Raw genomic sequence first — 123,956 nt, 5'->3', positions numbered from 1 at the left:
ATTTTATCCATTTGGTATTAATAGTCGTTTCAATTATATCACGTTTCCATCTAGGTTAGTACAAATCAAAGTGGATGAGGTGAAAGAGAAAGATCATATGGATGTGAAGATATGTTCCCCATATATTACAAGAGGGAGGTTTGTGCTAAAAGATCCTCGAGTTGTAGAATAGAATATGAAAGATGTAATTTTTAAAGAAGATGATAAGGGTTTACGAGGAGTGGACTTTGTTGGACCTGATGAAAGTTTTACGCCACTTACAAGTTACGTGAAGAAACCAGCTCCTCCATATATTCTTGAATTTGATCTTGATGAGAATTTCGCTCTTAAGGGTACACCAAACGTTGTGAAGGAATTAACATTGCATCTTAATTTGTGGTGTGCACCCAAATTGGTGTGTAAACCAGTACCAACTCATTTGAGCTATCATATACCATTTTCTAATCGGGTTGGTGATTTTTTGAAAAGTTACACAAGATCATCTGAAATTTATATCAACTTTGTGGATGATTTTCAAGCTATGAAATTTTCATGATACGTTTCATATGTTGAAGATGGAATTGATATCGTGGATGTACCCGACTTGAAATTGTGAGGTGTATTGTCTAATTAAAGACAATAAAGAAAAGCACTCCTTGGGAGGTAATCCAAGTTTGTTGTAAGTATATCATATTGTTGTTGTTGTTGTTGTTGTTTTTATTGTTGTTGTTATTAAGAGTATATAATTTTTCTATCATTTTTTTTACTCTCACGAGGTGCCTTGATGATTTTGTGTGAGGTGTTTCATGGTCGAAGTGATTTTTTGGAATTTTTGGAGGAAAATGAAATTGAGTTAAAAAGAAAATTGAAAGAAGTGTACATAAATTTTGGGACGGGTTTGCGGGTGTTGTGTTGCCCGTGTGTGATTTCCTGTTAAGCGGAAGAGGAAAAAAATTGTGTTGCCCGTGTGCGATTTCTACACCTTGTATTGTATTCTAATCTTCTCATGTACTTTATCACTTTTGCTATGATTATGGTGGGCTGGGTTATTATTTTTGGATGGCTATTTTGAAGGCTTAAAATTTATAACAATTATAAAGTTTTGATTTTCTGAGATGTGTTCTTGATTGTGCCTATATATACGTCAATGTTTATAGCATGAATTAGCTATGGTATGTGGTCATCCAAATATGTTTTGTGATTACTATCTCTGTAAAATCAATTAATCTTTCTATGTAGTCATGAGATTAATTGTACAAGTGTGTAATTCGTTTTAATCTTTCTATGTGGTCATAGGGTTATATGAATACGAGAACTTGTTTCTATGTGGTCATGAAAGGTTTTCTGTAAGTATCTTTCAGAACATATCAGACGAATTTCAGAATTGTGTCATGGGTTTAGGGTGGATCTACATGCTTTCCAACATGATTCTCTTATTGTTTACAAACACACTTTTCAGTAATTATTAGTTAATTAGTTGTTAGTTAAAATCACAAACAAATTCATCTTTAATATTATTAGCGAAATAGAAGTGAAGTGATCCCTTAATCTTCGGCGTAGGACGATACCCAATTTACTCTAAATTACAAATGACACAAAAGGGGTTTAAGTTGAGTCGCATCAAAATTCGACTCCATGTCATTCCCCATATTCTAATAATTTATTAGGGACATGAATGCAATTTATGACCCAATGATGAGTGCATGTAATCCACTTTTCAACCCAAACACGGGCTTTATACCTCAAAGATGGGCGTGAGTGATCCACTCTTCGACCCATAAATGGGCTCTTGAGAGAGAGAAGATCCTCTAACATCTTGAGATTTTATATGGACTGACTATTTGTTTTCAGGCGCCCGTGTTTCACTTTTCGTCCCATAAATGTTCTTTATGTCCCAAAGATGGGCGGTCGTGATCTACTGTTCGATCCATAAATATGTTTTATGCCCCAAAAATGGGCGGCCGTGATCCACTCTGCGACCCATGAATGACTTTTTGGTGATTAAAAATCTTCTAATACCTTGAGATTTTAGATGGACTGGTTCCCAACAATTTTCAAGTGTCTGTGATCAACTTTTTGACCCATAAACATGTTTTATGTCCCAAAGATGTGCGGTCGTGATATGTTTTTCGACCCATAAATAATTCTCAAGTGAGGAAAAATACTCTAACACTTTGAAATTTTAGATGAATTTTTTCTCAACAAATCTTTAAAAGTCACAATAATCAAGGATGTCATTTTAAGGTTTGCTCTCAACTACCCAAGTTGAGAAGGACTTAGTCGAAATCAATCTACAGGGCCCAAACATACCTATAATCCCTAATTTTATGAATTTTTACGGAAGGAATTGAAAATTTTGGAAAATTTGAAAATCGAGAACCTATGGGAAAGTATTGTTTGCAAGACCGCCCTTGCCCATTGGTTGTGTCATTTGTCGACAAATTTCTCCCTCAAATCTAGCCTGAAAACAGTGCAACAGATCCCAACGAGTGCACTATGCTTTAGTAAGTAGGTTGTATAGATCAAACTGTTAAATAACTTTTGCTTAGCTAAGCATAGGTTGTCTAGATCAAACTGTTAAATTGGGGTTGGTACCAAACAAGATCACAGCCTTAATTTCAGTCAACTGATTTTGCCAAGGGATTGAATTCAAATGTAATCGATTGACATGACCAGCATAAAATCTACCGCAATAAAACGTAAATGAAAGCCACTATAGAACCGTAACATGCAGTGTCAATGGCAATCAAAGAAAAAAATTAGATTACAAACACCGAGTTCATCTATATCAAAGAAATTGTATCACACATGCTCATTTTATTAATAAAAAAAATATGTCTGAATATCTATATAAAAAAAGTTAGTCAGGGGATATCTATAACATTATAAGTCCTGGCATAAAGAGTAAAAACACGTAATCTGAAAAGGAAAATAGCAATAAATTATAATTATTATACGATACTCCCTCCGTCCCAATTTATCTATCATGTTTGACTTTTTATGGTCAAATTGACTCAATTTTGACCGTAAATTAAATATCAATCTTTCATTATTTTGAAAAACCGAAAAATACGTATTAAAGTAGATTACGTGTCCTTTCTAATAATATAATTTTTATAATTATTTCGATTATATACTATAAGAAATTTTCAGTCAAAATTTGGTCAATTTGACCGCAAAAAGTCAAACAGGACAGATAAATTGGGACGGGGGGAGTATATATTAAAAATGTATTTGTTATTATTGTTGTAGACACTAAGATAGTTTTCTGCTAAAAAATATTAGGTAAAATTCAAAAACTGTTTTTATAAAAAGTGTTTTAAATCAAGAAAAAATAAGTTCTTCGGGTACTTTTGAAAAATGCTACTCTTCAGCTTTTTGCGGGAAATCTTTTGAGAAAAAGTGTTGTGTTTACTATCAAACCTCACAATAAAATATTATAATTTTTAATTTTGTAAATAAAATATATAAATAAAATATTATCAAACAGTTAACAAATTCTAATAATAATAATTTTTTTCACCTATACTTCTTTTAACAGTACAATAATTTTTAACTGCAACATCGTACACCTAAATAACATAAGTCATGTGCCTTTATATATGATTTGAATGTAATAAAAGAGAGAACATGGGCTTGCTTGCGGAGACTGACACAAAGAGGCCCACAAAGTAGGGATGGTAAACAAGAACATCTTTGTGAACCCATCAGAGTTCTAACCCCATTTTGGGGACAAGATTGACTGCCGGCACGGCATCCTGCTGTAACTTCTGCCGGACGTTAATTCCGGTTCTCATATCTATCTCCTACCTTTATTTTTTTTTTTTAAATGTATTAATTTTGATGTTTCACAAAATTTTAGGAGTTTTTAATCATTAATTAAAATCACCTCTTTTTATGAAAAATTTATTAATTTATTATTTTCACCGAAAATAATGATTCTAATTATATGTTCATAAATTCTAAAAAAATATTAAAATACGTAATTAACATAATTTAAATTTTTCTTGCCATTCTTCTGTTTTGTATATTGCCTATATTTCTTAAATATATACTTTCTCTCTCTCTCTTTATGTCATGGATATACCTAAAATATAATAACCGGAATAAGTTATAATTTGGTACTATTTTTTTGGTTTGGTTTAGTTATTTTAATCAGATCTTTTTAATCAAACAATAAAGACCGTTAGATCTAAATAATAAAATAATATACCATCCAAATTCATGGGTTCGAATCACATCATTAACAAATATTTATATTATTAAGTATAAGGATACAAATAATTTGTGAAGCACCCACAATTATATTATTATTTATAAACATACTAAGGTTTAAATCACAACAATCATGTATTATTTTATGCTATTTGTAACATCCCGCACTTCCGGAATATTAATTCTAAATCAAAACTGAAATCAAATACAATTTCCTGATAAAAAAAGTCTATTACAGAGGTGATTATTACAAACGCGCAGCTAAAAGCGGAACTCCAAAACTCAATATACTCCAGTTCTAAGTTTTCGAACTCCACTGCTATCCAACTTGAATCTTAGATGAAACCTCAAATTGTAAGAATGAGCTATACAGTCCAGCAAGAAAACAATCGATCCAACTAGCAAGTCAAGTAACATTGACAAATATAACAAAATACGATAATATATACGACATCCGAAACAAATACTTTCGATACATGTTCTTATTCTTATTCGATACACATAATACACATACCATATAAACAACAATAATTTAAAACCCATAATTCATGCCAAGACCACTATAACCCGGTGATAGCGAACCTAAATTTTCAAAAAAAATTGTCACTACAATCCGGTGACTGCGGTCTTTAGTTCTTATTCGATATTTTCACAAAACATGTCACAAATCAGATATCTCAAATTATCGTTAAGACAACACACATATATATCGATACATATTTTATAACACATAATACTTTCAAATACATCATCACTTAGCCTGAATTTTGATAATCAAATATAGACACATAACTTACAATTTCAAAAACACTAAAAATATCGATCTGAATATAGTCTTTTTGACCCTCTAAACGATGTTTTCTTGGAAAACACAAAATACGATAGTTGTAGAGAACGAAAAAACCTTTCCGAAAAGTTTAGGATCACTGAATTCCAACTTACGATGAATTTTCTACAAATTTTAAAAGACTGCTGATTTATGCCGAGAAGAGTCCTACAAATTTTTATATTAAAAACGAGGAAGACGAATACAATGTATTTATAACAATACAAAATCTTATATCCTAATCTACAAGTTATCCATATTAGAATTGGATCCAAATTTTAGGCTCATTAGTTTAATTAAATTTTAAATCCTAATTCTTATCCAATTTTAATCCTTTTTATTCTATTATTCAATTATTAATCTAATTCTAAAAATTACGGGATATTACACTATTTAATTTTAATTAAATTGTACATATTCAAATTAAAATTCTCATTATAAGGTTATAATTTTATATTAATTAATTTAATATTGTGTTAGCTATAATAATTTTTTTATTAATATTATAAATAATATAAAACATAAAATATTAGAGTAGCACGGGTTGCAAAGCTAGTGACTAATAATGATTAATGAGTAATGAGAAATTGACACTAAGTTATTAGTTTATAAGCTTATGAGTAGAAGTACATAATTAGGAGCTCACTATATATAGTTAATGTGGCGGAAAAAACAGATTTTGTCCCATCTATATATGTAGCAGCTGATTTGGAAATTGAGAATCGCTTCAACTGAGTGATTAGTTTTGCAAGTTGAGAGTATTAAGATGCAGTGTTGATAATTTTGCCGACAAATTGTAGAAGCACGCGGGAAGATCTATTTGTTATTAGTAATAAAATATGAGATACGGTGTTTATCATCAACCCTACTTGTCCTAAATATATAAGACCAGAGAATTGCAAGTACCATGTAACATTTCTCTCTGTAAAGAAAAAATAGTTTATTATGAAAGATTTTATTTTGGGCCCTCAACGCAAAGCAACCATTTTGATTGGTAAACACATGATATAAGGATGTCCATATGTTAATTTTAAAATATGGATCCCATTATCCAATTAATTTTGTTGCCGACTTTTGATGTAAATGATTTTGAGATTCTACCGTTTGTGCACTCCACTTGTAATTGAGAGGGAGAGTATAATATCTCAGATCACCCAACTTGAAACTGTATAAAAGAAGAGGAACTCACTGCTTTTTCTCCCATGCACTTTCTTCTTCAATTCATTTCAAACACTTGACGCTTTCCATGCATTTTCTCTCGCTCATCTAACCCCTTTTTATTCTCTTGCAATATCTCATTATCAGCAGCTTCATATAAACCTCCCTCTCTCTCTCTCTCTCTCAAATCAATTACCTAGTAATTAATTTTAGAAAAGAGAAATGTCTAGCAGAAGGTCTCGTTCAGGACAATCATCATCAGGAGCTGCTAGGATAAGTGATGCTCAGATTGCTGACCTTATTTCCAAATTGCAGCAACTTATTCCTGAGATTTCCAATCATCGTACTGCCTCTGCCCAGGTACATCTTACCTGTTCTGGTAACAATTAGCTAGTAGTAATTATATTCGACTCCTATAACCGTCAATTCTCTAGTCCCTTTTGTGTGGCTTTCGTTCATTTGGCTACGCCCGCGGTATCAGTATACATGTAGCTACAAACATCCATGCTCCCCACAAGCTTTTATGCATTTAATTCAATTTTAGTGGCGTATTGTATAAATGCATATCCTATGTACGAGACCTTGGGCAAGCTTTCATCCGTGCTCCCCACAAGCTTTCATGCATTTAATTCAATTTAATTCATAAATGCATATCCAATGTACAAGACTTTGGGTAAACTTTCATCCGTGCTCCCCACAAGCTTTCATGCAATTAATTCAATTTAATTCATAAATGTATATCCAATGTACGAGACCTTGGACAAGCAATGTGCAAGCTCGTGAGCTACTTTATTACATCTACGACTAACAAAACTAATCGAAATTAACTCAGAACCAACCAACAAAAGGTGAAAAATATCTATACTTAATGAATAATGTGTTTTAAGTGTGGTGTATGCAGGTTTCAGCTTCAAAAGTGCTGCAGGAGACATGTAACCATATAAGAAACTTACATAAAGAAGTGAACGACTTGAGCGACAGATTATCACAACTTTTGGACTCCACAGACAGCAACAGTCCTCAAGCAGCTGTTATTAGGAGCTTGCTTATGTAATAATCACCATTATTTGAAAAAGTATTTAATTTTAAGTTCATGTACGTGGCTTCTTTCATTCTACAGCTATCTAAGGTTTTCATCTGGTCATCACTCATCAGTCGCTATTGATAACATCTATCTCTAAGCATATTTACAGTGATGATTTATTATTACTTTTGATTACCATTTGATCAAATTGTTAGTATGAGAACTGTATTACGAGATTACGGACCTCGAGTTGCCAATATACAATGGTTTATCAAAATCATTCACGTTTCATAGTTTAATTCTTCAGAAATATTTTTTTTTTAATAAAAAAATGGAAAGAAATGAATAAAGAGCAATTTTGGACTTGCACATTTTGGTTTGGACCCCCTAAATATGCGATGACAAAGTTCGGATGCACTAAACTTCGAATGAAATAGTGATTTAAGATGGTCTGCATCCATTTCTATGTATTGGGCCTCATCCATCATTCTTTTTTCTAAGTCCAAGTTTACATCTTAATGCGACCCAATAACCTTGCTCCTGAGTCTTCTTAAAATTGGCAGGGGTAAGGCCTCTTAAATTGAAATTTGAGTATGGTACGATTTTCCCAGAGATTCTTAGTGGCTCTTAAATTCATTAAAAAAATCCCCCTCTCTTATCATTTTTATGAGCTTCTTTATCACTCTTAAACAATATTATTTTATATATTCATGAAAATAATTTCTTTCTCTCTCCACTATTTTTTGTCTCATGTGTATTCAACTTTCTTTTAATTATAAAAAATTAATTAAAAAGTCATATAAAAGTATTGTTAATAAATAACACACATTACTCATTATAAGTCAATATTATATCATATTTAGAGTAGAGAAGAGGAGTGTTTTGGACATGCCAGGCCTATGTTTAACTTGAAGGAGATAGTTTTCTATATCATTTTCTCTAGGGTCCTCCAAAATTTATATCCTCGATATATTCGGATTAACTTATATTGTTAAAATAAGTTAACATGATCACCTGTCGTATCTAGAATTTAAAATCTGTGAATAACCTATATTTGCTTTGAACTTATTATAATTTATAAAACTTTTATAAAATTAGAATTGACATATTAGGAAAAAATCAAAAAAATTATATATAAAAAAATATTCATACAAATAATCTATAAAATTGCACCGAAACAAATCTAGTACCACTACTTATGTGACATTTAGTATGGTGTTTGCAGGAAGCATATAGATTATTTTATGGATTTTGGTCCCTGATAAGCACCTTTAAGGGGGAGGGATTATCTAAGACGTTGTTTCGCAATCTTGTCTTAAAATTTTAGAACGATCGGTTTGACACAATATCATAACTCAGTCCGACAAGAAACTCATGTTCAACTTTCTATAAAATTCGATATTCTCACTAATATTTACACAATTTATCGTGGCACGAAAAGTAAATTAATATTTTAAAGATGAGCATATATAATCTATTATTCGACCTATAAATGAGCTTTTCAGAAAAAAAAAGTGTTAATTAAAATATTCATGTAAGATCTCTGAAAGGCTCCCATTATTACTTCACTCCGAGAATCCGTACTTTTATAGAAAATGAAACAAAAAAGAGACAAAAACAGGGAGGACAAACTTGGAAGTAGAGGAGAGAAGAGGAACGGATTGACGTCAAGCTCATACAACGTCTTTCAAATTTATATTCTTTATCTAATACCAAGACCTCTGTTCATTGTTTTTGTAATTATGACTTGGAAGCAATTGTAAGAAGCTTTGTTCTTAAGAAATTATGTAAGCTAATGTTACAATTATATTTATGCATAAATGTGTTAGTTTTATGCAATCTTGATTCAACTTGTTTTAAGTACATGTTTGATGGTGATGAGCTGGTCTAAGAATTTCTTGCTGTGGGAAGTGATGTACAATTTGTCCAGAAACAAAATAATATGTGTATGTGTGTGAATAAAATGAACAAATAAAGTAACAGAAAAAGAGGAGAGAATGATATAATCCGAGTTCAGTGCAGAACTGTCACTTTAAAGCTTATTAGCCCTCACTGTCGTGTGCGAGCGAAAAGCCTCCCATGATAAAACGGATTGCAGTGATGTAGAACAACACTCTCAGCGAGCTTGAAACAGAGCAAGAAATTATCACCGGAGGAGAGAGAGGTAGGGTTTTGTGTTTAGAGGCGAATGTGTTTTTGGTGTATCTAACCCTAACACCCTAAAGGTGTTTATATAGGTGTAGATAGACTTGTGCGTTACTCTTTTCCATAATTTGATATCATTAATTATGAAATCGGTGTAATACTTGCAAGATACTCTATTGCATAAATAATCTGTAACAGAATCAGATTAAATATATCAAGACATACACCATATCAATTAATCTGAAACAAAATCAAATTAATTTATGTCATAATATTTGAACCAAATTCTAGTGGAAAATAATAATTTCCATTATTAAGAGAATATCATCATATCTTACACAGCTTTTAGTCATAATGCTCAAAATATGACTTACCAATATGAGACTTATACCCATATTTCCCAACAATCCCCCCATGGGTGAGATTGGTGATATTAGTAGCACACACCAGACAGACAGACAGACACAAGGTTTGACTTGGTGATAATTTCTTCGATCAGATATGGCATACAATAGGTAGAGAATGCTCCTTCAACCTTCGCTCGAGTAAGCATACCGACTTTACTGGTAGACAGTAGACGTGCTTATCCTTGAACTGTTCGACCGTTTGTGTAAACGATGATATACTTATCATTATATCTTTTCTGACTCGTTCAGCTCTCATGGGTATGTCCATTTTGGCCATGGAACATCGTCCTGGTTCTGCAGGAGTTACTAAAGAATTGTGTCTTGCAATTCTCCTTTGAAACGGTCTCACTTCTCTCCCACATAGATGATCTTTGTCTTATAGAGTAACTCGCGTTTACTCAACTGAATTCCATGCATTCAACATTTTGAACTTCATGTATTCACCGAAAAGATCATTAAAAGCTCAGAAGCTTAACCCCGTACCTTACGGGTCCCACTGTTTCTCATCATAGGAACAAGCCAGAGGTTACCCCCAAAGTGATTTGGTCATCATGATTTAGTTTTTCCATTGAACCAAGTTTTTGGGATCTCCAGTCAGCAATGGTTGGGTGTCCACCATGATGCCGTTAAGCAATAGGCTTAAGGCCCATCTTTCTCGATGATTTCTCAACCACTTCTCTTGATAACCCTTTGGTTAGCAGATCCGCGATATTATCCTTTGACGATATATAGTCAATGGTAATAATTCTGGTTGAGATTAATTCTAATGGAACTATGTCGTCGTATATGACGGGACTTTCCATTATACATCGTGCTATGTGCTCTGCCAATAGCGGATTGACTATCACAGTGAATCCCTATTGCAGTCACAGGCTTTGGCCATCTTGGAATATCCTCCAGAAACTGGCGTAGATATTCAGCCTCTTCAGCGCATTTATCTAGTTCCACGAACTCAGCTTCCATCGTGGAATGAGTTATCACCGTTTTCTTAGAGTAGTTCCATGATACTGCCACTCCGGCTAGTGTAAATATGTAGCCACTCGTAAACTTTAGTGCCTTCTTGCTGGATATCCAGTTTGCGTCAGTATATCCCTCTAATACTGCTGGATATCTTTCATAGTGCAGTTCAAAGTCTTGAGTTCCTCTCAAGTACCTCAGTACCCTTATGATCGTTTTCCAGTGATCAGTTCCCGGATTACTCGTAAACCTACTCAACTTGTTGATTGAGTACGCAATGCCTGGTCTTGTACAACTCATTAGGTGCATCATACTTCCAATTATCCTCGAGTATTACAACTAGGAAACCGCTACACCTTTGTTCTTCGATAGATGTAAAGTCATATCCACGGGTGTCCTAGCTTTCTCAAGGTTATCCTTAAGAAACTTCTCAAGGATCTTGTCAACATAATGAGGTTGACTCAATGCGAGTCCTTCTGATGTTCTAGAAATTTGGATTCCTAGAATCACATTTCCAGTCCCATGTCTTTCATGTCAAATCTTGCCTTTAGCATGTCCTTTGTAAATTTGATCACTTTATCATTGCTTCCGACAATAAGTAGATCGTCTACATACAATGTCATCATGAATATCCATTGTCATTGTCCTTGACATAACTGCTTTCATTATCTTTGTTATAGGCACAACTATCACATTTATTGATCTTGAAACCATTGGCCAACACGACCTCATCAAATTTCTCATGCCATTTCATAGGCGCTTGTTTCAAGCCATACAATGACTTCACTAATCTACAGACTTTCCTCTCTTGACCAGGGATAACGAATCCTTCAGGTTGTTCCATATATATTTCCTCATTTATTTCTCCATTTAGGAAAGCTGTTTTTACATCCATTTGATGTACTAATAAATTTCGCATTGCAGCGATAACAAACATCATCCTTATAGACGTTATTCTCGTTACTGGAGAATATGTGTTAAAGTAGTCAAGACCTTTTTGTTGGTTGTATCCTTTAATTACAAGTCTTGCCTTGTACTTGTCGATAGTACCATCAATTTTCAACTTATTCTTGAAAACCCACTTGCTGCCTAACGGTTTACAACCGTTTGGCAAATCAACTAATTACCAAGTATGATTCTGCAGAATTGAATCAACTTCATTTTTAATGGCCTCTTTCCACATGGGGCCATCGCGTGAGGTAACCGCTTCCTTATAGGTTTTCGGGTCACCTTTCTCGAGCAAATATGTCATAAAAGTCAGACCCATAGGATTTCTCCGTACGTTGTCTTTTGCTTCTTCTCACTACCCCCACATTTTCGTCCTCACTTTCTTCACTCTCATTATTGTCATCTATAGACTCATGAACTCGTTTAGACGTTGTAGGAGGTTCATTTCCTGGATTGCAAGGAAACGTCATCTCAAAAAATGAGGTATTCCTAGATTCCATAATCGTATTATTCTGAATGTCAGGAATCTTGGAATCATATACGAGAAACCGATATGCAGTGCTATGTGGCGGATATCCGATAAAGATACAATCCACAGTCTTTGGATCAATCTTCACCTTTTTAGGTGTAGGGATCGGTACCTTTTCCAGGCACCCCACACTTTCAGGTGTTGGTAACTTGGTTTCTTTTTCATGCACATTTCATAAGGACTTACATCCTTATTTTTGCGCATAGTAATATTTAAAATATTATTCGCGCTTAAGATGGATTCCCCCCCACATCGACTGCGGAAGTCCAGAGCTTAGCAACATCGCATTCATCATTTATTTGAGAGTGCGATTCCTCCTCTCAGCCACTCCATTTGACTGAGGGGAGTATGGAGCATTGATCTCATGGATTATACCATGTTGTGAATAGAATTCCCCAAAGGGTTCAACATATTCACCTCCACGATCACTTCGTATCATTTTGATTTTCTCAGTTTGTTGTGTCTCAACTTCTTCTTTATAGATTTTAAATTTATTTATAGCTTCGTCTTTGCTTTTCAGCAAATATACATAGCAGCATTTTGTACAGTCATCTATGAATGTAATAAAATACTTGTTTCCTCATCTAGTTGGAGCGAATTTTAAATCACATATATCGCTATGTATTAAGTCTAACACTTTGGTGTTTCTTTCCACACGTTTAAATGATGATCTCGTTAATTTTGCCTCAACACAAATCTCACACTTATGTTTTGTATCAATTGTTAATTTTGGTATGTATTCTTTTACACTTAACCTTCGTAAAGTGTCATAATTAACATGTCATAATCTAGCATGCCATAAATTAGGAGACTCAAGCAAATAAGCAGAAGAATTCTTCATTTCATTATCGTCCTTAATGGACATAACATTGAGCTTAAATAGTAAATCGGTTACATAGTCCTTACCTACAAACATACCACTTTTAGATACAACAACTTTATCTGACTTAATTACAATACGGAAGCCATGCTTATTTAACAAAGAATCAGACACAAGGTTTTTGCGAATATCAGGCACATACTGTACATTCTTCAAAGTCAGATTCTTCCCAGAGGTCATCTTCAGAATCACCGTGCCTTCACCTTCAATGGTAGAAGTCGCTGAATTTCTCATGTAAAGCTTCTCACCAGCATCGAAAGTCTTAAGGTTAGAGAAAATCGCCTTGTATGAGCAAACATGCCTAGTAGCACCAGTATCAATCCACCACTCACACGGACTGGAGCCGACCAGGTTCACTTCAGAGACCGTAGCACAGAGGTCTATGCCACCCATCTCTTTGGACATCTGATCAACCATGTTTGCTTCTTTCTTCTTGTTGGCATATTTGGGCTTCTTGCAATCAGAAGATCTACGACCCACTTTATCACAGTTGTAGCACTTCCCTTGGAATTTCAATTTCGAAATCCCTCCCTTGGGTGCCAGTTTTTCCCCTTTACCAGAAATGGTCTTCTTTGGCTTGGAGTTTCCAACATGCTCCACCATGTTTGCCTTCTCAGTAGCAACATTCGTCTTTTTCTCAGATTCTCTGTTGTCTTCTTCAACACGAAGTTTGAGGATCAGATCCTCCATGGTCATCTCCTTTCATTTGTGCTTAAGGTAGTTTTTGAACATTTTGCATGCAGGTGGCAGTTTTTCAATCACAGCAGCAACTTGAAAAGATTCACTAATGATCATTCCTTCAGCATGAATTTCATGAATGATCACCTGCAGTTCTTGCATCTGACTGACCACAGTCTTAGAATCCGTCATCTTATAGTCAAGAAAACGGTCAACAATCCACTTCTTTGCCTCAGCATCCTCGGTTTTATACTTATGGTCAAGTGACTCCCATAAGGCCTTATTTGTTGGCTTCGAGCTATACACGTTATACAACGAGTCAGCCAAACAATTCAGCACATAATTACGACATATGTAGTCAGAGTGCTTCCAAGTATCCACAGCATACAAAGTCTGTGTGTTGCTCTCACCAGTTAATAATGGTACCTCTTCCTTCAGAAAGCGATCCAAATGCAACGTGGTCAGATATAAGTGCATCTTTTGCTGCCAACATTTGAAGTTCGTTCCGTTAAATTTCTCAGGTTTCTCAGCGTGTGCAGCAGACACGGTTGGCATAACAGGTGCAGTCGGCACCACATGCGTGACAAATGGTACGTGCGTCTATACTACAGGTGTATGCACACCAGTAGGCACCGTATGTATAATCGGAGGAGTGAATCCTGCCGATATCTGTCCAAGAGGCACACTAAACTGTCCAATGACAGTGTGTCCCACATGCACATATCCCGAAGGCAAATGTCCAACAGGTGTCTGACCCCCATCAGATCCAGCAATCTGTGCGTTGGGATCAGTCGTCATGTTCATCGTATTGTTCACAGTGTTATCGTCCATAGATCTGTTACTCAACAAAACAAATAGAGACAGATCACTGATATGAAATATGAATAAGCTTTAAGATTGATGTACAATTTGTGCAGAAACAAAATAATATGTGTATTTGTGTGAATAAAATGAACAAATAGAGTAACAGAAAAAGAGGAGAGAATGATATAATCCGAGTTCAGTGCAGAACTGTCTCTTTAAAGCTTATTAGCCCTCACTGTCGTGTGCGAGCGAAAAGCCTCCCAGGATAAAACGGATTGCAGTGATGTAGAACAACACTCTCAGCGAGCTTGAAACAGAGCAAGAAATTATCACCGGAGGAGAGAGAGGTAGGGTTTTGTGTTTAGAGGCGAATGTGTTTTTGGTGTATCTAACCCTAACACCCTAAACGTGTTTATATAGGTGTAGATAGACTTGTGCGTTACTTTTTTCCATAATTTGATATCATTAATTATGGAATCGGTGTAATACTTGCAAGATACTCTATTCCATAAATAATCTGTAACAGAATCAGATTAAATATATCAAGACATACACCATATCAATTAATCTGAAACAAAATCAAATTAATTTATGCCATAATATTTGAACCAAATTCTAGTGGAAAATAATAATTTCCATTATTAAGAGAATATCATCATATCTTACACAGCTTTTAGTCATAATGCTCAAAATATGACTTACCAATATGGGACTTATACCCATATTTCCCAACAATCCCCCCATGGGTGAGATTGGTGATATTAGTAGCACACACCAGACAGACAGACAGACACAAGGTTTGACTTGGTGATAATTTCTTCGATCAGATATGGCATACAATAGGTAGAGAATGCTCCTTCAACCTTCGCTCGAGTAAGCATACCGACTTTACTGGTAGACAGTAGACGTGCTTATCCTTGAACTGTTCGACCGTTTGTGTAAACGATGATATACTTATCACTATATCTTTTCTGACTCGTTCAGCTCTCATGGGTATGTCCATTTTGGCCATGGAACATCGTCCTGGTTCTGCAGGAGTTACTAAAGAATTGTGTCTTGCAATTCTTCTTTGAAACGGTCTCACTTCTCTCCCACATAGATGATCTTTGTCTTATAGAGTAACTCGCGTTTACTCAACTGAATTCCATGCATTCAACATTTTGAACTTCATGTATTCACCGAAAGATCATTAAAAGCTCAGAAGCTTAACCCCGTACCTTACGGGTCCCACTGTTTCTCATCATAGGAACAAGCCAGGGGTTACCCCCAAAGAGATTTGGTCATCATGATTTAGTTTTTCCATTGAACCAAGTTTTTGGGATCTCCAGTCAGCAATGGTTGGGTGTCCACCATGATGCCGTTAAGCAATAGGCTTAAGGCCCATCTTTCTCGATGATTTCTCAACCACTTCTCTTGATAACCCTTTGGTTAGCAGATCCGCGATATTATCCTTTGACGATATATAGTCAATGGTAATAATTCCGGTTGAGATTAATTCTAATGGAACTATGTCGTCGTATATGACGGGACTTTCCATTATACATCGTGCTATGTGCTCTGCCAATAGCGGATTGACTATCACAGTGAATCCCTATTACAGTCACAGGCTTTGGCCATCTTGGAATATCCTCCAGAAACTGGCGTAGATATTCAGCCTCTTCAGCGCATTTATCTAGTTCCACGAACTCAGCTTCCATCGTGGAATGAGTTATCACCGTTTTCTTAGAGTAGTTCCATGATACTGCCACTCCGGCTAGTGTAAATATGTAGCCACTCGTAAACTTTAGTGCCTTCTTGCTGGATATCCAGTTTGCGTCAGTATATCCCTCTAATACTGCTGGATATCTGCCATAGTGCAGTTCATAGTCTTGAGTTCCTCTCAAGTACCTCAGTACCCTTATGATCGTTTTCCAGTGATCAGTTCCCGGATTACTCGTAAACCTACTCAACTTGTTGATTGAGTACGCAATGCCTGGTCTTGTACAACTCATTAGGTGCATCATACTTCCAATTATCCTCGAGTATTCCAACTAGGAAACCGCTACACCTTTGTTCTTCGATAGATGTAAAGTCATATCCACGGGTGTCCTAGCTTTCTCAAGGTTATCCTTAGAAACTTCTCAAGGATCTTGTCAACATAATGAGGTTGACTCAATGCGAGTCCTTCTGATGTTCTAGAAATTTGGATTCCTAGAATCACATTTTCCAGTCCCATGTCTTTCATGTCAAATCTTGCCTTTAGCATGTCCTTTGTAGATTTGATCACTTTATCATTGCTTCCGACAATAAGTAGATCGTCTACATACAATGTCATCATGAATATCCATTGTCATTGTCCTTGACATAACTGCTTTCATTATCTTTGTTATAGGCACAACTATCACATTTATTGATCTTGAAACCATTGGCCAACACGACCTCATCAAATTTCTCATGTCATTTCATAGGCGCTTGTTTCAAGCCATACAATGACTTCACTAATCTACAGACTTTCCTCTCTTGACCAGGGATAACGAATCCTTCAGGTTGTTCCATATATATTTCCTCATTTATTTCTCCATTTAGGAAAGCTGTTTTTACATCCATTTGATGTACTAATAAATTTCGCATTGCAGTGATAACAAACATCATCCTTATAGACGTTATTCTCGTTACTGGAGAATATGTGTCAAAGTAGTCAAGACCTTTTTGTTGGTTGTATCCTTTAATTACAAGTCTTGCCTTGTACTTGTCGATAGTACCATCAATTTTCAACTTATTCTTGAAAACCCACTTGCTGCCTAACGGTTTACAACCGTTTGGCAAATCAACTAATTACCAAGTATGATATCGCAGAATTGAATCAACTTCATTTTTAATGGCCTCTTTCCACATGGGGCCATCGCGTGAGGTAACCGCTTCCTTATAGGTTTTCGGGTCACCTTTCTCGAGCAAATATGTCATAAAAGTCAGACCCATAGGATTTCTCCGTACGTTGTCTTTTGCTTCTTCTCACTACCCTCACATTTTCGTTCTCACTTTCTTCACTCTCATTATTGTCATCTATAGACTCATGAACTCGTTTAGACGTTGTAGGAGGTTCGTTTCCTGGATTGCAAGGAAACGTCATCTCAAAAAATGAGGTATTCCTAGATTCCATAATCGTATTATTCTGAATGTCAGAAATCTTGGAATCATATACGAGAAACCGATATGCAGTGCTATGTGGCGGATATCCGATAAAGATACAATCCACAGTCTTTGGATCAATCTTCACCTTCTTAGGTGTAGGGATCAGTACCTTTGCCAGGCACCCCACACTTTCAGGTGTTGGTAACTTGGTTTCTTTTTCTTGCACATTTCATAAGGACTTACATCCTTATTTTTGCGCATAGTAATATTTAAAATATTATTCGCGCTTAAGATGGATTCCCCCCACATCGACTGCGGAAGTCCAGAGCTTAGCAACATCGCATTCATCATTTATTTGAGAGTGCGATTCCTCCTCTCAGCCACTCCATTTGACTGAGGGGAGTATGGAGCAGTGATCTCATGGATTATACCATGTTGTGAATAGAATTCCCCAAAGGGTTCAACATATTCACCTCCACGATCACTTCATATCATTTTGATTTTCTTAGTTTGTTGTGTCTCAACTTCTTCTTTATAGATTTTAAATTTATTTATAGCTTCGTCTTTGCTTTTCAGCAAATATACATAGCAACATTTTGTACAGTCATCTATGAATGTAATAAAATACTTGTTTTCTCCTCTAGTTGGAGCGAATTTTAAATCACATATATCGCTATGTATTAGGTCTAACACTTTGGTGTTTCTTTCCACACGTTTAAATGATGATCTCGTTAATTTTGCCTCAACACAAATCTGACACTTATGTTTTGTATCAATTGTTAATTTTGATATGTATTCTTTTACACTTAATCTTCGTAAAGTGTCATAATTAACATGTCATAATCTAGCATGCCATAAATTAGGAGACTCAAGCAAATAAGCAAAAGAATTCTTCATTTCATTATCGTCCTTAATGGACATAACATTGAGCTTAAATAGTCCATCGGTTACATAGTCCTTACCTACAAACATACCACTTTTAGATACAACAACTTTATCTGACTTAATTACAATACGGAAGCCATGCTTATTTAACAAAGAATCAGACACAAGGTTTTTGCGAATATCAGGCACATACAGTACATTCTTCAAAGTCAGATTCTTCCCAGAGGTCATCTTCAGAATCAACGTGCCTTCACCTTCAATGGTAGAAGTCGCTGAATTTCCCATGTAAAGCTTCTCACCAGCATCGGAAGTCTTAAGGTTAGAGAAAATCGCCTTGTATGAGCAAACATGCCTAGTAGCACCAGTATCAATCCACCACTCACACGGACTGGAGCCGACCAGGTTCACTTCAGAGACCGTAGCACAGAGGTCTATGTCACCCATCTCTTTGGACATGTGATCAACCATGTTTGCTTCTTTCTTCTTGTTGGCATATTTGGGCTTCTTGCAATCAGAAGATCTACGACCCACTTTATCACAGTTGTAGCACTTCCCTTGGAATTTCAATTTCGAAATCCCTCCCTTGGGTGCCAGTTTTTCCCCTTTACCAGAAATGGCCTTCTTTGGCTTGGAGTTTCCAACATGCTCCACCATGTTTGCCTTCTCAGTAGCAACATTCGTCTTTTTCTCAGATTCTCTGTTGTCTTCTTCAACATGAAGTTTGAGGATCAGATCCTTCATGGTCATCTCCTTTCGTTTGTGCTTAAGGTAGTTTTTGAACATTTTGCATGCAGGTGGCAGTTTTTCAATCACAGCAGCAACTTGAAAAGATTCACTAATGATCATTCCTTCAGCATGAATTTCATGAATGATCACCTGCAGTTCTTGCATCTGACTGACCACAGTCTTAGAATCCGTCATCTTATAGTCAAGAAAACGGTCAACAATCCACTTCTTTGCCTCAGCATCCTCGGTTTTATACTTATGGTCAAGTGACTCCCATAAGGCCTTATTTGTTGGCTTCGAGCTATAAACGTTATACAACGAGTCAGCCAAACAATTCAGCACATAATTACGACATATGTAGTCGGAGTGCTTCCAAGTATCCACAGCATACAAAGTCTGTGTGTTGCTCTCACCAGTTAACAATGGTACCTCTTCCTTCAGAAAGCGATCCAAATGCAACGTGGTCAGATAGAAGTGCATCTTTTGCTGCCAACATTTGAAGTTCGTTCCGTTAAATTTCTCAGGTTTCTCAGCGTGTGCAGCAGGCACGGTTGGCATAACAGGTGCAGTCGGCACCACATGCGTGACAAATGGTACGTGCGTCTGTACTACAGGTGTATGCACACCAGTAGGCACCGTATGTATAATCGGAGGAGTGAATCCTGCCGATATCTGTCCAAGAGGCACACTAAACTGTCCAATGACAGTGTGTCCCACATGCACATGTCCCGAAGGCAAATGTCCAATAGGTGTCTGACCCCCATCAGATCCAGCGATCTGTGCGTTGGGATCAGTCGTCATGTTCATCGTATTGTTCACAGTGTTATCGTCCATAGATCTGTTACTCAACAAAACAAACAGAGACAGATCACTGATATGAAATATGAATAAGCTTTAAGATTGATGTACAATCTGTGCAGAATTAAACTAATATGTGTATGTGTGTGAACAAAATGAACAAATAGAGTAACAGAAAAAGAGGAGAGAAGGATATAATCCGAGTCCAGTGCAGAACTGTCTCCTTAAAGCTTATTAGCTCTCACCGTCGTGTGCAAGCAAAAAGCCTTCCAGGATAAAACGGATTGCAGTGATGTAGAACAACACTCTCAGCGAGCTTGAAACAGAGTAATAAATTATCACCGAAGGAGAGAGAGGTAGGGTTTTGTGTTTAGAGACGAATGTGTTTTTGGTGTATAACCCTAACACCCTAGATGTGTTTATATAGGTGTAGATAGACTTGTGCGCTACTCTTTTCCATAATTAAATATCATTAATTATGGAATCTGTGTAATACTTGCAAGATACTCTATTTCATAAATAATCTGAAACAAAATCAGATTAAATATATCAAGACATACACCATATCAATTAATCTGAAACAAAATCAAATTAATTTATGCCATAATATTTGAGCCAAATTCTAGTGGAAAATAATAATTTTCATTATTAAGAGAATATCATTATATCTCACACATCTTTTAGTCATAATGCTCAAAATATGAATTACCAATATGGAACTTATACCCATATTTTCCTGTTCCATATTTTCCAACACGAAGTTCGAACTTTCTAAGGAAATGGTAGGAGACTCGGTTCAAAGTTGTTAGTGAAAGTATTGTCTTCCATATTTTCTAACACATACAACTATAAATTACCAAAAATTATATTAGAAGACGATATAATATACATATTCCCTAAAACATACATAAAACTTTCTTCAAATTCCAAAGTAAGATCATGAAATTGAGATGCTATATATACAGACAAACAAATTTTATTTTTTCTTTATATTTATCATGTATGGGATTAGAGATCTTCATGAAATTGATTCAGTGATAAGGTTTTTTTTATGATAATACATTTATGATCGATCGCTGAAAACAACAATGGGAGAAACATATACATATCCCTTCAAAATCGCACTTCTTTCTTTCTTCTTTGTATATCTTGATTAAGTTTTCATTTTTATTTAAAAAAATTCCTAATTTATTTGGGTTTGTCTAGTTTAATGTTAATTGTGAGAGTTTTGTTTCTATTTTGATTTTTCTTGATGTTCACTATTTCTGGGATTACAGATCTGCATGATTTTTATGATATTGATTCATTGATAATGATTTTTATGTTGATGTATCTATGATCTATTGTTCAAAACAACAATTGAATGATTACAACATGTGTATATCCTTTTAAAAAATCCTTGATTATCTATCTAAGAAGAAAAGATTCAACAGCGAAATAATATGATTATATCGTTTGTTCCATTTCAATTATATGTGGAGATGATGTATGACTTTTTATTACTAAATTATTTTCCTTTTAAAAAAGACGAAGACAATTTTACATCTAATTGAAAAATGATTAAAAATATGATAATTACTGACATTATTTACTGTAAAATTAACACTTTAAATGTTTATGAAAAAATATTATTCCAATGTTTATGTGCTATTTAGTTGATTATTATTCCGTCCCTTCACAATAGTTTTTCTTTTTTATTTGTTCTCATTCAAATTGTCCAATTTTCACTAAAATTTAAATTTATTCTAACTTGAAAAAAGATAACATATTTATAATTTGAAATTAGATAATCTTCATTTAAATATAATTTTAAATTTCTTAAAAGTGTTAAAGAAATAATTCTGAGTCAAAATTCAATTAAAAAATAAAAATTTGTAACAATTTTGAATTAAATGAGTAAACAATAATAATCTAAAATTTATAAGCACCGTATTTGAAACAACGATTTTTCTAATATATACATGTGCATATGCTTAAAGTTAGTGTTTGATTGCCAAAAAAAAAAGTTAGTGTTTGATGAGGTGTATAATAATAAATATGCACATATCTAATAATAAAATTTTTACAATTCATCAATCACATTTTTTTTAAAACGTGCTCGCATGCACACGGGACAACCCTTGCCAGATTTATGAAATAAGTAAACTTTTCTTTTAACATAAATCACCATCTATCTACATGTAAGACTCACACATGGTGACATGGATGAAGAGCGCGTGTTAAGACCTCTCAAAAAAAGAGAAAAAAGTGTTCGTGTAAAATCATGAGAGTGCGTGTTGTGCCATGTGTGCGAGTGTAATGATAATTACAGCCCCAACACAAGTCCAAAAATAAACTTGGACTTGTTTAGTAAAATATACCTCTCGAAACTTCGCTATTTGCATTCATCACTCTCCTTTTAATATACTCCTCTCTCTCTCTCTCTCTCTCTCTCGCTTCTTGTTGTCATGTCTACTGAAGGTACTGTACCTATTTATTAATTCTTTTATTGATTGACTGTTAGTTTTGTATTTTTTGATCTGGGTTTTTAATTTTGAAGCTTGCTTTTTTATGATTGTTATTCTTGTTTACAAATGGGTGATTTTTGTTAAGTTCTGCATATTAGTTTTCTTGATTGTTGTGTAATTCAAGTCAAGATTTTGATTGTTTTATTCATTTAATTTGTTGCTTAGAACCCTAGATCACTTTACTGTTAAAAATAGAGTTTTTTATGCTTATACTGTTTGTTTCTTGAAATTATGATCTTCTTTTGTAATTGATGTTGGATGTTTGGTGTTTGAGATTTTGAATGGATTTAGGTTTGTTTGTTTTCTCTGAAAAAGCCGCGAAAATTGAGAACATGTCTGTGTTGTTTGTTTTTATGAGTTTCTCTGAAGAATTCTCGGATATTAGACCGCAGTTTGTGATCTTTAATGCTTTATTGATTGATATGTTTTTGTTGGTTTGAACTTGGAAGCAGGAGTTTTGTATGCCATCCAAGCATGAAATTTGATTATTGTATTGTTTGCAATTTTCACGCTTTTTTATTGTTGTATTGTTCGTTGCTTGTTTTAAATGAGAAATGGCCAAAATTGTAAGATTTTCTTGTAAGTAATTTTATTTGCAAAGATTGTTAGTTGAAAACGGTAATTTGTTTGTTTTGGGAATATTTTTGTTTGGCTTCTACTCGTGGAACTGCATTATTCCCAATTTGTAATCCTTAATGGATTGCCTAGCTTGCCAAAGACAAATTGGAATATGAGCACTAGACTAATCCCTGCTTCTGAAGTTTATTAATTATAATTTACATATTGCCTAGAATCCTAGTTGAAATTATAATTGATATTTGTTTCCATACTGTTTTCTTGTTGACAATATGATCTTCTGACATAATTGTGTGGAAAATTTACTGTTCGTTGATTTAAATGGATGTATTCGTATTTATCATCCACGAATTACGAAGCAGCAACATCCTGTGTACTACAACTCTTTCTAATCTTTGACGTTTTTTTTATTTGCTGTGTTGATCTTGGAAGCAGGGAAATCTGATTATTGTTATGTTTTTTATTTGGCGGTTTTCGTAGGAAGTTCTTCCGCCTGTTCTAAATGAGAAATGACCTAAAGATTTGACTTTATTAAATGTGATTTCAAATGCGAAGAATATTTAAAGTTAATATAGTAAATAAGGTAACTTTTTTTCTTTACCAAAACATGTCTGTATGGCTAGCACGTGCCACTGCATGTATGTGCCGAATCTTTGAATTCCCAATTTATGAGTTTTCTTGAATTCCCTAACCTCCATACAATGAACCGAATTCGTGAACATGAATCCGGGCTTTTCAGGTTTTTTCTCGTCTTTCCTTAGTAACTCTAAATGGTATATATAAGTTTCGTAATGTTATATCTCTAGAAAAGTATGCATTATTTGTAACCAAGTCTGATCCAGTAATCAAGTTAGTGTTATGTTTATTGAGTGTCCTACATAAGCACATAAAATAGGCTATGTAACTGAGTTAGTTTGTCTCTGTGACTGGATTGTTGCGGTTCTCCGAGAAAGGAGGATTTGTAATCAGTGCAATTTAAGCTAAGAGCAACTCTTACTGTAAAGATGCAACATATTTGCGGTATCAATGAGTTGTTGCAAATTCTTTATGTGATAAATATTATAAAACCTAGATATTAGAATGCAGTAACAGCAAAGGTTCTGGATCTAGCACACTTCATACTTTTTTTCCATTGGAAAGATTTGATCTTTACTGTACCTTTTCATCAATATATTAGTTCAAGTGTGTGATTCTTTCACGTGTAGGTTCCAAAGACATGGATTCACGTTCGTATACTGTTGAAGTAACAAGCCTGTCTCCTGTGGCTACAGAGAAGGATGTTCATGATTTTTTTGCTTTCTGCGGGAAGATTGAACATGTCGAGATTATCAGGTTGTCAAATATTCTTCCCAAATTATTATTTTGTAATAATGACTATCTGTGATTTAACTAATATCCTTACTCAAATTGACGATATTTACTTTTACATTCCTCTGATTATTGCTATTAATGGAAATTTAGCAACAAATATTTTAAAAAAACGATCTTTTACTTTTTCACTTTTTAAGTTTATCTTGTTATGGACGTAAAAAGAAAAGGAAAAGACCAAAAAAATAGTAACATCACTATGGACTTCAATAAATAAAAGGTTATCTCTGCTAATTGGGCTGTCTATCATAAATGCAACTTCATTTTTAGTAGTCTCTTTGCATGATGTTAGAGTATTAAAACCACATGTTTCTTATTTGCAGTAGTTTTTAGTAAGGGCTCCTTTGATATATGTGATGTTGCTCATCAGTGTGTAATATTCAATCACGACCTAGGATAAAGATAGCTGGACTTTTTTGGATGCTATAGTTTTTGCAGCCTAAGTTACCCGGACTGGGGTATGAGTGTCGGACACGGGTGCAGATTCAAGTGTCCGACTCTTAGTTTTTAAAAAATTAGGATTCGTGGATGTAGATCCAAAATTGGACATGGATACGGGGATTCGGCATATAACCTTGATATAAGTGAAATTATACCTACTTTTTATTTTACACATTGTAAATTATTGTCTTTTACCAAATAAATAAAACACATACACAATTGTTTATGTCATTTTTATAGCATAAATCATAAGAATAACATGAAAATAGTAATTTATTGACATTTCTATCCATAATTAAGTTGTTTTGAGGCCTTGTGAATTATTTTGAACAAGACTTTTTGAAGTCAAAGTGTCCGGTTTTCATATGAAGAATCCGACTCAGATCCCATACCCACACCCATGTCACGTCCGATGGACACTGGTATGAGGGCAAAATTGAAGAGTCCAGGTAACTTAGTTTGCAGCTATGTAGTTCACATACTTATATACTTTACTACAAAGAGGACAGTTGATGTAAGAAATTTTGAGTTGCTCTTTGCTTTAAAAAGCTTGATGTCTTGTGTGTTCGAAAAAACTTTTGTCCTTTGTTATTGCTTTTCTATCCGGTTTGCTGATTTAGATTGATGGTTGTGCTTGGGGGAACAGAGCTGGTGAATATGCTAGTACAGCTTATGTGTCATTCAGATATGCTCATGCGCTGGAAACAGCAGTGTTGCTCAGTGTAAGTTTTTCTGTGATAAACATCTATATGATTACAGTTTGTGATAAATACCATACAAACTATCATTATTTTGCGTGTTTTGGTAGCATTAGCACTTCAAATTTATATGCTTCATTGTTGTTTCATTTACATTTTTTTCTGTAAAGTTTTTAGAACTTGCAGTTAACAGTTGCTGTTATATACTTTTGCTGTGATTGTTTTGATAACAGTCAATATTACAATCATAGTAGCTCTGTATTTTAACTAACCTTCATCAAAACCATCTCATATTATGACTTCTCAGCTTGATATTTATCACTCATGACGTCTTTGCCGTGTATTCAAACAAATATCTGTTTTCCCCCCTCCAGATTACATTAATAGCTTATTGTTAACATGTTTTGATTTGTCTCAGGGAGCTAGTATTTTGGATCAACCTGTTTGCATAACCAACTGGGGACAGTCTGAAGATGAATTTAATATCTGGAATCGGTCTTCATGGAAGCTAGAAGATGAAAGCAGTGAAACTGTATGTGCACTTACTTTTGATATCGTTATAGTCTTATAGACGGGCAATGCTGTGCTGTCTCTGTAATCTCAAGGTTAATTTTTAATTTTTTCACTAATCTATACAACCATCTGAGCAGCATGTTCCGGAAGGTAATCGTTCTGTTCCTTCCGCTGGAGAAGCAGTGTCGTTGGCTCAAGATGTAGTGAAATCCATGGTATCCAAAGGATATGTACTCGGAGTAGGAGCACTGAGCAAAGCAAAATCTTTTGATGAATCTCATCAAGTTTCAGCAACTGCAACAGCAAAGGTTGCTGAGCTGAGCGAGAGGATAGGCCTCACTGATAAGATTTATGCAGGGGTTGGAGCAGTCAAATCTGTAGATGAGCGATATCACATTTATGATACCACCAAATCAGCTGTGGCAGCAACAGGTAGAACTGCTGCAGCAGCTACCAACACTGTGGTGAACAGCAGTTACTTCTCTAAGGGAGCTCTTTGGATGTCAGATGCTCTAAGCCGAGCAGCCAAAGCTGCTGCTGATCTAGGTAATCGTGATGGTAGCAAATAACTGCATGTGGTGACTTAAAAATTCAGGCTCTTAAGTTTTTTAGTGAATCACATTATAAATAGTTAAATATATGGGGGTACATTCATAGATATCTCTGTTACAGTAAACTTGGTCCATCTTTTTCATGTTTTTTGAAGTACAGTGTACTGTGTACAGATGTTTCTCATGAAGGTGTTGCGCACAATGTTTGCGCTTTTGGATTATACTCTTATGCAATAGTGTTTAAATGTAGTCATAAACTTTGTAAATAGAGGTGTCAAAATACAAAAGAATTATACAATAAACGACTTAAGACTCCCCAGGAGTGGGTTGATGGTGAGTGTATCTATTATTATGTTCACCTCGCTTTCTCACATGTTGAATGTGGTGAAGGTAAAGTGGATAAAATACTGCATCATATGTTAAAGTTTACCGTGCTGACTAGAAATAATAAGGCATTAATTGGAGGTTTATAAGATAACCTTTGGCACCTCTTTTACAAAAAGATAGCTTTGTTGTTTGTATTGTACATGCTTGGTTAGCTGTTGTGTTGGTCATCTTGTTGGAGAAGATAAGTGTGGCTTATTCCGGGCTGTTTTTTTTTTAAAAAAATGAAGATATTGAGCTTTAGAGGTTACTCGCAGACTTTTGTTTTCCTTAAAGCAACATTGCTTCTAGTAATTACACACACACGTCGTATATGTATATCAGTATATGTTGTTGATAATGGGACCGTCTCAAGTAATTTGAGAGTCGAGACTACGAGAAGTCGAGAACTTGTTTCCCTTGGAGTTGAAATTCTCTGCCTGCACTTTTGCCCGCTTCCTTATTTGGCCTTGCTGCTGGCGTTAATGCAATTATGCAACACTTAAACCACCAAAACCCTTTGAAGAAGTAATTTTAGAGTCTACCAGGTTTTCATTTTGGTTAAGCTGATTCCCCAAGTAAAAATAAAAAACAATATGTACCCACAACCAGGAAAGGACTGGGAGACCAGCCCTCAGGAGCAATAACTCCTATGCTCTGCCTATAGTTACATTTCTATCTGAGAGGTACACACTAAATTCCCAGTCTGTTTATTCTCCCTCCCCCCTTCTCCCTGTGATATGGTACTGTAAATATTAAGTAGTTTTCCTGGAATTTTAATTATCGAGAAAGTTGATAAAATTGTTTGGCTGACATGTAAGGTAAATTTTTAGAAGGTCAGCCACTTCTTATTTTACTCTGGTTATTGAAATTCTAGGGGTAATAGTGAAATGATATTTTAGAGGCTTCCGTCTAAGTCTCAAATATACTGATAACGGGCTCAATTTTGTTGAATTTTCTGCAATTTCGAATTCATTTAGGATGTTTTCGGAGAAGCAAGAGTACCCCTTCTGTAACGGTCCACATTGACTGTTCTCGAATGACCTGAGTAATTTTATAAACTACTAATACGAGATAATAGATCTCATGAATACTTTGGTGTGACCCTGTAGAATTGATAAATTTGGATATTTAGGAAAAAATAAAAATATGATGGATGCGTGGCTGTGGGTATAAGAGGGAACAGTATAGGGAAGACCCACATGAGGTCTTAACAGTAATCGTCGGGCCTCCTGTCAAACTGACAATGCTGGAGAATGGGCCACTAAGATTAGAAAATTATGTCATGTTGCATGTACGTGGGAGCAGCTGAAATATTTTGAAAACTAGCAAAATTAGAACAAATCAAGTGGTTGATGAATCACTATCAATAAAGGATAGCGATACTTCTTTTCAATTTTTTTGAAAGAAAGGGAGGATAGGAAGTGAGTGACTTGAACCAAAATAGGCACATGGGATTCAGATGGAGAGGGTGCCGGAAAGCGAGGCCCATATGGTGGACTGGAGATGCTTTACTTGTTTCAGCTTAACCACATGGATGTTTGATCGTGTATAGGCCGGGGTGGCAATTTCGGGTCACTTTCGGGTGGATCAAATCATTTTTCGGTTAACATTCAGGTTTCGTTTAGGGTCGGTGTCGGATCGGGTTTCGGGTCGTATTAGGTATTGACACCCATATCTATATCTGTTTGTGTGCATAGTACTAATGTGTATGTTTAGCAGGAATATGTGTTGGACAGTGTACAGTTTGTTAATGTACCTCTACATGCATAATGCATTCAGTTAGGCTGCATATGTCAATATCAACCTTCTCCCCTGCACACAAGCAACAAAAACTAGAGACCCCATTTATGTATATTTATTTTCATGTATAGTTCTTCTCGCTATTAATCAGTCTATACCTTCTTCAATAGTTCCTATTAAAACATATAGAAAGTAGTTTGCTGTTTTCTCATTCCAGTTTACACCATTTTAGAGACTGAGGCTCACGTTATAAGAGCATCTTCAAGAAGAGTTTTTGTCAACCCAATAGGTAGACAACCAAGATTATCTTACCACGCCAATTTTGACAATCTTTTGGAGATGCTCTGATATGCATAACCGTGTATTTGATTTAAAATATTTTAGTTGGAGTGAAATAGACTCGATACCTAATTAATAAGATCTAAAAAATATTAAGGGCACCTCCAGGCTGGTTTACTTGCAATTCAAATAGGGTCTGTCAACCAAATATCAAAACAAAGTGAGTTGTAAATAACATTAAGCATAAACCTAATGAAGCAATAAGAATATATCAGAACAAACACCAGAATACTGTACTTGTATGAAATACTGTGTGTTCTAATCCCAGTACACACATGGACCAGACAGCATTGAGCATACTATATAAATCATCAAAATTCATTTTCACTACATATTAAAAGTAATTCAATTCTGTTAATAATGTTTAGTTCAAATTTGAAATGGAAACTGATCCAAAAAACAGTTCAATATATTTCAATTTTGAATAATTCGAAGCTTGTATTTTAAAATCGGGCTCACCGTATTTTGGTTCTTCTGCTCAACTTTCCGAATGGGAGAATATTTGTAGGCTGTACAAGAGGCTTAGTTGATGTCCTTATGTCAATGGGTCCTGAGTAAAACTGTTGATATCAGCTGAATACTTGATAGCAGCCAGCTAAATTAGAATATACAAAGACCCACATGTCCTAAAACACCTACAATTCGATCAGGGTGTTGCTCATGTGTTCATGTCGTGAATCTTACTTTAGCCTAGCCTATTCTTCATTTCCTTCTTCCTCGACACCGGTCTCTGACAACGGTTTGCCAGGTAGATGAAACAATGAATGGCTATAATTTAAAAAAAGGTGTGGTAGTAGAAACTCTCACACTTTTTTAAATCATGACCATCCATTCTTTCCTCTAACGATACATAAATTGTTTATTATGTAAGAGCTTTCTGGCAAACCATTGTCAGGACCGGCTCCCTTCTTTCATATCTTATTCATGCACCATCAAATTTCAAAATCTAGTTGTACCAAAATTTCGCGGTGCTTTAGGTAAGGAGCTGAATGGAGGGAGGCGAACCTAGGCTAAACCCCGGCTGACCCGAAAATTTTAGTTTTTTTATGAAACCTTAATTTTTAGTTTAACTAGCAATATCAAGCATCAAAATATCGCCGAGATATCAATTTAGTCTCAGTTGTTTTGAAATCCCGGTTCCGTTACCGACTTTAAACATATATATCTTAAAAATAATTTTGTAATTTGTTATTACTGAATTTACACTAACAATACAGTCGCTACATATTGTAGAAGACAATGTGAGCTGGCTGTATAGAAACCGAATTCAGTGTAGATGGAGAGATCTACTGTATCTGGGACAATGATAGACAGAAACAAGTAGCAAAGTTATGTTAAACACAACTGTGTTAGTACGTTAAAGATTGCTTTTTGTACTATTATTAGCACTAATTGATTTTAAATATCTACTGTATCATAGTATTCATGTTGATTTTACCGTGATTAATTGAAGTTAATGAAAATGAAGAAGGTAGAGGCTAGGTAGAAATGGAGAATGCATGGGAAAGGAGATAGGCGTGGTGCACGATAGGTGTTGGGAGATAGAGTGACAATTCCTAATACATAGGTCCCAATTCATTTCTGTATTTTCTTCTTCAATCCGAATAACCTGAATGCTTATCAACTCCTTTACTTCCCTCTCCTAAATTTTGATAGTTTGAAATGGCTTTAATATCTTTATGATCGTTTGATTCGGCTTATTCTGATATCAGTTATAATTTTTATTCATTCCAAACTCAGTTTCGTTTAGTGTTTCTAGTTTGGTTTATTGTTTCTGAAATCTAATACTCATTTATTATACCCATTTGAAATCAGATTTCATACCTCAGTGAGAATGCGGGTTTGAGAGAGTTGGGATTAAGTATCAAATTAAATTTTATTATTTTATTTTTATATATAAAGTTAAATACAATCTTAAAACATATATTTTAAATATCATATGTTTAATCTTAAATAAGTTGTACTTATTTTTATTTAATATCAATTAGTAATATTTTATTTTATTTGTTTTAAAGTTATAAATTAACATTGAAATTTTTAATTTTTAATTTTTAATCACTTATATTTAATTTTTCTTGTTTATAAGTTGTATAACTAACTTAAATTCGACATATGCAATATATAAAAGTTTGATTCAATCACTGAATCAAAAATATTTAAATCAAACAAATTTCATTCCGGCACATAAACAAACACATTATATCAAGAATGATTCATCAACCTCATATCAGCCTAACCTGATTTCTTATTCCAAACACATACCATTTTCTGAACCAAATGACATCTACACACATTCTCACTTAAGTAGCTTATAATAAAGACATTTTTGATATAATTTCAAGAAATTTTTATAATTACATAATTTGATTAATTTTATTTTTTTGACAAATATGACTTATAATCTTACAAATGTGTATTTGTTCTCATAAATTCTCGGAGTGAGCGATGATCGAACCCAGTACCTGGGACGAAAGAGAATAAACTCTTAACCAATTTAAATTAAAATTTTATTATTAAGAATACACTGAATATTCGTATAACTTCCCCAGTCGGGACATTTTTTTCTTGAAAATATTCAAAATATTGCTCAATTAATACAGAAAAATTTGACAAAGTTGATTATCATTTCTTGCAGAAACAAGGTTTGAGATCCGAGTCCTCCCACTCTTTTTGTTTAATTTAAATTTAGGTATGTTGTTGGGTTAATCTATACAAGACTAACTTATTGTAAAGTTGATCAGCAGTGTTGGATAGCTTAAGAGCAGAACCTTACCCTTACCCTGTCTAATACTCCCTCCGTCCCTTTCAATAGTTTATATTTTTCAGAGAGTGTCCGACACGCATTTTAAGGTGCATATAAAGTATAGTTATGTAATTTTTTTTTACAATTTTGTTTTTCTGAATAAAAATTAAAACATTCAACTTTTATTCAAAAAAAGAAAATTGTAAAAATAAGTTACATAACTATATTTTTTATACACCTCAAAATGCGTGCTGAATACTTTCTCAGAAATGTAAACAATTGGAAGGGATGAGGGAGTATCAAAGAAAGAAAATTATAAAAAATTAAATTCAATTTTTTAAGGGCGTAAGCTTGGTCTTTTTTTTTTTTATCATAAATAACCTGCAGCCGCTAGTAAATCCTACGGGCTCATGCAATAGGCTGCAAATCACGTGAACAAAGATAAATCGCATTTAAGCGACGAATTCTGACTCAGCAGACATAATTATAAATTCTTATTTGTGAAAATTAAGTACAGAAGTACTTTGATTTTAATATTTTAAGACGTTCATTTGTTGTTAATTAATTAATTCAAAATTAACTATTTCCTATCGTTTTCTTATCTACATGCTGATATATTTATATTCTTTGGTGTACAGCTAGTTGCAAAATCTTGTAGGTTAATATAAAAAATTTAAACGATGCACTTGCATGTATAGCTAGTTGCCCTTCAAATCTTGCAGGACAATACATAAATTGTAACTTGCAAGTATATTATGTACATGTAGTAGAGAATATTATACAGCAGGAGCCAGTTTAGTTATGGCTTCTGTCGTGATGTTTTTAAGAATATATAAAATATTAACATAGTTGTCCCAGCAATTATTTTAAGTAAATTGTGAATTTATTTTATAAATATATTGTCAGCGCTATTAGCTAGCTAGATTCTTCTGATAATCTGATCCTCTCATTCTCATGCAATTCAGCTTCACCACAAATAATTTTATCGCACAAAAAATACGACTTTATAAATACAGTATTTTTTTTTGATAAATACGTATCTGGACGCACACCTCAACTAAGATTGGAGAGGATTAGCTCAACATATCACGACTATTATCCCTATTTAAATCGGTGCATTTAGTGGAATCCAGTAATAACTAATAAGGTGTATAAAGAGGAAATGGATAATTTTGAAGTGATATAAAAAATTTCTATCGATCTCATTGTTGTAACATTGCATAAACTCATAAGTCTCCCCACTCTCTCTCTCTCCCCCCCTCTCTCTCTCTCACTGTCTATGAACATGAAAGTCAGAACACCACTCAACATCTAAAGCTGCTGCAGCTGGCAAATATCTATGCCTATACCCTCTCTTTCCAAAATCAATCTATTTCTTCTCTTTTCTATAACATTTTACATATTTCTTTTATATATACTAGAGCTCTAGTAAAGTTACTGATGAGTACTTGCACCCGGGAGATGGATTTCTTCCCGGCCAATTTCATGCTACAAAATCATCATCCTCATCATCAAGAACACGAGGATCATCATCGTTCTCATATCCCCAACACGACTTCTCAGTTCATCAATTCTTCTCCAAACATGTTACCTTCTCAAGATTTCCATGGTACGTGTTGGATAATATTTGTTGCAGCACCTTAAGGTTTTAGAGCGACTGATTACTCGGAACATTTACTTAAAAGGACAGATGTTTTTTTATTTACTAAATTATATATTTGTTGAAATAATGATGCAGGTAATATAGGCTCGTTTCTCGGGAAAAGATCGGTGTCATTTTCGGGACTTGATCATCAGCAGCAGCAGCTGCATGAAGAAAGCAACATGAATGGAGATCATGTGGATGATATGTCTGATGATGATGATGGATCAGGAACCGTAGGATCGGGAGGTTCGAAAAAGAGAAGGCTAAACATGGAGCAGGTGAGGACTCTTGAGAAGAGCTTTGAGATGGGTAACAAGCTTGAGCCAGATAGAAAATTGGAGCTGGCCAGGGCTCTAGGACTTCAGCCTAGACAAATAGCTATCTGGTTTCAGAACAGGAGGGCCAGATGGAAGACCAAGCAATTAGAAAAAGATTATGATTTACTCAAGTCTCAGTATGATGCTGTCAAAGCTGAAAATGATTCCCTCCAGTCTCACAATCAGAAACTACATGCCCAGGTATACACATACATGATCAATTGATCATACTCTTCAGTGTTTGCAGTAGTTTCTTCTTCCCTTTATTACCGATAATTGCAAGACTTCAAGGTATTGCTTCATATAATCATATGTTTATCATAATTCATGCTTATGTGCTTTAAACAACTTTCAAAAGTCTTCAAGAATTTTCTCAAAATTTGGAAGTCATCACAAAAAAAGTCTGTAGTACTGCACACCTAACCCTCCAACACACTACTTCTTCTCTACTCCTGATCTAAGGGGGGTCATTTCTGCGTAAATCTCACCATCCATTAGGCTCTACTTCCGAGTTGGACATACTGAATATTTGGCACATCATTTGAACTTGAGATTGTCCTGTCATACCAACAAGGGTTGGTGCAGTGGTTGAGGTCTTGAATTCTCTAAGAGAGGTCAAGAGTTCAACTCCTGGCATGTGTCTTGTTTTGTCATATAAGAACACGTATATAATACTAAGTAATCAAACTCTCTTACAAACTTTGGATGTCCAAGAATGAAATTGTTTTCGATAACACTTGAGAAAATTACTAAAATAGGCAAAAACAAATATAAGAGAACCATGGGGAAGAATGACACAGTCTCTTGGTGCATGGTAATTTTCTTTTTGTTTTAAATTGGACAATCTTAATGCATGTTATTTTCTAAATCATTGTTTAATTGTTTGACTGATGATAGCCTTGTCAAGGTATCTGAAGGAGGAGTCAATCATTACATCTGCCTCATCATTAGTTAATTATATATGCAATCCATAATTCTGGGTAAATCTTGTTTCAGTAAATTAATCACTTAATGATTTGACTGCAGATACTGGCATTAAAAAATGGGGAGCCAACAGAGTCAATAAACCTGAACAAAGAAACAGAAGGATCTTCCAGCAATAGGAGCACTGAAAACAGTTCTGAAATTAAACCTGATTTCTCCAGAAGAACACCACCAGCAATCGACAGCCATCCTCATAAGCTTACGAGCATACCGCTCTTCCCTCCTCCTAATAATAATAACAAGTCCAGTTTTATTAGGCTGCAGCAACCTGCATTTCAAATGTCAAGACCATCTGATCATCCTCATCAACAATCAGTTAAGGAAGAACATTTCTGCAACATGTTCAACGGCGTGGACGATCAAACTGTGTTCTGGCCTTGGCTCGAACAACAGCCATTCAATTAGTTCCTCGATCACAAAAATGTCATGGCTGTGACTTGCATTTTCCAGCATTCTCTTGAATTTAAATTCTTGTTTTGGCACTTAATTAGCTTGCGAATGGTGTATAAAACTAGTGAGTAATCAAAATATCATCAAGTTATTGAATGAAGTTGATTTGTTTTATTGGAGTACTATTTTCTGCCTTTGACAATGATTAATCAGCTTTAGCATTCTATACACAGTACACATATAAATGAATAGTTTTCATTTTTCAGAAATTGGTTGCCACGGAAATTTAAATACTCACACACGACTATCAATAGTAGAATGGTCTGTATCGATGTTTACTTTTAACAAGAGTATCCATTGAAAAAGATTAAAATAAATTCAAATCCTCGAGTCAGGGTGATACCGGTATACCAAGAGTTTATATGTCCAATATATACTCACTATGCTCCGAGTAAGAAATTCTTTTTTGATTAAAATAGAAATAGTGTGCTATAGCTAATGTTACTGCTCCCTCCGTCCCACCGGATTGTTTACGTTATTTTTCGGCACATTTTTCAATGCTCGTTTAAAGTATAGTTTCATAATATTTTTTTTAAAAAAAAAATCTGAAAAAAAGTTTCATGTTTAAATTTTTATCAAAAAATAAATAAAAAAAAACATTATGAAACTATACTTTATTGAAGCCTCGAAATACATGCAAACAGTTTACTTAAACTATCCAGCAGACAGAAGGAGTACTATTCGTGGATGGGAAATGCTTGTCATTGTATTTGTACTGGTAAACGGAATCAAAAATGAAAAGCTACAAAATCCATACTAATCATTGGTTTCTGATTTGATGAATCAAATAGGGCAATAGTCAAGAATGGTGTACAAGCTATAGAGTAAAAAAGTTAAAGACGGTACAATAAAATTGTGAAACAAAAATTCCGACAACTTTGGTACTGCTAGCTTTCATGGACTGTGATGCATCGCAATGCGTACGTGAATTAGGTAATATGGAATGGCATCTTTTTCCTGATTTTAAGAAGATGAAAGTGAGAGGAGGGAATCAAGCACACAGTTCGAGAGAAAGAGACGACAAATAGATGGGAAAGTATGGGGGGGGGGTAAAAGTGTATGTGGAAGGAAATAAAAGGAAAAAGAGAGAGTTGGGAAGAAATCAGGAGAAAATGAGAAAGTTGAGGGTGGAAAGTGACAAACATATTCAGAAATCCCAAATGGTGGGCATGGCTTTCTAAACACAATTCCCCCACCATTTTTTGTTTCTGGCACTTGCTTCAATTCACTGCCCACTTATCGCATCTTTTTTTTTTCTTTTCCCATGTAAATTCTTATTTAGAGGAATGCTGGATTCTCTAAAACGTTTTCTTTTCAAATGTCAATTTATAAGTTACTTATGTGATAATTTTGTTGATAATGAGATTAAACCTTTCATTCATATAAATGTATTCACAAATTAAAACGTGATCAGTGTCACACTACATCATTTGTGAATGATTTTGAGAATGAATTTGGGGAATCTAACATTATTATATTTTTATTCCACTACGTATTACTTACAAAATATTGTTAAGCCAACAAACAAGATTTATAATAATCTAATGAAGATCGCCCGGCATTGATAATAAAGGTCGAGATTCCCTAACTTTGTACTAAAATGTTAACGATACGTATTTTCGGTCTCGATTTACTAAAATTCTTAATTACAGCACTGAAATACTATTTATATTCATTCCGAATTTCTTTAAATCACAACTTTATCAGTACACTTTACAGAGTTTTTTAAATACACTAAATTTGTTCTAGATGAAATCAACAAACATTTAACGTATTTGTGCATATACACATATCAGACGATTCCTTGACATATGAGGTATTAGGTTACTTTTTTAGGTCATATACACTAAAATCGTTTTAGATGAACTCAACGAACATTTAATATATTTATGCATACACACATATCAGACGACGTCATTTTGCTGCGGGATAGAACAAATTAATCTTTTTTTATATAATTAAAAGTCCGAATAAGTACTTATACATACATACATATTGGACGATATCATTTTGCTACAGGATAAAATAAACTATCATTTCTTTTTATATAATTAGATGTACAAATCAACTTACGCATCCTATCTTAAATGACATTATACTATTTATGTACATTCACCTATAATCGAATCTAAAAGCTTGAGGCATTAAATCTAACCAGTTATTTAAGGTGAACAATTGTATAGCAACTCTCTCTAATCATAATTAACTTGATACTGTATTAACTATCAAGCATTGATCAATATCCACGGCCTAGGGGAAAGCTTTGGATGCCAAATCAAATAGTCTTCTTATACAGTTGTTTGAGACTACACTAGTTGACAAATTAACAATTGTTGATACTCTAAGATAATAAGGCTGGCCACGTGCTTTGCTGATGGCTTATGGCGGCCTGGCATACAGATACAATTTGGATTATGATAATAATAATGCGAATTTCTATGGAACATATTTGCATGTTCCTCAATATCCCCCACTTGTTTAGGACATGCCACTGCATGTATTTAATTCTGTCTTTGTTTTTTTATTTTTTATTTTTTTTCTCAAAGTATTAACCCAGAAAGTTCCGTTTTACGTGAATTTTTAATAATGATTATTAAAATTATTTTTTTTAAATAATGAATTTGTATATTTATCAATGTTGATTTTTTTTATAAATAAATGATAATTGATCAAAAATATTCTAAAAAGTAAACTAAAAACAAAATATAATTTTATTATCAGATGTCATACTTGTTTAAAATACATTATAATCTTCCTCATGTGTACATTCAACCAATACAACTAATAAATAGGTAATCCTAACCTTATCTTAAATTTGCTTGAGCAGTGATGTACTTTCCATCACCTCCACCATTGTTGCACAACACTTCTCTCCACAATTTCTTTTGGAGCTCTTCTCTTCTCCACAGTTTCATTTGCAAGCCCCTCCCTCCATATTTCTTTATGGTGCACATAATCACCAATAACTCAAAAAAATATGTATTTTTTAATCCCTGAGACATATTTTTCATGAATCTCTAGCAGTACTACATCTATTTTTGTAACACCTTGAGACACATTCTTCTTAACAATACCATCCCTGCCTTCCATTTCTTCATTTATATGCGGCAAATTTTTGACGCCCAGTTACTCAATCGAACATAACTCGGATACTATGTTAGATTATTATAAATGAATGATAATTTGATAGATAGTAAATTAAAAAGTAAACTAAATGTTGAGTAACCGGCCCCAATAGCATCATATATTTATGACTCCCCCTCACTTGAAAGTCGAAAAGTGGAACATCGACACTCATTTTTGGGGTATTAATTGCCTTTAGTGTCCATAATAAATTGCGAGAATATTGGGGGTGGCTGGGAATCGAACCTTAGTTATCCCGTCAGCCTAAACTCTGATACCATGTTGAGTATCCAGCTCATCTAAAACCTTAAGGTATTAGAGAAATGCCCCAATAGGATCACATATTTATAACTAAAACAAAACTATTTTATTAACTGAAGCCATACTACAAAATACTTGATATAAACCTTTTTATATACACCTGTTATAAATAGGTAACCCTAACCTTATCTAAAATTCAAAAACTATGTTATCTAATAAATATTTAAACTCTATTTTAACAACTTAATCAAAATCAATCCAAAAAAACAATTCAAATAATTTTGAATTATTATTTCTAACAATCAAAATATTGTACAACATATGCAAAAACGTTTAGATTGTATTGAGGTTCATGAATGAAATGAAATTTGAAGAAGCGGTTCACATTTCATATACCAAAATTATTAATTTAAACACTAACCTAACAGATTAAAGATCCGATTTCTGTTAACGGAACCATGAACCTGAGATCATTTATACATAGCACACAATTGTTTGAGGGATCAACTTTTGTGATACTGATCACATTTGAAAGATTTAACAACTATAATTTATTAGGAAGTAGAAGAGATGATCATGACTATACATGTGAACAACATGATTAATTATTGGAGTACAAGATTTGTGTGTAACTTAGTTCGAGGTTGCTTCTGTTGAGTAGTTAGGGAGCAGAGAGGTTTTATGTTAATGTAGAGTAATTATTTTGTGTTCAAGTAAAAAACTAAACAATGGCAGCCAACTAAACATGGCTTGTTGCCTGCTGGTGACTTGGTGTTGTCATTTCATTTTATTATTATTATTATTATTGAATGAATCCAGGTAGTTTGGATTTTTAAAACTAACCTCCATTAATCATTGATGCATGCGACCCCCTTAAATCTAATTCTCCACATACAAAAATGATCCTCTTAACACTCTATACATGTAGGAAATGAGGTTATCATGCTTGTTCCAAAACTCGTCAGTTGAATTTTGTTTTGATAAATTTAGATGAAATAATCATAAAACTTACCAATAAAGCACTCAAAATCATATTTTTAAGAGAAACTATCAAAAAAACGTCTTTTTGAAAATATTTGTAATAATTCGTTTTGTAATAAAAACAATTAGATACACAGCTTTTCTTAAATTTCTGCAAAATGATCTAATTTTTTTTTGGTTACATTCAAGTTTGCATGAGATTGCATGTGAGATTACATGTGATTAAATCGAGTTGCAAAATTGTGTTTTACAAAAAAATAAAGATATTTCTGCAAAATTAACTTTAAAAATCGTATTTTTCGATTTCTTCTTAGGAGAACCATGAATGCTCATATCAAATTTTAAAATAGTAAATTAAAATTGACTCCTTGTATCTTTCTTATACAAATATTATTTCCGAAAAGCTTCATGATCTTTAAATTTACGAAACACAAAAGAGGTGTGCAGGACTTGGATCTCTACACTGGACTAATAAGCTATTTGGGCTTTGTTTTGCGGTAAGCAATAGACTGTCCAAAAATATATTTTTGTTTGCTGTGCTTCATTTTTGTTGGGCTCGTTTGGTTTGTCCTCAACATGGAAATGTGGAAGTGATAAAGGGATAAATATGCTCTTTGATCGAAGCGGTTTATCTTGGTTCAAGTTATTGCGTGAGCCCATGGAGTTTACTCAGTACGTATCCGAAGGTAGCGGACTGCAAGTTCCTTATAATAAAAAAAAATTATTGATCATCAATTTTTATTAAATATAAAAATACAAAATAAATTGAAGAATATTTATGTATATAAAATAATTTTGAAAATAAAAAACTAGTGAAGCAAAAAGAATTATTGAAGATTTTAAATTAAATAATTTAAAAATGAGGAGGTGTGAAAATTATACGAGGTTATGTACGAAAGCGCGGGTATAAGAGATATTGAAATTGAAAATAAAATAAATGAGTAATAAATTTTAATCAAAAATAAAATTATCCAATAAAAAGGAGGTTGACACGTCAAATTTAATGATATCATTTGAACTACAGTTTGACATATCAGATATGACTAGTACTCTCTCGGTCCCTCCCAATTATTATCGTTTATCGAGAGTCTTCGATATGTATTTTAAGATGAATAGAAAGTATGTTTTATAACTTTTTTTTTTAAAAAATCTTTTTCTGAATAAAAGTTTAAGCATTCTATTTTTATTCACAAAAAGAAAATTTTAAAAAAATAAATATATAATTATACTTTATATTTATCTTAAAATGCGTGCCGAACACTTTCTCAGAAATGATAATAATTGGTCGGGATTGAGGGAGTATAAAAATAGCCCGTGAGGCCCGGACCATTCTCTACTAATCATCAAAATTTATGTCGACTGTCATTTTGTATGTGAGATGTTGGATAAAAAAAATCGTTTTGTAATAAAATTTCTATGTTCTTGATCATACAAGCTGAACGTGGAAAAAGTAGGATGAAACCGGAAACTTAAATTTGCAATTATACATGACATATATTTACATTTATATATCTTTTACGAAAAGAAAAACAAATTGTAAAATGGAAAGTTCTAAAGTATGGATGTAGAATACATAAAAAAAATTATGTAAAAACAAAAAAACATCTTTGTGGGCGATTCAGGATACTTCGATTTTTTTTTAAAATTCGCATCAGAATTATTATTGTCGTCAACTTTTGTAAGTGGTAAGAACTACAATACACACTATATTTCTTAAAGTGTTGGATAACGAAATATATTAATATTTTTAACTTGGAATGCACAGAGTTTCAAAATGATATATTCTTGATATAACATCACGTATTTTTATGATATTTTCAGTGTGTAAAATATTAAACTGGTCTTTGGAATGGAGCCTGTATATCATTTTGTTCACCGATCTCAACAAATTATCATTTGCAGTCACTTGGTCTAATTATAAGTTTTTTCAGCTTTTAATTTTAAAAATATGTGTAAATATATTTAAAAATTAAAAAATAGCCCGTAAGGGTTGACTCAGTTGGTTAAAGAGGGGATAACTATCCTCTTGGTCACAGGTTTGAATCCCACGAGAGAATTTATGATTATGCCTCCTGAGTCGGAGCATGTCGCTTAAATACGGTTTAACTTGGTTCACGTGGTTTGCAGGCTATTGCGTGAGCCCGTAGGGTTTACCCAATGCACACCCGAAGGGTAGCGGCTGCAGGTTACCTACGATAAAAAAAATTAAAAAAAATAAAAAAATATGGCCATTAAAATTATATACATAGGTATGTTCTTATATTTTATCATGAAAAAGGACAAAAAAGTTAAAAACTTTAGTACGGATTTTGTTAGAAAATAAAATATATAGTACTTAATAATTAATTTGAAGTGTAGTAAAAATATCACTCGAAACGGGTTATACACAATGATTATTTAGACTTTTAGTGATGAAATATTTTTTAGTGTTACAGTTTAATTTCTTTTCCGTCTTTGATGATTCTGGTTATAATAGATATTTAGGGTATATGTTATCTTTGAGTGAAAGATTTGACGATACTAATTGTAGTTTGTGTAGGTCCAATATTTATGGGTGCACGGTAATTGAAACTTGTTGTATTTGAAATCGACAATGTCTCCTTCCAACTTCAATGATATCGTATTAAAGTGTTCGTACAAGATTGTTATATTCAAGGTGACGACATGAAGTTAACAATATATGTATGTCGCATGAGATATGTATTTGAGAATATGTTATAATGATGACCGTATTGATATAGGCCAAACATTGATTGTTTTCTAGTAAAAGGATTACTATAGCGTTATTATAATCATTGACGGCTTTTATTCGTGAATGATTTCAACATTTCTCCATATACTAATTCTATAATATTATTAATTTATTTTTTAAAATTATTTTTATAAATTTAACTTAATTATAATAACTATTTGTTTAAATTTTTAAATCCTTTTAGAATTTTATGAAGTAATTCTATGACATTTGTCGTGATTAATATGATTATATATCTATAAATATTATAGAACGGATCCAATCAAATAATATAATTTAGTGTATTTATATATATTACTTAATTTAATTTAAATGTATGTTGTTAGTAATAAATTAAGATAAAATATATTTATTGAACTGTTGTATATATTTCATCGTAAATGTATAATACTTGATTTCAATTTGATTAACCATGTTTCATATCGTGTGTATTTAACAAAATAATACATATATGTTAATTAAAAAAATATTATATAAAAATATGATATAAAATAACAATTTTGAAAGAAAAAATGATTATAAGTTATTATTAAGTATCAATAACTAAAATATCAAATATTTAATTGTTTTAAAGAATTAACAAACATACCTAATATGTGTATAATTAACACACACATATAATTTAAGTAGGACAGTGGTTAGAGCTCTTACAAAACAATTGCTCTTGGAAAACAATTGTAAGTAGGTCAGTTAACGGATTAGATCGGTTTAAATTCATATTCATATCCATTTATTTTGCCGGATTCAGATTTGGATTGGATCGTGGCCGGATTTTTTACAGGCCGATCCATATCTAGATCTGTTCTCATCACGAATTGCGGATCGAATATCCGGATCCATTTAACCTTTTCTATTTTTATTTAAATTAAAAATCTTCTTAATATTAAACAATTATATGATATCTTGAAATTAAAAGCGAATAACTAAATTGTAATATTTAAAGTTTAGAATACAAAACTCTAACATAATATTAAAAGTTTAAAAACAAATACAAACTAAACGTTTTTCAAAAAAAAAAAAGATGTTGGTGATTTTTCGAGATCGGGTAGGACAAGATGAAACGAGACACCATGATGCAAGTAGCTTGATAGTACATCTTTATTCCGGAAATGGGTATAAAGACTAAAGAGTGCAGGAAACTATTTGATAGGGATAAATAAGTCATGATTACGTAGTTAATGTTGCATTAATTACATATGAATTGAGCTGCAAGGCATAATAAGAAGATGTATGATATTCAGACCAAAAAGGTTAACACGTTGATCAGGCCTGATGGACCAGATCAGGCCCGATGGAACAAAGAAGGCCCAAAACCCTGATTATTAATTAATTTCATAATTAATTAATTAGGGAGAAAAACAGCTATTAAGATAAGTCCTAGTAGGGATATAAATCTTTGTAGATTGGCCTCCAAGGAACCTCATAGGATAAGGAATCAGCTTCCTACTTCTTAGGACTCCCAAGTCCATTCTAACTCAGAGACTTGACCACCAAGTCTCCTATACCAAGTCCAATTCAAGGACTTCCAACATCTATATAAGGGGCCTCACCCCACAGATCAGAACTACGTTTTTTGACTTGATCATTGGCAATCAGCAAGGTACGTAGGCATCTTGTTAAGGCAGATTGAGTCATGAAACACAAGAGCAGTCAAATCGAGTCTCGAAACTCACGTTCCTTAGTAATAAATACAACAATTATACATCTTAGTTTTTGATCCATAACATTTGGCGCCGTCTGTGGGAAAGCACAACTACAACCATGACGAGAACACGGAGAACAATTAGAGCTCTGGAGGAAGAAAAACCATCGGGGATAACCCAGGTGATTTCGTCAACCGTGAAGATACCTCATCACTCAACTTATGCACCTACCCAAGGGGAAGCCCAGATATATGGGCAACTCAACCTCAGCCACAAGGGACGATTCCCCCAGCTATTCAAGGTATGAATCCCCAAGTTCAACAACTACATGCACCTGTGAACTCTCGACCCATTGGGTACGAGTATTCCACTGTTGTGACCACTAACCCCCCTTATGGGATGCCCCTTAACCCTGAGGTGGGAGGAAGTGGACATGGTGGACGGAGTGAAGCACGAGGGCGATCGCCCCCTACATACGAGGTTTGACTCCTATCCCTGAGGATCAAGAGTTTTCTGGTCCTTACACTGAAAGAGACTCCGAGTCTTCGGATGATGAAGTAGCCCCAAGAAGGAGACGTGCTGGCAAAGAACTGATGGCTGATGGAAGCCAACGTCCTCAAAGCACCTAAGGGACGAACCCCCAAGAAGTGCAGGAAAGGATCAGGGTTCATGAGGATGAGATTCAAAGGCTGAGGTGCGACTTGGAGGCGCACCAGACCACCAGACCCCCAGTACCTCCCAGGGGGAGAAATCCTCCTCCTGTCATAGACCTGGATGGTCTAGTACGGAGAAGGACTGTTGTCCCAAGGGCTGATCCAAGCAATCTTCTTCCCCTTGGAGATCCTGATGATCCTACTCCGCCCTTCACTGAAGAAATAATGAATGCCCATATCTCAAGGAAGTTCAAGATGCCAACTATCAAAGCTTATGATGGCACGGGAGATCCCGCTAATCATGTTAGGACATTCTCTAATGCACTGCTGCTGCTGCTGCCCGTGAATGACGCTATTAAATGTCGGGCCTTCCCTCAAACCCTGTCGGGTATGGCTCAAAGGTGGTATAGTCGCTTGCCCCCAAACTCTATTGGGTCATTCAGAGAATTAAGTCAGGCTTTTATTAAGCAATTCATCAGCGGGAGAGTTCATGAGAAAAGTTCAGCATCTCTTATGAGCATTGTGCAGGGAACAAAGGAATCCTTGAGAGACTACCTGAATCGTTTCACAAAGGAGGCTCTAAAAGTCCCAGACCTTGATGATAAGGTAGCCATGATAGCACTGCAACAAGGAACTAGGAATGAGTTTTTTAAGATGTCCTTGGCCAAACGTCCCCCTGAAAGCATGTTGCAGCTCCAGGATAGGGCAGTGAAGTATATCAAGGTCGAAGAAAGCATGAGGAAGACCGTAGTGAGTAACCACTGGAGGCAAGAAGCGGAAAACTGATCTGGAGTATATCGCTAAGGAAAAGTATCCTAGAACCGAGCAAAACCCTGATTCAAACCCCAGGAAGGGAGGACCTGGACAAAAGTTCACTGAATACAATAAGCTGAATGCTCCTAGAAGCCAGATCCTGATGAAAATCGAAAAAGATCGAGATATTCGTTGGCCTAAGCCCTTGAAGGCTGATCCTGCCAAGCTAGATAAGAGCAAGTATTGCAGATTTCACAAAGATGTTGGTCATGACACCGATGAGTGTAGACAGCTGAAAGATGAAATAGAGTTCTTCATTCGAAAAGGAAGATTGAACAAATACACTGGAGAAGGAGGGGATAGGAAGAACAATGGTAAGAAGAACTTTGAAGATCGTAGGAGGGACCAAGACGATCAGGGGCGGAATCCCCAGCCTAGAGGACCGGTTATAAACACAATTTATGGAGGGCCGCGACCTCGAGGGCCTGTGATAAACACAATCTTTGGAGGACCAACTGCTGCTGGATTATCCAGAAACTCCAGAAAAGCATATACTAGAGAGGTTATGCATATTGTTGGAGAAGCCCCAAAGAGGGCCAGGACAGAAGTAACATTGGGTTTTGATGATTCTGACCTAGAGGGTGTGAAATTTCCTCATGACGACCCGCTGGTCATAACACCGATAATAGGAAATAGCCCGGTCAAGTGGGTCCTTGTGGATAATGGTGCTTTAGTGGATATCTTACTCCATGACGCCTTTCTAAGAATGGGATATAACGACTCCCAATTGACCCCAACCGACATGCCAATATATGGATTTGCAGGAGTAGAATGTCCCGTGGAAGGAATAATCAAGTTGCCAACCACCATAGGTCAGGAACCAAGGCAAACAACACATATGTTGGACTTTGTGGTGATAAAAGCCAGTTCAACTTATAATGCTATCATGGGGAGAACAAGAATACATGCCTTTAAGGCAGTCCCTTCTTCCTACCATTCAGTTATGAAGTTTCCCACCTGGAAAGGGATTGGAGAAGAGAGAGGAGATCAAAAAATGGCTAGAAGCTGTTATGTAGCCTCCTTAAGGGCAGATGGAGTTGGGGGGCAGGTTCTTCCTATTGAAGATATGGATATCCGAGAGAATGATGAGAAAAGAGGAAAGTCAGCAGAAGACTTGGTTTCGATTTCTTTAGCCCCCGATAATCCTGAGAGGATGACTTTCATTGGAGCCACACTTGAGGAGCCCCTTAGAGGGAAGATGGTGAGATTTTTGCAAGAAAATAGTGATATATTTGCATGGTCAGCAGCTGATATGCCAGGCATAGACCCGGAGCTGATTACTCACAAGTTAAACGTGGACCCAAATCGGAAGACAGTGAAACAAAAGAAAAGAAACTTTGCCCCAGAAAGACAAGAGGCTATAAAACAGGAAATAGAGAAGCTCTTAGAGGCTGGTTTCATTGAGGAGATTCAATTTCCGGAACGGTTAGCAAACCCTTGCAATGGTGAAGAAAGCCAATGGAAAGTGGATGATGTGTATAGACTTCACTGATCTGAATGATGCATGCCCTAAAGACTGTTTTCCGTTGCCAAAAATTGATACTTTGATTGATGCCACTGCTGGGAATGAGATGTTGAGCTTCATGGATGGATTTAGCGGATACAATCAGATTAAGATGCACAAGGATTACATTCCAAAGGTATCATTCATCACTGACTTTGGTGTTTATTGTTATCTTGTTATGGCATTTGGTCTTAAGAATGCAGGAGCCACCTATCAAAGGTTGGTAAATAAAATTTTAAAAAATCTTATCGGTAAGACTATGGAAGTCTATGTTGATGACATGTTAGTCAAGAGTCTAGTAAAGACTGATCATATAACCCATTTGAGGGAAGCTTTTGAGGTCCTGAGGTACCACAAGATGATGTTAAATCCTACAAAATGTGCTTTTGGAGTAGGATCTGGAAATTTTTTGGGATTGATGGTCTCCAAGAGAGGGATCGAGGCTAACCCCGATAAAATAAAGGCAATCCTGGACATGGAACCACCAAAAACTGTCAAGGATGTTCATAAGCTCACAGGAAGGGTTGCTGCGCTGGGACGATTCATCTCCAAGTCAGGAGACAAGTGCTTGTCATTCTTCAAGTCACTAAAGAACATTAAGGACTTTGTATGGAATGAGGAAAACCAGAAGGCATTCGAAGAATTAAAGAAGTATATGGCCCAGGCCCCATTGTTGGCCAAGCCAGCTTTGAATGAAGTTTTATTCTTATACTTAGCCATTTCAGAAAGTGCCTTGAGCGCTGTATTGGTTAAGGAGGAACTGGAATTCCAGAAACCCGTATACTATGTCAGCAAAATTCTGCATGGTGCTGAGTTGAATTATTCAACTATTGAGAAATTTGCTCTATCTTGGTGATGGCTTCAAGAAAGTTACGTCCCAACTTTCAGGCTCATCAAATTGAGGTGCTAACAAATCAGCCCATGAGAAACATCATTCATAGTCCCAAGGCTAATAGGAGGTTGATCAAGTGGGCAATAGAGCTGGGAGAGTTCGACATTAAGTACAAGCCACGAACGGAAATAAAAGCCCAGGCATTAGCTGACTTCGTGGTGGAATGTACCATAGCCAACCAAGAAGTCGAGGGGCAGGAAGATATCATACCTCAAGACAAGGAAGTTGATAATGGGAACAAAGAGAAGGATGATAAGGAGAAAGAATATTGGGTTCTCTATTTTGATGGAGCATCAAAAACAAACTCAAGTGGAGCAGGATTGGTTTTACAAAGCCCTGATGGGTTCTTAATTGAGTATGCCATGAAATTAGACTTCCCAACCATAAACAATGAGGCAGAATATGAAGCCCCGATAGCTGGCCTCGGCCTAGCAGGGACACTTAGAGTAAAAAACTTAAAAGTTCGTGGAGACTCGAAGCTGGTCATATCCCAGGTAAAGGGAGAATTTGAGGCAAGGGATGATACGATGGCTAAGTATGTCCGCCTTGTAAGGGCTGTGATGACCCAATTCAATGAATGCCATGTTGAGCACATTCCAAGGGAGGAAAATGCTAAGGCAGATGTATTATCAAAGTTTGCTTCATCCGAGATAGAAGAAAGTTCAGGAAGTGTGTACTTCCGCATTTTGAAGACACGGAGCATAAATGTTAAGCTTGTAGCTCATGTAGGCCTGGGGACGTCATGGATAGATCCCATTAAGGCCCACATTCAAACCGGTTGGTTGCCAAATGATACTATTGAAGCATGAAAGTTAGTTGTTCGGTCACTAAGGTACTCTTTGATAGATGGGATTCTGTACAAAAGATTTTTCGTGGTTCCTTACTTAAGGTATCTCAGGCCCGATGAGGCACACTTGGCTCTCGAAGAAGTACATGAAGGTATTTGTGGGTAACACTTTGGGGGCAGGGCCTTGGCTCATAAGATAACTCGTTTAGGCTTCTATTGGCTGGAAATGATGGTTGATGCCAAAGAATATGTGAAGAAGTGTGATCGCTATCAGAAGCATGCACCTATTTTTAGATAACCCCCCGAGATGCTGACCTCTATCAACTCGCCCATTCCCTTTGCTATGTGGGGAATGGATATTCTGGGGCCTTTTCCCGTGGCCACGACACAAAGGAAGTTCCTAATTGTAGCCATTGATTATTTTACTAAGTGGATTGAAGCCAAACCCTTGGCCAAAATCACAACTAAGCAGGTTGCACAATTCTTGTGGGAAAATATTATGTGCCGGTATGGAGTTCCCCGTATCCTAGTCACCGACAACGAAACACAATTCAACAACGAGGAATTCAAGAAGTACTGTGAGGAAAATGAAATTGAGTTACGATTCACCTATGTGGCTCACCCGCAAGCCAATGGGCAAGCGGAGGTAGCAAATTGAATAATCCTGGATGGACTAAAGAAGAGGATCGAGAAATCGAGAAATAATTGGGTGGATGAGATACTCGCAATACTATGGGCCTATAGGACTACCTGTAGAGTCACGACTGGAGCAACTCCCTTCATGTTAGCATATGGGGCAGAAACAGTTGTTACCGTGGAGATATCACATTCCTCTCCCAGGATTCAAGCTTTCAATGCTGAGGAGAATGAGGAAGGACAAAGGTTAGCCCTGGACTTAATTGATGAAGTGCGACATGAGGCACATGCGAAGATAGTGGAATATCAGAAAAAGGTTTCATTCTACTACAACCTAAGGGTTAAAGAAAGATTCTTCAAACAAGGTGACCTAGTCTTGAGGAAGATAGAAGCTTCTGGTGTAGGACAGAAAGGGAAGCTGCCCCGAATTGGGAAGGGCCATACAAAGTCAAGAGTGTTCAAGGTAGAGGAACCTACAAGCTAGAGACTATGGATGGTTTTGAAGTCCCGAGAACTTGGCATGCACAAAACCTGAAGGTTTACTATGTGTAGGGCAACTGAATACGATTCTCACTTGTCAAGATGACAAGTACTTTGCTTGCTTAGGATTTATATGTTCTAGTTTTATTTTGAGGTTTATTAAAATTCGTGTAAGGGATTAATCCCAAACAATTTATGAAAATTCATAAAGTTTTCGAAATATGTTTGAATCTCTATAGCAAGGCAAGTAAAACCAAATGCACGAAATGCAAGCATAAAATCCGATAAATAAAATAGATCAAATAAATATTACAAGAGTTTGATAAATAAAGTCTCGAAAGTAAGACGAAGTGAACAAGCCACGCAGGGATGGAAAAGCTGTGGCGCCCTCCAAACCCGGGTCAGAAGTTTGGGGTCCACACACACACCTTAATTATAACCTGCTTATAACAATAATAACGATACTAATAATATATGCAATAACCCTACTTACCAACCACCACGGACCGCAACAGGTTAAAGTATGCACACAAGCCAAACACACTAATATATTACAAACCGTTCAAATCCCAACTATTTCAAATTCAAACTGAGTAATAAACATTATTACAAACTTTTACAAACTTAAATTATTCCAAAAGAAGCCTACTAGCTCAGCTTTCTCAACCTGAACCCCTATCTCTCGCACTGGATTGGGGATCCTCTTTACCAACTGGTTCCTTTTTAACTGGAAAGAATATAAACAACATCGCATAAATGAGCTAACTAGCTCAGCAAGTCACAATGACAAAACTGAGAATAATGATCATCAGGTGAATATGGTTATGATATCAAGTGAACAATGGATTATGATTTAGAATTGGATATTATACTTTTAATTTTAAACCAAGGTTAGGCTGCTGATCAGTCACGCACTAACCCCGAGCAAGGCACACAACATTGCTCTAACTACTGGATCCAAGGCACACATTGGCCTAACTTGACCATTATATGGTCTGACCACGAATCTGGTCCACAATTTTATAAAAACAATCCAATTCTAGCATAATAACAGAATATGCAAATATAAACAATAACCGAAATCATTAACAACAATAAATATTTAACAATGAAAGGGTTTCAATCCTTGTAAGGATCAACAAGGTACTTTCAAAGCTTGAATGCTGGGTAATAAAAGAATTGGATAACAAAGGAAACAACGTTTCAGGGTTTCAAGGATTTGGTCTTTCAAAGCATAAGATATCATGGATTGAGTATATAATAATTCAGTTCAGTGTCTGGTATTTAGTTTGTATGTATTTGTGGAGTAGTATCGTATATTGTGGTTCGTGTTTGGGTATACAATAATCAATGGCTTAGAAAGAATATGGTTCATAGCTCAAGAACAATAACTGAAATCAGGATTTAGGTTTCCGTACTTCAAAGCACTTGCAATGTCAACAAGATTATCAAGAATTACAATATCTCGAGAAAGTTCAGAACACGTGCCTGATATTAGCTTACTATCCTGCACTTGCTTTCAATTACAATCGTCTTACTCCTCTACTACCTATTTCCCTTTCCTACGCCTTGCCTCTTCTGCTCACATATCATAAGCATCTATCAATCATCAACTCACAGGATTCTATTCAACACATACTTCTATCTACCCTTCGTTTTACCCAAATCCGATTAACGGATTGAAATCTATGCAATAACCAAGTAAACACCGAATATATAGACCGATAGTTAAACAACATGTCACGTATAACACATAATACATCACATAATCAATGACATATCATCTATAAAGAAGTCTCGGGGCATAAATATGCTTTCGGGTATTTAAAATGATTTTTAAAACATTTTTCGGAATTAAAACGGGTCGTTAGATCAATTTCGGGTTAATAAACAGGGTTCAGTTGGCCCATTCTGGCTCCGAAATAATTTTAGAATAATTATCGAGCCTTGGAAATAATTTAGAATAATATTTTAAAGCTCGAAACTATTTTTCAGAATTTTTAAATCATTTTTAAATAATTAAATCTAATTAAATAACTAATTAAAATCAATTAATAATTAATTAAATCAATTAATCAATTAATTTTTGAATTAATTGACCAATTAATCAATTATAAATTAACTGAAATTAATTAACTAATTAATTCAGATTTATTTGTGAATTAAAAATAATTTTCGGAATTAAAATAATAATTTTCAGAATTTTCAGAAATTAAAAATGAATTTTTATAATAAAAATAAATAGGAAATATGATTTTTAAACATTTTATAAACAGGAATCCTATTTTTGAAAACTTTGCAAACTACAGGGACTAAACTTCACCATGTTCGAAAATACAGGGACTAAACTGCAATTTTGCAGTTTCAGTCGCCGGAAAATCGGGGGTGGCCGGAGAAGACGATCCCGGCGTCCTCACCCCACCAACACCTCCAGATCAACACTACACAACACCAGGAACTTGTTCATGCATTCAAAACATTCTAATCATCCCTGTTCTGGCCGGAAATTGGCCAAGAACATCGCCGGTTTCCGGCGAACATCGCAAATCTTTAAAACACAACTCCCTTCGATTCAAGCATCCTCTGTTAACGAGCTATATATTAATCGATTGCAAATTTTATAAGGAACACAACCCACTATAAATCAACAGCTAATAACCCTTGAATCAAAAACCCCCAAATTTCAATTGAAAACATTCATACGGGTTATAAACCCTAATTTTGAAATTCAAAAATTAAACCCACTTTTGAGCATGTTATTGAACTCCAAATCAGACGTATGACATATGAAAATCATCAGGAAAACAAGCTCTACAACATGCAATCATCAAATCATACAAACAATCATCCGAACAAAAATTCATATTTTTAATAAAATAAATTCGAAAATAAATAAATTTTTAGAAAAATACCCTTGATTTCTGCAGTGAAATAAAGCTCAGAATCTGATAGAACACCTCAAATCCTTCGTTTTGGTTACTCAAGCTTTAAAAACAGAGATCGGTAACACCTTCGTTTTGCTGTTTGATTCTTAGAACAGTTTATGTAATTAGGGTTTTTCTCTGCAAATTATATAATTAACTATCTGTAAATGATTTTGATACGAAATAAAATACGGTAAAAGGCTATTTATAATTACGGAAAATTTGTATCCCGTTGGATCATTCCGGATATAAAACAGTACGTTTATCTGTAAAAACTGATCCAAACGGTATCGGTTTTCGGGATAATTATCCAAATTCGTACAATTTGTACTGCGGTCTTGGTCTCAGCGCCTAATTACACGTATTACGAAGTGATAATTGGGATAGTTTAATAAAAAACTCCCGTTTATCGAAAATACGGGTTTTATTGATTTACCGAAACGAATATTGTATCGAAAATATTGCGCCGGGACCCGCGCAGGATAAACCGTAAGCCGGATCGAAAAAGTCGAAATATGAAAAATGCTCAGAATATTACAATTAGGTTAGGAAGGAGTTCTCGGAAGAATTTCGGGTTCCAAAAACGTAACAACGGTTGACGTCGGTTGGTTCCCGTTTTTATAAAATAGATTTTAATTAGCCGGAAAAAGATTTTAGAAATTTCATATGATTCTTATAAATCTATAAATCAACATAAAAATAATTAGAAAGATATGACAGTTATCTATATTTTATTTTGGACATATAAAAATTAAAATACTCAATTAATATTATTTTCGAATATTCAAGTACATATAACACTTAACAATTAGCTCACAGAATAGATACTGAACACACATAATAATAATAGCAAAAATAATTACACGATATATCCCGGATATTACAAAAGCTCTAAGGAGTTGAGGTGCCTTCGACATCCATATCGACATCCCCTCCGCTCTCGCTAGATGTCTCTGTCATCTCGGAGGAGGAAGAAGAGCTGTCATCCTCAGCAGGTCTGGAGGAAGACTCGGGAGGAGGAAGAAGCGGGTCCTGAGGGACGTGATCCGAGACAACTACTCGAGTATGAAACCTCTGTAGCAAAGCCTCGTCATCAGGGCAGACATAGTCCGTCGGGTTAATATCAGGACAAGCCTCGTTCACGGTCCCAAGGGCCGTGTCCCAACCAGTCCTAAAAAACTCGGGGAAGACTGAGTCATCCCTAATCCTCAGGGACTGGGCAAACTCCTCCGAGTCCAGGTAGTTATCTATAGCTTTATCCTTCTCTGCCCAAAGTACCACCAGCTCGGCGTTAGATTCTCCGAGTTCCTCCTCCTTGCGCTTGAACTTCTTCTCTAGAGCAGCATACTTCTTCTGCTGCCTCCTGAGGGCATTGTCGGCCTTGTCAGAAGCCCGCTTCCATGACTCGGCTTGCCTCACAGCGCCTTGAAAATAGGCGTTAGACTGAAATAAAACAATTAACAAAATATAAGGCAAGAAAATGCTACAAGTAAGAAAGATAAGTTCAAAAAAAGAAGGAAGGGGGGCATACCGAAGCCAGAGACTGAGCTCCCATGAGGCACATGCGAAGATAGTGGAATATCAGAAAAAGGCTTCATTCTACTACAACCTAAGGGTTAAAGAAAGATTCTTCAAACAAGGTGACCTAGTCTTGAGGAAGATAGAAGCTTCTGGTGTAGGATAGAAAGGGAAGCTTGCCCCGAATTGGGAAGGGCCATACAAAGTCAAGAGTGTTCAAGGTAGAGGAACCTACAAGCTGGAGACTATGGATGGTTTTGAAGTCCCGAGAACTTGGCATGCACAAAACTTGAAGGTTTACTATGTGTAGGGCAACTGAATACGATTCTCACTTGTCAAGATGACAAGTACTTTGCTTGCTTAGGATTTATATGTTCTAGTTTTATTTTGAGGTTTATTAAGATTCGTGTAAGGGATTAATCCCAAACAATTTATGAAAATTCATAAAGTTTTCGAAATATGTTTGAATCTCTATAGCAAGGCAAGTAAAACCAAATGCACGAAATGCAAGCATAAAATCCGATAAATAAAATAGATCAAATAAATATTACAAGAGTTTGATAAATAAAGTCTCGAAAGTAAGATGAAGTGAACAAGCCACGCAGGGCTGGAAAAGCTCTAAGGAGCTGAGGTGCCTTCGGCATCCATATCGACATCCCCTCCGCTCTCGCTAGATGTCTCTGTCATCTCGGAGGAGGAGGAAGAGCTGTCATCCTCAGCAGGTTTGGAGGAAGACTCGGGAGGAGGAAGAAGCGGGTCCTGAGGGACGTGATCCGAGACAACTACTCGAGTATGAAACCTCTGTAGCAAAGCCTCGTCATCAGGGCAGACATAGTCCGTCGGGTTAATATCAGGACAAGCCTCGTTCACGGTCCCAAGGGCCGTGTCCCAACCAGTCCTAAAAAACTCGGGGAAGACTGAGTCATCCCTAATCCTCAGGGACTGGGCAAACTCCTCCGAGTCCAGGTAGTTATCTATAGCTTTATCCTTCTCTGCCCGAAGTACCACCAGCTCGGCGTTAGATTCTCCGAGTTCCTCCTCCTTGCGCTTGAACTTCTTCTCTAGAGCAGCATACTTCTTCTGCTGCCTCCTGAGGGCATTGTCGGCCTTGTCAGAAGCCCGCTTCCATGACTCGGCTTGCCTCACAGCACCTTGAAAATAGGCGTTAGACTGAAATAAAACAATTAACAAAATGTAAGGCAAGAAAATGCTACAAGTAAGAAAGATAAGTTCAAAAAAAGAAGGAAGGGGGGCATACCGAAGCCAGAGACTGAGCTCCCATGAGCTTTATCCTCTCAAGATCAAGGGTGGCAACCACATCAGTAAAATCCTTGGGAGTCACGCCGTGATAGGACCAATCCCAGGCATGCTTGGTGGATCCCACCACGGTATCTCCTCGGCGGAATCCCCAGAGAGGCTGGAAGGCGCCTGTAGCAGCAGCAGCAGGAGAAGCAGCAGTAATAGGAGCACTGTGGCCCTCAGCTCCCTTAGCTGAAGCCTCCCCCATGGGCTCCTTGTGTTTCCTCAAGAAGATAGGCTCCATGGCCTTCCCTCGAGTGTCCAGGCCTGCAAGGCGAGCTTTTTTCATTCTAGCAGTTTCCTCAACAAGGGGCACGTTCTCCTCGTTGATCTCCTTGGCAGCTGCAAAATAAGATAAAAAACAAAATAAGTGGTGTCAATAATGCATGAAATAAAATAAAATTGAGAAGGGAAGAAAAATACCCTGTTGAGAAACAGAGGATAGTCCCACATGGATGAGGGAGAATTCCTCTAAGAGAGTCCAACTGGTAGTAGTGACGTCATCCCGAGTTAGCTCATTATAAATATTAGTTTCCTCGGGAGTTAAGTGAATGGATTTGAGGCTACCATCACTAACCTTCCCGAAGGAAGATCTGAATAGTGTGCCCCAGTCGCCATTCACCCAACGTAACCCGACGAAACTATTCGTCCAGTTTTGGTTATTATCAGGAATGGAGGTGCCGTTAAATATATGCTTACATTTGGGTCTTTGTTTGACATAGACCCAACCACAATTACCAGAAGTGCTATTGTAACATTGAAAAACCTTCCTAAAAACAGCTACAGAAAAGGGAAAACCTTCCCTAAGGCAGCAAACCATAAAACATAAAATGTTCCTCCAAGCGTTTGGAGGAAGCTGACATGGGTTGATTTATAAATCGGCTAAAAGATGAGGAATGAAGGGATGAAAAGGGAACCTAAGCCCAGCATCAAGGGCATCTGTATAAATAAAGAGAGTGTTGGGTTTCCAGTGGCAAGTACAGTCACCACCAGAAACTGGAACTAATCTAAGAGGAGGAAAAACGTTATAACGTGTATTTAATTTATCGAAATCAATGCTGTGCCAAGTGTTACAATGATTAAAAGAATCGAGATGTGCAGTAGAGGGATATTCATCCCCCCTAGTGTTAATCATATCGATTAAAGACATGTATGAAGAACGGATCTCGATATACTTACCTCGTTTTGAAGTCGAGGCTATCTTGGCCGCTCTCTCGGAATTCTTATCAATCATTGATGGAGGTTGAAGGAACCTTGAAATCTTGGAAGGAAGGAAAGGCCGGAAAAGGCTAGGGACTTGGCCAGAAAAACTCGAGAGGAGAGTATTTGGGAAGAGGAATGAGAGGTGAAATGAGAGGTGTGAGGATTCCACTCTCCCATCCCACTCTTATATAGGCACAAAGAAGGCTAGTTGGGCCTAGAAAAGCCCATTTGGGCCCAAGAAAAGAATGTTCTGGAAGGATCCAGAAATGAAATTTAAATTAAATAGATATTTCTGGAAATTTCTGGAAGAATCCAGAGAGAGCCATAGAAGTTCTAGAACATTAGAAATTTGAGCCAAAACCCAGCTAAAAACAATGGGCCTGAGTTTGAACCCAAAATGTTAGCCCAAATTAAATTGAAAGCCCAGAACTAGGGGCCCAATTAAAAGGCCTGTAGAAAATAGGCCCAATAAGAAACAAGCCCAGAAAAGGGCCCAGATAATTGAAGTTGAAGGCCCAGGGATAAGGCCCACTATATTTAAATAGGGTTAAATCAGGCCCATGAGCCAAAGCCCAGATGAAAAAATAGGCCCAAAGATCAGCCCAACAAATTCAGCCCAGGTTTAAGGGCCCAAATCCAAGTATATGCAAAAAGGGAAAATAATAATAAATATATTCCTGACCCAGTTCGATCAGGACTTGCATTATATTCCTGGTCGAATGGCCTGAGGTCGAAACCCTGTCGATCAGGGGTAAAAAACGGCCTTAATTCGACCAGAATCAAGACCAATTCGACCAGAAAATATGAAGAATTCCTGGTCGAAATCCTTGAGCTCGAATTCTCGTCGACCTGGGCAACCAAAAGGAGGTTAATTCGGTCAAAAATAGGGCTCCTGACCGAAAATCTTGACCGAAATTGAAATTTCTTACTCGAAAATTTTCTGCTCGAAAAAAAAAAATATATATATATATAGGAGAAAATTCTGGCCGAAATTCGACCAGGATTCCTGATCGAAAGTGCCCACCTCGAAATGCCTTCGACCAGGGCTGAAGGAAGGATAATTCGACCAGGATCCTGGTCGAATAGGATTCCTGGTCGAAATATGTAAAAAAAAAGAGGAAAAAGGGGGAAGAAAAAGAAGAAAAATTCCTGAAAAATTACAGAAAATTAAGGAAAATCCTTAAAATATTTTCTGAAAAATGTTAATATTTTCAGAAATAATGAATAAATCCAGAAAATTAAGGATAAATCCCAAAAATTAATGGAAAAATCCAGAAAATTAAGGATAAATACCAGAATTAAGGGAAAAATCCAGAAAATTAAGGGAAAAATCCAAAAAATTAAGGATAAATCCCAGAATTAAGGGAAAAATCCAGAAAATTAAAGAATAAATCCAGAAAATTAAGGATAAATCCCAAAAATTAAGGGAAAAATCCATAAAATTAAAGAAAAATCCCAGAATTAAGGAAAAAATCCAGAAAATTAAGGAAAATCCCAGAATTAAGGGAAAAATTCCTGGAAATTAAGGAAAAATCCCAAAATTAAGGGAAAAATTCCTGGAAATTAAGGAAAAATCCCAGAATTTAGGGAAAAATTCCTGAATAAAATGAATAAAAGAAAATCATTGTAAATGTGTAGGTCGCTCCACACTTTACGCAAAAACGACACCCTGGAAGGGAACGAAAGAACTGAACTTCTGCGAAACCTAGTCACTGTTTCCCAAAAGTTAGGGGGCAAATGATAGAGATAAATAAATCATGATTACATAGTTAATGTTGCATTAATTACATATGAATTGGGCTGCAAGGCCCAATAAGAAGATGTATGATATTCAGACCAAAAAGGTTAACACGTTGATCAGACCTGATGGACCAGATCAGGCCTGATGGAACAAAGAAGGCCCAAAACCCTGATTATTAATTAATTTCATAATTAATTAATAAGGGAGAAAAACAGCTATTAAGATAAGTCCTAGTGGGGATATAAATCCTTGTAGATTGGCCTTCAAGGAACCTCATAGGATAAGTAATCAGCTTCCCACTTCCTAGGACTCCCAAGTCCATTCTAACTCAGAGACTTGACCACCAAGTCTCCTATACCAAGTCCAATTCAAGGACTTTCAACATCTATATAAGGGGCCTCACCCCACAGATCAGAACTACGTTTTTTGACTTGATCCTTGGCAATCAGCAAGGTACGTAGGCATCTTGTTAAGGCAGATTGAGTCACGAAACACAAGAGCAGTCAAATCGAGTCTCGAAGCTCACGTTCCTTAGTAATAAATACAACAACTATACATCTTAGTTTTTGATCCATAACACTATTCTAATGAAAATATTTTTATTATATATGTATATATAGAACTTTACTATATATATATATTCAACTGGATCGGATCATTAATGGATCAGATATTTTAGGCCAATCCATATCCGCTAAGAAGGTCTCGGATTGGACCTGATTGAGCCGGAGCTGCGGTCCATTGACAGGCCTGGTTGTAAGACCTATGTTAGATTGCTTATAAAAACAATTTTAACATTTCAATGAAAATAAAAAATCTCATAAATTTTATCATCATATTCTCCTATCTATTATATATCTAATAGCGGAACAGGGGGTCTCCTGAGACAATTTAATCCGTGTATAATTACATTTTTGCCCCCTTGGCCAACTACAATTTTAGGCCCATTTGCTCAGACGCTAACATACCGCCTAGCTTCTGCTGTAACCACCGTGACCGTTCATTTCCGGTGGAGATCAAATGAATGCCACATACAGGAGGGTCATTCCTTTTCGTCTCTGATTCCCCTCATCGGCTCTCTTCCTCTGCTATTGCGATTATTTTTCCTAGCCCAGGTTAACCGCCCTCCATGGAAGGCCCCTCGCAGAAAAGAGGCAGGCTGAGGCTTCCTATAACTGATGAATTGATTGAGGCTCGCCAGTTATATAAGCAACGGTGCAACCGCCTCCAGCGGGGTAGAGGTTGTTTTCTTTAGCCCTTTATGTGTTTTATTACTGTTGTATTCTCTCGCAACTGTACTTGGTGAATGAGTTCTGGTTGATTTTGAGTACGGAAGTAGTGATGAATACGTTGTAAAGTTTAAACTTTACACAAATTGGCCTGTCCATAATTTTTTGTTTTTAGTTTTAATTGTTATGGTCCAGACTATAGTGCTACAATTCGGATAATATATTAATCTAGTATACTGAATTATTTATATGCCCGTTGATTTTGGTTATGGATTGGGAAGACATGTGGGAACTCTCACCACTTTCTGATACCAGTGTCTCGGGATAGTGGGTACCTTGCTTTTTGTCTGAAAGTTACTTAAATTGAGGTTATGCTTTAGTTTATGAGCAGAGCCAGACGCCAACCTTGGGTAATCACATAAAAAAAGTAACGAGGAAATTATGGAGTTTCAGGAAGATACCTGATAAGTGGCAATTTATACCACTTAGAATGTCTTAAAATAGCTTAAATTGGTGTCTTGAAATCAAGTATTTTGTGTATTTGATGCGTTTTTCTAGTGTTTGTGCATTTCAGGGTAATAGTTACATTTCGGAGGAGTAATCATCAAGAATAAGCCTTGGCATGTATTCAGCATTGCGAGAAGAAAGAAAGGGGCAGATTACAGCGAAAAAACGGAGCAAACTCAGGAATTTTCCAGTAGGGTCCTGAGCGCCCGCTCAGCCTCAGCTATGCTGAGCGGCCGCGCAGGGTCGGGAAAAAAGATAATTTGTTTTAGACTTCTACTTCTGTTTGGCTTCCAACTTCTATGTAATCTAAGTTTTATGGGACTATTATATAAGTAGATTTGGAGACGTTTTTATAAGATTGGATCGCGGTATTAAGCAAGGAGCGAAGGAGATAAGGAAGAAGACCGTTTTAGCACACCGCAATGAAGAGGAAGCATATTTTCTTGTGATTCTTTATTTCGTTGTAACGTTGGATGCTAGTTTTCTTGCTTTTGAACCTGTTTACTCTTGTGACGTACTCTGGTTTAATATAATTAGTTTATTTATTATTTTCTTGTGTTTGTTTATCATGTTTTCATATGAACCCATGATGACGATAAGTGCTATCATGGGCTAATCGTGATCATGGGGTCGTAACGGATTTACTATGGAATTCTGTAGTTAATTGTTTAATACCTTACTGTGTGATGATTATATGATATCTAGTATTGGTTGTGCGTATTCGTCTTATGTGCGTCGCGAACATATAAGATAGGGTGTTAATCTCTTGTGAAGCGACGGTGGATCTCGAGATTTAGAACTTGCCATGCTAGCATAGGTTCATGTATAATGCGCATGATTTGTGGGTAACTCTAACCGTTTTATTCACCCTGTGTAATCAAAAGGAATAACTTGTGCTTAAATCATTATATTATCAATTTCTGTAGACATATAGGGACTCAACATAATTGATGCCTATTCAACTTCTATCTTAATTGTGGATGCTTGGTAGAATGGTATTAGTACAATGAAAGTTGGCTTTTATCAGTTTCGTGTTATTCGATTAATATCATCATTGTTGCATGCTAAGGATAAGAACAATAGCTATTGAAGGAAGTAGTAATGAAGTTGTGATCTCATGAGTGCTTTAATATTGTTAATTCAAGTGTTAATTAAGTGTTTAATTCTCATAGTTAATTATAGTTAATAATTAGTTAATCAAATCTAAGTGTTATTGTCTTAATATTGAGAAGTAGTCATACATTGGTGAGTGAGTTTAATTGAACATAATTAGTTCGAGTCTCTGTGGGAACGAACTAGAAAGTATTCTATATTACTTGCGAACGCGTATACTTGCGTGTATTATTAGCGCGTGTTTCCGCCCTAAAAAGTTTTTGGCGCCGCTGCCAGGGACTCGGCGTATTTGTTTAGTTTATGTACTTACCATCATTGGTCGTTAGGACTCAGTGATTAAGAAGTTTTTGTTACTTATTATTTCTGGTTGTGTTTCAGGTACTTTAGCAAGCGTTTATGCAAACTCGTTCTCGTACTCGCAAGAGGACTTTAGATACAGCTGAGGAGACAGACGAAGTTCTTGATATTCTGGAGAAGATAGAGTTTGAAGATTCAGATTCAGGAAGTGAGCAGAAAGAACCAGTAATCATGGGTGATCGTATTGTTCAGGCCGATCCAGCTCTTATGGACTTTTCTCGGCCTAAAATTGATGACATTCAGTCAAGCATTCTTCATCCGGCTATTCAAGCTAACACCTTTGAAATCAAGCCGGGCACTATTCAGATGGTGCATAATTCTGTTTCTTTTGGAGGAGCTGCGACTGAAGACCCCAACATGCACATAAGGAATTTTGTCGAGATCTGCAGTACTTTCAAGTATAATGGCGTGACTGATGAGGCTATCAAGCTGAGGCTTTTCCCATTCTCAGTGAGGGATAAAGCTAAGGACTGGTTACATTCTGAACCAGCTGGGTCCATCACTACTTGGAAAGATCTTGCGCAAAAGTTTCTGGTGAAGTTTTATCCAATGGCAAAGACTGCTGCTATGCGGAGTGCTCTTACTCAGTTTGCGCAGCAATCTACAGAATCTATGTGCGAAGCTTGGGAACGCTACAAGGAAATGTTGAGAAAGTGTCCACATCATGGAATGCCCGATTGGATGGTGATCACTGGTTTCTATAATGGTTTGGGGGCCCAATCTCGGCCCATGCTCGATCCAGCAGCTGGAGGCGCCTTGTGGGCCAAAAATTATACTGAGGCTTATAATCTTATAGAGACTATGGCTGCAAATGAGCATTAAAACCCAACTCAGAGGATGATGCCTGGGAAGGTAGCAGGTATTCTGGAAGTCGATGCAGCCACCGCTATTGCAGCGCAGCTCCAAGCGCTGTCTATGAAGGTCGATTCTCTAGCTACATATGGAGTTAATCAAATAGCTATGGTCTGTGAGCTTTGTGCAAGTTCTCATGCTACAGATCAGTGTTCTCTCATCAACGAATCTGTTCAGTATGTGAATAATTATCAGCGACAACAGCAGCCTGTGCTAGCTACTTATCATTCTAACAACAGAAATCATCCAAATTTCAGCTGGGGTAATAATCAGAATGCTATTCAGCCACCATATCAGCAAGGTGTGAGTAAACAGTTCAATCCACCTGGATTCCAGCAACCACAACAGTATGCTCAAAGGCAATCACATCCTCAACAGGGAAGTGCAGCTGCACCTACTAGTGCTGATTTTGAGGAACTTAAGCTGTTATGCAAGAGTCAGGCGGTTTCTATCAAGACCTTGGAAAATCAAATCGGTCAAATAGCCAATGCAGTGCTCAATCCTCAACCTGGAACACTTCCCAGTGACACGGAAGTGCCAGGCAGGAAGGAAGCTAAAGAGCAAGTCAAGGCTATTACCTTAAGGTCTGGGAAAGTTGCTGATGCTGAAAAGGCAAAAGAAGGAGAAGCTGAAGTTAGAGATGAAGAAGCTAAGCAAAAGGAGAAAGTGGCGGAACCAAGGAAGACTACTGTTGAACACACTCTACCTGAGGGTAATACAGGGGAGAAACAACTCTATCCACCACCACCTTTCCCTAAGAGATTGCAGCAACAAAAGCTGGATAAGCAGTTCGGTAAGTTTCTGGAGGTGTTCAAGAAACTTCACATCAATATACCTTTCTCTGAGGCTCTGGAGCAAATGCCTAGTTATGCGAAGTTTATGAAGAGTATTCTTTCAAGGAAGGTGAAACTGGATGACCTTGAGACCGTTGCTTAAACGGAAGAATGCAGCGCTATTCTGCAGCAAAAGTTACCTCCAAAGCTTAAAGATCCAGGTAGCTTCACCATTCCTTGCACCATTGGCAAGTTGTCGTTTGACAAGTGCCTTTGTGATTTGGGAGCAAGCATCAATCTGATGCCGTTGTCGATCTTTAAAAAGTTGGATTTGCCTGATCCAAAACCCACCTACATGTCTCTACAATTGGCTGATCGTTCTATTACTTACCCAAGGGGCATAGTGGAGGATGTGCTAGTCAAGGTGGATAAGCTCTTCTTTCCTGCAGACTTTGTTATTCTGGATTTCGAGGAAGATAAGAAGATTCCCATAATCTTGGGAAGACCTTTCTTGGCTACTGGCCGTACCTTGATAGATGTGCGGAAAGGTGAACTTACTATGCAGGTGCAGGATCAGGATGTGACCTTCAATGTATTCAAAGCAATGAAATTCCCTACAGAAGATGAGGAGTGCTTAAAAGTGGATGTGATTGATTCTGCGGTTACTTCAGAACTCGATCATATGCTAATGTCTGATGAATTAGAAAAGGCCTTAGTGGGGGATTTTGATAGTGATGAAGAAGATGGCAATGAGCAATTACAATATTTGAATGCTTCTCCCTGGAGGCGAAAGCTGGACATGCCGTTTGAATCTCTTGGTACTTCTGACCTCAAGAATGCTGAAGGAAAGCTCAAACCATCAATTGAGGAAGCACCTACCTTGGAGCTCAAGCCATTACCTGAACACTTGAGGTATGTTTTTTTAGGTGATGCATCTACTTTACCTGTTATTATTGCATCTGACCTTTCAGGTAGTGAGGAAGACAAGCTCTTAAGGATTTTGAGAGAATTCAAATCGGCTATTGGATGGACCATAGCAGACATCAAAGGGATCAGCCCTTCATATTGTATGCATAAAATTATGCTAGAGGAGGGTAGTAAGCCAACTGTTGAGCAGCAGCGCAGACTTAATCCTATCATGAAGGAGGCGGTGAAGCAAGAAATTCTGAAATGGCTGGATTCAGGCATCATTTATCCTATTTCTGACAGTTCTTGGGTGAGCCCCGTACAATGTGTGCCTAAGAAGGGATGTATCACTGTGGTAGCAAATGAGAAGAATGAGCTCATCCCCACTCGAACAGTTACAGGATGGAGAGTATGCATGGATTACCGAAAGTTGAACAAAGCCAAAAGGAAGGATCACTTCCCTCTTCCATTTATTGATCAGATGCTTGACAGGTTGGCTGGTCATGAGTATTATTGTCTTCTGGATGGCTACTCAGGGTATAATCAGATTTGTATTGCACCAGAGGATCAAGAAAAGACTACCTTCACTTGTCCATTTGGCACGTTTGCTTTTCGCAGAGTTTCGTTTGGGTTATATGGCGCACCGGCCACTTTTCAGAGATGTATGATGGCTATATTCTCTGACATGATTGGGAATAATGTTGAGGTATTCATGAATGACTTCTCCGTCTTTGGACATTTGTATGATGAATGTTTGAATAATCTTCGTGTCGTGCTCATAAGGTGTGTGGAAACTAATTTGGTGCTCAATTGGGAGAAATGTCATTTTATGGTGCGTGAAGGCATTATTCTTGGGCATAAGGTCTCTAGCAAGGGTCTTGAGGTGGATAAAGCCAATGTGAGAGTCATTGAAAATCTTCCACCACCTATTTCTGTGAAAGGAATCCGTAATTTTCTTGGTCATGCGGGTTTTTATCGGCGGTTCATCAAGGACTTTTCAAAGATATCTAAGCCGTTGTGCAACTTTCTTGAGAAAAATGTGCCTTTCAAATTTGATGATGAATGTTTGACGGCATTCGAGACTCTCAAGAAGAGTTTAATCACTGCACCAGTTATTACAGCACCGGATTGGACAGAGCCTTTTGAGATGATGTGTGATGAAAGTGATTATGCGGTAGGTGCAGTTCTTGGGCAGCGCAAGAATAATCTCTTTCATGTGGTCTACTATGCTAGTAAGACCTTAAATGGGGCCCAAATGAACTACACCACTACTGAGAAGGAGCTCTTGGCTATAGTATTTGGTTTCGAGAAATTTCGATCCTATCTGCTGGGGACAAAAGTGACAGTATTCACTGATCATGCGGCCATTCGCTATTTGGTTTCCAAGAAGGATTCGAAGCCGAGACTCATTCGTTGGGTGCTCTTACTTCAGGAATTTGAGTTAGAGATCAAGGATCGAAAAGGTACTGAGAATCAAGTAGCTGACCATCTCTCTAGATTGGAGAATCCCGAGTCTACTTCACAGGATAAGACATTGATCAACGAATCTTTTTCGGATGAGCAGTTGTTCGCTGTTCAGGAGGAAGAGCCATGGTTTGCAGATATTGTAAACTATCTTGTCAGCAATATAATGCCTCCTAATTTGACCTTAGCTCAAAAGAAGAAGTTTCTGTATGAGGTGAAGTGGTATATGTGGGATGAACCATATTTGTTTAGACAGGGAGCTGACCAGATCATCAGGAGATGTATCCCGTTCTGTGAGACGGAGGGGATATTACGAGACTGCCACTCCACAGTTTATGGTGGACACTATGGTGGTGAGAAGACGGTAGCTCGTATTCTGCAAGCAGGTTTTTTCTGGCCTACTTTGTTTAAGGATGCTCATCAGTTTGTTTTAAGGTGTGATCGTTGCCAAAGAGTGGGAAATTTGATGAGAAAGGATGAAATGCCGTTAAATGTGATGCTTGAAGTCGAGGTCTTTGATGTTTGGGGAATCGATTTCATGGGGCCTTTTGTCTCGTCCTGCAATAATCAGTACATCTTGCTGGCAGTCGATTATGTCTCAAAATGGGTAGAAGTCAAAGCTCTACCGACAAATGATGCAAAGGCAGTGTTGAATTTTCTTCATAAGCAGATTTTCACAAGGTTTGGAACGCCTCGGGTAATCATAAGTGATGAAGGGTCGCATTTCTGCGACCGTAAGTTCACTTCTATGATGCAGCGTTATAATGTGAATCATCGAGTTGCTACTGCCTATCATACGCAAACAAATGGTCAAGCGGAAGTGTCTAACAGAGAGATCAAGCGCATTCTAGAGAAGGTTGTTTGTCCGTCAAGGAAGAATTGGTCTTTAAAGCTCGATGAAGCTGTTTGGGCTTACAGAACAGCATACAAAACTCCACTTGGTATGTCCCCGTTTCAACTGGTGTATGGTAAGGGATGTCATTTACCTGCGGAGCTTGAGCATAAGGCCTATTGGGCGTTGAAAAAGTTGAACCTGGATTTAGATGCAGCTGGTAAGAAGAGAATGCTTCAGCTTAATAAACTTGATAAATTTCGACTTCAAGCGTACGAGAATAACAAAATGTACAAGGAAAAGGTGAAGAGGTGGCACGATAGGAAGCTACATCCTAAGTTATTCGTGCCGGGGCAACAAGTTCTCTTATTCAACTCTCGTCTCTGACTTTTTCCTGAGAAGTTGAAATCAAGGTGGTCTGGACCTTTTATTGTCAAAACTGTGTTTCCACATGGAGCGGTGGAGATTTTTGAGAATGATCCGGACCAGGCATTCAAGGTTAATGGTCAGCGTTTGAAGCACTACTATGGGGACACGGAAAACTGAGAAGTGGTTAGTGCCATTTTATTGTCAACTTGAGGAAGGTACGCAAAGTCAAGCTAATGACGAAAAAGAAGCGCTGCGTGGGAGGCAACCCATGAATTGTTGTTACAGGAACCCTTAGAAGTTAATAACCTATCCAAAACCACAAAAAAATTAGAAAAATCGGGCTCGAATTTTTTTTTTCCAGAGACCCCCTGAGCGCTCGCTCAACTCTGCTGAGCGCCCGCTCAGCTTTGCTGAGCGACCGCTCAGGGGTCGACTGTGAGAATTTTTTTAAGTTGATAAAAAATCCAAAAAAATCAGAAAATCAAAAAAATAAATTACAGCCCCATTACCCACGATTTCTTTTCCCATTACCCCATGATTTTATCCCTCAAACCCACTCCTAATCTAATTTTAACCTAATCCATACCCTATATATACATACACCTATCCCATACATCTCCCACACACATTCTACACTCAAACTCTCTCCAAACACAAAAACACTATTCTCAAGCACTTTTATTCAGATTCAATGGCACCCAAGAGAGCAAGGACTATTGACAGCAGCAGCACAGTCCCTACTACTGATTCATCGAGCGGTACTGCTGTGAGGGCTCGGTTGAAAGACAGAGCTGCGGAGGAGGAGTACATTAGGCTTTTGGGAAAGCCGATTATGAAGGAGAGGGGGTTTTTACCATCGGGGAGGGATGGTGAGTTGCTACCTATGATTGCAGAGAAGGGGTGGATAGCTTTCTGTGAGTCGCCTGAAGCAGTACCGATGAGCGTGGTTCGCGAGTTCTATGCGAACGCGAAGGCCGAGAAGAATGGGTTTTCTGTGGTCCGAGGGCTGACGGTTGATTATCACCCAGCGGCGATTCGCCGTGTGATTGGGTAGCGAGAGAGGAAGCCCGAGGAGGAGAACTGGAATGAGAAGACTGCTGAGGATTTCGACTTGGATTTGATTTGTGCTACTCTCTGTAGGCCGGGCACAGTTTGGACCTTCAAGACAGGAACTAATGAGTATCGTCACTTTCCGGCGGTCGCTATGAACAGGTATGCCCGTGCATGGAATACGTTTATTTGTGCTAATATTCTGCCTTCTTCGCATGCACATGAGGTCACAGTTAAGAGAGCACAGTTGTTGTGGGGAATTCTGAATGAGGAGTACTATATGGACCTTGGTAAGTTCATCTACCAAGGGATTCTGAAGTTTTTGAGGGGAGCTAAGCACATGAACATCCTTTATGCATCCACGGTCATGAAGCTTTGCCGAGCAGTGGGAGTGAACTGGCCGTCTCATGAGCAGTTGCAGTTGCGGCCGCTTCGATTGATTCTGGGACTCTGAATGGGATGCAGGAGTGGACCGGTGGTGAGCCCGAGGAGCATGGGCTGGGTTATCGTCTTCCAGGAGGGCGTCCAGCACGAGGTGCTACTATGGCTAGGCCTAGGCGTGATGAGGCTGGTTCTTCGAGAGCTCAGGAGGGTGCTGGGATGGCTGATGCCCAGTATAGGAGGCTGTCACGGCGGATGGATGCCATGTACGAGACGCAGAGCAGGTTTGCTCAGGAGCTCACCCTTGCGTTAGGGACTGCTTTTCGGGGCCTTGGAGCTGACATCCAATGGCCAATTTTTGGTGAGGACTCTGCATACCCGCCGCCTGATACTCCACCCACTGAGGGTGATGATGATGATGACTCCAAGTAGGTATACCATGTGTTTCTTTCTACTACCTTCACCGGGGACAGTGAAGATTTTAAGTTTGGGGGTGGTAGTTAAGGAATATTTTGTGTGTGTGTCATATAGCTGCATATTCATGATAGTTTAGTTCATATAGTTGCATAATTTTTGCCATATAGTTTTTTTTATATATAACTTTATTTGTTATCATATCATATAGTTCATGCATATGCCATGATCCCTTTTGCAATGATTTATCGACTAATTTGTGATGTTGATACGAGTGTAGTGATGGCATTAAAGTGATGATTGAGTCATGTAGGTTGATATGCATGCTAGAAGCACTTGTATTTTCAATAAGTCTTAGAGAATGCTTAAGGACTAGATTGTTGTTATGATCTGATTGTTTTCGAGGTAAATCTATTTATTATGCTTAGAATTTGATAATAGGTTCTTAGTGATAAAGGCATGAAAAAGAAAAAATGGAGTAAAAAATGGAATTTGTTGCTAGTTGTGGCTAGGCGTCAATTGGCTAGTAGCCGGCTCGTAGGTTTCTGCGAGTAGTCTAGGGTTGAGCAAGATGGAGCGAAACGCACTTGCTCAGAAATTTTGAAAAAAAAAGAAAAAAAATAGAAAAAGAGAAAAAAGGAAAAAAAAAGTATGTGTTTATGCATAATTGATCGCGAGTGGGCTCTTTGGTATTCGAGTTATTAAGTTCTTAGGGGACTTTGTGCCTAGTGACCTAAGGCTTTTAGAGTCTGGGATCTGCTAACCTAACGCTCGCTACATGGATACCATTGTATAGGTCTTTTGTGGACCTCACTCATTGCACGGTCAAATAAGCATTATTTGTGTGAATAAAAAACATGATTCCGTAATAAGCTCCATGATTCTCGTAGTGTTATAAGTCACTTTGTGCCTAGAATTTTTATTCTTTGTATAATCATGTGATTGCCTTGATGATAGTTGAGTCATAATAATTGGTCTAGTTCCGAAGCATATCTGTTAAGCATCTGCACACACCATGTTTCTGGCTGTATGTTCGTTTGCATGATTTGATTGATCTTTAGTCGCCTAATTGCATTTGTTGAGATGTTGTAAGTTGGTTGGATTGGTCTTAGTAAGGGGGATCGCTGCATTTCATATAGATTGCATTCATGCATATTTTTATTTATTTTTGAGTCTGTGACACTTGAGGACAAGCATCGATTTAAGTTTGGGGGTGTGATAAGTGGCATTTTATACCACTTAGAACGTCTTAAAATAGCTTAAATTGGTGTCTTGAAATCAAGTATTTTGTGTATTTGATGCGTTTTTCTAGTGTTTGTGTATTTCAGGGTAATAGTTGCATTTCGGAGGAGTAATCATCAAGAATAAGCCTAGGCATGTGTTCAGCATTGTGAGAGGAAAGAAAGGGGCAGATTACAGCGAAGAAACGGAGCAAACTCAGGAATTTTCCAGTAGGGTCTTGAGCGCCCGCTCAGCTATGCTGAGCGTAGCTGGCCGCGCAGAAAGCTGAGCGCCCGCTCAGCCTCAGGTATACTGAGCGGCCGCGCAGGGTCGGGAAAAAAGATAATTTGTTTTAGACTTCTACTTCTGTTTGGCTTCCAACTTCTATGTAATCTGAGTTTTATGGGACTATTATATAAGTAGATTTGGAGACGTTTTCACAAGGTTGGATCGCGGTATTAAACCGAAGGAGATAAGGAAGAAGACCGTTTTAGCACACCACAACGAAGAGGAAGCATATTTTCTTGTGATTTTTTATTTCGTTGTAACGTTGGATGCTAGTTTTCTTGCTTTTGAACCTATTTACTCTTGTGACGTACTCTGGTTTAATATAATTAGTTTAGTTATTATTCTCTTGTGTTTGTTTATAATGTTTTCATATGAACCCATGATGACGATAAGTGCTATCATGGGCTAATCGTGATCATGGGGTCGTAACGGATTTACTATGGAATTCTGTAGTTAATTGTTTAATACCTTAGTGTGTGATGATTGTATGATATCTAGTATTGGTTGTGCGTATTCTTCTTATGTGCGTTGCGAACATATAAGATAGGGTGTTAATCTCTTGTGAAGCGACGGTGGATCTCGAGATTTAGAACTTGTCATGCTAGCATAGGTTCATGTATGATGTGCATGATTAGTGGATAACTCTAACCGTTTTATTCGCCCTGTGTAATCAAAAGGAATAACTTGTGTTTAAATCATTATGTTGTCAATTTCTGTAGACATATAGGGACTCAACATAATTGATGTCTATTCAACTTCTATCTTAATTGTGGATGCTTGGTAGAATGGTATTAGTACAATGAAAGTTGGCTTTTATCAGTTTCGTGTTATTCGATTAATATCATCACCGTTGCATGCTAAGGGTAATAACAATAACTATTGAAGGAAGTAGTAATGAAGTTGTGATCTCATGAGTGTTTTAATATTGTTAATTCGAAGTGTTAATTAAGTGGTTAATTAAGTAGTTAATTGTAGTTAATATTTAGTCAACAATTCTAAGTGTTAGTGTCTTAACATTGAGAAGTAATCATACATTGGTGAGTGAGTTTAATTGAACAATAATTAGTCTGAGTCTCTGTGGGAACGAACTAGAAAGTATTCTATATTACTTGCGAACGCGTATACTTGCGTGTATTATTAGCGCGGGTTTCCGCCCTAACAATACCAAATATTGATGCCCATAGTTGAGAATATACTTTAGTTTGGGGATCACTATAGTTGCTCCACTGATCATATGAACTTCGGCTGGTCTTACAATTTTACTATCCAATAAGACTTGGCTATATAGACATTCACCAATTATAGGCATTAATATCGTATTTTGTATTGAAGTTTTAAATAGGACCAAACTAAATGTAGGTTAGGAGAAGGCAATTTTTTCGTGATTCAGGTAGTATAATGGACAATAAGGCTTAAATTTTTAGGGCTTTATTAAAAAGACGCCCATGCCAAGGCTCGGCTAAAGGCCTTCTTCGAAGGGGAGTGTTTATTTATGTTTATTATTTATATCCTTGTGTTATTGGACACACTTCAATTTTAGTGCTTGGCTTCAAATTATGAAGTGCATTCAAATTATTACTTTAGCAGAGGTGTTGACATTCCGATATCAAAGCCCTGAAATTCCAAATACAGAAAAAGGTGTTGGCATTCTGATATTACATTTAGCAGAGGAGGTGTGAAAGCCTGAGCCAGAGAAAGAACATTACATAATTACTATTGAATTCTTGAGATAGGTTAATTATGTTCCCCATTCTTAACATTCCAAGGCAGAAAGAAACCATTTGGATTCAAAGAATAGATAATTAGTATTTTAATATATATATATATATATATATATAATTATTAAGGACTCTCACACAATTTTGTTATGGAAGATGAAGGAGTATCTAATACTCGTATAAATTCTTATTTACGACCAGACCTTTGAAAATTTCTTCAGGGAGATTAGTAGGGTGAATTTTTTGTCTATTTTCACCTGTATACACATTATGAACAGTTAATATTTTCAATTTACTTTTTATTCTAGAGACCCGCAAAGTGCCATACTAACAAGATGTTACCAGTCTGCGGGTGCAGGATACTGTATTAACATGATTTTACTAGCAAGGTCGTGCCTTGCACGGGATATGAAGCCAACTTAGGATACATTAACCTTGAATAAAAGCAAACTAGACGACTTTGTAGCTATTCTGACCGTTTTTTACTATGTTGGCACTGACTTAGAAATATTTTTAACAAATTTAGCTTAAATCTTGTGCGATGGACAGGTTCCTTTAATATTTATATTTTTTATTTATATTATTTTATTTTAATATTTTTTGCATAATTAAATAAATATTAAATAGTAAATATATGATTTTTAATTTAATTTGAATGCGTATAATTTTGAGATTTTATCAAATATATATGTATATATATATTTCTCACATAGACACATTTTTAGCATAATTAGCTTAAATCATGTGCGATGCACAGGTTCCTTTAATATATATATATATATATTTTTTTATTTATACTATTTAATTTTTATTAAAATTTTGTATAAATAATTAGATATTAAATTTTGTGTTGGGACTTTTTATGTGTCGTAAGTCAGAGTTGAATAGCATGATTTGACTTCTTAATCTCCCGTTTAATTTTGTTAGGTAATTGAGGCACTGAAAGTATATATTTGCTAAAAAATTTGGGAAAAACAAGTTGCCAGTTTGTTTTTATGTTGTGTATACAATTATTTCCCTATCTATTTATTTACTATTATAGGGACCCACAATGGTAAACCACTCAAATGGACCAATTGATTGTTTTAGTATGGAAGTAGTGATAAATAGGTTGTAAAGTTAAAACTTTGCACATACTGAGGTGTATATAAATTTGTGTATTCTGTTTTAATCATTATGTCCCATACTACAGTACTATAATACAATTCGAAGAGTATATTAATATGGTATGCTGAATTGTTTATATGCCAGTTGACTTGTGTTTTGATTTAGAAATACATGTGGGAACTCTCACTCCTTTGTGAAACCAATGTCTCGGATAGTTGCTACTTTGCATTTTATCTGAGAGTTACTTTCAAGTAAGGTTTATCGCTTTAATTTAATTATTAAATGTCCATGTTGCTTAATGCATTTGCAGGAAATATTGTGGCAGGGCCTCCTACTCCACCTGCGGCATGCCCACCCGCATTACTTATAAATAGGCCATGCGAGGGTAGGCTCTTCCCGCTTGTCCTTTGTTGTCGCTTTCCTTGCCATATTTGTACAGCCAATGCATGGTTAATGCGCCTTCATGCCCCATTGTCCAGTTATTCACCATTTCAAATTGTACTCTTGCTTGCAGGCTCGGCAGCTGAGACCCCGCGTCAACGTGGCCATATTGACAAGAAGAAAAGAGAATTTGGCAGGTATCCAACCTAAACGTATCAAATTCTGATTAGCTTATCTGTGATGCTAAGATGTCTTTGTAAAATGGCTGCTGCAAATGCCAAGTTGGATATTGGCGACCATGATCAGGTATGTGCGTACTGCGGAGCACTTGTTTGGGAGGAGGAATTTACAGGAAGACATGTAGGTCCAGGGCCGAGGGCCTACTCCATCTGTTGTTCCAAGGGAAAGGTTCTGCTTCCCCTGCTTCGGCCAACTCCTCCAGAGTTAGCCCAACTATTCACTGGCACTAGGAGGAGGGAGGTAAAATTTCATAGTAATTCTCGGATGTACAATAACATATTTGCCCTTTCCTCTTTTGGCGGCAATATTGACGAGAGTATAAACAATGGTTCTGGCCCATATGTGTTCCGTCTCAACGACCATGTATATCATAGCATAGGCTATTTGCTCCCACCGGATGGCCGAACTCCTAAATATGCTCAGTTTTACATGTATGACGGACAGGAGGCAGTTGAGCACCGTTTACAGTTCCCTCATACCGGAAACACATTAGATCCCGATATTGTTGATTTGCTTTTACAAATGTTGAACCGGGACAATGTCCTTATAGGGATCTTCAAACAGGTACGGGAGCGCTATCATATATCCGAGCAAATACTTGTAAGGCTGAGGCTACTTGAAAGGAGGACAAGCGATGGTCATTTTGTAAACCTTCCTAGTGGAAATGATTACGAGTTTGCGGGCCTCGCAGTAGTTCAAAATTTGACCAACCCTAGGGATATCCTTGTTGAGTACAAGACTACAGGTTTGGAGAGGATTACTGAAATCCACCCATATTTTATGTCACTTCAGTACCCTCTTTTATTCCCCCATGGCGAAGATGGTTACAGGCTAGGCATTAAACATCGTCAGGTTCCTAGCTCAGACCAAGATAATCAAAAAACAGTTAGCATGAGAGAGTTCCAGGCATTCAGGTTACAGTTTCGTATTGGAAAGGGGCATACTTTGTTGCTAGATGGAAGACTTTTACTTCAGTATATTGTGGCCGCCTGGTGCTGCATTGAGCACAGTAGGCTTAAATGGGTGGAAATGCATCAATCAATAATTTGCTTTGACCTATATAAAAATATTGTAGATAGTGTCAGTCATGGAGATACATTAGCAGCTGAGGTAGGGAAGCGTGTAGTGCTGCCTTCGAGCTTCACTGGTGGATTCAGATATATGCAGCAAAACTTCTAGGACTCACTGGCTTTGTGCAAGGAATACGGGCACCCAGATTTGTTTGTGACATTTACCTGCAGTCCAAAATGGGTAGAAATACAACGCTCAATTTCACCTGCAGGCTGCGGAGATGCTTCTGTACATCCCGACCTTGTAGCGCGTGTCTTCAAGATAACACTAGATGCCATGATGTCTGATTTTATGAAGAAAAATGTTGTGGGCCGTGTAGTTGCAGGTAATGATCTGAAACCAAAAATGCATTTGCATGCTAAAATAGTACGTGTCCATTGGGTTTTATTATATATCTATATGCTTATATTAATATATGGTGTTGGCATGGATATGGGATTGCATGTGTTTTAGGGTCATTTGGTAAGGGAATATGGTTGCTTTCAGGGAGTTAGTGCTTGTTTAATTTCTGGAGAAATAAAAATGTATGCAAGGGGGTGGATAGGGTATCGCCTTTGAATTTAAAAATATCCTTCTCATGTGATTGTTATTGCACATAAAAAAATAGTAGGCAACCATGGGGCACCAGCAATTGAGGAAATAGGTATGTTTGCACATGGATTGAATAAAAAGCAGCTAATTAGTTAAAAATACTTCTTACTAACATATTTGATGCTGAAAATATAGGAGGCTTGTACAATTTTGAAACCAAGAATATTTAAAACACAATTTCCTTCTACATTTTAATTAACGGTATTCAACCAAAAATATGATATAATTAACTACACATCTATACAAATAATTAAATTATTGTAGTCATCCCATATCACTAACACAAGAGTCTCAGCAAAAATCAATTAAATGTACCTTAAAAAAATATCATGCAGGAAAACTTAGATCAGAGATGTTTTATTATTATAAATAGAAAATAAAGCAGTCAATAGCTGATATTATTTCTTCCTCTCCCCATAATTCAAGATTTTCACAACCTCAGAAATATGATGGCTTCACAAATTGTAAAGAATATTTATTTTAATATCAGCTAAATTATATGTTAGTGTATATCTAGATTTTTGTCACACAAATTATTAATCAAACATATCTAGATTTTTGTCAAACAAATTATTAATCAAACATAACTTGAGTATAAGACCCTTTTAAAGTTTAATAGTGTTTCAAAATATAAAAAAATAAATTGAGACAAACCGTTGGCCCGTGGTTCCTCGAGTGCCGGCCGCAGAGTGAAATGCCATCAACTAGGGCACTAATCGAGTATAAATAGTCTTAATCTGTTGTAAATTATCTCCTGTAAATCTAGGCTGATTAACGTGAGGGAAAGAAAAAGTTTAAGAAAGTTGTGTTGCAACAACATGCAGTGGTACTTTTGGATCAGTTGTGAAAAATTACAACGTTGACAAACCTTTAATTAAACTTTCATTAGGCATCTCTATGTCAGGTGTAAATCACATTACACCTTCTGGTAATATCCAGGTAAATCTAATATTATTCAATCTTTTTATTGTAAACTTTTCATATGTGTTTAGTTAGTTTTTTCCTTTCCCATCCCTTGGGAAACATTCATTGCCATGGATTAGTAGTAATAAAACTTTACCTGATAGATTACTTTATTCAGAAATAGCTTAACTATTATTCCTCATACTTTTGATATATTTGTAATTTGATGGAAATTTTGGGTTCTCCCTTACTGGGTACCCTACTAGATTACTTTATTCAGAAATAGCTGCAGTGTTATTCCTCATGCTTTTGATATATTTGTCATTTGATGGAAATTTTGATTTCTTCCGTTCTGGGTAATGCCCTGCCATGATCTAATTTTGATTTGCTTGCTTTGTGTGGTTAGGGTAATTATCCTTTTACACAAGAATGCATCATTCTATTGCTGGTTACTTGTGTCGGGGTAAGAGAAGATTTGGGTCCATTTTCTTGCAATTGTGGTTGTGATTTTTTCACATATTAACTTTTTATGTCCAAATTCATTTTGCATGAAATCTCAGTTTATAACCTATGGTGGCAGGTGTGTGCACAATTGAATTTCAAAAACGGGGCCTACCTCATGCTCATATTGTCCTTTGGCTGTGTGACGGTGATAAATTAATGTGCTCAGAAGAAATTGACAGCATTATTAGTGCAAAAATACCTGATAAAGATAGTGACCCAATTGGTTATGAAGTCGTGGGTCAATTCATGATGCACGGTCCATGTGGGGAGGCAAATCCTCGGTGCCCGTGTATGGTTCATGGAAAATGCACAAAATACTATCCCAAACCTTACACCAATAACACTACAATGGATTCAGATGGCTATGCTTCATATCGAAGAAGAGATGTAGGAAGGACAGTAGAATGCAACAAGATCCTCCTCGACAACAGGTCTTTTCCCAATCTCCCCTTTTATGCTTTCTTAGTGTGGTTAATGTTGGGTTGCACCCATCTTGTGAACTATATCTATTTGTCATGGTGTAATTAACCTTTGTCTGGTAAAACTGTATCCAATATAAAAACAACAAACTTAAAACTTCTAAAATCAAGTTACCCAGATTCAAGTAAAAGGGGGCTCAATAATTCTATTTTTAGTAATTTTGAAGGGAAATTAATTGTTTAGCAATCACCTAAAATCAATCACAAAAAAACCCCACCCCGTAGTTGATACAAATATTAGCCCCAAGGCCACTAAGATTCTCTGGACATGACATCACTATTAAAATAGGTTTGGGGCTAAAAAAAGCCTTTCTCCTTTTCCATAGTAAGTATTGGCCAGACCTGTACTTAGAATTATAATGCAAAATCCATTTGTCATATTTGGAACATCGGTCAGGAATATAGACAGGCCCAATTCAGGTGAGCAGCATATACCTTTGTGCCTAAAATTGTTATCCATATCATATAGTGCTATGAATCGAGCTAAAATAGTGCACCGGTAATGTAATTTCTAAAAAAATGCTAATGCCAGTCTAACACTTTGTTGGAACGGGAAATTGTGGTGTTTAGAGCATTGCATACAAAGTTTGTTTTAGAATCAAGAAGCCTACCAATCTGACAAAAGAATCCATCCTAACTCTTATAAGATCCAAACCCTCATTTGTTGGCTTATGGACCATCACTTAAGGCTAAATTAAATTTAGCCAAACTAAAAATTAAAATCTAATAAACTGCTGCAGAATGAGCGGCGTCATCTGGCTATCTCTGTGCATAGGTAGAGCATTGTCCGTAATACAAGTCCTAGGACACCGCTTATGGGTTGTGTGCATACAATAATGAGCTAGATCAACAGGCTGTCTTAGATATTTTTTGCATACGCAGAGTATTTTTGATAAAAGTGGTAAAATTAGTCATGGATAATGGGATTACTGTCGCTCTTTGGACAACAAAACATTCAGCACAACCAATAGCTTTTTGAAGGGGCAAAAGATGTATAAAATAGTAAATTCTCGGGTTAGCCCTGCTGATTTTTTTTTTGCTCTAGCCTCCGCATTCCTCTCTGATAGGTTTTGACTCTATAATTGCATATGTGTTTCATGTGTTGCACAAGCATGTGGTGCCTTACAATCGTGGTTTACTTGTGAAGTACCAAGCTCACATCAATGTGGAGCGCTGCAACCGCTTAAAATCAATTAAGTACTTATTTAAGTATATTGGTAAAGGTCCTGACAAAGTTACTGCAGTGATGGAGCGTGTAGATGGGGCCTCAACTGTCATAGGTACTTCAACCTCCATATTGTGGGAAAAACAGTTAGATGAAGTCAAAAATTACCTCTCATATAGGTATCTGTCTTCTGCTGAAGCTTGCTGGAGGATATTTGAGTTCTCTATACACCATAGAGAGCCGTATGTGCAGCGCTTATTCTTTCATCTGGAGGATGAACATGAAGTGAGGTTCCGTGATGATGACTCTCTTCCTGAGATACTCGGCAGGATCAGACCACATGGGACCATATTTGTTCAATGGATGTTAAATAACCGTCGGGATGAGTCTGGTCGTGACTTAATATTTTTTAGGTATCTCACAAGGTACCGTTGGGACAATGCTGGTAAATTTTGGGCTCAGCGCAAACAAAATATTGATGTCGTCGGCTGAATGTTCTACGCCCATCCTGCAAGTGGCGAAAGATTTTATATGCGCCTTTTATTAAACATCATACCTGGGGCACAAACTTTTGAGGAAATTCGGACTATTGACGGGATAATTTACCCAACATACAAGGAAGCTTGCTTCCATAGAGGCCTGTTGGAATGTGACAATGAGTGGCATGTTGCCTTAGATGATGCCTCAAATTATGCAACTGCACCTCAACTACGAGAGTTGTTTGTCACCTTATTGTTATACTGTGAGATTAGCAACCCCCCTGCCTTATGGTATAATCATTGGACCGCACTCGCTGATGATATTGACTACACCCAGAGGAAATTGTTACATTTGCCCACGCTGGTTGTTGTTGATTTTGATAAACAATTACTTGCATTACAGGCGATCAATAGTTTGCTCAATCAACATGGGAAATCGGTGGCCGACTTCCCTGGCCTTCCAGAAATTAACACAGAAGCGACATGCAGGTTCAAAATCAACTCCTTCTAGAGGAAGTGATGTACGACTGCCATGCATTGGAAATAGAGGCAAACCGACGCATCACATGTCTTAACTACAAACAACGTGCTATATTTGACGAAGTGGTCCATTATGCTACTTTAGGTTTAGGTGGATTTTTTTTTGTTTATGGTCATGGTGGCACGGGAAAAACTTTCCTATGGTCCACCATCTTATGCAAGCTTAAAAGTGAAGGACGCATAGTCTTGGCTGTGGCTTCCTCTGGCATTGCCTCATTACTTGTACAGGGTGGTAAGACATCCCATTCTCGTTTCAGGATACCTATAGACATAAGCGAGGTCAGCACTTGTGAGATTAAGAAAAACACACATTTAGCAGAATTAATATGCAAAGCGAGCCTTGTCATTTGGGATGAGGCCCCAATGACTCATCGATTTGTCTTTGAGGCCGTTGACCGGAGTTTTCGGGACATTCGTCAGAGCATAAATCCGGCCGCTGGCTCCATGCCCTTTGGCGGTATGACCGTACTACTTGGTGGGGACTTCAGGCAGGTCCTTCCAGTCGTGCCAAAAGAAGGTCGCGAGGGAATTATGGCTGCAAGCATAAGTAAGTCTTATTTGTGGTGAGAGTGCAAAGTTTTCACTCTCATTAAAAACATGCGAGTTGAAAGGGACGTGCCACCTGTGACATTGGATGTAGAGGTTCTGAGTTTTAAAAAATGGATTCTGAACCTGGGTGATGGAGTTCAACAAACATATGAATTTGGTAACGCCAGTGACTCCTCGTGGATCAAAATCCCCAAAGAGGTATGGACCTTCCTTTATAAAAAAAATATGATTGCCCTTGTATATATATAAACATTTTTGGCTATGCCAAATTTCTTTGTGCCCAAGAAGTGTTGCAAGTGAAAAAGTTTTCTATGGGCCCCCTACTGCTATAAAAACTCAATATTACCTCATTCTACCAATGTTATTACAATTTCATAGTGGCTGTATTTGGGTTTTGGGGTCCAATGGTAATGCTTACGACATTTTAAATTTTATATATTGCTACTATTATGTGGGAGATAAAAGGGACAACTCATACTTGACTCGAACTCAGAGCCTGAACACATTTTCAAGCTCGGTTAAAAACTCGGTCTTCAGTTTAAATCGATTATTCTTAGTTATAGATGAAATGTGTTCTTTAAATAGCTTTAACTAATATATGTCTTTACTATTTTCTCGGAGGTAGCTACAGTTTTGGTGATGTCTGAAAATGATGAAAGTCGATATCTTGATGTTTAGTTTGGTATATTTATGTAAATTTTTTTGAAACATTAAGCAAAGTTTGGCATATTATTATTCATGTATTATTCATGCTTTGTTAATGCATGTGGGTTGTGTTAGGTTTATGCCAAAGAATTTTTTTTTGCTTTAGTGGGTTTCGGAGCTAATATTACAGTTTTTCAAGTTGGTGTAGCACCCTTATTTCATTGGGATGTATTCAGTTTGGATTTATGTGTATACAAATCAGTTATCTTTGATGATTAGTATTACATAATACTGTGATGAAAGTGTGTATAAAATTCAAAGCCAATTTACAATTTCATCTTGTGCTAAATATCTTTCATTGACTGATTTGGTAGGTGAGATTTTTGAGTGCTTTTTTTCTCCGATTTCAATTGCAAAATGATAAATGATTCAAGGTAGTTTTTTCGGTGATAATTTACCATTTAACAAATAGCTTCCCTGTATCGTTTTAGAAAACTTCATAAATGTGGGTTAAGCGTCTTACTTGGAGAATAAATATACATACTTAATATGTTGACCATAAGCTTCGTTATGTCAGGCAGAATAATTTTAGGAAAGCTGGGGCTATGTTAGTCCTGGGGTTATAAGTTTGAGAGTTAACTATAATCAGTCAATTGTTTTACACTTTTGGTTTCTTTTTGTAGAAGCTTAATTAGAGATCATAAATAGAGTTGACTATACCCGAAGATGGTTCCACTCCTATTATATGTATCATCGCCATCTTAGAAGCCTTTCCCGGACATATCAGATTACAACCTATTTTTAACCTTGTTTTAAAAAGGATGAATCTTGTATGACAAACTTAAGTAACGCATTAAAACCTACATATTAACTTTTGTGGCATCACTTATTGATATGAGAATATTATCACAACTAATAGTAATAATCCGTCCTTTTTGCAGCTACTTGTCACCTATTCTGGGGATCCAGTGAAAGCAATAGTCAATGAAATCTATTCAGACCTACAACAGAGCAATGATTGCCTTGAATACCTGCGTGACCGCGCCATACTAACACCCCTAAATGAATATGTAGACAAGATTAATCGACACATATTGGATACGCTACCAGGAAACTTTACAGTCTACAAAAGTTCTGACACTATCTGTAAGGGTTCGACCACAAATATAGTTGACGAGGTCCTTTATCCACCAGAATACCTGAATTCTCTGAGATTCGGGGGTGTGCCCAATCATGAACTTGAGCTCAAGGTGGGTGTCCCTATAATGCTGCTTCGCAACCTGAACCCAAAAAATGGGTTATGTTATGGGACCCGCTTGATCGTTACTCAGTGCTATTGATTTGTTATAGAGGCTTTGATTATAACTGGGAATAAAATTGGGGGAAAAACATATATACCAAGTATATGTATGTCCCCGACTGACAGAACAATGCCCTTTGTTCTGAAAAGGAAACAACTCCCTGTTGTAGTTTGTTACGCAATGACAATAAATAAGAGCCAGGGGCAAATGGTGAAAAACGTGGGCTTGTACCTTCCTAAGCCGGTTTTCAGCCATGGACAACTCTACGTTGCCGTATCACGGGTGACCTCACCCACTGGATTGAAAATTGTCTGTGTTAATGAAGAAGATATATATGATGGTTATATAAAGAATATTGTATACCGTGAAATCTTCAATGACATCATGACCACATAACAAATTCGGCTGCACACACCATTACAACCAACATCTATCTGTGCATTCGTTACACCATTAAAACCACAGTTTCCGACTTGTGAGATTTTCAATACGTGTAAAATTGTTATTGAGAATTAATATCTTAGGAACACTTTTCCCCGGGCACAGATGCAAAATATGTGCCACTGTAAATTTCCAGACCCTCATATAGTGGCTTTAGCTTTTTGGCAACATATATTATGAGGGAAATAATTTTTCACCAAATTCCAGTAAGACAAGTACATTATTGGAAATATATATTGTGAGCTTAGTTGTGACTTCTTTCGTTGACACAAAGAAAATTCTAGGCTTTTACATATTAGGCCTCTTCCATTTGAGATACAAACTTAATATATCTGGTTTTCAAATTACACATCTGTCTTGAGTAATTATTTTAACCAGTATTAATAATTTCATTAAAAAATAAGCCACAAAAATTACACGCAGAGCATATATCTTTACAAAACTATTAAAAGAATACATGTCCACCGGATATCCCCATGCCAAATTTTATGAAATAAACCCAAAAAACTCATACAATCATAAAAAAAAATATATTTCAATTATGGAAAAATAATTATGGTAATACTAAATTGTTGATGAAGCCCAAAGAATATGCAAACAATTTTTATTATAATTTTTTTAAAACAACTTCTATAATATTAAAAATAACTTATTTTTGTTTCGACATCAAACCAGATATACTGAGCTCGTGCCAAATTTTTCGATACAGATATTATTTTATATTCGACTATCGGCTTCCTCTTTGAGCAAATTAAACTTGACGGTCTCGTGACTTAGACAAATTATACTTATCCCCTCCAAAATAACCTATGAAAATATTTTTCATACGCCTTTACACATTCAAACAACATAATGAACTACACACTGCATTTACTTCTAAAACTGAAATCAAGAAATTGATCAGGCACATCATTATTAACCTCAACATTAATTGATAAATACCTCCCTATAAAGGATTGGCATGACCAGCAAAAATAGTTCATATTACATATTTTAACTTATAACTCAGAACATACATATAAACTATGGCTCCTCAATCCACTTTGATCTCTGCACTCACAACCAAAACTCAACAGGCTTTGCTCCATGTACGAGCATCACGCATATGGGAAGCTACCAACAGAGATGATAAAAAACTACTCAATACCAAGGTCGTCTTCATCGACAAGGAGGTAACAACCGCCTGCAATACCTAAACCAACTTTGGAACCTACCATCATAACCTATATTTTATTAGTAAATAAAATTCATCAATTCTTACTCCATATATTGTTTAAAATATTAAAATTTGCAGGGGTCTCAGATCATGCTAACTGTCTGGAACAAACAGAAACAGGACTACTTCCCTCTGCTGAAAGAAGGTGGCGTCTATAATATCTCTGATTTCAAGGTTGTTCCAAGCCCGAAAACTTATAGGGTTGTCGCCTCTGACCTCTCCCTGTCATTTTATTACAAAACTAAGGTGTTGCCGGCAGAGGACAATGAGGACATCCCAATGTTTAAATTTGAACTCACCAAGTATGAGGACATCCCTGCACTTCTCTGGGACACCAAAAAATTTATAGGTACATACACACAATATTTTTGGCACCTTGAACAACCTCTTTGAAATTTAATCATCTACATTCTTGCAGAGATCATTGGAATGGTAAGGAAGTATGGGGAACCAGAACCAGCATCGAACGGAGCAAAGAAAATGGACGTCCTTCTGGTCGACGACAGGTGTTGACTCTCAAACCTTGATCAACAAAAAAATGGAATACTTGCCTCTTTCTAAAGTTATCTGAACAGTCGATCAATTTAATCAAATTTACATGTTCATGCAGGGACCAGAAGATACTTGTCAGCCTATGGGAAGACAAGGCTTTTCAGTTCCTGGAAGGACTGGCTACAACAAAGGGGAGTGCTGCTTTCGCTGTTGTAACTGGGCTCTTAGCAAAAAAATATTCAGGTTTGCCATTCGGCACACCATAGTTAATTCACATATAGTAATGACACTGTTACTTCACAATCACAGAAACTCCTGTATTTGTATGGAAAATGCTAAAAAAATATGTTCAAAGAATACATGAAAACACAAAAAAATGGAACTTATAGATTGTTCAAGCTCACAAGTTTATTCTCTTTCATTTTTGGTTTTTTTTAAAATCAAGGGATCTTTACAACAAGTCAGCGTTGCCTTGGTTTAATTACTACATAAATTTTTAGTGACTCATAATTTTTTAGGTTCACTTTTATACTCAACCCACGGCAGAAAAAAATTGGGGTAGCCTCACACTTCACCACTACATCTTAGTGTAAATGTAAGATAGGCAGACAACACTAGTACCTCACAAGAACAAATTTATAATTACGGTGTGACCTTCCTAAGCACGCAATCTACGTACTAAAACCCAAAATTAATAGGATGCAAGGAACCTTGTGACAAAATATATTCTATTAGTTACAAAATTAAAACAATAAAAGGTACTTTAATTTTTATTCATATATTCCAACAATTTTTTTCCCTAACACTGTAAGCTATGGATTCCATTTCAAATAATTAATATCAGTATATAATTTGCTTTTATCTGTTCTCTGATTTCTTACATTTCCCATTTACCTCCCCTGCATAAAGGCTTTTGACCAAAACTACCTAATAGGGTTTTAGAGATAATTACTGGTTTCATACCCTATTGTTCCTGTCCCTGACTTTTTCCCTTGACCTAACTACACTCGGGATAATGTAGGGAATAATATCATATTATACAATAAAATAGTCCTATATGGGGTTGTCCTAGAGATAATTATTAGTTATATAATCTATTATTCCTCCTCCTGGCTTATTTCCTTGCCCTAACTACGCTCGGGAAAATGTAGGCAATAATATCATATTATCCAGTGGTAATCCAACCAAAACTTACTTCAACATAGATTATGCCCCCCTGAAGGAGCTCAAGGTAACAAAAAAATCAGTATCAGGCGCGACAACCCATCCTCTGGAGGCGCCTGCCAAAACACAATTTGTTACAACTGGAGAAAATTCCCCAGCGATGGCCACAATCGAAGAGATATTGGATACTGGGCTGCCAGATGGAACATATGTGATCACTATTATTATCCCAACCCTTTAAATATATTAAATCACACATCCTCACACCAAAATTTTTAATTATGCTTCAAATCCAATGCAGGTTATGTGCTTCATATGCCAAGCAACTATTATCAATATCTCAAAACATAACAACTGGTACTACAACACTTGCCCCAAATGCCCCAAGGGAATAAGAGTTGAAGGCGATAAATACTATTGTGAGGCTTGCCAAAAGGAGACCGAGGGTTGCAAACAGAGGTAAGGCTGTCAGTCAAATATGGTCAAAATGATTCAAAACTAAAAAAATTAGTCACTCAACCTATGTCCGCACTATTAAATAATTTCACAAATAATAGATGACACACACAATTTTAACTACCTATTTACTGGTTTCAAAAAATCTTAGCCCTGACTGGAGTGTACTTTGCATTACAAACTAAAGGTACTGTGGGCGTTAAAGATGCGTCAGGGGAAACCACTTTCACCTTATTCAACAAAGAGGCACAACGTATAATTGGCATCCCCATAGACATCATAATCTCTGATATTGGACAGGTTCAAACTCCCTTCACACATTTTATGGGGGTTCACCCAAAAACAACATAATTTTCTATTACTTTAATTACTAACCTTTGATATTGACAACGACCACATAAAACCCTACAGGACAAACTTACTCAGGATATCCCCCCAGTGCTGAACAATGTTATTGGTAAGACTTGCGCCTTTAAAGTAAAGGTGACAGCCCGTAATCAGGATGGCCGAGCAGGATACATAGTCGCACGCCTTGCTGAAGTGCTAGTCTCCACACCAGCCATCGAAGAGGCTGATCAAATTCATGGAGCAGGCCCCATCAAGAAGGCCAAAGTCAAGTGAAATATATAAATCCTAAAATGAACCCCATCCTACCTTTACTAAATAAGACATCACCCCTTCTTATATGATATCGCTCCTTATTACTGTATGGTTTTATGACTATCTTTGGATGTTTGCAATGGCTTGGTAACAAACATTTGAATTCTAATATATTTTCGATATTATCTGTCAACTTTGCCAATATCTTTGCAGTTCTCTAATTTGCAATTTACTACGGCTGTTCAAATTTTGAATGCCATGTTGCCACAATTATGATGCACACATGCCCACAGAAATGCCTTACAACAATAGTTTGGTCCCGCAATAGATGCCTAATATGCAAATGTTAAATGTCCACCTTGGTTTGAAAATTATAGTATTGTTTCATTAAATATGGATTAAGTCATGTTTCAAGAGGTCTTGATAAGTTGTAATAATTTCCAGCCTTCATCAAGTTTATGGAGTTTGGGCAAATGGTATCTTAAGAAAGTGGACGCTGATTCCCTTATTATCTAAAGCTGGTCTTTGTTGTGTTTGTACGGTTAAAGTACATGATGAAATTCATGAATTGTTACATACAAATATTGATCAAAGTATTAGTAATCACCTCTCTCTGTTAGGTTTCATAAATGTCGGTGAAGCTCTCCAACATGCATACAAATTTACTACGTTTCACCTACCCAAAAAAAATGAAAATTTCATTTCTGTTTGCACTGAGCTACGAAGAAAATACAGACCTGATCTTGGCACAGTTGTCTTCCGAGAGCTTCAAAGATTGGGGTAATTTTCCGAAGATAATATGACAGATGCAATGTTGTATGGTACAGGTCCCTCACCTACTGACAGTCAGGCCTCCATATCACAAGAAAGTTAACATTGTACAGATATAAGTCGTTACAGCTAACTAGTCATTTTCATAATATGAATGATGTCAATGTGATAGCATGGTGTTCTAATATACTATAAGATTCCGCTGCGGCCTTCCTGTAATAATTTTATTTTTAGGTGGACTTGTTAGTCAACACATAGACAATTAACACTGATAGGCAAAATGGAATGGTGGGATCCTCGCGGCCAGAAAAAGATTGCATTCTATATTGAAGAAAGAATCGAATTTGTATCGCAATTTATAATATAGGATGTAAAAGGAAGCATGCACTTTTTTTTTGAGGAATTATGAATAACCAAGTAAGAAGTACTGATTCACATTGTTTTCCAAAATTCCATTAATTTTACTTCTCAAATCGAGGTCTTCACGAAAATGACATCTTCTCTCGTGAGAGCTGGGATACGGTTTGCGTACATTTACTGCCGTATGTTTGGTTTATGTTTGCTTTTTCTCAAGCATGCATCACACAAGTCTATACACATTATACGGATTCTGATATTAACTTAGTCTACTGAGGCCTAACAATATTTTTTACTTGGATCCCGAATGCGATTTATCCGAGATCTGATTTTAGCTCCATCGGTAATTCAGGCTCTTGATAGACCATCAGAGAAAGACTAGTGAAGGAACATATAGAACAATGTTTCTAAGCAAGGACAGGGACATATTACTTTGTAGAAAGGTTTGATCAAGAAAGAGATGTGCATGGTTTGTAAATGACCATTCATTTTTATATTTGATTCAGTTTAGTAGTAGCCTTGAAAATGGATAGTTATCAAATCTCTTAGGACTATTAATATCATTTCCTAGTAAATTGCACTTGCTACGGATTATTCACACTGGGTGACAATTTTTTGTTTCGGATCATGTTCGTATTTATAAACGGGACAATTTTGGGCCAACTTAAAATTCCCTAAAATTAAATGAAAATAATTAATTTAGTGGAAATGCTTTAAATACTCAATAAAGGGACATATTACTAAATTAGTTTTGTCTCTGGCCTATATCTTGCTTGTGATGTTGTGGCCAGGAGCAGGACCATCTTAAATTTTTAAATGTCATGTACAAAAATAAGAATGAAACCCCTGAGAATTACTATTGAATAATCTATGCTTTTATGATAACAAAGTCTGAGTAGGCAAGATTTAACAGGGTCGGTGACATGAATCATTCTTCTCCATTCCCTTCTTTCAAGTCACAGAAAAACTACAGACCAAATCTTTATTATTGACTGGTGCATTTACTGTTTTATGTGCCGAGGCCACCATAATTATGTTCTCGAATATTTTGGAAGTTTGTAGTTTAAAATCCTTTCCTTTGATCACAGACTAATGTCAAAATCTCTTCTACACCTTCCTGCAAGCCATTACATGGCATAGTAAACACATTCCTGCGAGCCATTACATGGCATAGTAGGAATCTATTCGTCTGTAATGTCAATCAAGTATGAAGTTTGTATCTAACGGAACACTCCCTTGTCATCGTGATCTAATTGTAATATAAAAGATTTTCTGTGGAGTTAGGTCCTCAAATTATTTAAGTACAATAATCTTCTCTTAATCATTCTACTCTATATTTTTAACATGTAGATAAAAGATTCATCATAATATTTCACACCTTGTATCCCATATCAAAGAAGATACATAAGCAAACAACAGTATTATAAGTAGAAGATGGAAACGGAAGATATAATCGAAGCTAAAAAAACACATTTGTTCCATCTATCAAGAAACTCATACAAATCAGATTGATTACTACAACGAATTGCAGACATTTACCTTTCCATCATATTGTGAACAATCTTTTCTAGATCTTTCTATTCCGCATAATGTACATAGAGTATAACCTCTTCCCCTGCAACTCGGGCAAGGGGGTTCCCTTATATACTGTCCATTCGGACCAAACTAGGACTTTGTCTTTATAGGACCAGAACCAGGAGATTCATTGAGACAGAAACATGCCACGAAAGAATGTCCATGACAGAATGTCACATCACACGTGTAGCATAATATTCTAAACTAATTGGATGGAAAATCATAAAGTAGCGATGATCTATAACATGATTATAATATAACAGTCAACACATTCTATAAAAAAAGATTTTTTTGTCATGCCAATTTTAATATATTAAATGAATCCACCGAAATTAAAGGCAAGCAACCACCAAGTAGCACCACTACCCCTTTTTGGGGAGGGTAACAAATCAGCTTAAAAACCCCATCCATTAACCTGAAGCACATATTTTTCTGGGAATTTTACCGCCTCCGGTGCTAAGAAAATTCATTTCTGCCACAGAATAACACTTAAACACAAGTAAAATGCATACCCCGGCGTGTAATTACAGACAACTAAAAATGAAGTTGTTTATCCAAATCTTCTTAGTTTTTTTAGCACGCTCTGTCAATAATTTCATAATACAGATTACATCAACCCCCTAATACTTTTAGTATAATTTTATCCAATGTCCCTCGTGTTATGTCAAAATTAATACATAATGTGTTCATTTCTACATTAGGTAGTAAAGTTATAGTTTGAAAGGGGCAAAAAATAAGATAAATGTTTTTTCCATTTATCCATTGCCAACATAAACAAACACCAACTTTTATTTAATTAGGCCCATATTATGAACTACATTCACGATTCGGCATATATCATGCATAGACCAAATATAATCACGCATTACATTCATATCGTATCACCACATCTTAAACTTCATCCTATCACACGCATTCAGCATCATACCAATATTGCAAAGCACACATCCATTCACAGTCTCATCGCCTAAATGAACAAGACAGGAAACACTAACACCAGCTCCGGGTAGACCTTGAGGACAACCAGTATTCAAGAACATATCTCTCACATGGGTCAGAGCAGGAACAATTTCATGACCGTTCTACTTGTAAAGACTGCGCAAAATAGAGGTGGCAACCAATGACATGTAATGGCCCCTAAATGCTAACGCGTCAAGGGCACTCGGATGGGAATCAATATTTCCTGATGCGGTGAGAATTGCCTTACACCGCCTATATGTTACAGCATCGGCAATCCCCAGATCCTCAACAATTTGAAAAAACCTATCAAAGGAGGCCTTATCAGCATCCGAACCCATATCCCCATACTTGTAGAACGAGCATAGTGGAAATCCCTCAAGCAACGTGAGTATAACAGGTGCTCTCTTTGTCCTCGCCCATGTTATGAAGAAATTGTACACACTTTCAAACCCAGAGTTCACCAAATATCGCATGAGAAGACTCACCATATTAATAGGCAGACTTTCCATATTGTTATTTGATACCCATATTTCTATAATTTTACTACAACGAAGATGTCACTCTCTGGCAAGCCAAAATTCTCATAGGCACTCCTTTATATATGCCTCCGAACAACTTTCACCTTTCCATTGTCTTAATCACCAGGAGCAGTTACAAGTCACTTGAAATGCCAAACTATGAGACTCTTGAAATACCAACTTTCAGTTATGACATTTTCTTTTATCAGGGTATTGACTAAATATCTCTTTTTCTTACATCTCAGATGGCTGATAAATTAAAATTAAATTTCTGGCAGTCAAAAGTGGGAAATAAATTTGCATTTTTGACACACTATTTAAAATAATCACACAGTAAAATACAGATAAATATATCCCTAATTCAATAGACAGTTGAATTAGATGTTTCATTTATCTCTAAAAATTTAAAATTAAAACAAAATAAATATTGGAAAGAAAATACATTTTTTAAAATTTCCTCTGTCATGTCCACATAAATTAAATCAATATAATTTATATATGTTGCATTATTTGATATGTCCTCCTTACACTACTTCCATCTATCAGGGTTAGTAACACCAACACTGAAACTCAAACAACACCCTCTTTACATACTCTTAAGTATGCTGTGACAACCCTATATGTTAGTCAAAATCTAAAAACTAGAAATTTATACACCAACAACAACCTTCTTCCGCTGTTCTGCCACTCTGAGCTGCAATCGCACATGGAGATTACTACAATGAAACACCGATTATTTTGCACTATTTAACTATTCAAACTATTATATTCCCTTGACTGTTAAGTATTCTCATTTTTTGGACCTTTGTTTAATATTTTGTAAGGCAGAAATTTCAGTATTACGTCACCGTACCCGGAGGCACACACAGATAATAGAACTCGGCGATTTATGCTATGGATACCACTCTAAAAGAACAACTGTGTGCATCATTCGGATATGACATACTTTCTCATACAACACATATTACGATTCAGCCACCAATTTCATACTGCTAGATGCAAAGGTATAACTTCTTTACTCTAATACTCCCTAATCCACACAGCCTTAACTGATCTTAAAAATGAATAATCTTCAGGATAATCAGTATTGGGCAACTGCCGATAGAATAGATAGTGAACGCCTGGAGGTTTTGGTATGTAGGGGTCTTCTATACTATATTACAAACTTCAAAATTATTCCTCTCCACACCGCTTTCAGCCCAATATAGACAGACAGATTGATAATCTTTGGTAAAACAACCACGATACATGACTGCCTACATGGGAGTTCAGTACCACGGTTCGCATTCAACCTCATCTCATGGGCCTAGATCCTTTCGAGAGTCGGCAACAACACGGTCCTGACCGGTAAGCTCCTCCACAAAAACTTCAGCCAAATAATGATTACCACTGTAATAAATTTAAAATGACACTGAATCCAATTTTACCAATTCATTTCAGATATTGTCGGGATCATAATACAAACTAACGATGTGGCATACCAACATAATGGCATTAAAAGGGTGACAATTAGTTTGTTAAACAACAGGTGATTCTACCAAACATAACATTAACCCCTACAACTTACTTTCTGGCCATATTTGTTAGACCACAGCTAAAGTTGAGAATTCACTGAGTTATGCTAAATCAAATTGCAGGCTTCAAGAAATGAATGTCTCCTTATGGGGGAAAGCAGTTGCCCAGTTCTTGATTGAGCATAAGATGCACCGACAAAAAAATGTGGTTCTCATTGCCACCGGTTTGTTAGTCAAACAACAAAAAGGTGATCCTCACTCAATATAAACCTTATGCAGACATGTATATGTTAGGATAACAAATCCCTTATATATGCACACAAATGGACCTCAACAGCAAATAAAAAAAATCTTTTCAGCCATTCACATTACATGTATTCACATATTTGAAAACTGGCATTGCCACATCTTTCCTTAATTATTTGCCTTTTATATAAAAAATAGCAAATTAACTCAAAGAAACCTAAACACCTGCTTCCTAGAATGCAATCTAAATTGCTGATAAATGGGGCTATAATTCTTACTACTGGTAGGACAATGGGTCAGCCACAAAAGCACATATACTCCCAAAATTAGCACGCAACTCACACTTACGTGATATCTAATAAACCTATACACCACCTATCACAAGAATAAATCAACTATTAACCTGTAATAATGGAAGACGCTTTATTTATGTGCCACAGGAAACATCATTTTATCTTCCACGACAGCAACAGATCTAATTTTCAATCCAAACTGTGAAGAGGTGCGACTCCTACCTGCATATGTTACAGCTACATACGGTAATTTTATATGCCCGGTTCCCAACCCAGCAAGGTACCCCTACCAAGTTTTACCAGAAACAAGCACTACACCTTGCACAATAATACAGAAGCTTCTGCACATCAAGCTTTGGATTTACCAAAAGGTAGATTCCTTATATTACAATTTTAAAGACATTCCTCCCTTTCTTTTCGAATATAAGCTTTCCCTCCAATTGTTGAACTAAACATAAACGTTTGCTGCCATGTAAGTTCCGTTGCGACACCGTCATCCTAAATATAATGCTACGAGGTTGTCGTCATGATGGTTCCTGTATTCGATGCAAAAATGAGGTTTCCGCACAAGGAAGCAGCTACTAATGTGCACAGCGCGGCAGAAACTACATAACCCCAACAAGCAGGTCAGCAACTTTCTTCAATATACCTAATTTGACACATATCTATAACATTAAGCCTGAAATAATTTTCAAATCACAATCACCCCCTCATTTATGTGCCAAACAGGCCCGCTTTCGTTCTGGATGTCGCCGACCATACTGGGAAAACAAAATTCACACTCCAAACACTTGAACTTCAGCAACTCACTGGTTACTCTAGAGAAGAGCTTCTTCATGGGGGCACAGTAGTATGCTTCGCATAACACCTAATACTCCTAATTCAGACAAAACATCTCTGTGAAAATCGACATAACTAAATTACTCATACCTTGTGTTTGCTTGTGGACAGGTGCGTGGGATTCCAGCTTTTCCACAAGCTCTACAGAAATTAAAGAACGCCTGATGCACTTTTGAGGTCGCACTGAAACCATCAAGCTACACAAATAAGACTGGGAAGTTCATGATTGAAAAAGTGCTTCAGTACGCCAAGAACGCAAACTACTGATGACGTCTCTAATTCTTTTGATACTTGACTAATGATACCCCAATATCATCAGATTTGGTATTGACAATTGACGAGGATAATGAAGATACATATTCAGCCCCTTCTGTTTCACCTTCCTGTTTTCATCCTGTCATTTCTCCAGCACACTACAAGTATAACTAGTAAATACTAATACTGTTGAAGAAATTGTGCAGTGTTTAAGATACAAACTTAGGCTTTTAATATCTTAATAGTAGCATAAACGCAGACCTTAAATCTGTTATACCTCAGTTTCTGCAAATTAGCATGATTCTTTATCAACTTTTAATCTATCTGCTATATAAATTTGAGTGGGTCATCGTACATATTTTAAGGGTCTCCCTAAAATTTAATCAAAACTTTGCAAGAAGTCTGGCGCCTACCTCACTGAGAGATATCACTTTTTTTTAATTTATTAGTCAACTACATCTGGGGAGAAGCTAACATGATGGCAGTGGTACTTGCACTACACCATAAAATGCTTACTGTAACACCAAAAAAACGTTGCATTAGGGGGTAAATATGTTGCTCTTGCCCCACTTTTAAGCTAAGGTAACATTTTCTTAAAGATAGGTTTTTCCATGTTGCCTTAGGGGTCTAAGGTAACATCTTTGGTGCCTAAGGCAACATCGTATTTTAACTTGTTTATATGTTGTCTTAGCTTGCTAATGCAACAGAAAGAGAGAACAGTTGTAACTTATTTTTTATGTTACCTTAGAGTTTTAATTTTTTTTTAAAAATGGGCCCCACGGTGGGACCCACTAGCTGACATGGCAAGTGTGGGCCCCACAGTGCTGAGTTGTCTTGATGACGTAATAAGTGGGCCCATAAAACCTAATATAATACTTTGAGAAGCTGTTGTAACATTATAACTAGCCTAATAAAACATTTTAAACATAATAGGTAACAGTTTAGGAGGCTATTGTAACAATTTCGCACAAACAAATTGAAATGCTTATTATGTAAACTGAAGAATCCCAATTATACAATTTCATAAATGCAAAATAATGCATCCAACCCAAAAATTAAATATCCAAATATACAACCAAATTAAACGTCCGAACTAACTAGAATCACTACTGGTATGTCTCTGAAAGATGACTCTTTTATTTTCTTAAGCAGATCATAGCCTGTCATTCCAGGCATACAGGAGTCTGTTGTAATAAGATTCACTGCCATTTCCTGAAATCAAGAAGACCAAGTTTTAACAATCCAGAAGTGCATACAACAGAACAATCACATTCTTGTTATTTTGAATTTAAATGTCCAAGACTAACCAATTGCATGCCTCTAAAATGAGTTTGGACGTAGTAAATAGTTGATAAGTTCTTATGTAATAGTAGCTAACCATTACCCCATTTATTATTATTAACAAATATAAACCAAAGCCTGACTCAAAGAAAATGTTGCTCCAGAAAATAAAAACATTGCAACCGTCTTAAGATAAACACAAAAGTAATTGCATTCGCAAGAATGTTGAGAACAGCTGACTGTTACAAGCAAATGTAAAGCCGCTGTTTGGTGACCTATTTATGCAGAAAACCGAGCTAACTCCAAATTAAACCAAACATAAGCTATGTATCGCACTCTTGTGAGTCTGGAAAGTGTAAGATTAAGTGACATACTGAAGCAGATTTTGCCTACATCAAGACAACATACAAGAGAAGAAGACAATAAAATACCAAATTAATAAAAAAGGGACCACTAAACCACTCTGCTTAAAATTCAGGAAAGCAATCTTGACAAATTAAGCAAGAATTCAGTAGCACTTACTATTCAGTTCAACAAAATAAGGAAAAACAAGCACTAGACTTAGAACCAGTAAACTAATCATACAGAGTGAGATCTACTACCATTATTAAAGCACGCAGGTAAAAGCAAAATTTACCACTCAAAATCACTGGTCCAAATCCCTGTTAGTCATCTAGGGATGTTAATATAAATACCAAATCCCTTCTATACTGCAAAATCAGTGTCATAATTAGCTGGAATGCTGTTTTAATATGATGTCGCTTCTCTTCCAAATCCCTGTTAGTCATCTAGGGATGTTACTAAAAACACCAAATCTAGAAGAGAGATAGAGAGGACAGTTAAATCACAAACCTTGCTGTGAATGGCATAACAGTGAAGCTGACAAGCAGAGATCCCACAGTTGAGTTGATGGGGCGAAAGAAGGGGAAAATAATTACAAGAAACCATATAGGAATAACCACTGGAAGTCCAGCTAGAGCTCTTCTGTACAAGCTTTTTGTATTATGCATTCCAATGAATTTTTCCCATACAAAGTATAGCGGAGTACATGCAAATCCAAATGTAATGAACTGAACAAATAAATATAGTCAAACATTATTATTCTGTTGAATTCATGAGTAATGAAACATTTAACCAAGTATCGCATACATGTTTTCTAATTCAATTCGATGATCACCTGATGAATGAGCATGAGAATAACAGTAGTGTCTCTAAGTCCTGATGTTGGGAGAAGAGCAAAGCATTTGAATGATTATAAGGAGCTGATCACCGAAAGCCCAGTAAACCGCACTAGTTGATGGTAAGGTTAGGGTAAGCACATAGAGTGTTTCTAACAAGTATATGGTTTTGAACTTCTGTGGCTTCCATATCGAAAACTATTGTCTACATCAAACTATTGTCTGCATCAAACCTTCGAAAATATAAACAAAATATACTTTCTATTCTAGGAAAAATGAACAAGAATATATTCTAAGAATATACCCCAACAAGTCGGTTAAACAGTGCTGATTTACCGACATTTGGCCTTCCAACAATTGCAACCTTTGAAAGAAGATGATCCGGGATCTGAGATAAATTGAAGGAGGTCAGGATTACAATAGTAGAGATCTAAATAATCTCTATAATATTTTTAAAAGCAGGATTACAATAGCAGAGTCCTGGCTGACTATCAAATGCACAACAGAAATAATCACATGTTTACTTTTGATTGAAATGTAGTTCTATACATCCAATTTCTTGGGATCCCGCCAGTGAGTAAAGTTTTAGACAACACCTATTCAAACCCTTGATATTGATTAGTATATTCATCATTGTCTCCCAGTGGACTAACAAATTGTTGTGGGAATTGGAAAAACAGTTCACAATCCCAAAAAAAATTATACTTTGTATGGCACATGGAACCACAACTATGAATTAATCGAAAATTTAATTCACTTACAAGGCTATAACATATAAATAATATAAAATATAACTGAAGACTCACCAAATGAAGCTGTAGTGTTTAACTGTGATTGTGTTTCGAGGGCAGTTGGGGTTGAAAAACTTAAACCAGTACTGGCCGATGAAGAGGAACTGCTTGGTGTTCTCAAACTAGGAATAGAGAAAAAAGTAGCGGATGAAGCAACTGTGGGTGCTTGACTGGTGGTAGTCAATCCCGTGCTTAAGCTAAATGAGGGAAATGCAAGAGCTGCAGCAAGTGTCGTAGTGGCACTTGGAGTCGATGTAGCAGCGGGAGTAGAAGCAGTTGTGGTAACTGTGGAAAAGAGAGACGAGGTAGCAGTTTCAAACCCAACTGAAGCGGGCTGCGTAACAGCTGCTATTGCTGTAGAAACAGTATTAGAGGTTGGCGCTGGTGACACTAAACTTCCGAAACTAATGGCTAATGCTGAAAACCCCGTATTTGCGAATGAAAAACTACCTGAGGATGCAGCAGGAGTCTGAGTAGTAGTTGTAGATGCAGCAGAACTTCATGTCCCCTTGGATAACAGAACTCCAACCAAACGGCGTCGTAGTATTCAAATTAGTAGTAGCTACACCAAACGACGTCGTTGCAGTAGTACTACTAGATCCAAACAACGACCACCACCAAACGAATTAATCAATGAAGACTATAAGGCTATAACACATAAATAATAATCAAGCTAGTGGTTACTATATAATGCATGCATTAATAAAAGGTTCCAAAGAGCTTACAAGGGCCCAATTATAAGAAGCAAGTGAAAGTGAAGACGCCTCTGGAGATAACATGTTACATAGCTGAACTTCTATTCTTGTCAAGTTCCATATTGAAAGTAGTTCTACAACAGTACACAATGCTTGGAGCCCAACCCACAGACCTGGGAAAATATATTAAAACATAAATGGATAATATAGTACATTTTAAAATTTATATTGCCGAAAATATCCTGTATCTTGTCCAAGTCTAAGCACTTGCAGCTGCCATTGTTAATCCATATTACATTTCTATACAAATAATAGTATGACATAAACTAGAATCAAATAAATATGTAATAAAAACCGTGATCAATCAAGTGTTAATAAAAACAACAATTAACAATAACTAAAACTAATTTAGTAAATCAGATAACAAAGAGGCCTTGAATTCATCAACAAAATAACTCGCCGCAGTAGGGAATCACCGAGAGTGTCACAAGGTGTAAGTGGAGCAACGTATACATCGAAAAACAACACCAAACCGAAATTCACACTAGTATTGTCGTGTTGCTGGTTATTCTTTCAATACCTGTGTGTTTCAAAACCGAAAATCGATCTGATTTCAGCGGAATCTCTTTGAGATCTATAAATTAAATCTTCGTTCTTCACCAGGTAAAATCTGTCGACCAACGGATTGGCTTCGGTGACCAAGGAATAGTAAACTAGGATCGTCTCTTGTTTGCGGCATCTTCTTGGGCTGCTTCAATTAAACACAAAAAATCAGTTCGACACAATAACACACATACACACACAATAACCCATAATTAGAAATCAATTGATATTCAATTGAGCCCTAATTTGATATTGAAATCAATTGAACCCTAAGTTTAAATATAAATACCTAATTATTAATTAGAAAGTTCAGGTTATAGCGAGTAGATAGAGAAATAATAGACAGAGATCGAGAGAGTAATGAGATTGAGAGAGCGCAGAGGGGGAAGAGAGCGAAAGAATCAGAGAGAGTAATGAGATTGAGAATCAGTGTTGGTTTTAGTGGGCTGAAAATAGGCGGCCTTTTACCCAAAAAATTGGGCGCTGAGTTTGAATATTTTCATAAATTTTACCTCCTTATCAAATTTCTAAGATTCCATAAATTTATTTTCAAATATTTAAATATTATACTTATTTATTTTATTTTATTATATAAATATATATATATTCAAATATTTTAATACTTTTATTTTTAAACTTATTTAAACAGTGCTCATATCAAGAGGACGACAATTTATATGTTTTATTACTAATAAAAATTCTATTTTAAAATTTTATTAGGTTTAAGATATTTATTTTAATTTTTCTTTGCTAATTAATTCCTCTTTTAACTTTTTTAAGTTTTAATATGCACAAAATTTGCATATCGTCACATATTTTATTCATTCTATTTGTATATCATCCTGAATTCTTGAAAATGAATTTAAATTAATAATTAATCTTAAAAACAACATATTTATGTTTTAATACTCTAAGGTAACATTTTGACCAGAATGTTGCAAGCTGCAACACTTTCGACCTAATGCAACACCACGGTTTTGGCTAAGGTAACATAAAAACACAATGTTAAATTAGCTCATAATTGCCCTATCTAAGGTAACATTTTATGTAACATTCTTTAGGGAGGGGGTTGCGATAGGCCATCTATGGTGTAGTGTTGTAGTCTGAAGATTGATACAAACAGGGAAGTTCAAATCGTAATGGTTTTCTGTTTAACATTTAATATAATATGTGAATTCCATCACGGAGACTTGCAACATATGTTACGAAGTTTGAACACATCTCTGCTTAAAGTATCCCCACTTATAACATATCGGAAGTTAAAAAAAAAATACTGGAGGGCCTCGCGGCGATGTTGCTTTCTGGAAAAGTGATAGATTAATATATAACGTCCGATTAAATGTACTAATGATAATCTATAATTCTATATATGTGATTGATTTAACGTTCACCCAAAGGGAGATCGAAAATTTCTTGTAACATGTCTCAACTACAGGCCTAGAACCACAATTTAGGCCAAACGGTGCAGATTAAGTCATGTTTACCTATGTTCAGCAATGAACATCTACGAGAGCTTTTTAAAAAAATGTTTAGATATCTTCGACCGGTCTTGCACCTTAACTATCAACATACAAGTACTGCACTATCAAATCAACCGTTCGCAGCAGCACAAAGATAACACGCATCACAACCACTTTTACATTTTAGAAGCCGGACTGCACTATTTAAATAGTCGATACTAGAGTTTGCTCGTCACTTGCACGGGCTACAAAGCTAGTTATACATAAAAGAAGAGATTATGCACTCTATAGTGTGATAGTCTTATCTCTTGTTGTCGCGTATTATTACCCCTAACTTGTTGCGAATAAATACTCATTTATAGTATATAAGCTTAATTATTTAAAAAAGATGCAGACTATAATGTAGACAGATTTTTAGTCTAATTTTAATTATTATTTTTTGACAAAGTCTAATTTTAATTTGAAATAATCAATTACCTTTTTTATGAATGTAAATGCAATATCCAAACCAAGCCCCCAAATTCAACTGGCCAGGAAAATGCCAAGTCACAAGTCTTCCTAGCCACTGAAAAACAAAAAAACCATGCAATATCGATAACGTTCATCTCCTCACCCTCCTTCTCAGATCATAAACTCCCCTCCTCCGCCAATGGCCACCACCTCCACCACCACCTCCATCCTCTCAACTCCACTTTCCCGCCACAAAACCTTCCATTCATTCCCACCATCTCTTCATCTCAACCCTTCTTTCCCCACTTCAAACCTCCCAAAACTCATCACAAAACTCCACGTTACATCCCCTAACACCACCACCACCTCCACCACCAAGCCCACCGAAGAAACCATCTTCTTCGACGGTGGCGCTCACTACGGGGACCTAGTCGCAAATCTTGTTCTGGGCTTCACTCTTCTCTGGCTACCTCTAACCCTAGCTGCTGTTTTTCGAGCTTTCTTTTTAAGATACAGGTTTACGAATTTACGAGTTACTGTTATTTCAGGGTTAAGTGGCGATGACAGAAGTGATTTTAGTTATAAAGTGATTAAGGATGTTCAAGTTGTGCCTAGGTTTATTGGTGAATGGGGTGATATTATTATTACATTGAAAGATGGTACTAAAGTTGACTTGAGAAGTGTTCCTAAGTTTAGAGAGATTGCTAAGTACTGTCTTTCTATGGCTCAAGAAAGTGGTGTCTTAAAAGAGAATGTTGGTCCTAAAGGTTTTTGAGGAGCTTTGTGTTTTGTTTTGTTTTTCTATACATTTTGTTTAAGAGGTATGTACATTTACATAATTGTTAATTTTAAAGTGAATTGTTAATGGATTTTATTGTTTTTACTTGCGTGTTGTTCTTGTTTAGGAGAAGCTCTGTTTATGATACTGGGGGTATTTCATTATTGTTGATCTTTCTTTCCCTGTATGTCGATTTTGTTGAGTAACCGGCTCATCTAAAACTTTAAGCTGTTAGAGGAAAACCCCAATAGGATCATATATTTAACAAATTTCGGGAACTTTTTTCCATGTCGATTGATCTTGTGACATTGATTAACACATAAGAAATTAAGAATGGTTAGATGCCATGCTCTGTTGTACTAAATTCGAGTGATCCTCTCTTCCAGAATCAGGGGTTTGATTGTAGGGATTTTTATCCGTAAGCATGATATACACTCTTTTTTTAAGTCCTAAAAGAGCTCTTAACTTAATAAATACTCTGTAGTTGTATTGCCCATATACGTTTTGCGCGTTGGGGGATTTTGATCCTCTTGGAACTTGTATCTACTGATATCTTCAAGATTTCTTTTGGAACTAGTTTCTTACTTTTAGTCAGCATTAAGAGGGGCCTTTTGTTCTGTTTCCAGATATTAAATTCTGTTTCATTTCCTTTTTCCCTGAGTATGTTGTAAACTGAGATCAGTTTCATTTTGAAAGTAGCTTGAAATTCAGGACTTCTTTGTTGTGGTTGGTGCTTCTAGTGTCTTGGCGACCAATTATCTAGGTCCTGAATAGATCACTTTGTTAAGGATTACGGATTTGAAGAAGCAAAATTTGGACAGCTTTTCGCTGGAGAGTAGGATCGGATGCAAATGATTTTTAATCAGATCAGATGGAACACAAGCTGAGCCCGCGATTCGGGTTGTTTACATGCCTGGCTCCTATACCCTGAGCTCATGACCTTTCCTATGTCTGTGTTCCTTTATAATTGCTAATTAACACTATATATAGTAATTTTTTTTAATTTATTTGAAATATGAATAATTAGTTTTTCATTTTTAACTGGATATATATATATATAATTCTAGTGTGATTCACATTGATCTAACCGCACAAAAAGCTGAACAGAATTGCATTAAACTCTCTATCTGGAGGAAGGTCTAAGAAACATAATATAATACATAGATCAAGCAAAATCATAAAAGGCTAGGAAAATGTAATAATCTGTGAGAAGGGCTAGAAAAAGAATGGGGGCAGGGGACAAAGTGGTGAGGGTAAAGGCAGTGGTGTACTCATTATCACCGTTACAACAGGATACATTGCCTGGAATGTTCAGAGATATGTTAAAAAAGCCCTGGATTCATACATATTTACATTGGGAGAGCGCTCTTGTTCTCAGCATTGTTGGTGGAACTTACTGGTATGCCACTAATTGCAAGAAACAGGAGAACTTGGCACATCGCTACTGAGATTGCCTTTGATCCACATGATCGATCAGGTGCATATATATCATGTTAAATGTGATGTGGTTTTGAATCCAGCTGAGATTCTTTTATGTTTCTATTGTAGTGCTAATAAAGGAAGTGCTAGGTGCTCTTGACCTCTCTTAGAGAAAACCAAGATCTCGACCACTTCACCAGCCCTTTGTTGGTTATGATGCGGCCACTTAAGTACATTATCGACATTGTTATAATTTAAATTCTCATTACTAATATAATTTTAGTTGTTATGAAATAATCAACCTTATAGAAATCTCGATGCTTTTCACATGAAAAGGCGTTCATGCAGTTGTGTCTTTTGAATCGTGAAATTTTAACCTAGATTAGAATATGAACAGACGTGTTTTTCATATGAAAATATGATCATCACAGCCATTTCACATCTGTGATGGCCAAGGTTCAGAGGAGGTTGGTCCATTCCAGTCATTATGATGTACAAGGAAGTGCGATCAGGTTCATCTTCATCTATATCAAAAGATGCTAAAGATGACATGAGAGCCTGAAGAGTGAATTGTCATTTCTTTAATTTGCAGTCCTTTGCAGGCCTCGAATCATTTCTCTTTCAGGGATGTTCCACATCTATGAATCGAAGACAACAATTTCACTTGGTACCAAGACCAACAAATGTGATATCAACAATTTTTGTGTCGTAAATTGATTCATGTGGATTAACCGCTGAAAATCCGCTATTAGGTAACAAGAAAAGAATAGCATCTGAAAACTAGTAATAGAGTGTTTGCATTTAAAACAGAGGAAAAAGCCAGTAACATAGCCTATGTTACATAGGGTTCCTGAGCATGTCACTTTCTACGTACAAATATACAAATAACAAATTAAGAGGGAGTGTGTTTTGCAGTAAAAGTAAAAAGAGAAAGCAAATGCATGAACATAAACATATATAAATCACCAGAAACATGTTCAGAACTGGAACCCTGCCTCATTCCTTTCATTCATACAGTATAGACATAAAGAAATCACTTACAAATATTATTAGCTTGAAAGAACGAAAATATTGTTAATAAACTCAATTGGAAGCAAGTTAGTTGTAAATACGCATGAGTTTGTAATGTCAAAGTAACCCGTCACTCTAGAACACCTGAACCCTGAATGTGTTAAAGTAAAACAATGAAAATGTCTCATGTGAATGCGCAAAACATTGCATTATTTGTCATTAAATTTTCCACACAAAATTTATCATTTCTGTAAAACACAAAGATTGCAAGGAAAGCAGTAATAACGTTTTAAATACTCATACTTTAACGCAGATAGTAATTCTATTACCCTTATTCATTCTATCTTTCTACTATATATTGTTAATACTCAAATAATTTAACAGATGAAAGAAAGTCCCACTTTCTAGAGTAAAACTTTCACATTTTTCAAGATATATACTACACCACCTAATTTCCGGTTCATTGATTTATATGCATGTTTTCGAATAAAAGTTAGCTCTGAAGTTTCGTAACTAAGCTGTTCCGTTTTTTAAATCAGAGGCAGTATCCTTTTTGTTTGCCTGGGGTAGTATATAATAAAGAAGCAACATCACATTTTTCATCATGATTCTTCTGCTATACTATCACGACAAAGTTTGTCAGTTGTGTTAAGATTTTACTTGAATTGAACTGAGAACCTTGCTGTGCATAATGTACACCTTGACGAAGAAGAATGAGAAGGCAACTAGACACATAGTTTCTTGGTCTTCCAAGGTGTTTCTATTTTTTTATTGGTTACCATATTACATTCAACTATTCTAGTATTATTTGCATTTGTTTGTGCTTAATTTGTGTATACGATGAATGACATTGAGTTGCAGGAGGATGATATACTGCGTGAGCAAATTTGCATCCTCGGAACAGACAAGTAAAGGTTTTAAGTGTTTCACTTGTGTTTCTTATCTACAACTACTGTCAAATATACTTATCTGAGTACTGAATGAATTTACTTCCTGCAGTTGGACGATAATTGCTTCCAAGTTTACCAATAAAACAACTAGACAGTGCAGGAGAAGGTTCAAATTTTCCTTTTCTTTAAATCTTGAAAATTTTACTACCTAAAGGGTTCTGTATTTGTTGTTTTGTTGCACTAAATTTTCATTCTAATCAGTTTTTTCTTTGTTAAATAACACTCTTGATCTGAAGTTGATGATTTACTGCAGATGGTTCACTTATTTGAATTCTGATTGTAAGAAAGGGGGATGGTCAGCAGAAGAAGACCATCTCTTGTGTCAGGTACAAGTCATGCTATTAAATCATCGATGCAATATCTTGGAGCGGCAGACATTCAAGAATATAGTGTACTGTTAGATGATTGTGAACTGATATTATATGTTATTCAGGCTCAGCAGATATTTGGCAATAGATGGACTCAAATAGCGAAAGTGGTATCAGGCAGGTAAATCGAGTTGCAATATATTCCTTCTTCTCATTACAAGTAGACAAGTGACAATTGGAAATAATGAAAGGTAGTTAACTATTTCTACAATTGCTTACTCAGAACGGATAATGCTGTAAAGAATCGATTCTCTACTTTATGTAAAAGGAGAGCAAAGCATGAGGCTTTAGCAAAAGAAAATGCAACTCCTTATGTCAACTTGAACAACAAAAGGGTGGTCGTTTCTCGAGTTGATACTAATGCCAATGAGTTATCAGAAACTAGAGTGCCTTTTAAGAAGATAAGGTATTGCTGGTGAAGTTTAATTATGTTATCAACTCAGAATATAAAAGATAAGACTGACAAGTTATCTGATAACACTGAACTCTTTTCACACAGGAGAGACGTCTCTGATATGATTGAAAGACCGCGAGAGGAATTTAAGGAAACAAATGAGCAACTTACACCATTATTAGCGTTAACCTACTGCTACACTGCAGTGCTGATTCTGGATGCAGGGCTTCAAAATTATTTGCTGAATCTCTGCAGAGCTCCAACTATAGTACCGGATCAAGACTTTTGACCCAATAGCAGTTGACAATCCTGAACATGTTGCAACTGCTTTTTACTCTAGACAACAGAATGCAGGATCTGATCAGCATCCAAATAAACTAAGACAGTCAAATGTTAATGGTGATGTTGAGAAGCTCGTTGTCTCCTGTGCAACAACAAATCAAAGTGGAGGAATGTCATCACGTAAGAAGAAAGTTGCTTATATTCATATTTTATCATCTACATGATATATGTGCAATGTTAGTTGAGTTTCTAAGGAAACTTATTTTGTTAATACAGCAAAGTTCATGACACCTTCTGATGACTTGAAAGCCGGTGATGGAATTGTTTATAACTTCTCAAGTAATGAGCTCGACTTTCCACTGCAAGTAACTCCATTATTCAGATCATTGGCATGAGGAGTTCCCAGCCCCCAGTTTACAGAAAGTGTGAGTTAATCAATTTTTCAGTTAAGACTTGAAATATAAAGCACTAAGGAGGGCCGGCCCTGAGATTCTAGGAGCCCTAGTTGAAATCAGTTTATGGGGCCATAACATACATATATCATGCAAATTGATATATATTTATTTAAAGGACTTTAAATTTTTGGGGCCCTTAAAGTGTAAGGGGCCTAGGCGCAAGTCTTGCTCGCCTATAGTCAGGACAATCCCTGACACTAAGTTCCATAGCTAGCAATTGACTATTTCAAATTTGCAATTTGTTTTATTGGTAGATATTTTATTTCCTCAAGTATAGGGCAGGAAGAGGTAGGAGCACCTTTGTAACCATTAAGGCTCTTTTTGATGCTTTCATGCTAGAAATTAACTTGCAAGAACTAGTAATGTTGACTGAACTAGTGTATGGAATCTATTTTCATGACTTGAGTTCAGTAAGATTTGCATGGATATCTCAGGAGACGAATTTCTACTTAAAACACTTGGTGTGGAGGCTGCTGGCTGCATCCCCGATCCCAAGCCGTGCAAAGGGGAGCTTCTTCAAAGTCTTTGATCAATACTTGAATACCTGATCCATCCGATAACATTTCGTTAAATGGATTTTACAATTATTGCAGGTTTTATCTTCAGTTTTGGAGTTCTTTTTAACTTGACTCACAGTCATTCCTATCTAGTACTTTACACAGAGGTCTGAGGAGTGTTCTGGTATAACTTCTCATTGTACTCCCTCTCTGTTGGTTTTCTATGTAATTTGCGACATTACTAAATGGTTAAAGAATGTGCTGTCGATGCAACTAAGTACAAAAATATCTTCATACATGTGCTATATCTTTTTGTTTTTCCCATCTATCTCTCCAGAGAATTCAAAATGAATGAACTGAATGTCACCAAAAGAAAAAACACTGAAGAATGACATGAACAAATTTTTATTCAGAATCTCAGATACACCAATCCAACCTCAAAATGTACTGATTTTCAAGGCCAGCGGTGAACTTAATAATTTTACAAGCTTGTCATAACTCCGGCCAGGGTTAAATGTTGATAGTAAATAAGTTAACCGGCAACAAGTGTACAACTGATATTTGTTATTTTTTTTGTTAATTAATTACATACGCACACCATTAGTCGAACTCTTGATCTCCCGATAAAAAAATATAAAAAAGGATCATAAAAAACAAAAACACATCGCTCATCACTGTGAATACAACAGGCCAGTAAGAACAAATTCAGAATTAAAACACTAATAAAAATCTTTTTGATAAATGTACTAGCAATTTATGCGCCAAAATTAATACAATAAAATGGTGGATGATGTTCATATTAAATTTGTACAAATTTTTTGACATCTTGCGTTTGTAGTCCAACGGTTAGGATAATTGCCTTCCAAGCAATAGACCCGGGTTCGACTCCCGGCAAACGCATTTATCATTTTGTATTCTAGAGAGAGTCAAAACACAAGTTGGTTAGATGATGCACTTCTTTCCTGGTAGTTGACTTATATCTGTCTTCTGTTTTCCTCTGAATAAAATAATTGTTTTGTACAGAACACCATTCTATGTTTATAGTTTAAACCTTAAAATTAATGATTACTCCACTTATATTCATTCAATTCTTTAGTTTTTCTTGTATCTGTCTTCATTTGATTCTCAACAATGGGTAACTGTTTTGCTGCTTCTTCAAAGGTTGATGCCACCCTCCCCTCCACTTCTGGTACTTAAATTATGATTTTCTTGATAATTCAGATTTTCTTGAATTTTTTTATGCTGTTTTTGTTGTGTAAGAGCTCTTTCTTGTTGTAAAGTTTTGATCTTGCAATCATAGTTTATTTGGTTATTCATCTTCATGCTATCTTTAGTTATTGATCTTGGATTACTGTTAGTGAGTAGGCTGATTGACTTGGATGGTTGTAAAGTTTTGTTCTTTTAATTATAGTTTCTTTGATTGTCTTAAGGGGACCTTTAGTTTATTAGATTTCAATCCAGTTAACGGGAATCGAAATCTTATTTCCCTGTGTTAAAATGGGAATTGGTTAGTCCTTACAACTTTTTAGACCTTAAATTTCGATTCTTGGGTAATCTTTACTTCAAAATATGCACAAATTTGCATTACATTTTTCGGCATACTCTATGTAACAATCCATCTGAACATGAAGAAGTGTGAGTATCTAATGTTTACTTTTAATTCTGTTAGTTCTGATATGGTTGTCTTATTTATGCTTTTCTGCTTGTTTTGGCATGCGATGAAGGCCTTTGAAGATAATATTTTGCTGCAATTGAGTCGGTAAATAAATGATACCTAGTGTCTTAGCCTATGTATTGAAGTTCTGTTTTATCTTCTGAATGGAGTTAAATTGCTTGAAGCTCATTCTACTTAACTTTAAAATGATTTCATCCCTTAATCTGTTTATATTTTTACAGTAGTACACGTTGTAATACTACCCAATGTGTGTATGTAGTTAGTAGTTAGCACCAAGTTTTACTGGAAAACAATGCCTAATGTTTACTTTTAATTCTGTTAGTTTTGTGATATGTTTGTCTTACTTTTGCGTTTCTGCTTTGTTTCTTAATCTGTTTGTTTTGGTATGCGATGAAGACCGTTAAAGATAAATTTTTTCTGCAATTGAATCTGTAAGTAAATGATAATCAATGTCTTAGCATATGTATTGAAGTTGATTCTATTATATGTGCTGAATGGAGTTTAATTGCTTGAAGCTCATTCTGCCTAACTTTTAAATGATATCTACCCTTAATCTGTATACCCATTGTAGTACTGACCACAATGTGTAGGTATTTTTGCAACAAGTTTTATCAGAAACGATACCTGAATGGTGTGGGCTTCTCAACAACTTTGCGATAAAGAGTAGAAGTCTTGGACAAATGCTACATTTCTATTTGCTTATGTTTCTAACGAGAACCCTTTCCTTCTATTCTCAGGAGCCTCGAGAAGTATCAGCAAAACCAACACGTCTACAATCACTTCTAGTGCAACCAATAATTCTTCCAGCTGGAAGAGCAGCATTGACAGTCATCTCCCAACTCCAAGATCTGAAAGTGAAATTTTATCATCCTCTCACTTGAAAGCATTTTCATTCAATGAGTTGAGAAATGCAACGAGAAATTTCCGCCCTGACAGTTTACTCGGTGAAGGAGGATTTGGTTATGTTTTTAAAGGATGGATCAATGAGCATACACTTTCTGCTACTAAACCTGGGTCTGGGATGACTATTGCTGTTAAAAGGCTTAAGCCTGAGGGGTTCCAAGGCCACAAGGAGTGGTTGGTATGTTACACAAATCTTTGTATAACCTGTGATTGCTTGGACTGTTCACTGATTTTTTTTTTTTGCAGACTGAGCTAAATTATCTTGGACAGCTACATCATCCAAATCTTGTTAAACTTATCGGATATTGCTTGGAAGGTGATAGTCGACTTCTCGTGTATGAATTCATGCCTAAGGGGAGCCTAGAAAATCATTTGTTCAGAAGTAAGTTGATTAGTTAACTATAACTTCTCCATTTGAGCATTTATTCAAAAGTTGGAAGAAAAACAATAACTACCATATAATCAGTGATCACCTGCAGTAGAACTTAACAAAGATGGTACTTTCTTTCTTGGTATTACATAGTCGTTTGTGAGGTTTAAAGCTACATTCTACTTCACAGAAGGACCTACACAACTCTCTTGGGCTATAAGAATCAAAGTGGCTGTTGATGCTGCCAGAGGACTCTCTTTCCTTCATGATGCTGATAATCAAGTCATATTCCGTGATCTTAAGGCTGCTAATATCCTTCTAGATGCAGTATGTTGATTAAGACACCCGAAGCTTTTGTTGCTTTTAACAAGAATTAAAAGCAGTAATTCCATATCTGCTCTTATATATCCATCTTCTTCAACATTTGATATACTTTCACGTTTCGGGGTTGCAGGAGTTCAATGCCAAATTGTCAGATTTTGGTTTGGCCAAGGCAGGACCCACCGGTGATAAGACTCATGTGTCCACTCAAGTAATGGGTACTCATGGCTATGCAGCACCAGAGTATGTTGCCACAGGTATCCGATTTTTCAATTTCATTTTGATTCGCCAGAAAGTTCTGTATCTTTGAGTGTACCATATTGCTGACACTCTTATTAACAGGTCGGTTAACATCAAAAAGTGATGTGTACAGCTTTGGAGTTGTTCTTCTCGAACTATTAACCGGTCGTCGCGCTATTGATGATTCGAAGGTTGTTGTAGAACAGCATCTCGTGGACTGGGCATTACCATATTTAAGTGACAAGAGAAAATTATTTCGAATCATGGACAGCAAGTTAGAAGGCCAGTATCCTCAAAAAGCAGCTTTTGCTGCTGCCACCCTTGCTTTTAAATGCCTCAATACTGAGTTTAAATCCAGGCCACAAATGTCTGAAGTTGTAGCGTCCCTTGAAGAGCTCCGATCGTCAAAAACTGCTTTTAAAAATTCTCCGTCTCATGCTCAGACTGGTTATGATTCTATTCGTAAATCACCTCTAAATCACCATCGGTCCCCTCGAAATTTGACACCCTCAGCATCCCCATTGAGGTCACAACGTTAATCTCCGTTCAGACGAGGCTGACAGACAGAAGTGAGTTACTGAAGGGCGGCACAATCTAACAGTCTGCATATGTAAAGGTGGTAAATATTGCAGTAACAACATCCCACTCGTGTGTGAAGCAGAGCTATAGCAATCAATGGTTGAACTTGACCTCTTTCTTCACTCCTTCTGTCCCACTTCACCCCATTTTTGCGTGTACAAGCTGTTGTATGCAGGGGAGCATCTTACTAGAGGCACGGGGATACGTGTCCCCCGTAAAATAAAATTTTACGTTTTTTTACCATTAATTTTTTTAAAAATATATGAAAGTGCTTATCGAAAATTGAAAAAAATAAAGATGTATTTATAAAATATGGTCGTTTAAATCCTGGATCCGCCCTAGTTGTATGGTCATCTTCTGTCATTTGGTATATAATTCTGCAATGTGCATAACAGTATTTTTTTTGCTACATGCATAACAGTATTTTCTAGTTTTTTGCAAGATCAGTTTGTGACCATCCTGAGTAAGCAATAGCATTAATATTCCTGCATATAGTTTGATTGCGGCGACATGATAAAATTCCTCGTGTACATTATCAATACAGAGAAAATAAAACTGATATTCATTTGTTTTTCCTCTAAGAACCGTTGGTTACATTGTTAGCAGAAATCATCAACTGTTGACTTCTTGCCTTGACGATGCCAGATAGTTCTCAAAGTAGTTTGGAGGTTCAAAAATGAAGCATGATATTATGTCCCTGAGAGTAATTACGCCAACAACTTCTTTTCCACTTTCAGCAACAACATAAACCCTATGAACCATCTTCGACGAAAGAATGTGTATCACATCCCCAATATTTGAAGAGAGACTACAGGTTATTGGTATCATGACCTCCCCGGAATCACGGGCTTCTGAAGCAATGGTGGTCATGAAATCCTTCACAGTAAGATTCCTGCGAGCATAAATGTACAAATGAGCACAGCTACATCTTTACGTAAATATTATGCACGTAGCTAACAATAATCTAGTTTCAGAAATCGACTGATATTGTATTTAGTTTAAATTTACCTGAACTTTGAGAAGAGTTCCCGATTGAGTAATAGAAATTTAATCTCTCTTATACTTAGACTGCCTACAATATCCCTCCCCGGGCCTTCAATGACTGGAAGTCCTCCAATTTGGTTATCTTTCATTAGCTTAAATGCTTCCAAAACCAATTCATTGCTTTGGATACAGATGACCTGACCAGCATGAGCAAATAAATTACTAAATTTGCACCTTCATGTTAAGGAATTAGACAAGTAATGAGCGGAACTGATCGTATATCTCACCTCATCAGTAGACATAAAAGGAAGACCAACTTCTGTAATTGGTTGTGCAGCAATGCAATCAAACCAGTCCCTTCCCTGGCAGTACTCTAGACCCTTTACGACAGCAGATTGAGTTATAAAGTTTTTGATGGACGCTTTTCCTCTTTCGATTACAGGTACATTCCTCAGCCTGTACTTGGAAAGCAGCAATAGAACACTCAACATTGAGCTATCTGCTGCAACTGGAATGAATGGCGCCCAGCGATAAGATGTGACAATTGACCTCACCTGCAAATAATTTCTAATTCATACTAGATGCTGTCTTAAAATGTGGATCAAAACTTTGTCAGAAAGAATTTTTAAAAATGTTGAGTAACTGGTTTTTAAACCACATTACCTAGCAATTAAGATAGTAAAAATGAATATTAGTTAATGAGTTAAAATTTCTTTTTTCAAAAAAGCTTATCATGGCTGCCCTTTTTCTAGGTTCCTATTAGTCTTGCAAATTCTGTCCAAACAGTTTAAGATGAGTAAACACTAAAACCTACAGTGATTGAATTTGTATTGTATATGAGTTCATAATCACAAATTAACTTACTGTGGTTGATGCAAATGGCTCTTCTTCGAGGATAACTTTATAAAAATCCTCTCCTAACGTATCAGCGGCTTCAGGAGCATCTTTTCCCATCCCCTGATCTGCAGCCAAACCACCAGCTAAAGCTGCACCAACTGCAGCAGCAGCTAGGCCTGCAGCTGCCACAGGACCAGTTGCACCTGCTGCTAGTGCTCCCAGCGCACCAGCAGCGCCAGCACCTACTCCAGCAGCAGCCGCGGAACTGGCAGATAAGGCAGCTGCAGCAATATCTGCACTCTCCAAAACCCATAAAACAATAGCAGAGAAATCTATGATTCCTAAATACCTCTCTCTCCAATCCATTGTATTTACATCATCAGACTCCCTTACCGGAGCTGCTAAGATATTAGCATCCGATAAAATCTGAATCGCCTCGCCTACTGATGCATCTGCTTGAATCTCCACCACTACAAAACCAACATATCACAATTAGCACAATCAGTTCTTTATCAGACCAAATTTATCTTACGCTAGAAGTATAAATGTACTAATCTAAACCTTTGCCTCCCGGAACTTCAGGAAAAGTTGAAACTGGAATAGTTGCAAATGCATCTGTTAAGGTCTGCTGCAATGACATAGGCAGTTTCTTTCTGGTCTGAACCTTGTCAAAGTAAGCATCATAGCTTGGATTCTGTAAAATTTGTTTTGAGGCTTCTAATTGCGCCATATATACCCCTACACCTGACACTTAAACAAATTTAAGCTAGCCAGTGTGCTGGTTCAGTGTATTAACATCATAAACTTTTTCATTTACCAAGTTGTATTAACATCATTACATCATAAACTTCAACATACAACAGTAGTTCACTAATTAAGTACATCTTTCCCAAAAATATAATAATTTAAATTCAGTCAACCTGTATCTAAAACATTAATAATAAATTTTTTAACAAGGATTAAGAAAAGTGCAAGATTTAAAAAAAAAAACAAGGCACCAGCTGAGTTTCGAACATGACTTAATTTGAGCCAAAGTTAAGCGAGTGGAGCCGGGTAGCTCGTTTAATTAATCGAGTCTAAACTTCTGTCCGAAGTCGGCTCGTTTATCGTTTAATTAAACGAGCAGAATTCTCTTTCCAAACTCGGCTCGTTTAACTCGAGTCCATTTACACGAGTTCGAGTCGGGCAAGCTCGTGAGTCGTCCGATTAAAACTAGAGCATTAAGAAGTATTATAGACACATACCGGAAAGATGAACCCTGCAAGAAAAGGAAGATCTCTATTCTAGAGTGCAAGTGTGTATTTTTGTTGGGTAAAACTGACAAGTACAAGAGCAAGGTTGCCATTGCATGTCACTAGATCTGTCAGCCGTATTAGAAACTTGACACGTATCATTATACATGACATGAATGCGCGACACGTACCCCCAATGATTACAGGCTACAGCCCTCTATTTTTCAAGGGAAAGAAATATTATTCTCTCAGAATTATGATTTCAGAAGTTCATTTTTGTGAACAAAAATATATATAATTAATATTTTGATACAAAATTAAACTTTTAGAAACAACAATTTAACTATACCATGCGCAAAAAATTAATACTACTGGCTCCTTTGTTATAGAAATTGATCGATTTTTTAAAATAATAAAAAAATCATGTAAAAATATTTTTTTGATTTAACTGATTTTCGATAAATAATAAATTAATAGCTCAGCTGAATAATTCCGATTTCCGAAATTTATAACATTACTCTACCTCTCTATGTACCGCTCTTTTTCTGGCTAATTTTGTATCCTAGCAAGTCATAAATAATGGTCACTGCAAGAAAAACGGATTTTTTCTACCGAATATTTCCTACAGGCACATTTCCTAACAACCATTTCATCCGGTGTTTCGGTCACAATTTAGAATTTCACTTATAAGGTGAGTGAAAAAACTACACAAATAGTCCAAATCGTTTATACATTTTCAAAGCAATCACTTCTTATATTCATCTTTCTTTTCAGCTTGTTGAGAAATCGAAGACACCACTGTTGATGCTCTATTCATTAAACTTGCAGCTGACGCAGCACCTAAATGCGATTCCATGCTTTCAGCAACACCACCACCCCTTCCAACTATAGATGAAATTGCAGCTGCCAAGGCTGTTTGAAAACGCGGGTTCGATGTGATTTCCTTTGTTGCAGCTGCAATTTTCTCTGTCGAAAATTGATGATCAGTTTGTTCGTTAATGTTTTTATTAGGCACAGGGTAATTACTATAAGGTTGATAAAATGTTGTTTTAGATGTCAATGCTGGTTGTGTTCCGCAATAGGTCGATGTCGATGATACGACATTGTGGTTTGTCCAATGCTCGAAAGAGGTCGATGAAGACGAAGGCGCGGAGAAGTTGAGACATGCAGCTGGAGAATATGAAATTATTGGTTGAGGAGTTGGAAAAAAGGATGATGAGTATTTGTTGTAACGAGACGAGGCGGATGGCGTAGTGAGGTCTAGAGTGATTGTAGGATGTGAATGGAATGTGGAAACTGTTGTGTTCGGGACGTAGAATGGATGGCTGTTGATATTAGTGGAGGTGGTGGCGGGGAAGCTGAAGCTCGGTTGTGAGGTGGATGTTGAGGAGGCTTTGAGCATTGAAACTGCAGCAGATGTAGTGGATGCCATTGCTGTTGCTGCGGGTGGAAGTGGGTGGTTGTGTGTTCCTTCATAGGTTGTTATCAGAATAGCCATGTTCTCCGGACATCTTTGCACCTGCATTTTTGACATAGACATGATCAAAAACTGAATATAAATATGTTTTGTTTTAAGAAAACAAACATATTTCTGCAATTAGCCTACATGTTTTCGGACGGGGCAAGACGGCGACATGGTGCAACGATAATAAGCTCGAGGGCATGGATTCCCTTTCGCTTTTTTCTGTCCATATTTCCTCCATTGACAGCCATCGTTCATCTGGATACAACAACAACAGGTTTTATAATATACAACTTCTCATTAATATATCTATAGCTAAATGAAGATACTTGGCAAGTGTGTGCAGTGCATGCATATGTTACTTATAATTGAAACATGTAGCAGTTAAGTAACTCGTTCATCTATAACCTTAAATTGAAACCAGTTAAGTAACGTGTTCATCTAAAACCTTAAGTTTTTAGAGGAAGGCGTAACATGATCTTATAGTGTATTATATTCTAATTACAAGCTTCTTCAATTTACACTAACCGTCGGGCCACTGCAGATAGCTCGGACAGAAACCCTAGCTTTCTTTGCAGGATTTTGCTGCAAAACATTTTCCTCATCCCCACTTCTCGACATCTTTGCATCTTTCCTTGGCTCCCTTGTTTGATCATTTGATGCTTCCCTTTCAATTTTTCTGGGGCTTTGATTCCTGGAGACTCCAGAATCAGCATGTTCACTAGAAACTAATTCATACGATCTGCCATCCAACCTTAGCGCAAGTCCATGGTCCAAATCATCATGATCGTCTTCGTCTTTTTTCTTAAGTACTTCAGTAATTTGATCCTTGTTTTTAGCTTCTAATGATGAAGATCTGCCGAGGCTAAGACTCACCAGATCATCTTCTTCATGTGAAGAATCAACCGCATCCTTATGATCATCATATGACCGATTAATTTTTTCGTGTGGATGATGATCAGTACTACTGATGTTATCAATATGCTGTTGCAGAGTTTTGTAATCTTTCATGATATTTGTTAATACAAGTTTTAGCCTCCCGTTTTCTTCTCTAACTTCATCCATGTCAGCTGATTCCGGCAGTTTGTTCTAATCAAATCAAGTAAAATTATTCAAGACCACACTTCAGAAATCAAATTTTTATGCCATATCTTAACGATAATAATATAGAGTTTATGCAAAATTTATCTAAAACATTAAGATTAAGATTCATAAGCTAGCTTAAAACAGATTACTAGAATTTATTAAAAGCTAAGGATAAAATTAGAAGTACCTGGGATGTGTCTAGGATTAGAGTAACCTCTTCCTTAATCTTGTTGCTAATTTCTTGATTAGTGGCCATGAATATATTGTGTGCCTTCCTTAGACGAGGTTTGGGAGGATGTATGTTATAATGTGTGTTTATTTAATACGTACGCACACTTATAAATGAGAAACCAGTGGTTTGACTTTGTTAATATTCAGAAATAAGGATATTGATCATGTTTTTTATTTTAATTTATGAAAATTTATTTAGCAATTTTATTTTGTAATGCATGTAGAACGAAAAGAATTTTATAGTTGACAGACCAATGACTCGAGGAAGAAACGTCCAAAGCACAGGAAGGTGAATTAGTCAACGGAAATACAAATGTGTTGAACATTCGTACATTATGGACCTCGGATGACCTCCTCCTACAGTTGCCCGGATAAGAATCCACAGTATTTTTTGACAAATTAGAATTTTTAATAAAATGGGTGGTCACTGTTTAGCGAGAATCGAATGCCACCGATATTTTTTTTATTATTGGATATATCTAATCGTACTCACATTTTATTGTATTTAATTTTTTTGTTTTTGTCCAATTTTACTTTAAAATATCTACTTCGACCGTGGGAAATTTCGTATACACAACACAAAAGGTAAAACTTTGATTCTGATACATGGTGCCTTTTTCTCAAGTGTTTTGGTTTATGTAAATATGGGTTTAGTCCATAGATGCACAAAAATCCCGAACCCGAAAATCTGGCCCGGCCCGATCCGATCTGGTCAAATCCCGGTCAAGCCCGATTCGGTCAAAGTCCGACCCGGTCCGGCCCGGTCCCGGCCCGGGATTCGTGCCTCAACGGACCCTATATTTTTAGGCAAAGCCCGGCCCGGTTAAAACCCCGGGCTTCGGCCCGGCCCGGCCCGATTAAAAGCCCGAAAAAGCCCCGGTTATAATCTGATTATTCTAATATATATTCTTATATATTTATAAATTCACATTTACTATAAATATAAATAATACTTTAAACACATATATATTTACATATTTGTGATTAATAATATTATTTATATACTTCATTGCATAAATAATGAAAGAAGATATAATAAGTAAAATATATATATTTGGATATCATTGTTATCATAACAATGATAAAATATATTATTCTATAAACATGTTTATTTTTTGCCAAACTTAAATGTTTTCAACGAAGTAATGTTTTCATAAAATATTCCATGTAAACTAATACATTTTTACGATGATCTAGTTGCTAACATATGTATTCTTCGGAATTTCTAATAATATTCGATCCGATTTAAATTAGAAAAAAACCCGGCTCGATCCGATCCGGCCCGAAAAAAAACCCGGTTAGGTCCACCTCGAGGGCCCAAACGGGCTCTGACATTTTTGGAAAGCCCGGCCCGGCCCGGCCCGGTCAAAGTCAAAGTCCGAAAAGCCCGGCTCGGTCAAAACCCGAGCTTTTTAAGGCCCGGTCAAAACCCGGGCCGGTGGGCCTTTTGTGCATCTCTAGTTTAGGCTGTGGTATCAGCTGTAGTCTCATTTCAAATTTTTGCCTATTAATAAAATATTAATATTAATAATTCATTTTCAATTATATCTATCATACATATATGATTATAGACTTTTACTCCCTCCGTCCTTTTGATTATCAAAAGGATTGAGTACGGAGATTAAGAAATATCATGTTGTGTGTTGAGGGTCTCTCTCATTTGATTAGAAAAGTTGAGAATGGTAATTTTATTCATGGATGCAAGGTTAGTCAAAATGCTCCTTCGATTACTCATCTGCTATTCGCTGATGATAGTTTCCTATTCTTTCGGGCAGAGATTTCAGAAGCACAACGAATCAAGGATATTCTGAATTTGTATGAGTCTCTTTCTGGACAGACGGTGAATTTTCAGAAGTCGGGAGTGTTTTTTAATTCTAATGTCAGGCGTGATAAATAGCAGGAGCTATCGGGAATTTTAGGTGTGTGGAATGATCTTACGAAGAGCATATATTTGGGTTTTTCGTCCTTGATAGGCAGATCCAAGAAGTTGGTTTTTAGTTATTTGAAGGACAAGATGTGGAAGAAGATTCAAAATTGGAATTATAAAATTTTGTCCCGGGGTGGTAAGGTTGTATTGATCAGAAATGTTGCTCAGGCAATTCCTTTGTATACAATGTCTTGTTTCCTGCTACCTAAGTCTCTATGTGAAGAGTTAGAGCGAGTAATAAACAGGTTCTGGTGGCAAACTGGTTCTTCTGGATCGAAGGGTATTCACTGGATTTCATGGAATAGGATGTGTATGAACAAAACTAAAGGGGCCTAAGTTTTCGTAATCTTTATGGTTTCAATTTAGCCATGCTAGGGAAGCAGGTCTGGAATTTAATTACCAAGCCAGATTCATTGGTAGTGTTGGTGAGACTGCGTAGCTGTATGAACAGTTACGTGATAACTCAACACAATAACAACACTAGAATATGACATGTTAATAATACTACGTCTACAAAAGAAATCAGTAAGAATGAAGACAAGGCAAATACAAGAATCAGAAGATTAGAAAAAAGCCTGAAGTCTGTCTACAGGTCACTAAAAGAAGTTCATTAATACGATAATGCCTCAGTGAAGAACAAAGGTTAAAGACTTTCAGGATTTCAGAAATGTTGAAGATTCAGTATACAAGTGCTACCGGAAGATTTCAGTGTATTGGCATTGATTGAAGATAGACAGTGTTCGAAGCATAGAAATCTGAAGAATTGAAGACAAGGTATAGACAGAGGTTAATGAAGACATTGTCTAGAGTACCAGAAAGGATTCTAGTGAAAGTATAGTTGTTTATTGACAGTCAATGTCTGAAGCAATAAAGTTGAGGCAAGCTTGACAATGGAATCAAGGCCATAATACGAAGACCTGAATCGAGGTTAGTCGTCTGTGAACCAGACCAGTTGCACTAGGCGTCAACAACTCGTGAAAGGAATCTGGGTATTATTTATAGAAGAATTGTTAAGTTGAGAAACGTACTTGGATTGAACGTTTATCCAGTTAAAGTACGAGAAGAGGTGCGCAGGGTATACAGCTCAACAGCTCAGGGGATTGGCGAAGCAACTGTTCCTCCTTTTCTCTTTCCCTTTTCCAATAGCTCATCCTGCTCTATTTCAAGTTTATAAGTCTTCAGAATTCCATATAATCTTTCAAGTGTGAAGTTCTTATAATCTTGAGAATTTCTTAAAGAGACAGTCATGGGCTTCCATTCCTTTGGCAGAGACCTAAGAAATTTTATGTTGGAATCCTTGACTTGGTACACTCTACCATACAGCTTCAATCCATTTAACAGTTTCTGAAATCTGTTGAAGGTATCATTTAATGATTCACCTTCTTCAAAGTGAAAATATTCATACTGTTGAATAAGAAGCTGCATCTTGTTCTCTCTGACCTGCTCAGTACCTTCACAGATGATTTGTACAGTATCCCAAACTTCCTTTGCAGTTTGGCTATTGATGACATTGTCAAACATATCTTGATCTAAGCCATTAAAAAAAATGTACATGGCTCTCTTGTCCTTGCGGATTTCTTCCATGTCTTCAATAGTCCATTCTGCTTTTGGCTTGGGAATGGACTGTCCAACAGCAACTGTTGCAGTAGCAGCTGTGGCTACTTTGTGAGGGATGTGAGGACCATTTTTAATACAGTTTATGTAGCTTTCATCTTGAGAAAGAAGATGTAAATGCATCTTCACTTTCCAGTGATGATAATTATCTTTTTCCAGGACTGGGATCTTTATACCAATATCCTTCCTACTCATGATGGTAGCAGGAGGATTCTTCTGTGCACTCATGATGTTAGCAAAATAGATCTTTAAACTCTTTGTATGTTAAGAGCTTGCTCTGATACCAATTGTTATTCTCAGTGGACTAACAATGAGATTTACAGAAGGGGGGTTGAATGTAAATCTCAAAACTTTTTAAGTTTTGAGCAGTTTCTAAGACTAAGTGTTTCTGAAAACAAGTGTGTGTGTGTGTGAATTGCTTAAATCCAATGCAGACAGATATATATTCAAACACAAATGTAAAGAACACAAAGATCTTAAAAACTTTTCTGGTGGATTTGTTGTTCCACTAGAGATGTGTTATTTCAGAAAATCTGTGATTCAAAGAATTAAATCACAACTGCTTCCTAGTACAAACTAGATGATTTTCTCTCTGGATATTTCTAAACAACTCAGGAAAATTCTTATCTAATTACTAGCTGCTACTTGGTTTATATAACACCAAGTTTACAAGTGAAGACAAAACTGTAAAATACAATTGAAAGGATTCTTCACATATTTCTTCTTCATTTCTCTATCCAATGCAATCTAGGATAATCTGTGAATCTTTGAATACTTCCTTGTTTGCATCAGAATGGGAATGCTGCATTTTCTTGATTCCTCCTAGAGGCTTCCACATTCCAGTTTGTCTCTGTCAACCCATGTGCCTCTGTCAGCTTGTGAATTGTCACTATCAACTGCTAATGAACCAAGCATCCGTTGAAGCTTTCATCCGTTGATGCCTTATCCGTTGAGGCTTTATCCATTGAAGCTTTATCCGTTGATGCATTATCAGTTGAAGTCTTTATCCGTTGAAGCACTTATCCGTTGATGGATATTATCCGTTGAAGCATTAGAGACATCCGTTGAAGCTTTGTTTCTTATCCGTTGAAGGTCTTCAATATCAGTTGATACTTCTTCACTTATACAAAGTTACAAGGCATGAAATATTTACAATTAGCCCTCCTATTTGCATATCCACTAGTAGTCAACATGACTGACACTTTCCTACAACATCTAAGAATTACAACTTGAATCCAGAGAATGAAATGTGCTACAATACTGAACTTATTGCTAAGTAAAGCTACTCCTTCAACGGATAGCCAAGATGGTCTTATCCGTTGAGGCTACAATCACTAGATTTCTACTTAAGTGTTTTGTTTAACTTATCATCAAACTAATACACATATTCCTAACAATCTCCCCCTATTTATGTCTACTAGAACTGTAGGCATAAATTTGGGTTTAGCTTGATGATAACAAAACACTTGACAAATATATTAACTGTAATAAAGCAGAAATTCAAAAGTGCTACAAAAATGTGTATGCTGAGATGGAATTGAAGAGTTACATTATTTCCAAGGGTGCTCCTTTAGCCTGAGCAGATTACTTCCTTTTCCTTTGATCCCTTGTTTTCTTTCCTAGCCTCCTGTCATTCTCCTCTATTTGAAGTTGAAGTTGTCTATAGAATTCAGCTTCATCTTCTTCATTGATGTCCAACTTAGATTGCATATCCTTGAGAGTTTCATTACTGGCAATCTTGAGCTGATCTTCAATTCTGAAAAATCTTCTGACTCCTTTGTTGTCTCTGAACTCCATCAACCAATGAGGTGATTTGTGAATTGTAATTCCTCTTTCTTGAATGAGTAAAGTTCTAGGCAAAACATTGGGCTCCCTCCAAGTTTTCCTAATGTTGGCAATCTTGTTGAGAATCTCAGTCTTGGCAGTCCTGGTAAAGCCAGAATCCCTTTGTATGGCTGAGTAGACTCTAATCAAGGTAGAGTAGCCTTCATTCAGAATTCTGTAAAGAGGCCAGGTTCTTTCCCCATCTCATTTGTATTTGAACACTAGTCTTTCTGGTAGCTGTCTGTAGGCAGCTATTCCCCTTACTTCCTCCAACTTATCCAGATAGAGTTCAATGTCTGAAAATTCTTTTATATCACAGATGTGAACATAATCATCTTTAGAGGCTTGAGGTTTAGGCTTAGGCTTCTGTGTGAATTTGATTGAGGCTCTAGAGGGTGTTGATTTGATTCTTCTTTTCTGCTTCTTTGATGGTGGAGAAGAAGTTAGGAAGGTGGGCAATTTGATGGTGTCCCAATCAATTGGTTCCTCCTTGCGAATGATTGTTTCACCATGAATGTTCATGAAGGGGTCAGGCACAATGGGTTGAGGAATAGAGGGTAGTGGTTTGGATATTGATTGGGTTTTTTCAGTCTTATCTACCATTTTTCTCTTTGCATTGACCTTCTTTCTGTTCCCTTTCTGCCATTCTTCTCTTCCCTTACTTCTTTCCTCCATCTCAGTACCAACCATGTCCCCCATAGCTTCATCTTCACTTTTGTCTTCAATTTCTTTCTGCTCTTCAGCCTGACTTGATTTTAATTGTTTTTCAAGCTTTGCTTGTGCTCTTTTGTCAGCCTTTAGCTGTTTGGCTTCTTCCTTCAACCTTCTGGTTTCTTCCCTCTTGGCTATTGAGAATTTGGGATGTCCTTGCATCACTCATATGCTCTTTCCCTCTCTGAAGATAATAGCCATGTTTCTCCTTACAGCCACATCCATGGTCTCTTTGAGATATGAGATACTTCTACCCAAAAGCTTATCCTCATCAGCCTTTGGAAGAGGAAAATCCACTTCTTTCAGAGGATTCTTTGTAGAGTCCTTATTGGATCTGTTGTTGGGCTTGAGGACCATAGGTTTCAAATCCTTGGAAGAAGCCTCTCCAACCTTATTCCTCCCTACTGGCTTGAGTTCCATAATAATTGATTCCACTTTTGTGTTGTGCTTCACAGATTGTGATTGAGAAGTTGTAGAACCAAATATTTGTTGCATCTTTTCATCAATCTTCTTCCTTTGCTCTTTGACTTGCAATTCAGCTGCTGCTATCTGGATTAGATCAATTCCATCAAGCTTTCCTTTGAGTTGAATAATTGGAGAAGTGGTGATGACAGGAACTAGCACTTGAGAAATTTGAACTGTTGTTGATGGCTCTCCTTCCCCTTTCCCTTTATTCTCCCCCTTTTTGTTATCATCAAGGGTAGGAGTCAAGCCTTGTGCATTGGCCAGCTGCATGAGTAGATTTGTTTGAGTTTGTTGATTCTGAAGAATTGTGACCATAGAATCTTCAATGATCTGAACCCTGTTTTCCAATCTGGCCAGTCTCTTGTCAGCATCAGATTATTTCCTCAGTCTCCCCAACAAATCCTGCATAGTACCATAAGGTATGACAGAATTCAACTTCTCAGCATTGTAGGATTTCATATCAGCAATGTCCTGGTTGAGCTCATCCACACTTGGATTTTGTTGGAAATGCTGCAACTGCAAGAGATGCAGAGATTCCAGATGAGCTTGAAGAATTGCCTTGGTACCAGCATCTGTAGTCTCCTGAAGGGCCTGCTGAATTGTCATGACTTGTCTAATCAAAGTGACACTAAACTCTCTTGGTGTTGAGGCTTTTTCCCATGCCCATTCAGGAAGATCAAGAACAGATTTTGGGCCTGCTACTCCTAAGTTCATGCTCTCATTCAAATAATTAGAGTCATCATCATTAGAATTCACTCAAAATTCTTCAGATGGCTCACCAGCTTGAGAAGGCAGTCTGTTAACAACAGCTTTGTCTCTGAGAAGAGATTCTGAAGTGTGTACAATGTGTAATGTCTGTTCTGCCTCCACATTGCCCTGAGCAGCCAATAATTGATAGGCTGAAACAGGATGAGTAAAAGTGTTAGCATCCAAGGAAATGTTATTAATTGCAGCTTTGAAATGTTGCTGAAATTGTCTTTCCTTTTCTGCATCATCCACTTTCATTGACTCACTAGCAATGGCTGGATCCACCCTTATAGCTTCTCTACCTGCCTTTCTCTCTTTTTCTCTATTTTCTTGCATCAGGGGCTCCCCCTGGCTCACACACACCCTCACACCCTCACCTTCTAAGGTGGCACTCCCCTCACTCACTTTTGCCATGCTGGAAGAAATAGCATGCATATGGTGACTCTCAACCTCTCCTTTTGCCTGGGAGCAACCCAGCCTCTCACTCAAAA

General features: G+C 36.5%; 12 protein-coding genes, 1 long non-coding RNA gene and 1 other non-coding gene across 23 annotated transcripts; 11 read left to right on the top strand and 3 right to left on the bottom strand.

Annotated features, from left to right (window-relative positions):
- Positions 1-6,148: 6,148 nt before the first annotated feature.
- Positions 6,149-7,397, top strand: LOC141663948 (transcription factor PRE6-like). Its single transcript, XM_074469794.1, has 2 exons — positions 6,149-6,538; positions 7,080-7,397. Exons 1-2 carry the CDS (start codon positions 6,401-6,403, stop codon positions 7,230-7,232), a joined length of 291 nt encoding a protein of 96 aa, XP_074325895.1. The 5' UTR covers positions 6,149-6,400; the 3' UTR covers positions 7,233-7,397.
- Positions 7,398-22,375: 14,978 nt separating this feature from the next.
- On the top strand, positions 22,376-26,945 carry LOC141668009 (binding partner of ACD11 1). Of its 2 annotated transcripts, none has more exons than XM_074474679.1 (5): positions 22,376-22,530; positions 24,359-24,488; positions 25,609-25,684; positions 26,079-26,192; positions 26,311-26,945. In XM_074474679.1, the coding sequence occupies exons 1-5, from the start codon at positions 22,518-22,520 to the stop codon at positions 26,740-26,742; spliced, it is 765 nt and encodes a 254-aa protein (XP_074330780.1). In that variant the 5' UTR covers positions 22,376-22,517; the 3' UTR covers positions 26,743-26,945. The 2 variants fall into 2 exon arrangements, with proteins under 2 accessions (XP_074330780.1, XP_074330781.1); XM_074474680.1 differs by having other exon boundaries at positions 22,377-22,530; positions 24,359-24,485.
- A 6,161-nt stretch (positions 26,946-33,106) lies between these two features.
- LOC141667629 (homeobox-leucine zipper protein ATHB-23-like) lies at positions 33,107-35,422 on the top strand. The gene is made up of 3 exons (XM_074474186.1): positions 33,107-33,521; positions 33,651-34,075; positions 34,901-35,422. Exons 1-3 carry the CDS (start codon positions 33,353-33,355, stop codon positions 35,261-35,263), a joined length of 957 nt encoding a protein of 318 aa, XP_074330287.1. The 5' UTR covers positions 33,107-33,352; the 3' UTR covers positions 35,264-35,422.
- A 23,951-nt stretch (positions 35,423-59,373) lies between these two features.
- On the top strand, positions 59,374-75,222 carry LOC141664128 (uncharacterized). Its single transcript, XM_074470024.1, has 4 exons — positions 59,374-59,759; positions 73,410-73,484; positions 73,614-73,673; positions 73,746-75,222. The coding sequence occupies exons 1-4, from the start codon at positions 59,648-59,650 to the stop codon at positions 74,897-74,899; spliced, it is 1,401 nt and encodes a 466-aa protein (XP_074326125.1). The 5' UTR covers positions 59,374-59,647; the 3' UTR covers positions 74,900-75,222.
- A 1,492-nt stretch (positions 75,223-76,714) lies between these two features.
- Positions 76,715-78,925, top strand: LOC141664580 (uncharacterized). The gene is made up of 3 exons (XM_074470538.1): positions 76,715-76,748; positions 76,866-77,188; positions 78,314-78,925. Exons 1-3 carry the CDS (start codon positions 76,715-76,717, stop codon positions 78,923-78,925), a joined length of 969 nt encoding a protein of 322 aa, XP_074326639.1.
- A 506-nt stretch (positions 78,926-79,431) lies between these two features.
- LOC141664579 (uncharacterized) lies at positions 79,432-80,019 on the top strand. Its single transcript, XM_074470537.1, has one exon. It carries the CDS (start codon positions 79,432-79,434, stop codon positions 80,017-80,019), a length of 588 nt encoding a protein of 195 aa, XP_074326638.1.
- Positions 80,020-80,049: 30 nt separating this feature from the next.
- LOC141664578 (uncharacterized) lies at positions 80,050-81,986 on the top strand. Its single transcript, XM_074470536.1, has 3 exons — positions 80,050-80,199; positions 80,782-80,844; positions 81,588-81,986. Exons 1-3 carry the CDS (start codon positions 80,050-80,052, stop codon positions 81,984-81,986), a joined length of 612 nt encoding a protein of 203 aa, XP_074326637.1.
- A 12,620-nt stretch (positions 81,987-94,606) lies between these two features.
- LOC141667847 (uncharacterized) lies at positions 94,607-98,654 on the bottom strand. 7 transcript variants are annotated; one of them, XR_012552808.1, is made up of 10 exons: positions 98,483-98,654; positions 98,171-98,341; positions 97,621-97,763; positions 97,346-97,486; positions 96,911-97,249; positions 96,409-96,492; positions 96,104-96,326; positions 95,779-95,996; positions 95,564-95,703; positions 94,607-94,857 (listed from the first exon to the last, which is right to left on the bottom strand). It is a non-coding gene; the product is annotated as an uncharacterized LOC141667847 (long non-coding RNA). The 7 variants fall into 7 exon arrangements; XR_012552807.1 differs by having other exon boundaries at positions 97,346-97,489; positions 98,171-98,338; XR_012552809.1 differs by having other exon boundaries at positions 96,104-96,337; positions 98,171-98,338.
- A 1,530-nt stretch (positions 98,655-100,184) lies between these two features.
- LOC141668096 (uncharacterized) lies at positions 100,185-100,986 on the top strand. Its single transcript, XM_074474789.1, has one exon. The coding sequence runs from the start codon at positions 100,303-100,305 to the stop codon at positions 100,876-100,878; it is 576 nt and encodes a 191-aa protein (XP_074330890.1). The 5' UTR covers positions 100,185-100,302; the 3' UTR covers positions 100,879-100,986.
- A 2,741-nt stretch (positions 100,987-103,727) lies between these two features.
- LOC141667846 (transcription factor MYB88-like) lies at positions 103,728-106,514 on the top strand. Of its 2 annotated transcripts, XM_074474482.1 has the most exons (9): positions 103,728-104,065; positions 104,173-104,219; positions 104,311-104,367; positions 104,515-104,587; positions 104,695-104,750; positions 104,853-105,035; positions 105,129-105,485; positions 105,582-105,730; positions 106,195-106,514. In XM_074474482.1, exons 1-7 carry the CDS (start codon positions 104,003-104,005, stop codon positions 105,310-105,312), a joined length of 663 nt encoding a protein of 220 aa, XP_074330583.1. In that variant the 5' UTR covers positions 103,728-104,002; the 3' UTR covers positions 105,313-105,485; positions 105,582-105,730; positions 106,195-106,514. The 2 variants fall into 2 exon arrangements, with proteins under 2 accessions (XP_074330583.1, XP_074330582.1); XM_074474481.1 differs by having other exon boundaries at positions 105,582-106,514.
- Positions 106,515-107,085: 571 nt separating this feature from the next.
- On the top strand, positions 107,086-107,157 carry TRNAG-UCC (transfer RNA glycine (anticodon UCC)). Its single transcript has one exon. It is a non-coding gene; the product is annotated as a tRNA-Gly (tRNA).
- A 41-nt stretch (positions 107,158-107,198) lies between these two features.
- On the top strand, positions 107,199-110,698 carry LOC141666431 (putative serine/threonine-protein kinase PBL3). Its single transcript, XM_074472430.1, has 6 exons — positions 107,199-107,446; positions 108,670-109,013; positions 109,082-109,217; positions 109,396-109,532; positions 109,660-109,783; positions 109,869-110,698. The coding sequence occupies exons 1-6, from the start codon at positions 107,389-107,391 to the stop codon at positions 110,303-110,305; spliced, it is 1,236 nt and encodes a 411-aa protein (XP_074328531.1). The 5' UTR covers positions 107,199-107,388; the 3' UTR covers positions 110,306-110,698.
- Positions 110,699-110,856: 158 nt separating this feature from the next.
- Positions 110,857-113,441, bottom strand: LOC141666430 (SNF1-related protein kinase regulatory subunit gamma-1-like). 2 transcript variants are annotated; one of them, XM_074472429.1, is made up of 6 exons: positions 113,411-113,441; positions 112,728-112,916; positions 112,194-112,636; positions 111,617-111,883; positions 111,354-111,526; positions 110,857-111,237 (listed from the first exon to the last, which is right to left on the bottom strand). In XM_074472429.1, the coding sequence occupies exons 2-6, from the start codon at positions 112,894-112,896 to the stop codon at positions 110,958-110,960; spliced, it is 1,332 nt and encodes a 443-aa protein (XP_074328530.1). In that variant the 5' UTR covers positions 112,897-112,916; positions 113,411-113,441; the 3' UTR covers positions 110,857-110,957. The 2 variants fall into 2 exon arrangements, with proteins under 2 accessions (XP_074328530.1, XP_074328529.1); XM_074472428.1 differs by having other exon boundaries at positions 112,728-112,910.
- A 482-nt stretch (positions 113,442-113,923) lies between these two features.
- LOC141667427 (WRKY transcription factor 72A-like) lies at positions 113,924-116,289 on the bottom strand. The gene is made up of 4 exons (XM_074473921.1): positions 116,134-116,289; positions 115,389-115,949; positions 115,005-115,118; positions 113,924-114,917 (listed from the first exon to the last, which is right to left on the bottom strand). The coding sequence occupies exons 1-4, from the start codon at positions 116,200-116,202 to the stop codon at positions 114,144-114,146; spliced, it is 1,518 nt and encodes a 505-aa protein (XP_074330022.1). The 5' UTR covers positions 116,203-116,289; the 3' UTR covers positions 113,924-114,143.
- Positions 116,290-123,956: the final 7,667 nt, after the last annotated feature.

The sequence above is a fragment of the Apium graveolens genome, chromosome 6 (genome assembly GCF_009905375.1).
Source record: "Apium graveolens cultivar Ventura chromosome 6, ASM990537v1, whole genome shotgun sequence".
NCBI classification, from domain to species: domain Eukaryota; kingdom Viridiplantae; phylum Streptophyta; class Magnoliopsida; order Apiales; family Apiaceae; genus Apium; species Apium graveolens.
Note: the sequence above shows the minus strand (reverse complement) of the source record. Positions and strands in the feature narration are given on the sequence as shown.

What these genes read in the sequence shown, in the direction of transcription:
- LOC141663948 (XM_074469794.1), top strand. Translation starts at nt 6,401, where the DNA reads ATGTCTAGCAGAAGGTCTCGTTCAGGACAATCATCATCAGGAGCTGCT. An exon ending in ATCGTACTGCCTCTGCCCAG is followed by an intron (nt 6,539 to 7,079) that starts GTACATCTTACC and finishes TGGTGTATGCAG; the next exon opens with GTTTCAGCTTCAAAAGTGCT.
- LOC141668009 (XM_074474679.1), top strand. An exon ending in CATGTCGAGATTATCAGGTT is followed by an intron (nt 24,489 to 25,608) that starts GTCAAATATTCT and finishes TTGGGGGAACAG; the next exon opens with AGCTGGTGAATATGCTAGTA. An exon ending in AAGATGAAAGCAGTGAAACT is followed by an intron (nt 26,193 to 26,310) that starts GTATGTGCACTT and finishes CCATCTGAGCAG; the next exon opens with CATGTTCCGGAAGGTAATCG.
- LOC141667629 (XM_074474186.1), top strand. Translation starts at nt 33,353, where the DNA reads ATGAGTACTTGCACCCGGGAGATGGATTTCTTCCCGGCCAATTTCATG. An exon ending in ACCTTCTCAAGATTTCCATG is followed by an intron (nt 33,522 to 33,650) that starts GTACGTGTTGGA and finishes ATAATGATGCAG; the next exon opens with GTAATATAGGCTCGTTTCTC. An exon ending in ATCAGAAACTACATGCCCAG is followed by an intron (nt 34,076 to 34,900) that starts GTATACACATAC and finishes ATTTGACTGCAG; the next exon opens with ATACTGGCATTAAAAAATGG.
- LOC141664128 (XM_074470024.1), top strand. Translation starts at nt 59,648, where the DNA reads ATGGAAGGCCCCTCGCAGAAAAGAGGCAGGCTGAGGCTTCCTATAACT. An exon ending in CCGCCTCCAGCGGGGTAGAG is followed by an intron (nt 59,760 to 73,409) that starts GTTGTTTTCTTT and finishes ATGCATTTGCAG; the next exon opens with GAAATATTGTGGCAGGGCCT. An exon ending in CAAGAAGAAAAGAGAATTTG is followed by an intron (nt 73,674 to 73,745) that starts GCAGGTATCCAA and finishes TTTGTAAAATGG; the next exon opens with CTGCTGCAAATGCCAAGTTG.
- LOC141664580 (XM_074470538.1), top strand. Translation starts at nt 76,715, where the DNA reads ATGCATCATTCTATTGCTGGTTACTTGTGTCGGG. An exon ending in TGCTGGTTACTTGTGTCGGG is followed by an intron (nt 76,749 to 76,865) that starts GTAAGAGAAGAT and finishes CTATGGTGGCAG; the next exon opens with GTGTGTGCACAATTGAATTT. An exon ending in GAAGAGATGTAGGAAGGACA is followed by an intron (nt 77,189 to 78,313) that starts GTAGAATGCAAC and finishes TTTTTGCTCTAG; the next exon opens with CCTCCGCATTCCTCTCTGAT.
- LOC141664579 (XM_074470537.1), top strand. Translation starts at nt 79,432, where the DNA reads ATGTACGACTGCCATGCATTGGAAATAGAGGCAAACCGACGCATCACA.
- LOC141664578 (XM_074470536.1), top strand. Translation starts at nt 80,050, where the DNA reads ATGCGAGTTGAAAGGGACGTGCCACCTGTGACATTGGATGTAGAGGTT. An exon ending in GGATCAAAATCCCCAAAGAG is followed by an intron (nt 80,200 to 80,781) that starts GTATGGACCTTC and finishes GGGTTGTGTTAG; the next exon opens with GTTTATGCCAAAGAATTTTT. An exon ending in CTAATATTACAGTTTTTCAA is followed by an intron (nt 80,845 to 81,587) that starts GTTGGTGTAGCA and finishes TCCTTTTTGCAG; the next exon opens with CTACTTGTCACCTATTCTGG.
- LOC141668096 (XM_074474789.1), top strand. Translation starts at nt 100,303, where the DNA reads ATGGCCACCACCTCCACCACCACCTCCATCCTCTCAACTCCACTTTCC.
- LOC141667846 (XM_074474482.1), top strand. Translation starts at nt 104,003, where the DNA reads ATGTACACCTTGACGAAGAAGAATGAGAAGGCAACTAGACACATAGTT. An exon ending in TAGTTTCTTGGTCTTCCAAG is followed by an intron (nt 104,066 to 104,172) that starts GTGTTTCTATTT and finishes ATTGAGTTGCAG; the next exon opens with GAGGATGATATACTGCGTGA. An exon ending in GCGAAAGTGGTATCAGGCAG is followed by an intron (nt 104,751 to 104,852) that starts GTAAATCGAGTT and finishes TTGCTTACTCAG; the next exon opens with AACGGATAATGCTGTAAAGA.
- LOC141666431 (XM_074472430.1), top strand. Translation starts at nt 107,389, where the DNA reads ATGGGTAACTGTTTTGCTGCTTCTTCAAAGGTTGATGCCACCCTCCCC. An exon ending in AGAAAATCATTTGTTCAGAA is followed by an intron (nt 109,218 to 109,395) that starts GTAAGTTGATTA and finishes TCTACTTCACAG; the next exon opens with AAGGACCTACACAACTCTCT. An exon ending in CTAATATCCTTCTAGATGCA is followed by an intron (nt 109,533 to 109,659) that starts GTATGTTGATTA and finishes TCGGGGTTGCAG; the next exon opens with GAGTTCAATGCCAAATTGTC.
- LOC141666430 (XM_074472429.1), bottom strand. Translation starts at nt 112,896, where the DNA reads ATGGCGCAATTAGAAGCCTCAAAACAAATTTTACAGAATCCAAGCTAT. An exon ending in TGAAGTTCCGGGAGGCAAAG is followed by an intron (nt 112,637 to 112,727) that starts GTTTAGATTAGT and finishes TTGGTTTTGTAG; the next exon opens with TGGTGGAGATTCAAGCAGAT. An exon ending in GAACTCTTCTCAAAGTTCAG is followed by an intron (nt 111,238 to 111,353) that starts GTAAATTTAAAC and finishes TTATGCTCGCAG; the next exon opens with GAATCTTACTGTGAAGGATT.
- LOC141667427 (XM_074473921.1), bottom strand. Translation starts at nt 116,202, where the DNA reads ATGGCCACTAATCAAGAAATTAGCAACAAGATTAAGGAAGAGGTTACT. An exon ending in TAATCCTAGACACATCCCAG is followed by an intron (nt 115,950 to 116,133) that starts GTACTTCTAATT and finishes TGATTTGATTAG; the next exon opens with AACAAACTGCCGGAATCAGC. An exon ending in CTATCTGCAGTGGCCCGACG is followed by an intron (nt 115,119 to 115,388) that starts GTTAGTGTAAAT and finishes TGTTGTATCCAG; the next exon opens with ATGAACGATGGCTGTCAATG.